At 46.5% G+C, this 144,179-nt stretch overlaps 1 protein-coding gene across 5 annotated transcripts; it reads right to left on the bottom strand.

Moving 5' to 3' along the window:
- Positions 1-48,928: 48,928 nt before the first annotated feature.
- On the bottom strand, positions 48,929-104,962 carry LOC143161608 (uncharacterized). 5 transcript variants are annotated; one of them, XR_012995561.1, is made up of 8 exons: positions 104,925-104,962; positions 104,223-104,337; positions 104,055-104,100; positions 103,468-103,700; positions 101,384-101,499; positions 67,884-68,029; positions 50,196-50,377; positions 48,929-49,111 (listed from the first exon to the last, which is right to left on the bottom strand). XR_012995561.1 is itself a non-coding variant. In XM_076340695.1 (5 exons), the coding sequence occupies exons 1-5, from the start codon at positions 104,305-104,307 to the stop codon at positions 53,442-53,444; spliced, it is 522 nt and encodes a 173-aa protein (XP_076196810.1). In that variant the 5' UTR covers positions 104,308-104,468; the 3' UTR covers positions 53,435-53,441. The 5 variants fall into 5 exon arrangements, 2 of the variants coding, with proteins under 2 accessions (XP_076196810.1, XP_076196811.1); XR_012995562.1 differs by lacking the exons at positions 67,884-68,029; positions 104,925-104,962 and having other exon boundaries at positions 104,223-104,468; XM_076340695.1 differs by lacking the exons at positions 48,929-49,111; positions 50,196-50,377; positions 67,884-68,029; positions 104,925-104,962 and adding an exon at positions 53,435-53,483 and having other exon boundaries at positions 104,223-104,468.
- Between the last annotated feature and the right edge of the window lie 39,217 nt (positions 104,963-144,179).

Below are 144,179 nucleotides of genomic sequence, written 5' to 3'. Positions count from 1 at the left end.
AAGTATTTGTTAAAGTATTTTTAAAAGTGACAGTCTTGGCCAACTGAGCAAAACTACTTTGCCTATTGAAGTTATCTCACATTTGTGTTTAGGAAAGAGATGATAAAGGCAGGCATTATAATGGGAATTGGCAGGACTATACAAGTCTATATGCAGCAAAATTTAATTCTAGGTTTCAGTTGTGATTTGAAAACAAATCCTAAATGCTGCTGTCCTCCCCAAAATGCATCTCTGTTGGAAAACGGTTCTCGGATGGTTTCAAGCAGGAATCTTCAAAGACTTTAATTCATCATATCCCTCTGCTCTGCTGCAAATCATTCACACAGCATGCAGGAGGGTGGTCATTCATCTAACTTCAGCCATTCAAAATTGAGGTTTTAAGCCTAAACTCGCTGTCATGGTTCCCTTGTATTTCAGAAGGAGATTGGCACCAGCAGCACCGATCTCCCCTATAACTACGTCAGTCAAGGTGCTCTGTTGCCAGATGACCGCATTCAGGGGAAGGCACACCTGCCCAGTTCTCGCTATCCCTCCTCATATTTTTAGAGTAGTATGTTATGTTTTTCTTTGCTATCTGCCCTATCAGCACTCAGTTTACACTACCTGCTTGAAGACGTTTTGGCCAAGGCACGAACTGCTGTTCCCCTCTGTAAACAAAGATTTAGCAGTGCTTTGCTTTGACTTGCTGTATTATGACTTTTGCTCCACCCGGGCTATAAGTTATTCATTATACACAGGCTGCAGAGACAGTTGTATTCGTTCCTCTTCCTATTTGTGGAATATTTTGACATTTCCCTGTGTCTGTTGCAATTCAGTCCTATCTTTAAATAAATACCTGGCTTTCCCATGGGAAGAGGTCCAGGAGCTCCTACCTGGGATGCATCTTTCCAGCTGTCAGAGTTTCCTCATTGGTGCATTGAGCTATGGAAACATGGAGGGGTTGGGGGGGTTTGGAGGGTTTTTTTTGTTTTAGGCAAGGAAGAGCCACACCAGATCAGAGTCCAGCAGTTTGCATCCACCGTCCTCTGTGTTTGGTTATCTTTTGGCCAAAGACTTTCAGTTTTCAGGTCAAATAGAAAAGTCACAATTTTCTAAAGGGGGGACAGGAGGAATCCCCACGTTTAATGAAATACTCTGCTAGGTAACAACTGGGGGAGGATGTTTCCAGCCATGAACAAAAGCAATTCTCAGATTTGGGAGAGGGAGTTTTTCTTGTTGTCCTTCTCAGCATTGTGGTTTTGGTGTTTATGTGAATTTCTGACTTGTGAGATGTTTGGCTTCTACCAAATATGTCTTGTAGGAGGCGCCTGCACTTTTCTTTCAGCACAGGCTTTGGCATTTCCCGGGTACCTGGAGGGATGTTTCAGGGCCCATTTGAAGTACAGAGGGAAGGTAAGTGTCACACTTAAAAACCACTCTCTCATCCATGAGACCTTGTAAAAGCCAACCCAGCTGCCAGGTGGGAAACCGCTGGTACTGTCTTCCCTTCCCCTATTTCCAGGCCAGGCATCCTGTGGAGAACTGGAGCATCAACAGCAAAAGTCAATTTCTGTCAGACTGTGATTTCATCGTAAAAAAGCCAAATCATCCTTAAATGCCTTGAAAGCTGGAATACACCAGACATCCTGTGGAATGAGACGCTGTAGCAGGTGGGGCTGTCTGCTAGGGGTGATGGGGGAAAGTCCGAGGACAGGTCAAATTATACCAGTTAGGAATACCCCAAAAGGACAGGTATCAAGGATCACCCAGCTCGAGTGTTTTTTTGGCAGCAGCTACCACCTGCCAAGCACACCGGGATGTCTCCTCCCTCTTGTCTTTAAATTTGCCTGCCTTTGGCCACATCCGAAATGCTGATGCTGCCCTGAGCCATGGCAATTCCCACCTCCCTGGTAGCTTCTCACACCTTCTTGTCACCTAATCAGCCAGGCGATGGGTGTCCTCCCCTCGCAGTACTGGTGGGATGTTTTACAGCTTGCCACCGGAAGGACAGATCTGTGCAGATGGGCTTTCACTATGCTTTCAACATGAGCTAGACCTGCCTCAGCAGAACCACGTGTATGTACCCCAGCTGTGGTGCTGCCCATCGTATCAAATCCGTAGGAGAAATGAAGATATAAGTGGTTTTTCAGCAGGTAAGAAGACAGACTGTGGTTAGGAGCCCTGATGGTGCCATGTATTTTGGATGGTCTATTAAATATCTGATTTTTAGCTAAAATTTCAGCTTAAATGTGGACAGGTTATCACACAGCTGCCTGCTATAAAGGTCTTGAGCTTTCCCTGAAGCATCTGGCTGAAGGGAGAGATGGGGCCATGGACTTGGTGGAGCCTCTGCCAGGCCGTTTCCGGCACCCATGGGGAGCACAGACCAGGGCAGACTACAGAAAACAAACCGCTCCAAATTATGCTTATTGACAAACAACCGCGTTAGAAATTAATCTGGTTACTCCCCAGATGTCAGCACTCCTTATATTTAAAAGAAAAAAAAATCCTTGCTCTCATTTTAATGTTGTTTTTTTAGCCCTACTTGCTTGCAAACTTTTTATTAAAAAAAGGATTTGATATTTTTGAGTGAGCACATATGGTTCGCAGTAGCCAGAGGTGCTGAGTGATGCTCTCAGAGCAGAGATAGGCATTTACAAGTGCACACACCCAAAAGCAGACCGTAGGGTGGATTAGCCCATGCTATTCCCTTGCCCTTACCAGCCCCCACACAGCTCTCAGCCATGCTTAGTCACGCTTGGAGCTGGTGGTTGCTTGCCCAAGCTGTGCAGCAAGGACACAGGCCAGCTCATGCATTTTCTACCGTTCCCTTGCTGGGAAGGACCAGGTCTCTTGCAGTGATGTGCTGCGGACGGAGGGTCTGCGGCAGCTTGGCAGTGCCCCACCGGCTGCAAGGCAATGGACACCTCCTCCCTGCTGAGCTGTGCGGGCACAGATATGGGAAGGAGGGCTGGTATTTCATGCTACCACCCAAATAACACAAGGCAGTAGGGAAGGCAAGGCTTTAAACTGAAAATGCTTACCCCAAGCCCCAGCTCTGTAGTCCAGGGTGCACCCCACTGTGCTCAGCAGTGCTGGGGCACTCACAAATACAGGGTCACTAATTCAGGGTGAGCTTGTGCAACTGAGAATAACAGGTTCCTAATTTTTTTCTTTTTTTAACTGGAAACTTATAAGCAACAGGTTCATGTTTCTTCTCACATATGCCTCACGTATTTGCCTTTTGTTGTTTTGGCTAAAGCTATCCTCCCAGGGCCCCACAAGCACACCGAGCAGCATATGGCCTTCTACTTGCTTCATTTCCAGCCCTCATTTTTTCCCACAGTAAACCAGACTTTTTCAGGCAATACTAATCCCTTGTGCCTGTCACTGGTAGAGAAAAGCATTAATAACTGCAGTTATCCTGGAAATATCTGTCACCCACATTTGTTTTTTGTTTCCCTTTGGGTAATCATGCTCCAGATCTAATTACTGCAGAAATTTCTTTTTCTCCAGCGAGCAGCATTTTGGGTTACCTCCCTGACTGGTTGTAAGTTTAACTCCACCATCGATGGGAGATCCATATTGATTTACATCAGCCGGGGATCCGCTGCTTCACATCTTTATTCTGTGTGTGGCTTCGGGTTATAGAGATGGTAGTGATTGATGGCTTCAGAAAAACAGGGGACTAAACTTGCATTAGTGCAGGACTGGATCTGAAGTCCAGCAAAGTCAGGGAGAGACTTTTGTTGGTCTGAGTGAGCTCAGGATGACTCGCTGGGAGAGCAAGGAGAAAGGAAAAAATGTTTCCACCCTCTCCCCGTAGTGCCCTCTGTTCCTGGGGTCTCCCGCTTCAGTGCAGGGAGCCAGAGCCGCCATTGTGACGATGGTGGCAGCTCTCGTGACATGGGGACGGTGCCACGGGGCAGGGGAGTGTCCCCACTGGCACACACATCAGTGAGGACAGCGTTTGGGAGCTACCGTTGGAAAGACAGGGTGAGCTAGATATTTTTTCTTCTTTGGCTGACTCACATCTGCGAGGCAAAATGTCAGGGATGAGGCTTGTGAATGCGCAGAAGAGCATATTGCAAATACCTGAGGGATGCAAATGCCGACTGACAGGCATTTTTCCTGTGTTTCTTCAAGTTTACCTTCAGTTTTTTCTGGGTCAGCGATGACACATGCATGAGGAGGCATGTCCTCCTCCACCTGCCTGCAAAGAGGGACCGATAATTGCCGGCCTGAGGGAGCGCCCTGGGCACCCGCAGGTCAGGCACAGCCAGCCACTGGGTAAACTGGTCCAACTGGGGAGAGAGAGGAGAGCTGTGAGGACAGTCGAGCTGTAAAATAAACCTCTATGTAACATGACACATGAGTTTGCCACTGAATAAAAGGGTGAAAAATAATCACCTGAGACAGAGGTTACTGGAGCTGCGCTAAGAGGAGCTTGGGCAGCGTGGGGACAGAGCAGGGACCAAGGGAGCAGGGCTGGGAAGGTGGCAGCAGGCAAGAGGTAGCACTAGTTTTTAAGTATAGTTCACTCACACAGCTGGGACCAGGGTGGGCTCAGGAGCAGACCAAATAGCCTGAGCTATAGCAAACAGAGCGCTGCATTTGGGATCTTAGGCACATGGGGCCATGGAAGAGTCCATTGCACCATGATAACCATAGGTTATGGTTCCTAATAGAAACAAATGGTACAAGGAGCACGTATATGAACTGGTGCCTGAACAAAAGCACCTAATTACCCTATGGTGAGCAAGATGGATAGCATCGTCAGACCCTGGAAGCGATTCAGGGACAGGACACTGACCCCTGGGATTGGGTCTGTAAGTCTGAAACGAGCACTTAGAGCAATCATAAGTCAATGGATTTGGGATCTTTCCTGGCTTAGCTTTAGCAGCTGAGGCCATGTGAGAGAATTGATGTTCAGGACAAAGCTCACCCAACCACTTCCACTTACAGAGAAGCAAAAAAAAAAAAAAGATATATTATCCACAAGAGGGAAGAGGAAAGTATTGGGTTTTGCTTGTTTTGCTCCCCAGGAGTATTCAGGACATGAATGGAGAGAAAGGGGCTGTAAAAAAAAAGGCAAGAAAGGGGGAAAAAAAAGAGAGACAAGATGTCTTTTCTTTTTTCCTTAATTAATCTTGGAAGGTGATGACAGCGTAGGATGAGAAATGGGAAGTAAATGCTCTGCTAACAGCCTTTCATAAAGATCTCTGGGTTTGACAAATGAGCTCAAAGCCACAGGACTAGGAACCAGAGCTCTGCCAGTACATTAGAGAGAATTCAGCGGTCAGAGGGAAGGAGCAAAGGGGTTGGGAGGGGGGAAAAAAAACCCTCAACCCCCTCCAGAAATGTCCCCAGCCTCCCAGCTTGCAATTACTCAGGTTCCTTGGGCTGCAGATTGAAACCCACCTGGTGCCTGCTTCAGACTTGTTTAAACATTTACCTTTGCTCAGTGGCTTTGCTGCTTTCACATCTGTGCACGTGGTGGTAGCTTCCCTGCCCAGCTGAGCAGCGCTGTGCCCTGATGAAGGCTTCTCTGCTCCAGCCTGCCTATCCTTTGCTTTGGGGCAGGTATTTTATTAATTGGCATTTTAGCAGCAGGGCCAGCAGATCTGACCAAAATTTCAGTGGTCCATCACTAGTACTGGCAGTTGAGGATCCAGAATGTATCTTGTTCCTGCCATGGATTTTTTTTTTATTGCTTTGCACAAATTGCTTAATCTTTTTGTGCTTTTAGAGGTACCAATCCCAGCCTACATCAGAGAGGGATTATGAGAATAAATGCAAGAAAGGCTACAAATATATTAAGGGTGAACATCATAAATTCCAACATTTTGTGGGACAAAATAAGAAAGAAGAAACAGAAGAATTAACAGAAGGGTAGGATGGGGTGGGATGGGATGGGACATGAATAGAATAGAATAGAATAGAATAGAATAGAATAGAATAGAATAGAATAGAATAATTAAAAGTTTTTTTTAAAAGCAATAAAATTCTACACTTGGGAGGGTTTGCTTTTTAATTTGGTCATTGTTGCTTTTCTGGAATTTTGATTCCAAGACAAGAAATGAATTCCGGCTTTTTGCTTGAATTCTGATTATTCATCAGCAAACTGGGGCTGGGGCTGGCAATGGCCTCTGCAATTGCCCACGAGCAGTTAGAGACACATAGAAGTTACTCCCCCAGGAAAACCCAAACTATAAACTTTATTGCCCTATAAAGAGTAACCTGCAATATCAGAGGCTTTTCAGGGATCAATAAAATCAGCGTTAACTAAATCGTCAGCAGTTACTATCCCCTTCCCCCAACCCACTCTGCCATTCAGTTCCAATTACGCTAAATTGAGACTCTGAATTTTGGGAGAAAGCCAAACTGTCAATCCCGTAATCAGTTACGAACAATGTAAGCAACGTCTATCTAATCTGTAAATGACCAGCTAGTCTGAGAGGCTCCTATAATGATGCTAAAATAACCATTGGGTTGGTAATTATTCATGTCTGGAAAGAGGAAAAAAAATCCCCTTCCGGAACTGTTGGCCCTGGCAGTTCAGAGGGCTTCAAAACCCAGTGCAACACATTCCCTCAAGGGTTAGTAGAAAGTGTAAGAAAATGGGACAAAAGGGAAAAAAATCAAGGTGAGGGGGATTTCAGATATTTTTAGGGACACAAATAGGTGCCCTGTGACTCTGCAAATGGCCATGTAGGGTGGGGGCAAAGCTGGGGCACCCAGGGGCTTCTTGGCATCATGTGTGAGAAGATGTGAGTGGTTTGAGCTTGGCGGAGAAGTACTGCCTGGGATAAATCATTTTTCATGAGGGCATCTTCCTGTCAGCCAGTCCAAACACCTGAATATTCAAGTGTAGGCAGCAAACAACCCCCTGCAGCGAAGCAACTGCCAGCACACTCAGATTTCAGTTTAACCAGGGCATCGCTTAATAGGTGTGAAAAGAGGCTGCATGCAAAATGCAGACATCTATCGAGGAACACCGAGCTTCATTTAGTGGAGGGTCAATGGCAAATTGCACAGAAAAAACAAGTAAATAACATTTACTTGGAGGTGGTCTCGACGGCAAGGCAGTATTGTTGTAAAACAAGCAGCAAGACAAGCCTGGGTGGAAAACACTGCAGAAGATGCTCCCGCTTGCCGTCATGGGAGTGGGCTGACACGGTTTTTGGGCCAGGAGCACTTTTGGGGGTAATTTGGAGGAAATCCCACAGCGTGAGCCCATGGGTGAGCTCTGGGGCTTTTCCTGGGGCAGGCACAGGGTCTGAGTATCCTCCGCAGACCTTGCACAGCTCAACAGACTCAGTAGGAAGGGGAGGGCAAGATTTTGGGAAGAAACACCCAACTTTTTCCCTGCTATCAGGGCAGGCTCCACTGTAGCATACACCCTGTGTGAGCGTTCAGGAAGAATTTCCTAAATTCATCATTTACCCTTGAATACATATCAAAGCCTCTGTCTGCTCTAATGCCTTTTCTCATCTCCAGCCAGGTATCATCAGCACAGGTAAGAATACCAATGATAAAAAATTAAAAGCTACAATAAACATTATTGATGCCATTCCTAACGAGACAGAGAAAGAGAAAGAGGATGCTGTGGTGATAAATATCGTCTGTCAGCAATAAATTACAGCCATCATTAGGTTTCTACAGTGGGGCCTGACAAATTATTTCGTGGAAGTATATGCTTAGCTGCACCTTCCACAGTCTCAGCTATTCCAAGACTGCACCTTAAAAAAAGATCAATTAAATTGATTCTGTATCGATCTGAGTTGCACCATGTAGCACTGGAATAGTGCTCAGCACTAGGTACTGCTCCCGCCCCAGCTGAACTTCTTGGGTAGGATAAGGAGCATCAATGGGACTTTTTGCAATGGCAACGGATTGGATTTAATGGGGTAAGGAAAGGGAAAGGCTGGGCTCCGCACAGCTGTGTAGGACTCGCCTACAGGTCCACAGCCGGGTTTGTAGGCTGCCGTGACCCTGCTGGCTTCCTAATTTGAGAATTTGTGCTCTTTTTTTCATAAAGGATGGACTCTTCCTTTGTCATATGGGGATGATACCCAGCAAGCACATGCAATGCCCTTTCAGGAGACTTGTGGCGCTGCTGCAGCGTCACACAGGCCCCAGTCTGTGGGTGCAGGAGCTGTCTCAGACTGTACCGTGGCGGTGAAATGGGCAGTGGCCAGGCCCCAGCAGGCGGGCAGTCCCGACTGCCGATGGCTGGCTGTCCATCTGTGACCCTCCGGTCCCCCAGCCACGGTGGCATGGGATGTGCACCTACTTTCTCCATGGCTTTTTTTTCTTCCAGAGGATGGCAGCCCCTTCTCCACAACCTGACCCTTCTCCCTGACCTTTAGGTGATCTCATAGTTAAAAAAAGTGGGTTTGATGCATTCAGAGGGAGCACGCTGCAGGATGAGTCCACGTCTCCCCTGTCCCTGTGCATACAAGCACCACTACAGCTTTAGCTTAACTTCCAGCTCTCTTGTTGCTCTTATATCCCATGCTCTGAGTTTCATACAGCCTCAATCCAAAATACCTCGTTCCATGCCTGCGGGTTGCCAGAGCCGACACAGACTGGTGGCTCCTGCACTCCAGCATTGGTGCTGCCAAAAGCAGCCCCGGGATTGCCTCCACTGCACACCCTATAGACCTCAATTTGCAGAACAGTGGAGAAAAGGGGAAAAAAAAACATGTTGCAGTGCGGTCTTTACAAAAGCCATTCATCCCGGTGCTCTTACTAACAGGCATCAAATGAGATTCCTGCAGTAGATGATTTGTTTTGTCCTTCTCCTGCCGGCTCAGATTAATCTCTGCTCCTGAAGTAGTGGTGTCATTTCTCGGAGACATACGGCAGCAGGAATCATGGAGCCCCATAAATTAGAAACAATTCAGGATACATCCATCTTCTGTCCCACTCTCTGTCCCCGTACCTTTCTGCAGGGCAAGGGCAGGCTCCGCAGGTACTGGCACAGCCGCCTCTTTGTAGACTAATAAATAAAAACAAAAACCTGGAGATGGGAGATGTTCAGACAAAAGAGGGGTTCTTGTGGTCGAAAGCAATTTGCCTTCTGCTGTTTTCCTTCCTTTTGATTTGTCGAAGGAGCGGGATTGTGGCTGTTGGTGAAATGCCACGTCCCCGACAGCGTGCCTGCTCTCCCAGCTCAGCCTGCACTCAGTGGTGATGCCAGCCTCAAGAAGCAACACCAATGTTTTAAAGGTTTACGGAATCCCATATAAAAATCATTCCCCCCAGGTATGCTAATCACTATATTTCTCTGGGTTTTGTTCAAATGAGAGCTGGGTTTGATTTTTTTTTTTCCCCCACTGGCGAGCTTTTTTGTGAAAAAACAGTTTTGAGCAAGAAGAGTGTTTTTGCATCTTTCAAAACTCATTGCAACAGCTGGACTAAAAGGGCCAGGGCTTCAAAGGAGGGAGCAAGCGCGGGGTGACGGGATACGTGCATGGGTGTAGGAACGGTATGGGAGCAGATGAGCTCGGTGTGCACCTGATATACCACCATCCTGCACACAGTGGTCTCAGACGTGTCCCCTCTGAGTCCATATAATAGCAATATATACACTATATATAAATATATATGTCTGTGTTTATATACACATACGCAACATACATATATATACACACACACACACACACACACACACATATATAGATAGATATATTATACCTGGGTAACAAAACGAAAGCTTGGAGAAGACAGAAACACCACTATTTATTATTTATAGAGCCCACACTGTGACAAGCAATGTACAGGCGTAAAAGCAAGCACGGTCTCTCCCCTAAGGAGTTACAAGCTTGCTCAGACATAGACAAACTGGTTTGAGAGCGGAGAGGGCTGGAGTGAGACGGCCAAGGCTGGAGGAAGGTGATGAGGCTCCAACACTCCCAAAAATCCAGCTGTTTCCTAAGCACCCCGTTGGCAGCCGTCAGCGTAACGCAGCTTCGACCATCGTGTTGCTCCATCGTTCCCGGAGCCGCCAGATGCCGCGAAGATGGAGGTGTCATGTGACACCATGATGGTGACAGGGACCTTGAGGAGGACATGACCCTACCCTGGCGTCACACTCCCATCAAGAGCCATCACCTGCCCATCCCCTTGCCCAAACCACCCCCTGGAAACAGAGCGAAAGGCTAGATGTTTATTTTGTATTAATTTTTAAAGATTACTTGTTTCGGATGAGTGCCTGTCTGTCTCTGTCTGTTTGCCACTGCTGAGAAGATTCATTACTTTGATGGATTTGTGTAATTTTTTCAAGTGCTTCAGGTGACAAACAATAAAGCACACTTCACACTCGGTTCCAGAACCACAGTGAGGCAAGGGGCTGGCGGGGGGGGAGCAGGGGATGCTACGAAGGGGATTTCTCCTGGGGAAAAATTATTCATCCCGCAGTTTGGTCTGAGTCCCTCTCTGGGTGTCAGCACCAAGCAAAGCCCTGCTTTTGGGGGCAATTTGGGTTATTTAGCAATGGAGCTGCTGGGAAGGGCAAGGCCATGGGTGTGAGCAGACTGCAAGGCTCCAAAATTCAATCCCCCCCTGGGGCTGGTCCATCCTTCCATTTCTTCAGCTGCAGCATAACAAATAGACATGAGCCACAGTGCCAGGAGAAAGGGTCGAGAGGGGGATGAGGGCATCATAGAGAAGTGGCTAGGTGGGGAAATAGCGTGTATACTGATGCTGGCGGTTTATGGACGCTGCTGTTTTTTCATAGGAGCTCTCAAGAGGGAAAGATTTCATCCCAAGCATTGCTCCTTGAGCGGGTGATCATGTCTGCTGTAACTGCATGGGCTCCAAAGGAATAAATTATGCCAGACAGGCTCAATCACTGTTCATGACAGAGGCACAGGATTTACGACTGCAAGGATCACGGACGTGGGAGTGCAGCATGGCTTTGGGAACCTGTTATCTGCGATGATACTGGACCCAGACAGGAGAAATGGCCCAGTCCCATAGCACCCATGGCAGGTGAATGGAGTGGGGACACGGACAGGGACAGGGATGGTAGCCAAGGCTGTCCATGATGGTGAAGCCAAGACAAGGTTGAGACACAGAGTCAAATCCACAGGGCTCTGGCTGAGGTCACTTGAATGGCATTTTCTATCATCATAAACGTTTCGTGGTGCTCTGGAGAGGTGGAGGGGAAGGAGCTGGGAAGTGGCTTCCTCTGTAGCAGAGCCAAGAGCAAGCACATTCCTCATGCTCAGGCCGTGCCTGCAACTTTAGCTGCGATCTTTGGCTGGGCTTTTGAGGTAATGGGGTTAATATGATGAAAACAGGCTGCTCCAATGGCCAGAATACTCATCCAGCTTTGTCTTGCACCTTCCCAGTTCCTCACCCATGTAACAAGACTTTCTGTGCAATGTTGGAAAGTCCCTAAGAGCTATGACTCACAGGGCAGGAAGACTTGCACTGGGATGGCTGATGCCAAAGCAATCTCCTCACAAAGCTGAGCCTGAACCATGGAGATTTACCCAAATCTCTTTGGTACCCAAACACAACCCAAGAGCTCTGCCTGGCTGCCCACAAGCGCTTGGCCATTTGGGCGGCTACCAGGGAGATGTGGTCTTAGCTTTCCATGCGACCAAGACAAGGCGAAGATGGAGAGGTCACTATCTCCCCAAAACCAGCCCACAGGGAGCAGAAGACAAGTGATGTGTGGCAGGAGGATGCACTGGCTGGAGGAGAAGACACCCCTAAAGGCTCTGCAGAAGCAAAACCCACTCCACCTGATGGGCCAGGTACTGGGCCGCCACCTTCATGATAGAGAAGAGTCTCCATCTCCACCCAGGCTGTGTGTTGTGCTCTGAAAATAATCTTTCCTGTGCTGTCTGCCAGGGTTAAGCAGACCTGGGCATCTGCATCCAGGTCATGGCATGCGAAGAGGAACATCACAGGCACCAAAGCTGCTCAGGTCCAGAGCATCAGCAAGAAGATGTTTGGCCAATTCATACAAACAGGCAAGGGCAAAGTCAGGAAGCAGAGGTATTTGCTTGTTCCTCACCCTTCATATAATAAAAAGCAATAACTAAGGAGAATGGGAAGGAGACGCACTAGCAGCCTGGATTTATCCAGCTTTTGGAGAAAAATCTCTACTGCTGACCTCTAGATGAAAGTTTAGCTAACTGTTTTAGTTTTCACAGAGGATAGCCTCAATTCTTGCACGAAAAAGCTATTTCTAGTCTTTGGGGGAATGAGCAGGGCTTTGATCTATAGCTCCGTCTTCCAAAGAGCAAATGAAATGCTTTCTTTTTTCATCCACATCCCAAAAGGGCTGGCCATCATGAAAAATGGGAGCGCCTCCCTCGAAGGGAGATTACCAGCGCAATTTCCAGTCTGAAACCCTGGCTTCTGGTCGATGCTGCTGGCACAGACACATGGTGCCCCAAACCTGCTCTTGCCTTTGAGAGCCTTCTTCATCAAGCGTGCAATGGGTGATGGGGAGAAGGAAAGGGAGGGGAGACCAGGGGGAGGCAGAGTTTTAGGGGAATGGGGGGAAGGAAAAGGGGAACAGAAGGAGGAGCAGGAGCAGGAGCAGGAGCAGGAGCAGGAGCAGGAGCAGGAGCAGGAGCAGGAGCAGGAGAAGGAGAAGGAGAAGGAGAAGGAGAAGGAGAAGGAGAAGGAGAAGGAGGTCTCCTCTGAGAGCAAGAAGCAGAGCAAGAGCTTCCTCTGCTTCTTACTCTGTTACGTGTAACAAGGTAACATGTTTAGCCACTTGCAAAAATGTCCTTGCTGCTCCCCAAAGGACTCCAGACTCTTCCAGCAGTAACTGAGAAAATGTGTCACGAAACTTTTCACCAAGTAGCTTTGGGGTTTTGGTTTTTTTGAGCTGCGGATGAAGAGTTTCACTTTCCTCTGGGGCAAAAGGAGCTATGCTCCAGGCTGGCCAAAACAAATAATTTTTTGAGCTTTCTTCTTTGGACAAAAGAAATGGAAGTGAAGCTAACAGTTTGAAAGAAATATCAAAATTAGCAACACCAAGCAGTTCAACCTTTTTTCTTCTATCCCACTCTCTTTTGACCCCAGAATCCTCTAGCAACATTGGTACAAAGTCTCAATTTTTTTTCCTCTGCCCTGCACACACCCTTGCTGGGCTGAAAGCCGTCAGTAGAAGGTTGATTTCACACCACTTTGTTCCCGGGAGTCAAGAAAAGCAACGGCTGCATCGTGCACGGGCCCTTTGATTTAAGTGGACTAGTCTGAAGACTCAACTCCTAAAATTCCCAGTTTATTACTGCAGTCACAGGGCACCGACTTTGCAGGAGGTGGGTGTCGGTCTCTTCTCCCAAGTAACAAGCGATAGGACAAGAGGAAATGGCCTCAAGTTGCGCCAGGGGAGGTTTAGATTGGATGTAAGGAAAAATTTCTTTACTGACAGAGTGGTGAAACATTGGAACAGGCTGCCCAGGGAAGTGGTGGAGTCCCCATCCCTGGAGGTATTTAAAAGACGAGTAGATGAGGCACTTAGGGACATGGTTTAGTGGACATGGTGGTGTTGGGTCGACAGTTGGACTCGATGATCTTAGAGGTCTTTTCCAACCTCAATGATTCTATGATTCTATGATTCTATGACTTGAGCACACACACATGGGGGTTGCTCAGGAGAGGGACGTTTTCCTGAGTTGGGGCCGACAGGTTTTGCACTTGAAGATTTCTGGGAAAGGAATAATGGATTTGCTAAGTATTGTTATTACTTAAGCAACAAGAGTGAAAATTGAAAAGACAATCTGTTTACCAAAAATAACAATAGCAGGTATTTGTCATCTCTGTCAGATATTCAGACCCACGCAATTTCATAGGTTTCATAAGCTCTCGTTAATTTTCTTGTTTGGGAGGATTTGCTATTTTAATGAAACCTATTTACACTAGTGACTGCTGGAAAATAATTCATTAGTGGACAAGAACTATTGATTATTTTCATCCAACTACTCAGCCGTGTTCTAGCCAATTACTGTAACCAATAAATAAAGAAATATCAACCTTGCATTCCTGCCACTATCTCCAGTAGAACTTTATTCCCCTGGATAACACGTGTCGTGCCAGCCTTGGGGAAACGCTGTGCCGGAGAAACCTCTTCTAACATTTATGTCACATTGCCATCGTCTGCAAGCTTCTGGAGAGCAGACTAGCCCCGAGAAAGCAAACACTGCTAGTTAGTGCTTTAATGTGTTTACTAAAGAAAGTATTTACTGGGCACACAGCGAGAATTACTGAAGAAATAGTAATATTTAGGTTTAAAGAAATGCCTGGCTAATGGCTGGATCTTAAACTCTTATTTTGTTACGCAAATATTTGGCCTGATTTGCAGAAGTCCTAAACTCCAGAGGAGGGATTCATCTCACCTGACTAAGTAAGAAATCTGGGTTGTTCACGGCGGTGGTGGTCCCCAAAAACAGACCGGCACTGCGGGCAGCCACGGCCAGGGAAGGCTCAAGTTTAGGCTTGACACCTCACTTTAAAAAAGCAAACCTTAAGCAACTTGAATTTGTCCATGTGTTTCAACTTGTGACTTTGCTGGTACTCAGCTTGCTTAATAGGGAAATGTTTTATTTAAATATTATATTATGACAGGAGCCATGGCTTTAAAGCCTTGGCCATTCGCATACATTTTAATGGGCTTGGGGGAAAAAAAGAGAAATCTGTCTCCAGTTTTTTTGGCAGAGTTGTAATTAAAGAAGATTTTTCATAGAGAACATCTGTTTCTCTTGACAGATATATTCTTGTTGGGAGAAAAAGAAGTGCCTAAAAAAATAGTTTGTCAGTCTGAGCTTTTTATAGGGTTTCATCCAAGAATATTTATCTTGAGGCTTTTTTTGACAAAAAAAAAGTTGATATTTCCTGAAAGGAGAGCTATTCTGATCAAGGCTGAGTTTCAGCAAATGTTGCCAGGGTGGCAGCAGCCCCGGGTCTTTGCCAGGCTGCCTCTGCCTCTTCCACAGCCCCTAAAGTGGGAGAAAGGCAGATTTCACCCTTCCCAGCTGCTGTGTCAACAAATCAAATAATTAATAGAGCATAAAAAAAAAAATCAGAGAAACGAAGATGAATGGCTGGCCAAAAGGATCACACTCTCACATACACGTGCATGTGTGTGTGTGTGTGTGTGTATACACATAAAAAAAGGGGTTTTTTTTCTATTTCTTTCCAAACTGAGAGCACTGAAAGTTCCTCCTGAGTAATTTCCCAGTAGTCCTCGTTAATTCCTTAAGATTTTTTCCACCTCTTTTCAAAGCCTAAAGTTCAAAGACACAGAAAGGAGCTGCCTCAGCACTTTCTTTTCCCCCTTTTTTTTTAAGTTTTTCAGCAAAATCCAATCAAGCTTATTAACTGCTTGCTTTCATTTTTTTCCCCCTCCTTGAAAGGAAAATGGCCATGGGGCTCAGCCAAGGCTGCCAGATGCAACCATCTGGAGAATTTCCCTCTCCCCACTGCTGCGGGAGATGCCCTGTTTCTTGGCAGCCGTGTCCACATGGATCTGCTAAACACCCATAAATCCTGTCCCTGCTCCTGGAGGGCTCCGAGCAGGGGCTGGCCACCCTGCCCTGCCCAGGAGGAGCAGGGCAAGCTGGGGCACAGGTCCCTCTGCAGTGGGGTGAGCTCCCCATGCCCTCCAGCATCTCCCAGTGCATGGTCCCAGGTCCCAGGTTGGGCAACACAAGGAGACTTTGGGAGAAGTCCTGCAAGTAAACGTACATCACCTTTTAAGATGCCTCAACCAGTTATACACACATTCTCCTCCTTCCTCGATTTTTCCTTTTTGGTATTACAAGAATAAAATTGAAGACTCTTGCTTGATTATAAAGCAGCGCCCTGCCTGCAGGCTATGCACAGCAGCGTCATTCCCTTGTAGGCATTTCAATCAACTGTGGGTGCAAAGTGATTTGGAAAGTCTCAGCCTCTCCACGCAAGGCACAATAATTAATTGCAAGATCGTAAGCAATGATTTTCCGTTGCCCCTCGGGATGCGGATCTCTTGGTGTCTGAACGGCTTGCTTCACTATATCACCCTGAGCATTAATGCAAACTGCAGACAGTAATTATACCAGGCATTAAAGTTCTGTAATTGTATGTACTGTGCGCGTATTTATAATACAACAGCAATCTTGGAGCTGTTGCAGTACTTCTTACTCCGCAGCACCGCGTGTCTGTGAAAAGGCAAAAGCAAGCCACATAAAACATAAAATAAAATCCAAATATATAAAGGTCAGGGTAGTAAATATAAAGATAAGCATCGTATCCCTTTAAATATTTATCATTAGTGACATTTTCATTATAGGAGGGCTGGGATTTACAGACTGTGTAGCAAACGTGGGCACAGCAGGCCCCAAGTCTCGGTTCAAGGCCACGAGGGCAGCAAAAAAAGGCTTTGAAATGGGATGAAAATATGTTGAAAATGGGTATGGATTATAGGCATTGTTATGCCCCCTTTGAAGCAGCTTTAGTTTAGTAGGTTGTTCACTGAAGGTGCACCCCACTCCCCAGGGTAACTCCTGGGGTGGCCCAGGGCATGCCGCTATCCCAAAGGAAATAGGGATTTGCTTTTGGGGATTGGGAACAACCCTTCCCCTGCCCCCTCGCCTGCTCACCGCTCCCTTCACGCTGTGGGGACCTGACCTAAAAAAAAGAATAAAAACCTGGAGGGCTTTTGTAATTGACAGAACAAAGCCACGGCTCTAACGAAGACGTGCTGAAAGGAGAGAAATGGGATTGAAAAGCAAGAATAAAAGCGGGTGATGTCCAATTCCATGTAAAATACTGTATACACACCAAAAAAAACCCACCTTAGATGCGAAGGGAAAAGACTCACCATGGAGAAAGTCCCATCCTGGGAGCGTATGACCACTCCATTAGAGCACCAACAGACATGCCCGAGCAAACCCCGCTCCTATGGCAAACACCGCTGTACAATACACCCTTAGCACCAGTGATGGAGAACCACTGGTCTGAGCTGAGAAAGTACCCCTTGAATAAGAAATGCTCCCTTTTGGGATGGCTCTTGAGAAGGGTTTAATATTTTTAAACCCCTTGACTAAGTGCCAATTCATCAATGCATTAGAAACAGAACATTAATCTGTTCCTCCCATCCGTGCCTTAATTGTAACATTTTCCTTTTAATGAGGTGAAGCAGGAAAATGGGAAGGTAATTGTGGCAGTGCTGATGGAGGGTTTCCTTTATAATTTTAAAACTAACGATGACATGAGGAGTGTATTATTTCTCTTCAGCAAAGGGCTTTCACCCCCCCAGAGGAGGTAGATTAGCAGGAGAGGAAGCACTAACCCCATAGACGAGGTGGGTCTCCATCACATCTGCCCTATTGGGGTGGGGGGGTCATCACTGCAATGCTGGAGAGAGTGGGGTACAGGGCAGACAACTCCCACTGCTGCAATGCAAAAACAGCTGAGTGTATGTAAATGTATACAAGATATATATTCACCAGGCTTTCCTCTGACACCACTTGTGGCTTCCCTAGGATAAAACCAGGCTCCACTGGCAAAGGACATGTATTTTGCAGCTCTTTTTCTGGACAAATCCCAAGTATTGATCGTCATAAATGGCGATGCACACTCCTGGGTCTTTCTCTGGTCTCCTGTAAGCAGGAGGAGTGATGGAGACAGTAAAGCGCTCACACAGGGCTCATTTCCAAACTGACTTTGAAGCTGTCAGGTCATTCTCCTCTGCAGTGACTCTTCTCAGCACTTTCTTCACCCACTAGTTCATGCTGTCCTGCAGCATTGCCTTGACCTCTCCTACCCATGTTCCACACATCAAGTGGCTTCACTCCTTGCTTTGGGGTCTAGGAACCAGTGGACCACCAAACCCTTCAAGACTCTTCAGAGGAAAATCATGGGGACAGGTTTGGGCAACAAACCCATATGTGGTGCTGGAAGACATCAACATTGTTTTGGTCTCCTATCTGCCTGGCCTGAGCACCAGGACAGCTGGCCAGCAGCTTTGCCTCGGTGCCTCCTTCTCAAATGTTGTTTTCTTAATTTCTGCCTGTGCCATGGTGTCCTGGCCGTAGATTCAGCCTTTCCTACAGTCCATGCACAAGGCAGGAACCACAGTGAATTGCTTCCAGGACCAATTTTTTCTTCCTCCGAAGTTCTGCCAGCAGCAAGCAAGCCAGCAAGGGGCTCACTTGGCTGCAGAACGTGCATTTTCATTCCCTTCTCTTCCTCTGTGCCTTTCTGCCCAGCCCTGACATTTCTGTCTTTTTGTCCTCCTCTGGGAGGCCTCAGTGGAGGAGTCACAGACTAATTGGTCTTCTGAGTGTTCTGACCCATCCCTTTGAGCAGAAGCTATTAATGTTAGTTACTGCCATTGTCCATGGCCCAGGAGGGAGTCCTGACCTTGTACAGTCTGTTCTGCACCTACAGAGACATTCATGAGCACAACCGTTTCATCACCAGGATGCATAAATTGCATTGAGATCGGCTTCCCAAACCACCGTCCCACAGGGAAAAGGGGATTTTGCTGTGTTGCCAAATTTGAGGACATCTCAAGTGCACATCTGTGTGACAGGAAAGGTTGGAATTGCTGGAAAGGGGGACCTGATGGGCCACCCCTACCCACCACAGGCAGAGCTGGATGGTGCCTGAGGCTGGGAGGAAGGAGGATGAGCCTGAGATGTACCCTACAACATGCATGTTGTAGCCACATCCTTGATCCTTTGGCTAAAGGTGTAGAGGGAGTGAACAAACAAGGGGACATCTGAACAGGAGGGACCCACAGGTCTGGATGTCATCAGAGTCCCCTCATTTCATCTTCTGCAGGAACTTCTCTCCAATATGACTGTGGCAGCGATTAACTCAGGCCAGAGTGGGGTACAACAGGCAGCAGAGCTGTCCTCATCACATGCTGGCCAGCCCACGCTTGCAAAATACCACTGGTAAAAGGGAGCCTTCTCCTGGCTCCAAGGGTCACAGTGCATTTGGGGCTGATTGGTAGCAGGAACTGTTGTTGATCCAAAGACCTGAGAAATGACTCGTGCCTCCAGGGATGTTGCTGAGATGTTCTCATGTTCCTGGGACTCTGCGTTGGCAGTGATAAGGGAAGAGTTAACTCTGCCTTGGAGTGGGGTGGCATGCACAACTGTTGGGTCCCTTTCAGCCCTGTTTTTCTCTAATTCATCTCATCACTTGTACACCATCACTACGGGATGGTCTAGCCTTCACCTACTGAAAGGCTGCCTCCTTTTCTACCCATTACCAGGTGAGCCAAGTTAGTCCTGGAAATTTGCCTCACACTTTTTGGGAACTTTATTCCTCAAAAATAAAAGTAAAGTATTTTGGCCTAGAAACTTCAAATGTGATTTAGTACCTTGCCTGTAGCAAAGAGTGTTGCCCCTGGAGAGACTGGGGCATCTTCCATTATTAACAACAGGATCTGCACATGCAATGAAGTCTGTGTGGCAGATGTGTGTGTCAGAAAGCACAGCTCAGGGCCTGACTCTGTAATTGTTATAATTATGCTGGGGCCCTGAGAACTGTTGCAAGCACTGTTGGTCTCCCCATGTTGACTGTGCTGGTGTGACATCTGTAGCGGTGACCTCAGGAAGTCAACGCAAGCGGAATTGCTGAAGGCATGGAGGGAAGTGTGCTGGGAAACCTGCTATGGGCACATCTGGGGAAGTTTTGTCTTGAAAAGGGATGAGAAGTCAAAATAGCAGGATGCTGCAACAAATTACAAGGTCAGAAACTCATGGATTCAGAAGATTTGTTTCAGGCCTCCACATATTCACAGGTCTGCTGGAGCGGTGGCCCAAGGTCCCAACAGGTGGTCTTCTTCTGGGGCTCTGCTTCCCAGCTCCCCACAGTGGGATGGCCTCTTCCTGGCATACCACAGGTCATGAGGACAGACCAAAGACTTCAGCTCTCAGGCATCCCCTGGGAGAGGAGGGTGTCCCAGATTCATCTGGGCTCTTGGGCAAGCACTGAGTTAATCACAAAGCCATAGAAAAGGCTACAGGAAGGCAGGCCACCAGGATATTTCTGCAAGGCATGTATAGCCCTTCCTTCATCACACCTTGTCCATCCTCCCTGTAAAGCTGGCTGGTGGCAGAGACACCGTGCCCTCCCCAGGCAGTCTTATAGCATGAAGGTCAGAGATGTTTCCCAAAGACCCGGTCTACAGGATGATCCCTCATCCCCTTCCCTGTGGTGCCTTTCCTGGTGAACTGCTCTTCCTCAGTGGTGTTTTCATGCACCCAACAGCCCCATCATGGGCCAGCCTGCCTGCTCTCTCCCGATTCATCCCTGCTTTCATGTCTTCTTCCTCATGTGCCCCGTGTTCCCACTGTCCCCTTCACTTGCTTTCCTTTCCCCTCCTTGGGAAACATCAAGACTCAGCGTATGGCAGTGGCTCTGGCTTCCCCATCATCTCCCCACCTCGTCCCGTGGTCGCAGTCCCTCCATCCCCTTCTCTCCACAGTTTCATTCCTGGCTTTATTTTCAGCTCCACCTTCTCCTTCCTCCGTCTCAGTAAAATGTCTTAGCAAGCTCAGACCTTACTTTGTATTAAATCAAAGTCTGAACAGTATGCAAGGGCTCAGGAAAACATGATTTAAATGGTGCCGTGCCCATTCACATCAGATTAAGTCTATAGAGGTAATTTACTGCATATAGAAACTGGAAGGCAGAGGGCAGCTCATTAACGTCTAGGATTATTATTATTATTGTACTAAAACAGAAGAACCTTTTCATTTTATTTCTATTCCTAGTGAATGCAAATTTGTGATACAAATAAGAAAGCCCACCCCTACCAGTTCTTATGGGTCACTATTGATTTCAGGAGGGGAAAAAAAAAAGGAAGAAAAACTGCAGAACAAGAATATGCCAAGAGCCTAAAACCTCACAGAGGCAACAATTTACAGGATTTCAAAGGCTGTTTTCATAAGCCTTTTGGGACTCAAATGTAGCATATTGATTAAACTTTGGAAGCAGCTAAAAGCAGCTTCAACATGGCTAATTAATACAGTGATGCCCCGATGCCCCTTATACTTGTTTTACCAAGCTTCAGCCTGTCAAATCAATTAATATTCACAACCCTGATGAAAGCAGAAACTCTGTTTATCATTTGATAAATTGATCGATGTATTGATTCACTCAACATAATTAACTGACCTGTCCTGTGGGGTTGAATGTGGTGTCCTGCAGAGGCTTTTGGGGTGACACAAGACAAGCAAACTCATAAAGACCCTTGTTTTGATTCTATAATCGAAATGACAGGGTTTCTGATTTCAGGCAGCATTTGATGTTCAGCCTGTGTAACAGGTTCTCCATAGACCCTTGGACAAAAACATCTCAAGGAGAAAGTTCTGTGATTATTCCCGGTTTGAATGGTGCTGCCTGTGCTTGTAGGAGACATGGCATTTAGGATGTGGTCTGCTGGGGTTCAAGAACAGCACCCCTTCTCTGGGGAGAATCCCTTTACTTCTGACATTAAAGGCAAAATTTCACACAGGATTGCAATACCATCTTTTGCATTTGTCGGCTTCCACCCACCCTTTGTTGTAGACCACAACACATATTCTCCATACATGCCTCATTTCCTCATTTACACAAGAAGAATAATTTTTTCCGCTTTACCACCCGTTCAGTGAAGCTTGTGGCAGGTGCTGTCTCTCACTGTACGTCAGTTCAGAACTAGCTTAGTGTTGCCACAGCCGAGACAGACGGGACTGCAATATAATATTGTACAATGGGGCAAAATATTCTAAAATGGGGCTTTTGGTCTCCCAAGTCTCCTTGAGTTCACACCTGGATTCAGGTTCCTGTCTGGAAAAGTTCCTAATTTGAATCCACTCTGAAGAAGTCAGATGCCTTCACGAGACCTTCTGGAAGGTCTTTAATGCAGTCATATATTTATGTATGTTTTCTTTTGGGACTAAGGAGACAGATTTGCAGTCTTCTGGCTCATCAGAGAAGGTGAATTACTAGGCAAAGGAGTGATACAAGGCAGGACCATGCAGAGTGCATATCATCTGGATGCTGTGCTGACCAGGGTGACACCAGATGCAGTGGACAAATATGTGCTGGCTGTGCTACGACATGTTTTGGGGAGTCTTTGATAGCTCCCAGGGTGAGCTGGAGGTTCTGGATAACTTGTGGCTTTCAAAAGTAAGGCAAAGGGATGTTGGTGCATGTGCATGTACTTTGCTTTGGATGAGACATCAGCTTTGATTTGGAGCAAGTTTTTGGCACCCCCCAACAAACCGCCATGAGCTGTTTATCGAATTGTAATTCAATGTGCCTCATAAAAAAAACAAGGGAAGAAGAAGGGAGAAAAGGGAAAACAGTTGAATGAAATCATTTCAGCAACATCTGCTGCCTTTCTAAGATATTTCACCAAAAGCCTATAGAGATCAAATATTTTCCCCTAATTAGAGTGCTTTCCTCGCGAGCAGCTCCCCTGTATGCAAAAATATATCGACACCTCCCTCACTACCCAGAGAGCCTCCTGGGACCTGCAGCATTGCCAACACAGATAGAGAAACACACATCTCCCTTTTAAATTGTCCTCGGTGCAAATACGTAGCTTTCCCAGGAGGGAAAAAGTTCTTCACTGCCTCTCTTCCTCCCTTCATCAGATCACGTTCTCCAATCCTCTGCCTGGTTTTGCTCAGCTGAAACAGTTGCTCGCTTGGCCAAAGAAGCCAGCATGCCCCAAATGCCCAGCAATGGCTCTGCAGAGCATTGCTGATCCATTCCTGATAGTCTGAGAGCCTCTGCTGTTTTGCTTCATTCGTGACTATTGGGGAGAGCTGGTTCACATTTGCAAAACCTTTTTCAGAAACCTGGTCTCTGTATTTCTGCTTGCACTGGCTGTGCCCCACTGCTGTTATGATAAATTGCACTATGCCTGTGATGCATTTACTAAGAAAACATGGTTTACCATGACCCTTTGTGAACATATGTATGTTCAGGTAGAACATACCTGAACATATGCAGGTAGATAAAGCATCCTGGGTGCCTGAGATGTCCTACAGTGAATGAACTCTTCCACCTGCTTAGTGGTGACCTGCCTCGGGTACCAGCTGTGTGACTATTCTGTTCAAACTCCTGAAGATGCTCTGGATGCTCACAGATTTGTCGGGTTGTTTCTGGGTCTAGCACAACACAGATCAGATTAGTTGGTTTATTATAAAGGCTTTAAGGAATAAAAAGAGGAAGGTGAGAGCTTCAGCCCAAAGGTAATGTCATTATGCTAAAGCATGCTCCTAGGTAGAGCAAGCAGGGGTCATGTTTCATAGACTATTTGGGTTTCTGGAAAACCAATGTGAAAAGTTACTTGGGCATCTGCCGTTTCTCCTAGCATCCTCCCTGCTGACCCTGCAAGCATCCTTCAGGGAGCAGGAGTGCTTCAAAACCCAGCCCTTGGCTGCTGCTGAAGAGGATTTCTACGAAGTGCTGTTTCCAGGGGGAACGGGTTGGTGACATGGCAATGTCACCTTTCAGTGGTTAAATCCTGCCTCAAAACCCTGAGGAACTCCTTGGCCTGCTGGCAAGATCTGTAATGTGGGCAGATTGCTCCTAGAGCAATTGCAAGGAAGTCACCCCAGTCTATGTACCCCAGTACGTGGATGCATTCAGGGGTGGCAAGCTTTACCCAGGAAGGGACTGGCTTCTCCCTCTCTGGCTTCCCTCCTTTGTTTTTCCCATAATGAACCTTATGGCAAAAAAAAACCCAAAAAAGATTTATTGTGAGAAGAAAAAAAAAAACCCCAATTTTTAGCCTTTGTGAAATAAATGTGTTGCAAGAGAGAGAAGGATCACTGTTTCTTTAGCCTCTGGGTTAAGACAACCAATTCAGATCTGATTCACGTGGAAATTTGCAGCCCATTCCCATGGACAGGGACGGCAGAGAAGAGCTCTGAAATGATCCCAATAGTCTGCGGATGATTTATGAGGCAGGCTGTAAAGAGCAAAGGAAACCCAGGTTGTTAGCTCTGATATTTAGAGATGATAAACAACATGAAAGGGAGATTTTTTTTTTTAATGCCTCTACACAGATGCAAAACAAGTAGTACAGGCTTAAATTAAGAATAGGAAAATATTGGCTTAATAGTAGGGGAAACCTTCCTGGCAGAGACGTCTGTTATGAACAGATCTATGCTACAAATTGACTTCCCAAAGGAAGGGCTGCGAACCCTATTCCCTCATCCACCGAAAGGTGGACTGGCATACATCGTGCAGCAGAGGACCGCTCTGCTCCTCCAGCAGCAGATGGGTCAGCTGAGCAAAGTACCTATCGATTCCCATTTTCCAAGCTCTTCCATGTAGCAGGAGCTACCAGGGGTCTACCTGCTGCCTTGCAAGAGCAGGAGGCCTGGGAGGGTATAAATCCATCATCCTCCCTTTTCCATGGGGAAAGAGAACATTTTCCTCTCTGATTTTTCTTGCCCATCCTCAGATGGACAGTGTTTTACAGATACCCTTGTGGGCTGCAGCAGCAGCGGGACCGCACAAACCATTACCATTTTGCTTGTGTTTTGTCCTTCACCTGCAATCACTACAATTAATTCCTAAAACATGACAATTATTTAAAAAGCACGGCATATACAGCACAAGCCGCAGCTTGGCACAGCAGGATCCCAAACCCCAGGCGTGCAAGGGGAACGTGAATCCAAGCAGCATGCAAACAGGAGTGACAGCCCCAAACCCGGGCAAACACAAAGCTGCCTTAATTACTGCTCCCGCTGCAGCCTGCTAATTTGCTGATACCAATGTCTTCCAACACAGCCCCTGTGATCTGCTTCATAATTGGGATACTTACAACAAGCTGGGAGGACGAAGCCAAAAGGAGCTTTTTTTTGCTTCCCCCACATTCTCCGGTAATCTTTAATCACAGCGTCTGCAAAGGTCAAGTGTATTCCTCATTAGTCTCCAGACCAGTGTCTTCATGAGAGTCTAGAGTCCGTGAGATCAAAGGGAAGAGGGAGGTATAGTGTGAAGGGGGTAGAAGACACATTAACAACCCAAAAGCCATAGGATCTTTCCCCAGGAGGCTGCTGGACAGATTTATTGGCAGCACGGGTCCTTCACAGGGGGCAGGGACCAACCTGCTGGGAAATGTCAGGCAAAACATCCTGGTGGCCAACAGGACAACTGGGGAGGTTTATTGGGGGCCCAGATAGTGCCTGGGGAAGCCAGAGGGTATCCTGATGTTGAGGTGACAGTTCAGATGAAAAAATGGGTTTTGTGGTGATAAATAGCCTTTCCCAGAAGACTTGGTAAGAAATGTTGCTTCTCCCTGTGCCCTTTAAAAATTACCATCAACATCAGCTTTGCTTAGAGAAAATCTAGCTGGTTAAAAAAGGGCGTGTGTCAGTAAGTGAGATCTTTCAAAATGCATTTGAGAATTATTCCTAACCAAGATGGATTAATAATTTTGCAGAAACATTTAACAAAACCCAGAAAATAGTTTCTCCTTTTGCATTTGAAACTTTGTGTTTTCATGGAAACAATTTCCCTTTGCAATATCCTCTCCAAACAGAGAAGTCTACAGCAATTCCTTGAGACTGCTGTTTGCTGCCTGGTGCTATCACCACTGCAGTTTCTCTCTGTCCTTTGAGGAAAGCAATGTTTGAAGGGAGGAGGACACGCCTTCCAGCAGTGCAGCACAGGAGAGGGTAACGGCAGGATGCTACAGGGTCTGGATAACCCCACCCTGACACTGTGGGACACAGAAGATGAAGTTTAAGATCCCTTCTACCCTTTTTTTTTTCCATCATCCCTTAAATATTCAAGTACCCAGCCCTGTTTCCAGGAGGCCACAGATGTCTCTACTTACCGATGCCCTATCTGAAGAGAAGTAGGAATAGCCCTCCTCTTCCATGCCAAAATGCTGCAAAGGCAGTAGGCCTGTGCGGTAGGGTTGTACAGTAGACACGATCATGTCTCGTTTGACTGTCTGGGAGGCTGTACTGGCTGTGTTTGAAAGACCAGTGGTAAAAGCACACATATAACCTGTGATTATACAACCTTATCCTCATCGACACCGAGCAAAGAAAGATGCCCAAGCTGCGGCTGTGTTATTCGGGTCTGCCCACCCCGAGGAAAAGCTGCCGTGCTGGTACCCCATGCTAGGTGGGCAGGGTTTCTCCCTGCAGTAGGGTTTTATTTGGGGCCCTGTTTCTAATTAACATGCACAGGTTTTGATTCTTCACTTGCCTGCTGTGACTTGCAAATCTCATCCAGAAAAAATTCCCCTAATTTTCAAATAAATCCAGAGCCCACTTTTGAGCTTGAAGCCGCACATTAGTCAGACTCATTTGCCTAGGAACATGAAAGTCCCTTCCTATTTATCTCCTCATTTGAACTACGTAAATAGCCCACAGCAAAACCTCCTCATCTTTCCACTATTCCTACAAATAGCAGCCTTTGAAAAAGAAAAATTAGCGGTGGGTAATTATTTTTGAGGCAGATACCAAAATGATAATTTCTTAAACAATTACTTTGAAATATTAACAATTGTTCTCTAAATTCCAATTTAATTTCTGATATGAATTATAGTTTGTCAGATCTGTGCTTCTGAAACATTTGTTCCTTGAAAAGAACATAAAAAATGCTAGTGTAACCTTTTGCCTCCTCACCCTCCAAGCAGAGTAAAATGCCTTCGCTCTTGTTTTATCAACACAAATAATTAAAACACAAGAGAATGTTTGGGATTTATACAGTTGTTTTTGGCATCTTATTCATATTTATTTGATCTGTAAGATATCATTTTAATTAAAAGCTCACTCTCCCCCCCCCGCCCCGAGAATAAATTATTTATAATAACCTCGCTGCCTCATGCTAGCAGATAGACACCGCTTGTGATGCCAGATGCTGGCAGGATGACGACCAGGAGGGGACCTGGGATGCCAGGCACTGCCATGGGCAGAGGTCTGCCTGCCTCAGCCACTCTCTGCCATTGGGAAAGGTAAAAACCCCAGGGCAATGGCTGGGTCCGTTGGTCTGCCTCTCTACGGGGGAACCCCTTGGCAAGGTTTTCCCCTTGAAATAAAAAGGTGTTTTCTTCTGTATGAGGGTTATATTTGTTTAAAAACGTCTCTCCATTGCTGCAGTTTGGGGTAGGGGTTGGGATTATTCATGTGCGCTCCCTTAAGCAGAAGGCAGCCCAGGAGGATTCGGCTTTGCCCCTGCGTGGTGTTTCATGCGATGCACACAGGACCCCAGCCAGCAGCTGGGAAGTCTCTTGCTGAAGCGCAGTTACTACAAAGACCTTTTCATTTCATTTTCTCTTCTCTCTCCCCTTGGTCCCCATTGTACAACCTTTACTTGCTCCTCTTCTCTTCAGTGGGCTTTAGATGCAGCTCAGTGCAGTGGGTTAAAAAAAAGAATATCGGATTTTCTTTATTCCCTTTGAAGTCTGAGGGCTAAATCTAGAGAAGGAGCCTTCCCACTGAATTCATTGCTTATCAGAGCCAGCCTGAAACCCCTTTGTTTATCCAGAATTTTCCCATGCATGGCTAGCTTGCATTTGCACTGCATAAAGGCTAGTATCCTCTTCACAAGCACCTTATTTAGAGGTAACAGGGTCCTCCAGTTTGCAGAGCAGAGTCTTCAGCACATACCAGGGCCAGGTACCTCAACATTACTGGGAAATATTGCCCTACTCCTAAATGGGCTCATCTGGGACTCCCAATGGTTAAAATGCAGCTCCCAATAGTAGGCATAAAAGTTGTATTTAAGTTAAATTATCCTTGATTAGTGCTAGTATTGATAAGAAGCTGCAGGTAAGCATTTGGGCTGGGTCCCCATCCCTTTCTTCTCTACGACTGCTCTGACAGCAACTCCGTGGCCACTTAATACCCTGGTCTCCATTCAGAAGGACCCTGATCTCGATAAATGAGGTAAAAATTCCCCCCCAATATAGGTCACATAATTAAATACTAGTACCTAGAATTATTTATGAGACTTTATAGCTATGCAAATTGAGCACTTGAAGCATTTTCATAAGTATTTATGAGTAACCATGAGAAGATCAACCCAAGCTGCCAGTTGAAAGCAAGGGTTGGGTTTTATCTAAAATTAGCGACCTCACCTCTTGGTGAGAGGGCTTTTTTCCAGGTTAACAGCTGTCTTTACACCTTTGGGAGACCTGCGTTTTAGGTTTTATTTTTTAACACGAGGAGTTAGAGGTTAAATGCCACTGATTTAATGCAAAGGAAGGGGCTGTTAACGCAGTTACAGAGACAGCATGGAAGAATGTACCATTGTGTCTTTGCAATTCAAGGGCGAAGCCCAGCTGCAGACCCGGTGGCAAAGGTGGCCATGGACACGTGCACCTTCCTGGCCCAGGGGCTATGGAGGTTATGGGGACAATGGGGGGCTATCAGGGTCATGGGGCACCTGTCGGGGGTTTGAGGAGTTCTTCTCACCCTGCAAAGGCAGCATTGGTTGGGGCAGAGCTGGCCCTTGGGTTTGGATCACTCGCAGGATCTACTGGTGGTCCCTTGCACCATGCCTTTTGGTTCCAGGACGGTCACCTCCGTGATGCAGCTCCGTCTTCCAGAGTCCATGTGCTCCCAGTACAGAGGCTAATTGGAGAACAGGGTGCATAAAGAAAAAAAAGTAGAAAAAAACCCCACCAGGGTTAAATTAATGGGGTGCTGCAAGGTACCTGAGCTCAAACCCTGAGCAACGTGAATCCCCAGTGGCAACCTCCTCCTTTCAAGCTGCCCATGTAGGCCAAGAAGGGAAGTGTACGTGTGTTAGTGAGCTTTCATTACTTCCCAGTCTGAATCAAAGCCCACTGAATTAAAGATGGTGAAAAAACAAGTAAAATCCCTCTTGTAATGGCTCTGAAGCAATTCCTTTAGGAGATGCACAGATACGATTAGGGTGAGGACCAGGGGAGTCACACGCAAGATGCCTCTGCTCCCCACACAGTCTGGTTTTCCATATAATAAATACAGACAGGCTGAGAAACACCCTGTAAGGCACCATGGGCATGTGCTTCCCTCTGCACAGCAGCTTGCTCATGTGCAGCAACAGCCACATCCCGGGCCAGGATCAGCAACACCGCCTCACACACATGCAGACACGTGTGCACACACATGCATATGTGTGTGCACAATCCTGAGCTCTCAATACACGTGAAAGGCAGTGCATGCCCCATTCAGCCCCAGAGCCGTTGTCTTCCCCATGAGCATCAACCCATCTCCCCCAGATATGGTACTTCATCACAGTGCCAAGCCCAGACGTGTGCTTCTCCTTGGAGGAACGTCAGTGAGCAGAAGGAGAACTTTCTCCAGCTCGGTTTACATTTATTCTGTTTATTTTCCATATTTTTTCTCTTCACCCAGCTCCTTTTTTCCCCCTTTTTCCCTTTCTCACTGGCCCCAGTCTCCAGATATCTCCAAACTTTCACAAGGAAACAAACTGCTTTTAAGTAAGAATAAAACAAACAAGGTCATTGGAAAAGATAAAAAATAATGAGTTCCTTTCTGTAGGACTCCTTGCTCGTCTCTCCCTCCCCCTCCCCCCTTTCATCTCACTCTAGAAAAAGAAAAATAAATCTTTACTAATCCCTTTGGAGCCCTGCCTCCAGATCCGCCTGCGATGCATGTTGTAGCCACGCTGAAAATGGCAGTGTGGCCTCAGACTCCATGAAAATCAATTTATTGCCCATTCCCCAAAACCTCCCTCTTCCTCCTGTCCCAGACCCACCTCCCTGTGCACGAGCATCGCAGCCCACCTCTCTGGGTCAGGCTCAGACCAGTCAATGGCCACTGACATGGTGTCTTCTCCTGTTCTATTTAATTTTTTTTAAAGTCCTAGGGATTTGGGAAGTGATGAAAGTCTCTGAGCTGGGTTTTAAATAGTTGATTAAAGAGCAGTCAGCAGAGAAGTAGGAGGAAGCTCCTGGGGAATTAAGATGACTTTGGCCAACCTGTGCTGCACAGCTCCAGTGAAGTCATCCCCCACCAGGGCTCAGTCGCGCCCCATTCTCCCAGGGGCTTACACTGGCACGGGGCGCTCACTAAAAAGATTCATGAAAAACATATTTTTTTCATCAGAATACAAATTTGTTCCTACATCCATGTGGGAAGAAAAAAAGTTTTTAAAGTTGAACTTTTTTGCTCTGCCACTTTTTAAAAAGGAATATTATTCTAGTTAATGTTCTGAAATGACATTTCAGTCTGAAATTGAATAAAACATTTCATTTGATCTAAAATTAATCAGGGTGGGGAGGAGAAGGGTTTATTTTGGTAGGGGAAAAAAAAAATCAAAGGGTCTGTACTTTGCATTGATCCAAACTATTTCTTATTTGAATTTTTTTGGGGAGGTTTGGGCAGCAAGCTGAGGAGTTTTTTATTTGTCCAGCTCTAATTGGAAGCCCTGAATTGGTGAGTACTTTACATTTGCAAAATGCAAAGCATGAACAGTCCTGGTGGCAAGAGTTTGGCCCTGCTCTTGCATTCACTGTATTGGCTTGCCTTCTGATTTTAAGCCTGAGATGCTGGACATGCAGGGTGGGGAGGAGGTGAGCAGATCAAAGAAAGGCCATGGCATCATCTTACCCTCTTCAAGGTGCTGTAGGGGCTCCTCCTTCTCATCAGATTTCCTAAAAAAATCAGTATGTCCACTTTAATTGCTAATGCCACATCATGTTTTACCTCAGATCATGTGTTAGTATTACCAATGGAATTTGGAAGCACCTTTGGCTGAAATGTCTGGCCCAGCTTAGCTCAGTAGTCCTGGGGATATCTTCAGATGTGCTGATCCCCTGGAAAGACGAGATGGTTGGACATCCCCAGCTATGGATTGATGCTTTGAGTTTTGCTCTCATGAAATATATTTTAAGTAAAATAGTGTAAAAAAAGTCACTCACTGCAGTTGTCAGCCTTCAGCAGCTTGGCCTTGATGGAGCAGTCATGGTGGCACCTGTGCCAAAGCAGTGCATTTCTGTACCAAGGCAGGCAGATCTACGGCAGCCTCTGTGGTTTGGTCGCTGTTTGCCAACACTGCCAGAAAAGCAGACTGCCAGGTAGGGGATCCGTCCAGCTAACAGCAAAACCAGGCTTAGATACATCAGAAATTGGGCTCAGGTTGGATGGTCCAGCCAAGCTAGGACCATCTTGGGTTCAGTTTTGATGGCTGACCATCTCCAAAGGAGACCCCTGCCCTGCAGGACCAGCAGCATGTCACATCTCCAGCTGGACACCAAGACACTCCTCTATGACACCAGCTGCCCAAGTCCTTACACTGGGACTGTAGCCCCAAACTCATCTGAGCCAGTCCAGACAGCAAAAGACCTTCATACCCTCATCTTCCTCCCTGACGCCCCCAATTCCAACCTCAACATACACTCTGCAGCATCAGCCTGCTCTGGGGCTGGGCAAGGCAGGTTGTCACCTTGTGTATCCAGCCCCTGGCAGCCCTGCCTGTACCCCTCCCCAGCCAAGACTTTGCTCAGCCCCGGGGGGCCACCTATCCCCCTGAGCTGCCTGGCTGGCATGGACGGCTGTTTGCTGCTCTGAGCCGAACAACGTCCCTGCCAGGCTGCCGACATGGCCTGCGCTGAAAACCGCTGATGGAGTCCAGAGCTGATGAAATCAAAAAAGCTTTAAATGAAAATTGCTCTGAAGAGCACTGCGGAGAGGGGGGAGGCAAGGGGAGTGTGTGGAGAGGAGCTCCACAGCTGTTTTCTTTCATGTCCTTTAAAGCTCCCGTTATGTCATTTTTTTAATTAAAATGTTTTTTAGGAGGCTGCTGGGATTTACTGCTCCTTGTCCGTGACGGAGGTGAGGTGCACAGAGAGCATCTGAAGGCTGGTGGAGGGACGGGGGAGGCAGCGCTGTGGTGCCAAGCCCCCCCCAGCCACATGCGGATGGCGCGGGGCAAGAGCGGCAGCATGGCAAGATCCAACCTGCCCCAGCCTTACATGCACAGGTGAAGGGGAGATGCAGGAAGAAAGCATCAGCCCAACATGGATTCTGATCGAGACCCTTAGATAGGGCAGAAGTAGCTCCCAGCTGCTGTGCCTTGCTTATCTAAATGTGTTGCTCTCTACCAGCCCCGTGGCTTAAGGTTGTGGCTGGTGGGTGAGCAGCCCAGCCACATCTGCTTGTGGAAGCGTAGATCTGCATAAAACTAATTCTTTCTCATGGTAAAACGTGCCCTGAAACCCTTGCCTACAAAGAAACGCTGTGCTTTAATCCCAGCCGGTCTGAATTTTCTGCATATTTGTAAAATAAATGATCTTTCTGTGCTTAGCCAAAGCAGTTATTAATGTTTTCACACCAGAAGAGACACGCATTGCAATTTCAGTACCTGCTAGTAATGAATAATGAACACACTTAAAAAAAAAAAAAAATTGGCATTTGTTTATAGGACATCGGTAATGAGAAGGCAGGGTTACAATCAACAGTTAAAACCACTGTTTGACCCGTGCTTGGATTCACACCCCCAAAAAAGATTCTCAGCGAGACAGAAACCTTATCACAGCCCTGCACTGTCCCCCTCCCTTCCTCCAGCTGTAGTGCTCGGAGATGAGGGGATCTGATCGTGATAAGTGGGTAAATGATAGCAGCGAGATAAGCAGCGCTCCGCTCCACGCCGGGGCTTTGCACAATATCATGGTTCATTATAAAGGAACGCAAATACCCTGGCAGAATCCTAACCTAATGAAAGTCTTATTTTCCAGAGTAACAGTTCATTACTGGACTTGCTGTGCAGTCTAAACCCCTAAGGTGGAAAAAAAACTATGCAGGGCTGCTAAATGCGTAGTGAAATCCTAGTAGTCTTGGACATTTGCAATTCTGCTACATCTCTTTTTGTGGGAGGGAGGATGCTCGTTGCTCTGAATCAAAGGGGGTTTTTAGGACTCTGAGGGTTTTTTTAGGACTCTGTGGTTGTTTTAGGATACAGATGCTGTCCCCGTGCAGTGGCAGGTGAAACACAAACACTGCTGCTCAGCTTGGTACTCACCCGGCGACAGGCAACCTCTCCCTGATGGTGCAAACAGGGTTGTCTGTATGCAGATATCTGTGTGTCCTGGCACAGGAGATCTGACTGGCAGCTTGGATGCCGAAATAAAACACATTTACAAACGTGGCAAGATGAGCTGGGAGAGCTATGGAGCCCCAAGCACCTGAGCTCACTACACCTTCAGCTGCTTGCAGGAATCTTGGTTTTGCAGGCTGCCCTTGAGGCAGTGCCTGGGAGCAGGATGAAGGCTATGATTACAGGGGAGACTTTCCAAAGCCGTATATGAAATAAAAGGGGAGGACGAGCCTTCCCCCCCAACACATAGAGTCACAGCCCTCCCACTCCCCAGGACAGCCATCACGGACTGCAGTCTGTGGACGACCTGCCAGGAGCCTGCAGAGACACGTCTGGTAAAACAAAGCTGCTCATCCTTGCTTACAGCAGTAAAAGAAGGCAAAATATTGTCATCTGTGCCTTTTTTCCCCCTCATCTGTTCACAAATAGAGGGAAAAAATAGCAAGACAGCCAACCGGGAGCCTCTCCTCTGCAAGGGCATGCTGGAATCCCCAACCTGGAAGAAGATGCACCTCCCAATGAAGCAATGCTTTCATCCTTTCCCAGCCAAGCATGAGCAATGCGGTGAGAGCAGAGCATGAGTCCAGCCCGAAACAACGGCTGCTTCTGCTTCCCACTAACCTTCAGGCTCTGCAAGCCAGTGTTAATCCAGGTGCCTCAAGAGCAGTTGTAAAACACATTCACACTTTACTCCAGAAAAGAAGGGGAAAAAAAAAAAAACAGGCAGCGGTGCAAAGCAACAGTAACTGATCAGGCAACTCCAACCTTACACAGAAGAATCTGCCCTCCACTTTGGTGGTGCGATAGCTGCATTTTTCAGCCCACCCATACGTGGCTCATGAATCCATTTGCCTACATTATCTGGGGATGTAGGAGACAAAGTCCCCGTGGCTTTCGGTAAGACTATGGCTCTTCCTCAAAAAATGTAAGGAAGGTTCCTCACTTGCCCCAGCCTGCAACGCCGGGCAGGGCAACTCCAAGGTCTGGACATCAACTCTGAAGCCAAAGAGGGACATCAGAAAATGCGATCACTGTCAGCCAGAAAGCAGCAGTTACATGCTGCTTCTTCACTCCACTTTACAATCACCACCCATCTTCTTGAAATGCATCAGCTATTCTTGACAGCTAAGGCTGTTTAAAAAATGAAGACTCACTGTCAGAAATTTTGTGAAATTACAGTTATTTGTGCTTTTTCCAGCAGGGAAGAGGGCTTGTCCCTGCTAACGGCACCAACTAAAAGTCACGTATTTAGTCTAAAAGTTGTCTATACTCTCTCTATTGTCAACAGGATGAAAAAGCCTTCAGAGAACCACTCAACCCATCCGTCATGGATACCCCTTTGGGACAGGACAAATCACCTTCTGGTAGAAACTTACTTCTGTATGGACTACAGAGAGAGCTAAAATGAGCAGGCACCTAATTTTTACATGATTGGTGAGGTGAGAGGAATCCCAGCCCATATGTTTAAACACATTAGTTCTTCCTTCTTGACATCGTTTGCAATTATTAGTAGCACCTTCACCCAGCTTCTTTATCCAGAATGTTATTGAACATGTCCATCGCTACAACGGGGAGTTTTGCTGTAAATAATAACAAAGAAGGAGTGCTCCTGTGTGAACCGGCGTAGCCTCCGAGCCCTGCTCACCCTTCCCCAGCACACTGGCATTTTGTCTCTTTTACACCTTCCTCCCCAAAGTCAGTCTCTGTAGGCTAAGCCCAAATGAAATGCAGTAATCCCCTTCTCCACAGCAACAGTCTGAGATGACAAAGACATCCATGAACACATATTTACTGATATTACCATTAAACCAGCCCATCTTTCCTAGTCCTATCCGGCTACAAGTGGGATCCTTCTCAATCACGGATGTCAATGCCAGCTCCCAGCAGAGTTTAAAAGAGCAAGAAAATAAAAATTAAATCACTCCTGGCTTTCACTAAACAGGCTGAGGATGACACGGTAATGGAGGAGGGAGATGCTTTACTATCTTTTAAAGCAGGGATCAACAAACCATCGGCACCGCAGGAAACACAGCTCTGGTCTCCTAACCGAGGATGCCCGCCTGGTGGGACCATTTGCTGGCACACATCCATCAGCCATGCAGAAGGGACATGCTATGATCTGGGCAAAGCCCTGGCACTCGCTGCCTGCCAAGTGCCCCGAGGACTCATCCCCATTACCCATGTGGGATATTCCCTGGAGCAGACCCAGGTGGCAATGTCCACACAAGGTCCAGAGAGGAACAAAACACTCGGGATGCAGGTAGGGAGGTACTTGCTGGAGCTGTGAGCTTCTCGATGCTATCTCTAGGCATATGGAAGAGCTGCTCCACACACAGAGGTCAGGATGGTGCCCGGCGGTTTTTGAATGCCCAAAGGCCAAAGCATACCGTACAAAAACAAAACCCCAATGTTCTCATCTCCACCTCCACTGTAGGCTTGAGGGGTGAATGCAAGTGATGCGCTTCTGCTTCCGTTTCCCCTTGTACAAAATGGGACTAACCGCATCAAGCCACTTTCAGAAATCACGTAAGGTTCTTTGGAGGAAAGGGAACCTAAAACTGGTTGGACTATTCATAATATTTGCAGGTAATGGCATGCTAATATGATTCATTAGCACTCAGACACTGCTCATTAGTGTCTTTTCACTCTTCCTTCACAAGGCCCATATTTCTATTTTACACATAATCTGTTTTATTAAGCAGTTTCTTAATAGAAAAAAGTATTATCTTCCATGCAGGTTTTTTATAAATCCCCTCGAATTTAATTAGGCCCCAAAAGGTTCAAGGAAGTTTGGGTATGTATCTAAACTTCAGAAAACTCACTTGTAACTCCACCTCCAAAGCATTTATGTTTTACTGATCACTGCTACATGCTCCATGTTCTTCCTCAATAGGCATGACATCAGGCAATATATTCTGGTTTTCAAGATCACAGATATCCTGGGAAAGTAAAGGGCTTTTGTAATATCTCCCAATGGGTAAAACCCCAGCACCAGCCTCTGCAAGGAGCTCTGCCCACCCTTGGAAAATGAGAACATCCATTTTCATCTTGAGGGCGCTCACAAGGCATGAGCGGGACAACCAGGGGATCCGGCCTAGCCAGCATGGATTCATGAAAGGCAGGTCCTGCTTGACCAACCTGATCTCCTTCTATGACCAGGTGACCCGCCTAGTGGATGAGGGAAAGGCTGTGGATGTGGTCTACCTGGACTTCAGCAAGGCCTTTGACACCGTCTCCCACAGCATTCTCCTCGAGAAGCTGGCGGCTCACGGCTTAGACAGGTGTACTCTTTGCTGGGTCAAAAACTGGCTGGACGGCTGGGCCCAGAGAGTTGTGGTGAATGGAGTTACATCCAGTTGGTGGCCGGTCACGAGCGGTGTTCCCCAGGGCTCAGTACTGGGGCCGGTCTTGTTTAATATCTTTATCGATGATCTGGATGAGGGGATTGAGTGCTCCCTCAGTAAGTTTGCAGACGACACCAAGTTGGGCGGGAGTGTTGATCTGCTCGCGGGTAGGAAGGCTCTGCAGAGGGACCTGGACAGGCTGGATCGATGGGCCGAGGCCAACTGTATGAGGTTCAAGAAGGCCAAGTGCCGGGTCCTGCACTTCGGCCACAACAACCCCATGCAGCGCTACAGGCTTGGGGAAGAGTGGCTGGAAAGCTGCCTGGTGGAAAAGGACCTGGGGGTGCTGGTTGACAGCCGGCTGAACATGAGCCGGCAGTGTGCCCAGGTGGCCAAGAAGGCCAATGGCATCCTGGCCTGTATCAGAAATAGTGTGGCCAGCAGGAGTAGGGAAGTGATCGTGCCCCTGTACTCGGCACTGGGGAGGCCGCACCTCGAATACTGTGTTCAGTTTTGGGCCCCTCACTACAAGAAGGACATTGAGGTTCTGGAGTGTGTCCAGAGAAGGGCAACGAGGCTGGTGAGGGGTCTGGAGAACAAGTCTTATGAGGATCGGCTGAGGGAACTGGGGTTGTTTAGCCTGGGGAAAAGGAGGCTGAGGGGAGACCTCATCGCTCTCTACAACTACCTGAAAGGAGGTTGTAGCGAGGTGGGTGTCGGTCTCTTCTCCCAAGTAACTAGCGATAGGACGAGAGGAAATGGCCTCAAGTTGCGGCAGGGGAGGTTTAGATTGGACATGAGGAAAAATTTCTTTACTGAAAGAGTGGTGAAACATTGGAACAGGCTGCCCAGGGAAGTGGTGGAGTCCCCATCCCTGGAGGTATTTAAAAGACGAGTAGATGAGGCACTTAGGGACATGGTTTAGTGGGTGGTGGTGTTGGGTCGACGGTTGGACTCGATGATCTTAGCGGTCTTTTCCAACCTCAATGATTCTATGATTCTATGATTCTATGATTTTCCATCCCTTGGAAAATGAGAACAACTGAGCAGGACTTTTAAAGTCCTTCCCAGCTGATTTTCCGCACTGAAACGTGAAACCTCCTGGGCGATGGATTCTCCTCCCAGACTCAGTTCTCCTTGCTGTTAGGATGCTGAGGCTGAACCCCAGGTCTGCAGTAGCAGTTGAGGTCTACTTCAGCCAGGCTTGATTCAGCACTGGAGAAGGGAATGAACTAAAGCTCGTTATTTAGCGCATCTTGCCTGGTTCTCCCAGCAGGAGCCAAGGCATCTCAAGGCCATCAGCTGAAAACTCAGCCTGGGACCAGTCTCACACCAGACTCTACATCCTCATCTGATCCCAGCTCACATCTAAATTTCAGACTTTGTGTGGCAACACCATCACTGGACCACTTTTCTGCTAGCAGGGTTTGGTAGAGAAAACATCCCAAACATGAGCAGTGGTGAACCTGCAAGGCCTCCAGGTGTGTCCCTGCCAGCCGGGATACACCCCCAGCCCAGGACCTGGATCTTCACTGCGGTTATCCTTCCCAGGGGCAAACATCCTCAAGCTCGCTGATACTACAGAGATACAACCCTATGCAACAGGGCAACACATATTTTGAAGCCAAGTGGTTGCCACGTGTAGAGCACTCACTGTCCCTGGGCTTTGCACTATTGCCTTGCAACCTGCAGCCTCTTTTCTAGCTGTCAAGCTTTCCTCCAGTGAGCAGGACTTGCATTCCTCCGCAGCCTTGCCATCCGCTCCCTTTTCCACTGCTAAAACCTCCCCTCCCTGCCAGGTAGAGAATTTTTGAGCTGCCATTCCTCTTCATTACCATAAAACAGTTAGCTACATTCTACTTTATGCAGAAATTGCAATTTCATCTGTAGCTTTAAACAAATGGGAAAATGTTCTAAAACATGGGCTTTTATTGAATTAAATATTAACATAAATACAGAGCTGAATGCAGCACTGGATTATTAATTTTAATATTTAATCCAACAAGAAACCTTATGGTTGTTTTAGGGTGGTTTATTTTCTTTAATCCAATTCATTTCCCATCAACACTAAAATTAAGTTTTCTTAATGAAGGAAGGTGATCAGGAAAGTGTACTCTCGAGGCGCAGAATATTAGGGGCTGGTGACTGAGAGCGTACAAATAATAAAAAGAGAAAGCAATAGCAGCAACGATACCCCTGTCTTGGCATGGACAAGAATAAAAGGAACATAATTAATATGATGCACAGCTCAGATGAATATGAGCCAGAGGAGATTAAAGAAAGCAGGTGACCCTTAAGTGTTTATCATTCAGAGTGAAAACAGCACAGATGGCTAACTTTGAGGAAGACGTCTTTAAACACAAACTCACCTACCGGGCAGTAACAGAAATGTTTAAGGAGACCCCTTCAGCCCAGGTCAGTGCCCTCCAGCTGGTGTGGCCATCCCCATTGTCAGCACTGCACCACAATACTGAAGGCGTCGGGCTTAGCGGGGAGGTCAGCAGGGCTGCGTGGACCAGCTGTAGTGCCATCCTTTAAGATGATGCTCCTCCTTCCAGCTAGGTCTGGCACATCTGCCAGCTGTCAGGTCCAACAACCCCATGCCTTTGAGGGATGCTTGCTGCATGCTCTAGAGGAGGGGTACTGCGAGTGCTGGCAAAGACAATGGGTTGGCCTTATTCATAGGAAGGGTAGCGCAGCATTTCTGTCTCTGAATTTGCCCTGGGTCTGATGTTTCTCAGCCATCCCGCTGGCTGCTGCTCCCCGATCAGGCTGCAAGGGACAAGACGGGGCAGGCTGCATGTCTGGATTTTAGTGATGACATTTTAAGTTGGAGGAAGGTAGAAAAAGAAAACTAACCCAGGCAGGAAAATGCTTTGGAAAAAGTATTTTACAGCAGCTGCAGCTAAAGTAAACTAGTTTAGTGCTTTTTTATTTACACCAGCTGGGGATCTGGTCCAGACACCTGGGAGGAGTCTCCCTTCCCCAAACGGAGCAGCATCCTTTCTTCTGTTGTTTTGTTTTGTTTTGTTTTTTCATCCAGGCTTTAGACACGCTCTGTTCTCTGCCCTGATAACACAATATCCTGGGGGCAGTTGCATTTCCATAGGACACATCATGGTGGGCAGAAAAAGCCACCTTTTCTGATATGTGAGCTGTCTCTTGGGCTTTCTTTGGCTTCTTGGACAATTGCCGCTTCTCAGTAACTATGAGGTGGGAGGTGAAGTTCTTGCTTTGGAAAGTTGCTCTGTGATATGAGCTGGGCATGCAGCAGGAGAGAGAAAGAGAGGGGAAGCTGCTGAGGCTGGCAGAGGAGGACAAGAGGCAGTCAAGAGTGGAGGAGACCGAACAAGAGAGATCAAGTCGGAGGCAGGGGACGGTGAGGCTTCATTGGGATTCAGAGGCATCCAAGCGAAGGAGCAGACAGCGGCTGACCACCGATGCTGAATAGCAACAAGCTTTCCCAAGCACCGGGCAGCTACCTGCAATTATTTTCAGGCAGCACTGTCCATCTGGAATGAGGCTGGGAATGGTAGCACCTGGGGTGGCTCTTTGGAGACCCCGTGCTGCCTCGCCCTGTACACACATTTCTCCAGGAGAGCCCAAACTCTGCCTGCTATTTCCCCCATCTCTGAATGCACCCAACAATAGCAACCTCCCTAAAAGCCCTGGGGACCCCCAGCATCCAGCACCCACAAAGCCACAGACATTGGCATCGGGCGAGAGGGAGAATCCATGCAAAGGTCTGCCGGGCAGATTGGGTCAGCGGGTCTAAGATGGCACGACCCTGTTAGGATTAACCCTGATTGACTAGCTGAAGGTCTGCCCGCGTGTCTCACCTTGCCAGCAACCCAATGAAGAGCCTGGAAAGGCCAATCAGCTTGTGGTGGCGAGGCACAGGTATTTTTCTCCCCAGGTTGACGCCAAGCAGAGCTGCACTCAGGCTTAGCATGCAGGGAGAGGAAAGATGGCCCATCCATGCCAACACATTGTTATGTTTCACTGTTTAAGCTCTTAAGCTCCTATTTGAATTTGAGCTGTAAAACATTGAACTGATTTAAAAAAAAAAAGTCCTCCTTAATCCAGAGAGGAAGATGAATGTTTCAGCCAGCCATGTCTTTGCTGCATGGAGCCAGCTTTCTCTATCAACTCTGCCATTTCCCAGGGTGATGGGAAGGTGACCTGTCCCTTTCCCACAGCAGGAAAGCCAAAGCTGGGTTCTGCCAGGTCCCATGACTCCCCTGCCCAGTGCTGGTGGCTAAAGGGGCAGAAAAGGCAGGAAAAAATGAGTCTACTTCTTGCTAGAGAGGGGCCTGGAGTGCGAGCCTTCGACAATATTGTAGCCTTCAGATTGTTACCTGTCACTACAGAGCCAGCAAAACACACTGACCTCCAGCATCTACCTGTTGGGGGGCTGGAGATGAGAGCGTGCCAATACAAAGACAGCAAAGCCTGCCTTGGAAACAGTGACGTGATGATTATTGCTATTGCTTATAATCACCCATAATGATGGCACAAGAGAGCACCGTGGCCATAGGGAATTGATTTATCACCAGCCCCTCCTCATCCAACAGAGAGCAACAAAGACAATTGTCCCTAAATGCCAAGGCAAGTCAACGATAAGCACGTTCACGTCTTGGTCACAAACTGGACACCTGCATTAATGATGGTGTCTCTTGGCCCACTATTGGATCTCACATCGTGGAGGAAAATAACGTAGTTATGGGCTGCTGTGGCTGTCCTTATAAGGTTTCAGTTTTTCATTTTCATGCATACATCGTTGTATAACATGGTGCACAACCAAGCCCTGGGGTGACAAGCATGTGAGGACCTCATGCCCACGCTCATCAGCCTGGCCCAAATCAGCCCTGTGGTTCTGTGCTCCCCTGGCATAGAAAGGTGTGAAAAATATGGCAACCATACGTGGAAAATCAGGTCTGTGAAAGGGTGCAACTGCTTGGAGGACAGCTGGAGGAACAATGGCTGGCACTGCAACTACTTAAAGCTGGAGCAAGCTTGGGAAGCAAAAGGGATCCAATTTTACATGGTTGAATGGGCTGGCCCTGGACTGAGCATCATTAACCGCTTAGCACTATGGAAAGAGCTCACGTATAAAGGTGGGAGCATCTTCCCTACAAAGCCAGGGAGAGCCAGGGCACCCGAGCTGCTGGTGCACAAGGCAGCTTGGGTCTGGTACAAGACCAGGGTCTGTGCCTGGGAAGGAATAGAGCTGGGACCATAAAACCTGCCCGAGTTTTTAACCAGGTTAGCCCAGATGTTAGCTTCATGCAAATACAGCCACACTGCTCCTGTGCTGGCACAGCTGCACCAGGCTCAGCTCAATCCCAGTGACTCACCTGAAGGTATCTGCTAGCTCTCCACCACTCCACCTTGTTCGGCATAGGCAACCCAGAGGGATGAATTTTTGACTAACTTTGCCTGGCACCTTGGCAGACCCCAGGCAATCTTGTGGAGCAGAGGGAATCTGCAAAACAACAAGAAGTATGAGCAGATGAGAGATGGTCAGAGGTTTTTTTGTTTTACAATGATGATTTATTTGTTTTGCACCTGGTTACAAATGCTAATAAAACATGATTTTCAGCAGCATTTTTCACTCCCCTATTTTTTTCCAGGCAGATAAAAAAAAATTGTGACAAAAATGCTCCACTTCAGGAGAGACTTCCCTATCCCTGTCATTGCAAAAAGCCACTTATGAGACCTTTTTTGCTGAGATCTAGAAGAGACTTGAACAGGACTGCTGCTTGGGAGGGGAGAGTAACACCACCACGATCACACTTCCTACTCCTCAGTAACAGGGAGAGAAAAAAGGTAACAGGGAACAGAAAATATTGGTAACCTGATGGTGCCACAGAAATTTCTTGCAGGGTGATGTGTACAAGCAATCACTAACAATGCTCGCAGGAGCAAGAGAGTTCTGGCACAGATTTACTGCAGAGCATCCCTTGAGAGGTGCTTGCATGGGCCGCCGGGACGCAGCAGAGGAATGAATCCCACTGACCATACGATCTCCCAGTAAAAGCCATAGCTGCTCTAGCACCTGCCAGCCCCCCTCACTGTGTGCTATGGACACATGCCACCACTGAGGCCACGTGTCATATGTGGCTTGCAGGAGTCATGGTGTGACAGAGGGCTAACACTCCAGAGGCATGGGAGGGAACGGGGGCTGGATGCTCAGGCCAGGAAGGATGGACGAGAGCTAAATGCTATCCTCCTCATATATATATTTACATCCTATTTACTCTCCTCATATGTATTACCCTCCCCATATACATTTTATTTACATTCAGATAATCCTCGAAGCAGGAAATTCCTGCTGGGTATGTCTTTACCCTGCTCTTATTTTCTTACGGACTCTCTACCCATCGTCCCTGTCTGTAGCTATTTCTTGTCCTGCTTTTGGCTTTTGCCTGTCCCATTTCACAGAGACAGAGAGGAGCCCTACCAGTGAGGCACTGGCAAATGTGTACCTGGGAGGGAGTGATGCCACAGGCCATGAGTGCTTGAAAAATGGTGCGTGGGTGTGAGAGGGTTAAGCCTCGCATGTGCTGCAGTATGGCTGGCTTAAGCAGTGAAAATTTCTCCAGAGTGATCAGACATGCCCAAGCTGCAGGTCTCCTTTAGCAGGGCTGGAAAGAATTTGCAAAGGCAGCTCAGCTTGGGCAGGGATGGACACTGCCTGCCCCAGGGCACTGTCAAGGATAAGCCATCACAGCACACATTGCAAATGCACAGCGCTAACCTTCCTTGCATCCCTTCGCTGACAATAAACTAGAGTTGCTGTTGTGCACAGGCAGAGCAGCAGGTGTGAGGGGTGCAGGGGGGTGAGGAGGCACCTCCTCCCTACCCCGCTTTTTTGCAGCATCCGTCCGCACTGCTCAAGGAGTGGGATGCTGTCCCTGCGGAGTCTCAGGGGTGACAGGTTAGGCATTTCTGAAGGCTACTTTAAACCTACTCTTCTGCATCCTCACCCCTTCCCTCCCCTGCAGCTGGTGGAAATCAGTGTTGTTGCCCAGCATTACAAGCGCTGGGATGCTCTCTAACAAAACACAGCTCTCTCCAGACATGTATACTTTCCTAGGATGAACTTCCTTTGCTCTAGAAAGCTGGTACCAATCATTGCCTTCCCCATGCCTCATTTTCTTCTTCCTTCAACTTACTTAAATCAGTGATGGGCTTGGAAAACTGAGTGTGACCAGTGGCTTCTACCCTGCTACATTGAACGGTGTGCAAAGCAAACATAGGGCTGTATTTCTCTCTTTGCCTGTATCAGAGGGATGGGGACTGCCAAGCTGGCTTTGCACGTGGTCACAGAAGTAGGAAGCTCCGGCCAAAGCAGTTTGTCCCTAAAATGCCCATGCAGTTCTAGGACACCCCTTTTTCCCTTCCAATATCATGGGTGCCTGTTAGCACGGCCGCTTTGAGGCTGCAAAGATGCCATTTACCACGAGAGGACACCATCCTACCTCCAACTTCCTCGGAGCACAACGGCTGGGTAAAAATATCCATAATAATATTACAGGGACCGACTGGAACACACACGTCGGAGAGGAGAGCAAGAAAGAAACAATATGTTTATCATCCTGCTATATCCAGCGAGAATGCTGCCCTGCCATTTATTTATGCAGCAAGTACCCCTTTAAATATACAAATCGCAGGAACATTAGGCTGTAATAGGCAGAACAGGGATTAGTCTGAATATACTTCATTTGGTGATTTGTGAGTGCCTGCATGTGAGAGGGTACGTATGTGTGTGCGCGTGTGTGTGTTGGTTGACTTTAAAATGGAATAAACCACATTTAGCAGCTAGGTAGCTATGGAAACATAACCAAAATTGTTCTACCACCTTTCTGCCGCACTGCTTTCTGCAGCCCTGCAAATACTGTCAAGGGAGGACTGAATATTGTTTCTTATAAATAATAGAATGTAAAGAGCTACAGAAAGAATTGCTAAATTAGGATCTTGAAGTAGGGATAGTTCAGGAAAAAAATGCCCAGTAGCTGTAATATTGGTTTCTGATGACTTAGCAATGATAAGGGACTTAATTTTATTCTTTTGTCTGTATTTTTGCAATTTACAGAAAGATGCAAGCTGAGGAAATATACGTATTTTGGTGCATGTACTTGTGGGGAGGTAAGTACGTGTGTGTACGTATATCAATATATATGCACAAACACACTCCAAACAGCGTATGCACCAACACAAATATCTCAACAGCATTTTGGTGTTTAAAAAGCAAAGGACTTCACCTGCTGCCCAGCTTTTTCTGCACACCGCAGCCTCAACCAGAAGCAATTCCAGCTCTGCAGCTCCACTCTGCCCCGGCCAGGCTCCCCAGTTCCTCTCCCAACCTACGGATTTGCCAGTAACCCCTGCCCATGGCTCTCCCGAAGCGCTGCCAATCTTGTTGAAGTATTTAGAGGCTGAGAAGACTGGTTATATATCACAGCTGATTTTAAAGAGCCTTTAAAACTGGGAATTAAATTCGGGCCCACTGGACTCAACTGGAAAAGGCTCAGTTGTTTTCACTGGGGCCAGGATTTAATCCTCAGATGTATGGAGATTTTCCAGGGCTGAGCAGTCAGGGTGAGTCCATCTAAGTCTTTCAGGGCTGAAGTGTGTCACCCAGTGCAGCCCAGATGACAGCATGATGCACAAAAGGCACCTTCCTGCTATTTGGCTTGCAAATCTCCCGACCAGGAAGGGCTGACTGGGAATGGCCAGCACAAGGACAGGGGACAACATGGGGCTTGCTGTCCTAGAGGCAAATGGCAGCAGGGGTCTAGCTGGGTGTGCCACTTCTTACTGATGTCCCCCCATTGATCTATTTTTTGGGTGCTGGCCCAGTTCAGCATTCCCAACTACCAAATACAGAAAGCCAAGGTTGGGGTCTTTATACAGCATCAGCCCTGGCCAGAACAGAGGTCCATCCAGCTCCACGTCCACCTCCTCCAAGCTACCCATGACTTTCTTCCTCTTGTTTGCCCCTTCAGTTCTGTCCTCTTCAGATCAAGGTCTCCTGGTTGCTTGAGGTCCTGCTGCTATGACAGGTACTCTATAGCTTCCTTTCACATCTTTACTTGTGCCTGACCCCCCTGAGACACGGACACCAGAACTACACACAGCATCCGAGCACCACGGGGTCCACCGTGGATGTATCCAGTTGCATAATGACAGGCTCTGTTTTATCCTCCATTTCTTCCTCTGTAACTCCTCACATTGCCCTTGCCTTTGTGATCATTCGTGACATTTCCAGAAATGGTCTGCAATGCCTCTACAATCTCCTTCCAGAGAGGTAGTAGCTCATTTAGACCGTGCCACGGTATAGGAGTAGCTACTGTTGATTTTTCTCCAAGTGCAGTTGCCGACAACAAATCTCTGCCGTGTCATCACATAGCCATCAGTACACTGCAACCCTTCTGCACTTCTTTGCAGTCAGCTTTTGTTGGCACTGTCCTGAATAATACTGCGTCCTTGCAAATTTTGTTTTCTGTCTGCTCCCCTTTCCAGATCATTTGCGGATAGGACAGCACAAGCCCTACCACAGATCCTTGGAGGACTTCATGTGTAATCCCTGCCCACAGTGCAAAGGGATTGCTTTTTCTCAGACACCGTTGGAGAAGACTGTTGGTTCACAACAGCACCTCCACGCCTATCTCATGGCAACTATATTTTTGTAAGCCTTTTTGGAGGACTCAGAAAGGCAGCTCAGTGCCCAAAATGTACTGAGTTTATGCAAATGCTGCTTTATGCCAGGACCATGAGCAACCAACCCTCTCCTTTTCATCTTGATGAATATGCACACTTTCTTTCTGTCCCTCTTCCCCCTTCAAGCCTAGCAAAGGCACATCTTACCCTGCTCTCACATCTGGGGTTTGGTCTATTCGATAAAGCTCCCTAATGAACCAGCTGCTCACCCACCAGGCTGGCCTCCAGCAGCATTTGGATTTCACACCCCACTGCAGCATGAGAGGAGGGCAGAAGCTTCTCCTACATCTGAACCACTGACCCTCCTACGTGATCCACCAGACACCCACTGGATGGGACCCTTTATCGGGATTGAGACTTGAGCTAGAAGGTAACTTGCTTTGGGCTTGCCCAGGACTCAAAGGGCTTAGTAAGGTCCAGGAAGCCCACCAGCCCTCAGCAGGACTGCTGTGCTTGCAGTCAGGGTTCTCCAAGGGAGCCCAAGGAGGTGGATACTGAAGGACACGTTTACTGTGTTTTAGGGTCTGAAGCAAGATTTGCCTCTGCAGGCATTAGCCTGTCTACATGTCAGGTGTCAAAAAAATTCATCTAGAGTCCCACTAAAACCTGTGGAGAGAGGGCAGCCCCTCTGGAGGCTCTTCTTAGACAAGATGAGTGATCCTAGGAAGTCCTGTCTTTCTCCACTGACCCCAGGAGAAGCGAGGCCAACCAGCTCAGCACAGGAACCAGGCTGAAGAGGTGATGTCAGGAGGGAACTCCACAGCCCATAGAAATTGCAAAAATCCCCCAACCCTAAGGAGCCACTTTCACAGTTCAGAACTAGGTGTCAACCTGCACTGGTGGATGCCTGGACATATTTTTGCACCCAGCTATCACATGGGCTCTGGGCCTGAACCAGCTTAAGCTGCTACGAGGACAGAAAAGCTGGCAGAAATTGTCCATCCTCCAGACCCATGCAGCACGCTGGAGAACTTGGCTCCCACCAGGAACCATTCTTATCTCTCTTAGCAGAGATACCTTCTGCCAGGGAGGAAGGAGGACGGGTGATGAAGTAAATACCTTTGGCAAGCTTCGCAGAGTTAGTGCTGCTGATTAGCAACAACAGAGGGCTTCAGAGACAGCTGTGCTACTCCATCCCCTCTGCCATTAGCAAGCCAGCCTTGTGAGACAGCCCAATTAGGGATGAGGCCCTGCCTTTCTTCAGATATTGGATTTGCCACGCACGGAAACAGCAATGCCAACTTCTTCATCCTGCCTGATGGAGGGAGCACTGCCCAGTCACATCACAACCCCGTACCGTCATTGTGGATTCGGAGGTTGGGAGCAGGTCCCTCTTTAGCTCAACGTGTTGTTGCTTTAACAATCAGAAAGATGGAAAAACAAAACCCTTTACTGTCTATTGTTAAAGTTTACTGTCTAATGTTTTAATAAACAGTCAAGTTCTTCCTCCGATCATTAAATCAGCAGTAAAGCAGAATGGAGACTGGTTTATGAGATTGTATCTGCATCACTAACATACAAATGTGAGGTCTTGGCAGCTGCAAACAGCTACTCCCAGTTGCATGGCTTCCTGCCCACGTCGAGAGCTGGATCTGCCGCTGGTTTGGAAGAGGTACAGCTCATCCCGCCTCATGGGAGATGGGCGGAGAATGAGACCTCTCAAGGGCCCTCCTCACCCAATCCTCCACTGAACTCCACATCAGTGGAAAGAAAATAGTGCAGATATGATGTTCTGCCCCCAAGAAGGATTAGGAAATCCTCCTGGAGATGGAAAATGGGGCACATCTCAGAGTGGTTTAGGACAGGCAAGTTGAGCAATGCTGTTTACTCCTAAGCCTTTGGCAACTGAACAGAAGCATTTAAATGGCAGCAGTTGACCATGTTTGGTGGTCAGAGGCACACTTTACAGTTAGCCCATAGCTCCTGTTGTACCCACAGCTTCACAGAGGTCAGGGGTTCATCAGGAGTCTCAAAGGAGTGGGATGATTTACTGGACGGGAACTAAACCAGCTACAGATGTGGGCTGAAAAATAGAAATAATTAAAACCACAAGTTTTGGGGTCAGAGAGATGGGGCATGTTATCACATAGCTGGGTGCAACCCCATGGTCACCCTGCAGCAGCAGATTCTGGCTCTGTGCTCTGCAGCACCAAAGCTGGGACACTGCTTGGTGGGCTTGAGTACTACACAATTGGACAACGTCTAAACAAAACTAAACCTATTCTTATCTCTGGGATGATTCATGTTTGCTTGAAACCATTAACACCCTTTAATCTTTGTTTTTCCAGGAATTCCCAGCCTCCAGCCCAGCAGCTGTGGGCTGCGTGGACCCGAGTGTGGGCAGACATGGTGGTCTGTTGCATTCACTCCATGTAGGACTAACTTCTAAACACCTTCCAAAAAGCTTATCTGCCACTTTTGCTCCAAAAGTAATAATGATCATCCTACCACCCATCCCCAAAGTAATTTTTAATAGCTCACAGTTGTTGCATCAACTTTGATTACTAGCAGTGAGGTTTTATCTCCTCAGGGGTGGCTCTGTTGGCAATAGATACCAGGTTTCCTGCTTACCACCATTTGTGGGCTGTTCCAACCGTTTGTCCAGTCATCAAATTATTAGCACATTATCCCTGGGCAACGGCTTGTAATTTTCTCTTTTTATTACTCAATAAACAGTTTGGAAGCCAACCCCCCAGAGTGAGAATAGAAACTAACTTACTATTTACACATACGTAACCAGTGCCACAAAGAGAAACGGTGCAAGAACACTGAAAAGCTACCAAAAAAAGAGAGAAGAGTATTTTTTAAGACTTTTTTTTTTTTTAATGAAAGGAAAATGTGGTATAGGACATTTGCAGGGGAATGGAGGAAAAGAGACAAAGCCTTGAGAAGTCCTGCAGGAGAGGGTTGCTGGATTAAATTTCCTTGATAACAGTTCCAGCAGCACATGCCCTGGTTTTCCATACCTCGGTCCCAAATGCCAATACTCCCAAGTGAACACGCCTAGATGCCTGGAGAGCCTTGGGAAAGAAAAATACAGCAGTTAGCTGACACAGTATAGCTATAGTCATTCTAACTATATTATAGCTATATATTTCCAGCTATAGCTAGGAGAAGGGGCTTTGATGAAGGAAGGAGATTGTTCTAAATGAAAAAGAAATGCAGTTTACGGAGAGTGAAAACTAGTCCTAAATCTAAGCCTAATTGAATTATAAATAGCCTGGATGCTTTCTTTCCATTCACAAGCTTGTTAAACTTCCAAATATATGTATATATAATCTTACACTTTCTAAACATTTCTATTCAACTTTCTGTTTCAACGTGACATTTTGTATTTCAAAGTTGACCTATTTTGAGGAGTAAGAAAATTAGCTGAATTCCCCCAAATCAAAATACTTCACTCTGGGTTGAATAAAATATTGGGAGGGTTTTTTTTTTTCTTTTCTCCAAAGAAGTATACTCCTCACTGGGAGCTACCAGAACGTATTTTATTTATTCTTTTGAAGTCCAGCTCAGCCATGGAACAGAAAAAAAACCTAACCGTCTACACAATTTGCACAGCAATGATTTCCAGCCTACTTTCACATTTCAAATTGAGCTATCTAATCTATCCCATGGATTTGGGATATAGGAATTTGAAGCGTAACTAGGGATTGATAAATTGAGTAAGGGGTTTTGTCTATAACAAAGGTTTCTTGGGGTAATATCTCCTGCAAAGGAACTGACCATAGCCTACTCTGTCCTATTGGACACAGATTTCTCTTGATACCTGTCACTGCAGTTTGTTGGCAGCTTTGGAAATAAAGGTGAGCGGAGATTTTGTATTGCACACCAGTCTGGCAGACCAATCTCTGGATGAATTCACTCACAGTCAAGTAGCAGCTTTTAGGAGTCAAAAGTTTTGAACACTTCCCCTGCCAGTATTTGACTAAAGAGATTTTTAATCAATGCAAGATACATTACAATACAGCTGCCATTGGTGTGAGAGGAAATAAAAATCTCACAATGGTCCTGAAAGCCAAAGATATATATTGGAGCATCCATGCAAGACTGCATGTTTCAGTTTGTTGTTCTTGGAAAGGCTTGTTAATAAGGATGACTTACTCTTTTCAAACAGCGGCAATGCTTTTGGTACATGAGGGATGGTCCTTGATGGAGTTGGGAAAGGCTGTCTCACTGGAAGGTCTGGGCAAAATGACATGGCAGGAGGTTTTCTTTCTGATGCGGTTCTTTTTCTTTTTTGGAGCTATCCCAATGCCATTGTCCTACTCTGCAACACTGTTGGGCTGGAGAAAAAAAAAATCCATTTGGATTACTATTTGAACATCTCAGAGTCTTTGCTCCAGGCTGCCTGGAGGCTGTTGGACAACTCTGCATCATCACCATGTTTCCTTGAAAATGCCTACAAGATTTTCTTTCTAAAGCTGGACTCTGAAGCACAGATCTCCTCTGCACACCAGCCCCTGCAAACGAGTCCTCATTTGAAGAGTCAGTCACCAGAATATGTGATGGAGTGAGATCTGTGTAGCTTTCTGATAGCATAGCACGGAGCTCAACTTTCCAAAACTTTTCACAAAAGGTTGTGTTGGGATGCTCAGTGCAATCAGTGCATGAGCTGTTAATGTGGAACTCATGATTGCTTGCAGCAATCACGGGGTCTGAAAACACAGCAGGATTCAAAGGAAGATCAGCCACTCACACAAGGTAACAAGGACATCTTAAAATGAGCAGCTATTGAATTGGGTTTGGGAGCTAATTTATCCCAAGGGAAGGTTATTTGTTAACTGCCTCTTGAAGAGTTTCTGACAGAGCTGAAGGAAGGGTGACAACTCTTCACAACAACCCCCAATCCTCCTCTGGAATGAAAACTAAAGCTTCTTGAATGAGGTGGACAGGGACTACGGACAACAGCACAGATGCTTCAGGTTCAAATGCCTATTGCCTGAGTGAGACAGAGGTTCTCCAGCCCCAGAGACCAGGGATGACACCTCCCTGTTTGGGATGTGCCAGGGTATTCCCCCCAGCTTGCTGCCACTCCAGATGGGCACCAGCCCCTCAAGGATATTATGTCATATCTGCAACTACTGTACAGATGCCCAGTACCTGTCACTGGTACCAACCACCACAGTTAGGTGCCTGCATTCCTACTCCAAAATGTCTTCAGCCAAAGAGCAGGCATTTGAGAGCTAGAAAAGTCTTTTATTCAGGCAAAGGTTCTTCTTCTGACTCCACTACCATTCATACCCACTTGTTTCATTAGGCAGCCGTATCACTGATGACTTGCTAGACCCTTGGTTGGCCAATTCCCAAAGCCAGAAACATCACAAATATGTCAGTCCTTACTTCTTTCCCTTAAATTTCTTGCAATATTTCTCAGTCCTTCTCTTAATATCTCTGTGAGACCACCTGAGCCTGAGACACAACTGGGTCCCACTCATCTTCAGGCACTTCAGTGGACTCCGTGTGTTTCCACATGGACACCATAGAATCATAGAAGACTTTGGGTTGGAAGGTACTTCTAAAGGTCGTCTAGTCCAACACCCCTGCAATGAGCAGGGACATCTTCAACTAGATCAGGTTGCTCAGAGCCCCGTCCAACCTGACCTTGAATGTTTCCAGGGATGGGGCATCCACCACCTCTCTGGGCAACCTGTTCCAGTGCTTCACCACCCTCATTGTGAAAAATTTTTTCCTTATATCTAGTCTAAATCTACCCTCTTTTAGTTTAAAACCATTATGTCTTGTCCTATCACAACAGGCCCTGCTAAAAAGTCTGTCCCCATCTTTCTTATAAGCCCCCTTTAAGTACTGAAAGGCCGCAATAAGGTCTCCCTGGAGCCTTCTCTTCTCCAGGCTGAACAACCCCAACTCTCTCAGCCTTTCTTCATAGGAGAGGTGTTCCATCCCTCTGATCATTTTTGTGGCCCTCCTCTAGACCTGCTCCAACAGGTCCATGTCTTTCCTGTGCTGAGGACTCCAGAGCTGGATGCAGTACTCCAGGTGGGGTCTCACCAGAGCGGACCAGAGGGGCAGAATCACCTCCCTCCACCTGCTGGTCACCATTTCACTCTCTTGTGGAGAAGAGTCTCCTTTAAGCCTTTGGGAAGCCTGAGGACGTGGTAGAGTTGGTCAAAGGGAGTAAGTCTCCTAAAAGATCAAGGACATGAGGTTGAGACAAAGAGGTTCAATTTGAACAGCCAGTTCTGGGTGGCTGCAAAAAGTCAGAAGTCTGTGATTGAGAAGCAAAGTTATTTCCTTCTAGGAAGTCCAGAGGGTCACGCTCCTCACCCAAACTACTAGCCCATTCAGACCCAGGCAGAGCTGAGCATCCATTTTAATCAGTCCCCAAATGCCCTACAGGATGGAGACAGTTTAACCCCTTAAAACCTCAGGTGAGTGGACCACAGCCCTGCAGAAAGGAGGATGCCCTACATGGGCAGTGCATCGTGGCATGGCTGCAGGAGGCATCCGGCCCTGTGGCTCCACTCCAGAGACAGCGACCAACTCTGAATTCGAGCAAAGACAAAAATGAGGTTCAGACAGAGCAGTAAAATAAATCAGTGACAGAGTCTCAAAAACAGACAAATGAAGTTAAAATTTGTCCTTGTTTATTTTAATGTTTGGAATGTTTTCGAGGTGATTTATGCCCCTGCTTCAATGTGTTTCTCTCTCTTTGTCTCTCTCTCCCTCCCCTCCCCCCCTTTTTTTTAAAACAGAAAAAAAAAATTTGGGAGTTAATTGGATTTCCAGGCTTCGCAGCCAAACACTGTAATTGATCTCTGAAGAGATGAATTTGTTGGTTAGCTGGGCATGAATTTGACAACAGGAGAGGGAAGGGAAGAAAAATTTCCCCCTGCACACAGAGCAGAAGCAGGTCACAAGGGGGTCATGCTGGCAGAGCCAGCAACCCAGGGCAAAGTCCCCCCTTTTTCCTGACCTTATCCCAGATTTTCACGTTAAATATTGCTTGTTACTTTGGGCCCCTTCAAGTAAGATGGCCAGGAGATCTGAGCTGACTGGTATAATCCCCTTGTTTAGAGCTACATCTCAGAGGAAATTTTTTGGCTCTTATTTTGTCCCAGCTTTTTGAAGCTACACATGGAAAAATGTCTGTTTGCCTGTCATCCATGACATGGGATACTCCTTGCCTTCCGATTCCCTCCCCTCCTTTGTTCTGCCTTGAAAGTCTGTTATCTCAAAAGCATGGATGCCTCAAGCAAGACCCCCTGTAACTACAGCTCCTGCCACCACACACATCCCCCCAGTCAGCATTGCTCCTCACCCTAGCCCAACCTTCACCCCCAAACCCACGTCACTCACCCCTACTCTCCCCAAAAGGCAGGTGCCATCTTAAATCTCCTTGAGTTTCTTGTCGCAGCAGGCTGGTTCACACTGTGAGGTGAAGAACAGGCACTGAGTTGGGGGGGTACAAGGATGCACCCAACTGCCCATACCCACATTTCTCATTTTGCCCAACCAGTTTCCAAGAGTCTCGACCAAGCCAAGCTCACACTATCGGGCAGGGGGCTGTTTGGCAGCATGACAAACCTTAGCCATGCAACAGAGGTTTCTCCTCTGTTGTATGCAGCAAAGAAATTTATGTTCTTTTCTCAGCTTAGCTGCTGCAAGAGGTCTGATCCTGCTGCTCTGGACAGAGCTATACTGGAGGATGCTGTGCCTGAAGGTACCTCACTAAAACCTGTCACGGTCCCCTGCTCTCTTCTGCCCATCTCCATAGCAGATGGCAAGCAGCCGTTCCTGACAGACTGCAGCGCGTTCCAGCAGCACCCGTGGGGAATCCAGGCTCCCACAGATCTCTGCAGGTAAGCCCACATGGGAATTTGGTGCAAAATGAGCACAGGAAAAAATTTCCAAGAGTCATCCCTGTGGTTTAGCATTATCTACCTCTAGAGTGGACAAGAAAGGTGTTTCTGGGAGTATGCTGATACAGTTACAGCAGCCCAGTGCAGTACGGCAAGCACTGGTTTCCCAGCCAGACCATCCTTCTCCCATCACAGAGGTGCACCCACCCCTCCATCCCTGTGCACTCAAGCCCTGAGCTACCAAAAGACCTTGATTATCTGGGAGAGTGCCACATACAAGGGAAAAAGTTCTCTGCAAAATTCGTCTCTTCAGCACAAGATTCTTCTTGGCCCATTTCAAGTTTTGCTGCACATTTATCTGAAATACCAGTCTGGCAGTCCAGTGGTAAAGGTCACAAGGAGCCAGGAAAAATCAACAGCCTTTCTGAGACAGACCACCCTTTCCCCTTGCTAGTAACCCAAAGGAAAGTATCACATTCCCATGCACCTGCAAACCTGCCCAGGAGATGAGGAATTGCAGTCCTTTTATGTGTTAGAGGCCTGCCTGAAAAGCCAAGCACAACCCGAGCCTACACTAGTTATGCCATGCTGATGTTTTGCTGTTCAGAAGCAACCCTATAATAATTGACCCAGCGTTTCTGTGCTGCTGACACCACGCTGGCACAGCCCTGCAGAAGGAAACACGGGGTTTGCACAATGCATAATTAAACTATGGAGCTAACTTCCACAGGAAGTTGTCGTGGCCAAGAATGTGTGACATTTCAGAGAGGAAGCAGGCATGTACGTGGATAACAAGAATAGCTGGAGTTACAACAGCTAAATACCAACATCTCTGCTGAAAGTGATATTAATATTGCAGGCAACCTCCAGCTATTGGAGATGATGAGCAGATCTAACATGGGGCAGATTTGCCTTCTGCTGCACCTTCCTTTGCAACATCCACCCCTGGCCACCCCTCAGAGAGGATAGGGAGTTATGTGGACCCCATCCAATTCCTGCAATTCCCCTCTTCTATTTTTTTTTAAAGCCTGTGTCAAAAATATTATGCAGTCTTATTTTGCCATTGTTTGCACTGGATATAAAACTCTGTGTAATGGGAGATTTCGGGAATTGCAAAGCAAGTTTATAGGCAGGAACGTTGCTCTGTGCAGGTGTAAGATATCACTCATTCCCGAGCATTACAGCTACTACAGACTGTGACAAGGAAGCAGCTCACAAATGGTCACACGAAGGAAAACATCTGTTACGAACTAGCAGGTACACAGATCATCTGCAAATTGCACAGCTTGTGCCTGATTTTCCCTTGCTTTGTTTAGCAACTTGCAGTGCCGCGACACGAGAGGCAGCTGCTCACAGAAGAGACCTCCACGGCGCAGAGCTGGAGACAATGGAGGCAAGGCAGAACAAGGCACAGCATCCCTCTGACACTGCAGAAGATGTAGGTCGTGCCACAGGCATTGTTTAACCCGGGACCACTCCAGAAAGCCAGGTTATATTCTACAGCAGGCATAGTGCCCTTTCCCCTGCAGAGCCAGCTCTCTCCTGCCCCAGAGGTACCTGATTTTCCCCTTGCACGGGCTCCTTGGGCTGGCAGCACACAGAGTCACCGTTTGCCTCCACCTCGCACACAAAAGCTTTCCTGATCTTGGCTAGACCTTTACATCTGCTTTGTGTGACGGGGCTTAGATCAGGAAACAGAAGGATTCTGGTTCCAGCAGACAGGATCTCTGGTTGATCTCCGGCTAGTCTCAGGACTCAACCGCAGTTCCCAACACCACGTGCCATGGTTGGAAAGGAGGATCTTTCTGCGCCTCTCCTTATCACCCACTCCCTGCATTCCCACCTGTGTAAAAGGACTCAAACATTTCAGACGCAGACCACAACACTGGCTGTGTCCAAAATCTCTCTGCCTGCTCAGGATCCAGGCTTCTGGAGTCCTTGTCAGCTTTGCACAAGCTCTGCTCCCATCCATCAGGGAGCCAAGGGTACAATTTTGCCTCGTTTTTTCTCTCTTTCATTTTAAAAATGATTTAACAATATTTATGTGCTTCTTACTCCTTGAGCAAAGCAAAGGGGGCAGGAGGAGGGGACCCATCCCTGGGCCTGCACTGCCATTGCCTGCTTTGAGCTCCTGCTCCCCTCAGCTGTCTGTCAGGCACATCAACGCCTTTGGCACGTGATTTATCATGTCAAGAGGAGTTCACCACTTCTGACACTGAGCAACAAGACTTATTAAGTCCTAGTCACACACCTTAGCAATCGATGGGAATTTCAACTGTGACTTCATTGAGAAAGGGATCAAACCTTTTAAAATCCCATTCCTCAAACACAGTGGTCTTGCATGTTGCAGAAGCTCCACGTAAACACTGGGGTTTCACAAGCATCTGCACGTGCTTCAGGTGGGCAAAGGCTCACTGTACAGAGTCTGGTGAGACTGCATGTGAAGCGCTGTGCAATCCTTGTCACCCAAAATTGGGGTCAAAGATGGTGAGCTCAGACTGGAACTGGCTCAGAGGAAGACTATCCGGACCATCAGAGCAAAAGTGGCCTTTTTACAAGAGTCAGCTGCTAGGAGAGCCTGACTTGTTAGTCTCAGAAAATGAAGGTGGAGAGGTGATAAAATTGTTCTCTCTCCATGTATCAGGAGGTTTAACATGAAGGAAGAGAAAGTGCTATTTAAGGTGAAAGGACAACATCAGCAAAAGGTCATAAACCACTCATGAATAAATTTAGGTGAGAAACTAGAATAAGGCTTCTCGCTGTTCAAACAATTAGGGGAAAAGGCAATGCAATATGAAGGGGGGGTTTTTTCAGCCTAGGAGAGGGATGAGATGCTTCATCAGCTGCAGTAGCAGAGAGCGGGACGTGGTGGCTCAGAGGTCCTGCCCCAACCCTGTTTCTGTTGTTAAAGCAGCGTTACTGCAGCCGTGCAGACTAAGGGTGCCAGAGAGGCAAGGTGTGCTGGGAGAGACAACACATTTGTGCATGGTCAACTGATTTAATTGGAAAAAAAGGTGACAAGTTTGAGGTTTGGGTCTGACATAGAGCAGTAAAAACCAAGGGAAATATAAACCAAGAGACTACGATAATGCACAGAAGCCAGTTGACCAGCCACTGAGTGCCGGGGGAGGAGAGGGTGAAGCACGAGCAGAAGCTCTGCTGACGAACCAGCTCTGGCTGTCCCGTAGCAGCCCACACAGAAATCTATACAGAAAATCATTAAACAATTACAACCTCCATCGGAAGAAGATCATCCTTTGAAGACATTTCCCCAGAAACCTTGTCGCAGCTTTCAAATAACCCCCTGCCTCATCAGAATAATTGCCAGGAGTAAATGCTTTGTAGATCAGCAAACACTAAGCAGAAGGAAAGCAAAGCAAAATGAGCCAACGCAACCCCACAAGCTCTGCCTCCTCCATGCAAACCCGGTCATGCCGAAATACCACTGCACCAAGCGTCCCATGGAGATGTCACTGGCCGAGCATCAACCCTCGCAAGCCCTGGTGACCTCCAGGGAAACGGGCTGTTTCCAGTGGAGAAAGGGGGGGTTTTCATAAAACAATCAGTCTGTGCCAGCTCAACGGTTTGCCAGAGGAAACGATCCGCCTAAAAAAATTACCTAGCCAAAAAAGTAAGGTCTAATACACTGGCTGATTTAACACACAATATTATCACTCCCTACAGACAGAAGCTCTCTTATTTTGAAGGTGCTTAAGCACCTGATTTTGGTTAGGCCTAAATAATTCTTGAAAATCTGGTCCTTCATGCAGAACCAAGATAATATTTGAAGACACAGCAACTCAACCGGCTTTGCTAAATCAATCTCACTGTTATTTTATTCAGTGTAAAAAAAGTTCCCAAGGATCACATTTCCACCAGAACTTGTTAACAATTTATAACTATCACCTTAATCATTAAAAACAAACAATGGGAAAGGAAAAAATCATTAAATTAATCCCTGATCTGGAATCCCAGAAAAGAAAATTAATTATTTTTCAAGACTGCAAGAATTAGGGGCCAACCTTCCAGATAGTGTAAAAACATGAAGAGAAAGGGTATGCATACGCTGCCAGACAGCATCTGAGGCTGCTGGAGGATGGGGTGGGGGGGGTTGCGTTGCTTTGAAGCTCTTTGCTGTCATTCTCTATGGAGCCTGGTAACCACATTGTGGTAGAGCGAGGCGACGCTCAAGGCAGGATGAGCCTTTTAAGCTTTCAGACTTATTTCTGAAGGAGCATGGGCTGCGTCAAGAGTTGCAGTTAGTGCGCTGGAGTGGTACTGCAGTCAGTTCAGCCTAAGCAAGGAGAGTCAAGCCCTGCAGAAACACCTTGAGGACCTGCCACCCCTGGGCTTCTGGGGAAAGCACATCCCTATTTCCTAGGGAGCTCTGGCTGCTCTGCCCCACTGTATTCCCATTAAAATTAGCATCCCTCCCACCCATTCATGTTTCTGACAGCCGAGTGGGCTCCTGGTCCCTGACCAAACTCATAAATTAAGGCAGCAACGCCTGTAGAAAACATTAGGAGCTTTTATTAGACCAGCTGATAGAGACAGAAACAAGGACACGTCTTGGATGCAAAGTCTGCTCTTGTCTCACGAGACTCCAAGCCCACACTCTTGTCAGGTTTGGGTTGAATTTTTTTATTCCTTTTCCCATTTGGACTAATAAAGGTATTAACTATCCTGCAAAAGCCATAGTTCACCACAATTACAACCCCCCCCACCACTAAAAATAAATATGTTAAATGGAGAAAAAACAGCACAGAGGCAGGAGGGGGAAGCATCTTTCAGTGTGGTACGGGGGAAGGCAGCGGCAGGCTTGGCGATAAGATCCCGACTTCAATCCCAGCCCAAGGGCTTGCCAACACCTAGCTCATGCCCTGCATGCCGATGAGTAATTGAAGGTAATAATGGGAATGGATGGACTAAGGTATGACAGCTGGAGGGAGACAACATGCTCCCCAGCTAACTGCTTGTATGCATGAAGCTGGACCTAAGTCATGTATGGTAAGGCTTGGAAAATTCAGGATTTTTTTCCACTTGGCTGAGCAACGTGCACATGGCTGAGCGGGCTGGTCCACCCAACAGAGGGCACTGATACACTGACCACAGCACCAACCTCTCCCAGTCCTCCCCACCAGTGCTGCCTTCTCCTCCCCTCCACACCAGTGATGACCTTCCCACTATCGAGTTCTCCATCACAGTCCTGGCAGGGGTTGCCATGTCCCCACCCAATACAAATCAATGGGGCGTCACCTCCGTGGGGCGAGGACGGGAAGGGAATGTCCCTGTGCTGTGCCAAACTGACTTCCTCGCCAGTGCTGCCGTGATGTGAAGGGGCGGTCATGAGGAACGCTGGTGGAAAAACCTGGGCGGGGGGGGGGGGGAGGGGGGGGCCTTCACTTTTTCAGGCTGTTAACTGTAATTAGCCTGGTTTCTGAGATGTAATTATCTCGCAATCTCAAAGCAAACACCCCGGAGGAAATTGCACAGTTAAAGCCAGCATGGCATTAAAAATAAATTATGAGAGTCCTGCCCGCTATTGCTGCGAATCTGTCAGCATTTTCACTCTAAAAGCCCCAGCTTGGGGGAGCTGGAATCACCCAGCTGTGACTTTCCCTGCCAAACTGTCTGCCTAGACAGAGGATCGTGCCATGTCTCTCTTACGATGCAGAATTACAAACAACCACCCCCCTCCCTGATCAGGAGGCATTCAGCTTTGTCACAGCCCAATTACAACATTGCTGCACTTTGGGGGTGGGGAGGTTGTTTTGTTTTGTTTTTTTTCCCAGAGGAATTAAATTCTGCAGGCTATTTAATACAGCACACGAACAAAGCATGCTAGATGTTTGGAAACAAGTCAAACTCCTTCCTTTTACAGAAGGAGCTCCCGAGCCTCCTCTCCACTGCCCTTTTTGTTGCTGCTTGAGTGATTCCCATAATTAGGACTGTGCTTTATCCCAAATTGCCATGCCAGGGACTCATCCCGGGAGGTGGAGGAACCTGGCCGGTCCAAGAGCTGGAGTCAATGGGGAGCTGGATGTCCCCAGAGGCTCATGGCTCATCCTTTGCTTGGGGAACTCCTTTGTTTGGCTCCCACCTGCAGAACTTTGTTCAGCCTCCAGCTCCCTGGACAGACCACTGCTCTGAGATGCCTGGCTGCAGAATGGGGGAAGGAAGGAAGGAAAGGAGAACTGGTTGGGAAGCAGAACTGAGCTCCTCACATAGCTATGGAGCATGCAGTGAGGCCACCAGGGAGGACTTGAAGCTTGCTCTTGGCTTACTTCTAATTTTGGAGTGTCTTTTCCATCCACTGCTGTAAGACACCAGCTCAGACTCAGATTTACCCCTAAAGCCAGCAGAGCTATGCCAGCTTAGCTCAGCAGAAGACCCCATCAACACCAACCCAAAGTGCCTTCCCTCATGGCACTCCTGTCCCATGGCAAGTCCCTTCACATGGGCAAAATTTCAGAACACAAGAAGGTGTGTGTGACCTTAACAGAGCATGTGCCCCAACCAGGACATGCTGCATCACACAGAGAGGAAACAACCCTGGTGTTTCCTTCCTGGTGGGAAGCGACACCTGAATGGCTTTAAAAGGTGTAAGTGATGCTCAAACACCTCCTTAACAGAGGAGAGCTGGGACATGCCACCATCTCCAAACCATCATGCTCATTACACAAAACACCACTTCATTCATTCTGCCATAGCTGAGGTGGACGAGGGATACCCAGAAACATGCTGAGCCCGGTAAGATGCTCTCACCACAAGAGGTGATCCAAAAAAGACCACCGCTCTGTGCCTTTCATCAGAAATACAGCTTCCCTCAGGAGTCCTGCAAATGGGCTTCTCCCGAGCAGAGCCCTGCCCTATGTTGTGGGTAATTAGCAGGCACTTCTGGAGAATGAGATACAACCTCCAGCAGCACCAAGCCCCATTTAGTTAAAAACCTAATACTTCTTATGGTATGAATCAATCCCACTGTCTCTCCTCTTCACATATCTAGTCACTCACAGGATGCAAAGAACAAGTCTGGAGAGCCCATTAAAAGCCACTCGACTGGAAAATAGTTTCTGGCCTAATTCTAGCACTGGGGTCTTAGTCAGGGAGAGAAATCTGACAGCAAGAGCGTGTCTGCGGGGAGGAGGAGGCAGAGCTGTTAACTACTTCACCAATCTAATGTATAGCACTCTCCAAGACTAATTAATAATTAATATTCATAGCCTGCTTAAATCTGTTGACTCTGTAAACCACAGCCTTTCACTTAAAGGACTCTTGGCATGCTGAGACAAACTGAAGAACATCCCCCATGGAGAGACTCAGCATAAACAAGAACAATGGCAACTCCCAGCTACTCAGCCCTAGTTTTAATCCCTCTGCTTCTCTTGCCATCTTTATCCTGTTTAATTAGGCATAATTCGCTAGCAGCATCTCTGATCAGAGGTGGATGGAGAGTCCAGTATGGCAGGACCTGGGTCTCTGGTCACTGCGATGCTACTACCAGTGCTTTAATGGGAACAGTAAGGTCCTAGGTTGGCACAGGACACTGAAGTCACCAAGTCCAACCTCCTTCAGAGGGTCTGCTCAGATGTTCATGGGCCATGTGCTGCTTGCCAGAGGACATGCGGGACAGCAGTGGAGGCTCTCTAGTATAGCCAAATGCTGCCAACAAATGGTAATCCTGTCTCCTTTCAAGCACTTGGTATTATCAACCAAGATAGATTATCAGATTTATACATAGATTTATCCAATTCAGGAGTTGGGCTTGCTGCGTCAAAGATCAATGAGAGCTTTCTGAAGACTGAAATCATAGAATCATAGAATCATAGAATCATTGAGGTTGGAAAAGACCGCTAAGATCATCGAGTCCAACCGTCGACCCAACACCACCACCCACTAAACCATGTCCCTAAGTGCCTCATCTACTCGTCTTTTAAATACCTCCAGGGATGGGGACTCCACCACTTCCCTGGGCAGCCTGTTCCAATGTTTCACCACTCTTTCAGTAAAGAAATTTTTCCTCATGTCCAATCTAAACCTCCCCTGCCGCAACTTGAGGCCGTTTCCTCTCGTCCTATCGCTAGTTACTTGGGAGAAGAGACCGACACCCACCTCGCTACAACCTCCTTTCAGGTAGTTGTAGAGAGCGATGAGGTCTCCCCTCAGCCTCCTTTTCTCCAGGCTAAACAACCCCAGTTCCCTCAGCCGCTCCTCATAAGACTTGTTCTCCAGACCCCTCACCAGCCTCGTTGCCCTTCTCTGGACACGCTCCAGCACCTCGATGTCCTTCTTGTAGTGAGGGGCCCAAAACTGAACACAGTATTCGAGGTGCGGCCTCACCAGGACCGAGTACAGGGGCATGATCACTTCCCTACTCCTGCTGGCCACACTATTTCTGATGCAGGCCAGGATGCCATTGGCCTTCTTGGCCACCTGGGCACACTGCCGGCTCATGTTCAGCCAGCTGCCAACCAGCACCCCCAGGTCCTTTTCCACCAGGCAGCTTTCCAGCCACTCTTCCCCAAGCCTGTAGCGCTGCATGGGGTTGTTGTGGCCGAAGTGCAGGACCCGGCACTTGGCCTTCTTGAACCTCATACAGTTGGCCTGGGCCCATTGATCCAGCCTGTCCAGGTCCCTCTGCAGAGCCTTCCTACCCTCGAGCAGATCAACACTCCCGCCCAACTTGGTGTCGTCTGCAAACTTGCTGAGGGTGCACTCAATCCCCTCATCCAGATCATCGATAAAGATATTAAACAAGACCGGCCCCAGTACTGAGCCCTGGGGAACACCGCTCGTGGCTGGCCGCCACCTGGATTTAACTCCATTCACCACAACTCTGGGCCCGGCCGTCCAGCCAGTTTTTGACCCAGCAAAGAGTACACCTGTCTAAGCCGTGAGCCGCCAGCTTCTCGAGGAGAATGCTGTGGGAGACGGTGTCAAAGGCCTTGCTGAAGTCCAGGTAGACCACATCCACAGCCTTTCCCTCATCCACTAGGCGGGTCACCTGGTCATAGAAGGAGATCAGGTTGGTCAAGCAGGACCTGCCTTTCATGAATCCATGCTGGCTAGGCCGGATCCCCTGGTTGTCCCGCTCATGCCTTGTGAGCGCCCTCAAGATGAACCGCTCCATAATCTTCCCCGGCACCGAGGTCAGGCTGACAGGCCTGTAGTTCCCCGGATCTGCCTTCCGGCCCTTCTTGTAGATGGGCGTCACATTTGCAAGCCTCCAGTCGTCTGGGACCTCCCCCGTTAACCAGGACTGCTGATAAATGATGGAGAGTGGCTTGGCAAGCACCTCTGCCAGCTCCCTCAGCACTCTCGGGTGGATCCCATCCGGCCCCATAGACTTGTGAGCGTCCAGGTGGCGTAGCAGGTCGTTGACTGCTTCCTCTTGGATTAGGGGGGGTTCATCCTGCTCGCCGTCCCCGTCTTCCAGCTCGGGGGGCCGAGTACCCTGAGGATAACTGGTCTGCCTGTTAAAGACTGAGGCAAAGAAGGCATTGAGTACCTCAGCCTTTTCCTCATCCTCAGTGACAATGTTCCCCCCCGCATCCAATAAGGGATGGAGATTTTCCTTGGCTCTCTTCTTGTCATTAATATATTTGTAAAAACTTTTTTTGTTGTCTTTAACGACAGCGGCCAGATTGCGTTCTAGCTGGGCTTTTTCCTTTCTCATTTCTTCTCTGCACGACCTAACGAGATCCCTGTACTCTTCTTGAGTCGCCTGCCCCTTCTTCCATGAGCGGTAAACTCTCCTTTTTTTCCTGAGTCCCAGCAAGAGCTCCCCGTTCAGCCAGGCCGGTCGTCTTCCCCGCCCGTTCTTCTTACGGCGTACAGGGACAGCCTGCTCCTGCGCCTTTAAGACTTCCTTCTTGAAGATCGTCCAGCCTTCCTGGACCCCTTTGCCCTTCAGGACCATCTCCCAAGGGACTCTCTCAACCAACGTCCTGAACAGGCCAAAGTCTGCCCTCCGGAAGTCCATGGTTGCGGTTTTGCTGCCCCCTCTCCTTACTTCACCAAGAATGGAGAATTCTACTGCTTCATGGTCGCTAAGCCCAAGACGGCCCCCGACCACCACATCTCCCACCAGTCCTTCTCTGTTAGTAAACAGCAGGTCAAGCAAGGCACCTCCCCTGGTAGGCTCACTTACCAGCTGTGTCAGGAAGTTGTCTTCCACACACTCCAGGAACCTCCTAGACTGCTTCCTCTCTGCCGTGTTGTATTTCCAGCAGACATCCGGGAAGTTGAAGTCCCCCACAAGAACAAGGGCTAGCGATTGAGAGACTTCTGCCAGCTGCTTGTAGAACGCTTCATCCGCCCCTTCATCCTGGTTGGGTGGTCTATAACAGACTCCCAGCAGGATATCTGCCTCGTTGGCCTTCCCCCTCATCCTTACCCATAAACACTCAACCGTACCATCATCACAATCGTTGAGCTCTAGACAATCAAAACACTCCCTAACATACAGGGCCACCCCACCGCCTCTCCTTCCTCGCCTGTCCCTTCTGAAGAGTCTATAGCCATCCATTGCAGCACTCCAGTCGTGAGAGTCACCCCACCATGTTTCTGTGATGGCAACTAAGTCATATCTCTCCCGCTGCACAATGGCTTCCAGCTCCTCCTGCTTGCTGCCCATGCTGCGTGCATTGGTGTATATGCACTTGAGCTGGGCTATCGATTTCGCCCCCGGCATCGGCACGCCACCCCTAGGCTCATTTCTAGTGAGCCTGGTTTTATCCCCTTCCCCCTTCGAACCTAGTTTAAAGCCCTCTCAATGAGCCCTGCCAATTCATGAGCCATGATCCTTTTCCCCCTGTGAGACAGCTGAACTCCGTCTGTCACCAGCAGGCCCAGTGCCGTGTAAACCTCCCCATGATCAAAAAAACCAAAATTCTTCCGATGGCACCAGCCCCCGAGCCACGTGTTGATCAGGTGTGTTTTCCTGCTCCTTTCAGTATCCTTCCCTGCCACTGTAGGGATTGAGGAAAACACTACCTGTGCTCCTGATCCTTGAACCAGTCACCCCAGTGCCCTGAAGTCCCTTTTGATCACTGCAGGACTTCTCTCTGCAACCTCATCACTGCCAGCCTGTATAACCAGCAGCGGGTAGTAATCAGAAGACCGTACCAAACCAGGGAGCTTCCTAGTGATGTCTCTGACCCGGGCCCCAGGGAGGCAGCAGACTTCCCTGTGGGACGGGTCCGGTCGGCATATTGGGCCCTCTGTTCCCCTCAGAAGGGAATCGCCTATGACAATTACCCTCCTTTTTTTCTTAGCAGCGGCAGTCATAATGCGTGGGGCTGACTGCCTCACCCTAGGCGACCCCCTGGACGGACCTTCGTCTACATCCTCGTTTGCCTCGCCCTCAAGTTCGAGGGCCCCATATCTGTTGTGTAAAGGCAACCGGGAAGGTGAGGGAGGCTGGGCGGGGGTTCGCCTGGCACGCTGAGCAGGGACCCGTTTCCATTCCCCCCGTCGCTTAGGTCCCCTCTTTCTACCTGGTGGCAAATGCATCATTAGAGCATTGCAACTGATCTTGTAGAAGCCCCAAACCTACCACAGCCCAAACCAGTGCCCTCTTTTGCAATGGCCAAGCAATGAAAGACTTTTCGAGAAGGCTGAAGCTCTGCACACTTCCCTCAGCAACAGCTGACCATATTAAGATGGTGATAAACTGGCCACCAGCCCTCCCTTATTCTTCCGGAGTAAATGTTCAAGCAGAGCTCCTTGCCTGCTCTTCACTAGCATCTAGAGTCACTGTAAACCCTGCACCGCAGTGAGACATCACAGATATGCAAGGTAAATGCACAGGACTGGGAAGTTTAAAATCAACACAAGCATCTAGTTTGGCTCATGGAGATGCAGCATTGCAAGCTGTGATGTAAACCTGCCATCCAAAAGCATAATGCTCAAGGTCCACTTCTCAAGTGACCTCCAGGTACCAGTGAACTAAAATGGCCCGAAGACAATATAATAAAGTCAGGGCAATAGCAAGATCTCTCTCAGAAGAAAAGGCTGCTCAGGCCCATGTGAAAAGGCACATTTTTGGTCACAAAACTCCAGTTTGCTGCCTTCACTCCAACCAATCCTCCTTTCTATGGTGCAGCCCATAATCCACTTAGCCCTCTTTCAAAGCTGTAGATGTAATTCAAAGTTTCCCTCTTTTCCCCACCTCCCAGCATTGTCACCATCTTAATCTGAGTTTCAGCCACCAAAAGATGCCTGATGTCTAGGCACTGTGCTCATGGTATCTGTGGGATCAGGGTCAAATGAGTTAATAGCACAGGGCTGTGTATCAACAGCATGCTGAAACCAAGGTATGAGGCTTGGTAACCCACTTTAGGTTACACACATTGAAAGGTGGAGAGGTGGAACAGAGCAGGACAGGTTTTCCTGATGGGAACCACAGCTCCTGAAGAACAAGATCTTCCCCTCTAAATGTCACAAACCAGAAGAACTTGAAGGTCTGGACCAAGAATTAGGCACCTTTGTGAATCTGGCCTATGGGATCACCCAAACTGTCCTAATTTTGTCTCTGTAGCATCATCTATGGGGACAAGCTGACTTCCACAGAAATCACAGATCAGTTTTCCTTTTGACTTTACTCAAGACTTGAAGGATACCCTTACTAACTTTTAAATATCACACGTTGGGGTAATTTAATATACACACAGATGGATTGTTTTGTAGCAGATTTGGGTCATTCATTATATGTGTATATTGCTGCTTCTGCTCTATTCCAAGTTTGGTAGAACATGAAAAATTCCTTTTTCCTTATAAGGAACATTATTCTATCATCTGCATTATGAGTTGTGTTTTATGATAGTTACGCTTTAATCTGGTGATAGTTTTCTAAGATACAGGAAATAGTTTAACTCAGTAAGTCACATTTTATACCTTATTTCCCATGTAAACTCTAAATTCTGTTTAGTTACTTTAATCAGTATTCAACAAATACAATCCCATTGAAATTTGTTTTTCTTTCCAAAGTGTAATGGAAAAAGGCCTGCTTGCTAGCATTCAGATATGAGCACACCTAAAAATACCTAATATCAGGAAACAATTATACATCTTCCCTTGAATTAGTAATTTGCTTTTAGAAAGGAGGAAAATATGCCCATAAATAATTTTTCCCTAGCTTCCTATAAAAAACAAGGACAACCAATATGATTCTGTAGTTAAAAAGTACCGAGGACATAGTTGTCCTGAAAAGATGTAAGTAGGTTTTAAACACTGAGAAACCAAGCCTTGTGAGAATGAACCATGGGAGAATGTGGCAATTTTTGCACTGTGGTGCAAAAAATTGATATTTTGGGGAAAAAACCCTTGCCTGTTATTTGCCTCTGTGTTTGTGCTTATTGCCTTTACACTCCAAGCCAATAAGACCTTCCCTCTGGAGTCTCATAATGAGATAGATACTTAACAGTTCTGGTTCCCCCAAGATTTCAAAAATTGAAGGAAAATTAAGAAATACTTTTTTTATTCCCTTTTTAGTAAAATGAGAAAAACAGTCATTTGGATTTGAATGAAACCTATTACTCAACTTCTTAAACAAAACGCATCATTTGGTCACCAGGCATCTGTAAACAGTTTGGTAAGATTTCAAGAAAAATGTATGCGAGAGTTGAAATACGAAGTTCAACATTTTCATTAGGACATGAAACAGAAGGCATCAAGGTAAACCAGGAATTTTTGGGGGGGTACAATTTCCCTCCCATATCCCTCCCCCAGAAATGAGGGAAATCTAAATGAATTTTCAAATGTTTCAGAGTTGCCAAATTTTGGGAGGGAGGCCACAGAAAAAAAATCCTCTTAATAAAAAACATTACCTACCCAACCTGTCTTTTTTTGTTTATCAAGGGAGACCCAGTGGGTCCAGAATCTCTGCTGGAGCTTCCAACTGCTAATGAGATGGGTACCACTGTGCGGGCAATGGGAGAGACCCGGTGGGTCCAGAATCTGGACTCACCTTACAGTAGCTGAGTGCTGTCAGCTTAATTCCAGCCTTTTCCCCTTCATCCGTGTATCTCCATCGTCAGAGCAAAAGCATTTCTTCAGGTCCAAGCAACACGGACTTAAAGGGAGAGGTATGAGACTGTACTGCCAGGAACAGACCTAAGACACACCAAACACAGAAGGAGCATGGGGAAATGGCTGGTTTTTCTCTAATTTCTACTGATATTGCCATTAGCAGCTACCCTGAGCTCACCGCTGCTAATCTTGATACCCACTGGCACTCCCTCAAACCAATTCTTCTCCACGTAATCTCTGTTCCCCCTTCACCCCCTTAGGTTCAACCCTACTGAGAACAACAATATCCCCCTGTAAGAAAGACGGAGCAAGCAAAGTTGGAGAGCATGAGCCTCCTCCTGAAAGCAGCCCCACAGCCGGCAACTCCGGACAACAACATCCATTTTGCTAATGACTGGAATAATGATGGCATTCTTGTTAGTAACTGTGGAGATAACAAGGCAAACACTAGTCGTAATTATTGTAAAATGTGCAGAAGGCAATTTAGAATAATAAATGTTTCAAATGCAGAGAGCACACGCACACACAAAAGAGCCCATCGTTAGCTGGATCTCTCTGCCTGTGGCGTACAAGGGCCCTCCTGATTGCATTGTCTGGAGCAACGTGTCATGTAGCGGTGCTCAAATTTAACAACGCCAGGTCCCCCCTGCTCTGCTGGGGTAAGCGGCACATGCTGGGTCCTCGGCTTGCAAGGGATCCTGCTGGCTTTCCAGCCAAAACAAAAAAAATAAAGGCTGACCCAAGCCCCCAGAGAGGGGAGGAAGAAGCTAATGCTCATGGGAAGGACAACCCCAGCGCTGGGGTGCTCCAATGTTTCTATGGGTTTGTGTTGGCAGTAGTCTTCCCGCGCCTGCAGCCGCCCCATGCAGGTACCATCCTGATACCCCAGCAGGATGCAAGCCCTCTGCCTGGCCATGCAGCAAGCTCCCATGTTCAACAAGCCTACTACTAAATGGGGACATCTCTTCATGGTGGAAGAAGGCTGGTTCCCATGCACGGGTCAACCTTCGCTCTTATGTAAGGCAGCATTTGAGGTGCAACGTGAATCATGGGCAGCAGTAGGAGATGAGAGGCCAGGAAAGAAACCAAAGGGAGAAGACGAAGGGTGGAGTAAGAAGAGGGGTCCAGAGGATGAGCGAAGGGGATGAGGAAAGCCAAGGAGAAGAAGGGGGCGCCTGGGAGACTGTAATTTAAAAAGCTGAAGGATCCCTGCCAAAGCAAACAGTTGGACATGTAGGGCTCTGCATGTCTCTGGTTAATTTTGACCATCTGGCATTTATTAAAATTGCCTCCCTTTGTGTTTTCTACGATGAAGTGGTTTTGTATTCCTGCTTTCTCTCCCTCCTTTCTGACATGTAGCTTCTCTCCTGCCTTTCATCTCACACATCCCTATGATAACCGTTGACCAAAGAACATGACTGTGGGAAATGAATCCCAGGAGGGTACAAGGAATGGGGAGCAAATGCCTGCATACAGCCAGCCATGGTCCATGGGATCTGCCCGCCCTGCTACCCCTTGTCTTACGTACTTTTCTTCCCTTGGCTCTCAATCTGGGAAAGTAACAGACTGAGAGGAAAGATGGGAAGAGAAATCAGAGCAGAAGTTAAACGGGAGAACAGAAAAGCAGGGAGAAAAAAAACCTTTAAAAAGGGTGCAATTGCAAAGTGATGACAGGCTGGTGGAAGGGAATTAGCAGAGAGGAGGGCTCTGTTCACGTCCTCCTCTCCCTGAACTGCCGTGTGATTAGAAATAAGCCAAAAGAGCCATTTTGTAGGGAACTTTGGCATCAGCTGCTCTCCTGCAACAAGGGCGAGAGACTGAAATAATCAACATTTTCTGTGGAACAGAAATGCAAACATTCAAATTCACATCTTAACTGACAGTTTCAGTCAAAATACATCACCCTGATGTTCTTCAATTAGAAAAGATTCACAGACTCATCTCACGGCATAGCCTGCAGTCCCAGGCCAGATTACACAGTCACGCTGCCATAGCTCATATTTCCTGTAAGTCAGCAAGAAACCTCTGGGGCTCACGATGCACTCCCAAGCCTATGGCAAGGAGGAGATTTTGCAGTGGTTTTTCAGGAAACCTGTCCCAGTGGAAAAAAAAAAAGAAAGCAACACAGCTGTGAGGGTGGGGAGATGTTTCCTTTGCCTCGTTCAGCCTCTGAACTTTTCACAGCCAGAACATTATTCATTGCAAGACCTTACCCAGCAAATGCACCCCCCATCGCTCTGTATGCCGCCGCGATGCTCCTCGTAGCCACGATGCTTGGAGGTTCGCATGCGCTCTGAGGATTGCAGGCAGAAGCTCAGTGGCTCTGCTGGCACAAATTAGTGGAGCTGAAACTTTAGATCAGTGACAGAGAGAGTCTGCCTCCTGGGAGCAGTAAATTGTGATGCTGGTCCCTAAAGACCCTCCTTGCCATTAAGTGATTAATGAATTCATTAACGCCTCTAAGAACACAGGAAATATGACACAGACAGCCTGCCTAGGCTTTGCAAAGTTTTGGGTTTGGGGTTTTTTTTCCCTTTTAGGAACAGCAGAGAGTAGTGACTAATTATGCTATATGGCCCATGGCAGCACTACTACATTTATCCAGTGGGGATGAACAGAGTGGTGAGATGCTCTGTCTCATGCTATCACCAGCTTTTATTTGACCCATAACGAGATGCTAAAATAAGGGGTTTATTGCTATTATAAACCTTTCATTTGAAAGGGAAAAAAAAGACTTTTTACTGTAATGGCTTTAAATGACTTTCCCAGCGTTCCCAGTCCAAGGGTGGAATGGTCCCAAGGTAACTGGAGGTAACAGTCGGGGCAAGGAGGGGGAAGGAATTGCACAATGGTCTCTTCAAGCCCTACAGAGGCCTTTAATTCTTGCCCTAAAGCCACGGTCACATGCTCAAGACCACTTCACTGACAGTTTTATTTACCTAATGTAATATAACTAACAGGCTAAACACTTCGGATAAAGTGTGAGCTGGACTCAGTGTCTGACACCTATACTAAATCAAGGCATGAGGTTACCTCCCACTGTACATCAGCAGGACACTCCTGGTGCTCCCATGGCTCCAGCCAAGCAGCTGACAAGAGGCAATCCTTCCCTGCTGCAGTGACGACAAGTGCCTCTCACCCCACATGCACCTCGGACTGGTGTCCCAGGTCTGGCTTCCTGCTGAGCCCATGGTCTAACCCCACTGACAGTGGCTGAAGATGCCCCAGCAGCAGCCAGGCAGGGTTAGCTGCCTCGCTCAGGAAGGGATGCCCACATTACCCACTCTGAAGGGACAAATAGCTGCTCCCTGCATCTCATTTCCCTTCACTTGTCTTAGGCTTGCTTGTACCTATGTCACATATTTGCTGTATTGTTGCAGAGAAGATGGGATTCATCTCTACAGCCATCAATTACTGCAGAAATTCCTCTCCATAACCCAAGCAGAACAACTGTCCTTCACCCCAAAATGGCAAAGCAACATTGAGGCTGGCTTGTGCCTTGGCTTTCAGTGTCCTGTAAGACCTGCCTTGGGAGCATGAGCTTGGGCTGCATCACGGTTCACTTCCAGCACAGGCTAGGGCTGCTTGTGAAGAGCTACACTAGTCCAAGGGGACAAGAGGTGCTCTGTACGTAACACTTCGTACCACTTGAAGATAAATGGAGGTGGTAAGGAGCCACCATGTATTCCTGCTGTGGGCAGGTATTGGGGCTTTGGGAAATTTGAAATTGTGGAGAATCAGGCCCAAAAGACAACTCACTTTCAAAGACAGATAGTAAATTGGAGAGAGCTCAGAGAAAGCCACTACAAAGATTAAAGGGCAGGAGGTATTGATTTATGTAGGAAGATCAAAAGAGCTATATTTGTATATAGTAGTTTAGCTAAGTGATGACTAAGTGTTTAAAGGGAAGAGTTTGAAGGACATAAACAGAGAGAGGGACCATTAGGGTGAGTGCAGTGAAGAGAGCTTAACGGGAGCAGTAGAGTGAAAGAAAAGGAAGGGAAAAGAAGGAGATCTCAGCTGCCTGCCTGTGGATGCCTTTTGGTAGGGAGATGTCAACAGCCCATCGACACTGAGCCCCAAGCCACATTTGGCAAACCAGCTTCCCAAGGCATTTTAAGCCCTGTCCTGCACCTTGCTCACTGCAGTTCTACTGCCAGCACAGCCCGCACTGTGCCACAGCATCCAGGAGCATGTGGGAAGGTCCTCAAGAGGACTCAGGGTACCATCACAGCCTATGCAGCACCCTTCAGCTTGGTGATACTGAGGTACCTCAAACTCTGAACTGTGGGAGCCCTGTGACTGCTCTAACTCACACAATACCCCAGACAGAACCAGAAACAAGGCATCTGTATATCTCAAATCCACTTCTGAGGACTCCACTGCCCTGCTCCATCCACTCCAAGGCCTAAGGATTTCATCCCCAGTCTTTAAACTTATTTAAACATTATTGGAGCTCTCGCTTCAGGTCTGGAAATAGTGTTTGCAAAGCATTAACCTGAGTATGGCACAAAACCTAATCCATCTGCATGGTCTGGTGACATCCCAGCTTGCATGGGACCTTCTTGATTCTGCTCTCTCACACTGCCCTACCTTAACTGAGCTACACAGGATTTGCAGCACTAGGGCTGGGACCACAGCCAGAAAACCTGAAGCTATTCTGTTCCTTGAGATAATTCAGATCCAGGTGAGAAAAAGTTAGTTAAAGTGACTTTTTAATAAGTGACCTACCCTTAGCCTCCCTCTGTGGGCTCAAGTTGACAGATGTCTCCCTGGTGCTTCCAAGAAAAGCAGCAGCCAGGAGTATTTCAGAAACTGGTACCTTGGAAATCCTCCATGGAGAAGAAGCCTGTGTGCATAGGACAGGCAAGAAACACGTCTTTCCCATCCTGAGGAGTCTGACGGTAAGCCCGGAGGCATGACGGTGTGCAGGACTGGAGCTGGGGAGGACCTGGGGGCCAGATGTTTCATTAAGCAGCTGAATTTTTAGCTTACCTCATAGTCTCATATCTGCTTACTCTGCTAAAGGCTGCAGCTGCCCATTGTAGCAATGCATAACCAACCCGTTAGAGAAGGCATTTCCTACCCTGATGTAGAAGAGAAGGGAAAGATAAGCGAGACAAAGAGAATCTGATAAGAGATCCTGATTGAATTGCTCTGCCATTGCCTGGGATATCCTGAAAACTTTATGGCCTCACTTCTTAGGCCAAAAACATCCACAAAAATCTTTTGCTCTGGGATCGGCAGGGACTTCCAGGCAGTTTAGATCAATGCCAATGCTCTGCTCTCTGTCCATATCATTCCACATTTTATCCACCATTTGCTGGAGTGATACTCTTTGATGGGAACATTTATAGACAGCAGAAAGAGAGGTCACGTAATAAGTAATGATGAGAACAGGGCAGGTTACAGAGCAGGCTAAATGAGATCAGATACAAGGGGCAGGATTCGTGGCCCATTATAGAGCCACTAAATAAATTTTTGTCACCCTATCCTATCAGGTGTCAACAGAGTCTACCCCAATCAAGGGCCCCTTGATCCATGTGACCAAGCATGGATTCAAGAGGATAAACATTCATACATGGATGAAGTGGATGACATAACACGCAGGCTGTTTTTTTCAGCTATACGGGGTCCCTCGACCACAAGCTGCTCACCCCTGATCTACACTGCCTAAGTACATTACTGTGGAAAAATGCATTCTGATGCAACCAAATGCAAGATAACACCTCCGGGAACAAGGAATGCAAATTACAGCTACTTACAATGTGAGAGATTACCTCAGAAAGCACCAACTGCAGCAAGGTCTAAAGATGCTTTCCATGGAGTAAGTGAATATTCATCCAAGCAGGGACAGGAACAGGCTTTCCCTGTCCATTTGCATTTGCTCCCTCTTTTACCCCTCATTTTGCCCCTCTTTTACCCACATTTACATGACTCCATATGAAAAAAACCAACCCCCCCAACGTTTTAACTAGAGGCTCAGAGAGCCCTTGTGCAGAGCATACAATAAGCTCTGAGTTTACAGAGCTTTTCCAGGAGATGCAGGGATGTCTTAGGCAGACAAAACAACTGTCCCTTCTTCAGCAACCTCGTGAGCCACTCAGAGGCAGGGGACACCAACTCATCCTCTTCCAGGAGAGCTGTGGGACAAGCGTGCCTGTTGGACCACGTGAGGTTAATGTAGGATGCTGTAGGTTTGGGCTCAGCACCAGTTGCTCGAACCTGCGAAGGCACTGCCTCAGGGACTGGCCAAGCAGGACTCGGGGGTGACAACAAAGCTGCTGAAGATTCAACCATGTGCAACCAGCTCATGCAACCAGCCTTCTCTCACTGCCTGCTCCCCCACAGACTGTGCCAGCCTTTGGTGTCTGCGCAGGGAGGGGATACACCAGAGAGCATTCAAATGGAGGCCAGGCACATGGCTGAGAGCTGGAAAAACTCATAACTCAGCTCAGCTTGTTCAGTTTATCGAAGAGTTGCTTAAGAGATCACAAGATGTCTAGACATCTTAAACATGGAAGTATCCTGGGTTGCAGGGGACTTCCCAGGCTTTGACAAAGACATGGCGAGATTCAATGCCTGGAAGTTCAGGTCAGATAAATCGCAAAATACAGTGCAATTTCCCAGCAGGGAGGGAAACCGAACACTGGAGGACCTTGCAAGGGTGTGGATCCTCCTCGTTTGACATCGTTAGCCTAGCAGCAGATAACTTTTGAACAGCTAGGCTTAAATCCAGCTCCTGGGAGAAATCCGGCTCAGAGGGAGCGGGGCTGGATGGCGCAGGGCATACCTTTGTGCCCCTGCTCCCTTCCTTCTCCCCTCAGCCATGACAAGAACAGGAAATTCTGCATTATCTGCTGCTCAGCCTTGGAGCTCCTCATTAAGCTGGTAGCTGTAGTCCAGTCTCATTCCCCAAGACCTCAGCTGGTTGCCTGCAGACATAAGGAAGGAATTCATTTATTTATTTTCCTTCTCCAGGCTCATTTGGCCAGACAGATGTTGCTTGCTATTTCTTTATTTTTTTTTTTCTCACCTTCCTCTGAATCATCAGAGATTAGCTGCAGCTGGAGATACCACACTGGAGGCGTAGCCCAGGCTTTGCAGCTGTACCAAAAGTGGGGAGTGGAGGTCACCTTTTTCTGCAGTGTGAGGCCATGGCTTACCCTTTGGGATCGGTTAGTGCCACCTCACCCAGACAATTACCTGGACAGCATCTGCTGTAACATAGAGGTTCAATAGACATGGAGGTTAATGAAGTTTTGTTATGATGGACGGCATTGTGTGCAGAGTTTGTAACCTGTACATCAGATGCTCTAGTCTCTCAAGTGATACCGCTATTCAGAGCCTTGCAGGACTGCCTAAATAAACATGTGTAAGAGTTTAAATTCCATCTCTCCCCTGCCCTGTCCCCTGTAAAACTCTTTGATGACTAAGCCCATTAGGGAAGGAGCAAATCTCTTCGAAATGTCACAGCTGATCTCTGCTGACCTTATCAAAGTGCAAGATCAATACACTGACCCATTCCAAGTAGGCAACCTTAAGCAAAAGCCAAAGAGAAGCAATTAAGCAGAATTTCAAGAATGGGAGTGGGGGGGATAGAAATACCCCCTGTTATGTCTCTAGAGAGTGAAAAACAAATGAGGCAAAAGTAACCATGATACAATTATCATATACATAATCAGTATTTGATAAAACAGGAAATAAAACATAACATACATTCATCATGCTGACAGCTGCAAAACCATATTGCAAGGCTCTCAAGTGTTAGTGGTGTGTGTGTGTGCCTTCAGCATTGCAGGTACTAATCCACACCGCCAGCTCAGGGAGCCGAGCGTGCCGTGGACTCTGCAGGATGCTGGCGGCACATTCCAGGGACTGGTTCTGAGCATGCAAAGCATGATCATGTGCTCTTGACTGCCTGGATTCGAAGGATGGAGAGGCATCAGTAAAAGTCTTGGTAGCAGCTAACAAGCTTCCAACGAGTCTGTGACTTCAGACACACAGGGACCTTCAGGCATCCTAGAAAACTAAACTGGCTTTCCTGACATCTGGAACCTGACCAACTCCACAATCTCATGAATGCAGCAGTCCCTGTCGTGGTTTGGAACCAGGCCAATTATCACCATTTTGAACAACACCTCATCACAACCTGGGAGATGTCAAGACCATTTCAAATAGGCAGCCTGCAGACAGCCTGCTTTGGAGGAGGAGTATGGGCAGGGGACAAGGAACGGTCCTGGGCACCCAAACAGATGAAGCCAAAGGGTTTATGGCCAAACACAACCCAAATCCTCAGCCCCTACAAACCATAAAGCAGCACCTCCACCACCTAATACCTGGGCCCTGTGATTCCCCATAAGGTGGAAAAGTATTTTCAGATAAACTTGTTATTAACCCTCCCATTAAGAGGGCAATCAGCAGGGTAGAGGGCCTAGGGTGCAAAGAAGAGCTATGGTTCCCATGGAGGAGAGTTTAAAGGAGCAGATGACAGAGAAAACGCTAAACAAAATCAAAGACAGAGGGATTAAAAGGTAAATAACTTGTAGGACTGGGGGCTCTGTCTAGAGCAGCTCTCTCTACAGGGCTTTGCCAAATGTGAGATATTTTTTCTTCTCATCATAGATATTTTTGAGATTTGCCTTTCCTCACAAAGGTGAACACAAGCCATTTGCAAGCAACTCGGCGACAAAACAGGAAGAAATCAACTTCTGCCTCGCCTGACAAAAATAGCCAAGTGCCTGATGGCAAAGCCACACACCCGTCCTTGCTCTGCCTGGCTGGAACGGAGCTGTGCCGCAGCCTCCCACTGCGCACGCTGGTCGCCAGATTGCCGACTTGGGATAGGTCCCTGTCCATCTGTCGAGGCAGAATTATTCCACTTGAAAAACACTAAAAAAATTCCCTGGAGTACTACAACTGTCCCAATTCCCACGTGAACCATCTCACCGTCAACTGCAAGCTGCTCAGAGGAACAGGAAGGGCTCCGGTCCCAGCCCTTCCTCCTTCCCTCCCTTTTTATTTGCAGATAAAGCCACCACCTCTAATTTCATCAACTTTTTTTTCTGGCCAGCTCTTCATAAACTCACCTCATTAACCCAGTGTAAGGCAGGATCCTTAGCTCTCTGGCTGACCACTGTTTTCCGGCAGAGAAAAAGCACTGTGAACTATCTATCTCTTTCAGAGGGAATCAAAAAAGCAATCAAAGAAAGCCTCTACTGTCCTGAGAAATTTTCTATGCACTGGGAGTCTCATCAAACCAGGGGAAAGAAAGCAATAGCAAATTTAACAGTGCCATCCATAGCAGACACAGATGGCTGCAGTTCCTAAATAAGCATTACATTAGTGCAAAGGAGAGGAAAAAAAAAAATTAAAGGAAGAAAGAAAAATATAACAGCTGTATCTTAAGCCTGGAGGCTGATGCTAAATCTACATTTGTAGATGCTTTCAGCACTGGCAATAAAAGTCAAGTTGCTTCCACGTTAAAGGGGCACTGCTGAGCACTTTATACAATGTCCTCGACCTGCTAATTATTTGATGGGAATATCCTCCAGCTGTCCGGCAGTCTGGGGGACCTGCAGCAGAACAGGAGGAGACGAGGGCAGAGAGGGAAAGCAGTGGGGAAAAACATTAATATTTAAAGCAGCATTTTGCACTTCTTTGAATGGAGTGTCCTGCTTAAAAAAAAAAATAAAAAAAAATCAATAGCACACAATGGCCTTCACTGCATTGACAGAATGATCATTCGTCCTCTCGTCACTGCTGTCAAGCTAAGACCACAGCTCAAACAATTTCCCCAGCACACATCCTGTAATTCTGCCGGGTGGACAAAAAGGAGGTAAAAGAATTGGGGGCCTTGACTTGAAGTCTTGACCCCTCCGAAATGGAGGAGGCCACCGATGCCTTGCGCTGGGAGGGAACTGGGAGCTCAGGCAGGGTTCAGGGAAAGCTCTGCTCTTAGCCCACGGTTTTCTCTGCGATCTGGAAGAGAAAACATGAGCTTGCTGCCAGCAAAGATCACAGTTGACACAAATATTGGAGGAGCAGTAAATGATTACATGAACGGGTTGGTTACAGTAGGCAAGCTGTGTTGGCAGATAGGTAGGCTAAAAGTGGCCTTTAAAATATCCACATGCCAGGCTGGGCCTGAGAAACAAAAGATTATGGGTGCACTTAAAAATGCAGGCAGTTTAAGGAGGGCTTCCTGGGTCAAGGGGATAGCCCCATTCCTGGAGGTGCAAACAAGGATGCGATGAGGAAGGAGCCCCTGCAATACCGTGCAAGACCAGCACTGTGGTCCTGGGTCAACCTAGTCTCCACACCTGTGATCATGTCCAACCTGCAGTGAATTCAGCCAAGCCCTCGAGAGAAGCGTTTTCCTGAGTGAGCATCTCTCCTGTGGAGGGATGGGAACTGCCAAGAAGCAGCCATTGGAGCGGCACACAGGCAGCTCCCCAGCGATGCACCTGGTCTTCATAAACGGAGGCAACTTAAATCACTTGAGATCCTGAAACACCAAACTCAAATGACACACGTGTGTTGGCCTTTGGGGGATGAGGTTTCTTGCAATCTCACACATCCATTTTTCCTCTCCTTTGCTTATTATAAGCAACCAGTGAGCTTTCATTCCTGCTAATGTTTCCATTAGTCTACGACAAAGTGCAGAATTTCCCGTCTCCACCGTGTCAGAGCTGTGGTATCTTCTGCCTCTTGTTGACCTGGTCAACATTTTTTATCATATTAATTTTTTTTTTTTTTTTTACACTTCATTATAACATTCATATCCTTTAAGATACTTGGGTGCTTCAGCAAGCCCTGGTTGCCCTCCATGGCTACCCCATCGCTCACAAACATTGAAGCATTTTTTTTTTTTTGCTATTGTATTCCCTCTCTGTCTATGAAGTAGCTATGCTGATTAATTATCAGCCTTTGGGATTGCTCACAGAGCACAAGCCTTGAGGCTGAGGAATGAAAAGGATGGTATTACACAAGTGGGCAAGGTTTGGCTGCTCTTACCAGAGCTGCTTGGGGATTTTCCATCAGGAGGATGTTGGTTTCTTGCAAAAGAAACAACTCACCCGGGCATGTCAATACCAACACATTCTTGTTTCTAAACAAAAAAAATGACCAGAGTGTTTTGATGTTATCAAAACATCATGTTTCATTGTTTTGAGGGCATAGAATACTTTGATTTTCATTCTAAAACAACTTTTCACTTAGAAGTTTCTCTTATATTCCAATTGCTTTTAAATTCCAAAATCGACTCAAAATATGTAAACAATTTTTTAATGGTTTCACAGGGACATTTCGGAACAAAAAATACATTTAAATTAAAATCCAGAATTTTGCTATGAAATGGAAAATACACTTCTTGCTCAGCTCTAGACATCAGCATAACATCTTGATGGGCTTTAATATAACTGAGAGAACCTACCCAGGCGCGATGGAGAACCAGGCTAACAGGGGCTGCTGGAGGGCATGTAGAAATGCAGGCTAAGCTGGGAGAGCAAAGAGGCAGAAGGACAAGCTGAAAGCAACACTGTAGGTCAGGAAAATGTGGATTTGTGATGCCAGGCAGGGTATCTGCACATGGGCCAGCTTTCAGAGAGTTTGAGGATGTGAATGGAGAAGCTGCCAAAGAAGAACATTTCAGAGCACTCATTTCAAGGGCAATCCACTGAATCATTTTAAATCTCAACAATTAGTGAAAAAAACCCAAATTTCCTTCCCTTTCCTCCAAAGCAGACTCCCTGCTGTGCCAATGCAGAGTTGCACAGGGGTGCTGTTGGTGTCATCAAGGAGGAGATCTGGAAGCATCATCTGCATCATCCTAAGCCGCTCTGAACCCCAGTCATCAGAGAAAGTGGATCAGTGCTGAGTGGATGGCTGGGATAAAAGGTATAGCCATGCTCTAAAGCACATTAATTGCTTATTAATTACCCCATTAATCACGGTGACACCTTTGTCTGCATTCCCAGTAGCACACTTGCAGTTAGCTGGGACTGTCACACTGCTTTGTGTAAACTGACATAGTTTTGCTGCCTCACTCCAGACTCTCCTGGGTCCTGAAGGGTGAAAAACAAACCCAGAAAAACCCACACCTTAGCAAGCATCCCAATGGCAGCATGGCAGGCCGTGACCCAGTGCAGGCAGGTCAGAAACATGCCCTCTCAATGGCAATGGGCAGGACAAGAAAATGCAGATGACAGAGGACTTGTAAGACAATGATGCTCTGAAGTCCTCAGAGTTTGAGATTCAGGCTACAATTTGCAAAGTGTCAGCTTACAGACCCCGTCCAGGGCTTTGCTGCAGCTTCCCACAGGCAACTGCAAGTTCCCATTAAATCACAGAAAGCTGTAAACCAATCACCAGGGAAAATTTCTGTTCCATCACCAGTGCTTTTTCTTTATTTTATTATTTATAGCACACTCTGATTTCCAACAACTTTTTTATTATAAAAAAAAAAATTTTCTTTGTCTGAAAATTGATATAAAAAGAAATCCATCTCTCAGCCGTCATTTCTCTTAATGATGTTTACATCAGCAGATGGGGAAAAAATCACTTTTTAAACAGAATTTATTACCCGCTGACCCAAAGCTTTACCATACATCACTGTGGTTTCAGAAAGTTAGTTTCCACAGCAACATGATGTAAATCTCCAGAGTGTCTGTGAGCTGCTGATGTTAACTCTTCCATTCCTAGCTGTACTTTTTGTGAGGGGATATCTTGGCCACATGGCACTCACTAGGAGACCTTGAAGTTGGTTAGATGGGAAAGCTCAGGCTCAGGAACCCTGTGCAAATAGGGCCATCTTTAAATTCCCTCATTTAATGAGATACCAAGTAACAGCTTCAAGCAAGAGTGAAAGCCTGCAGGTGTCCCAGGCAAAGGGAACAGCTCTGTGCCCACCAGCCATCACCAGGAGGGTAGAGGTAGCACAGAAGGAAGAAGAAGATGGATGTCTGGAGATGCCTACCAGTACGGCATGCTGAAAGCAACTTTATCAACACCCATAGCAAGAACACCCAAGCCTTGTAAGAGGTCCTCCTCCATGCCCATCTTCTCCAGCACCAAGCCCAGGATGCCAAGAGAATCAGGGAGGGAAATATAATACAGGCATTGGGGTACTTCAGAAAAAGGATGGAGAGTCTAGGGGCTTAGCAGAGATGGATGAGCAGACACTACTTCACTTAAGACTTCAAAATAGGTGGTGAATTGCTCTGGGGTGAGGAACTGGGGTGAGTCTCTTGTCCGTGGTTCACCTCTTCACTGTGAAACTGTTCCTTGGTGTAGAAATACCCAGAGACCAGATACCTTCCTGGCTGCTAGCTGTCCATGTGTGCACAAGCATCTCCTGAGCTCCCTCAATTAGACAGCGGAGGCCAACAGATCAGAGAGAATAAGCACAGAGCAATAAACACCACCGTCCCATGGAAGGGAAGGGCTCAGGACAGCACAAGGCAACTCTTTGCTCCTCTGAGGACCTGTGCTCTGAAACAAGCTCCATGCTTTGGCTCCAAAGAAACAGCCAAGCTTCAGCCACAGGTGGCTATAGCAAAAATGCTGGCTACAAGGTTGAGCTCCAATAGAGACAGTTGCACCCATCACTGCATTTATTGATTGCCGGGATGTTGATAAACAATTGATTTTTTTTCTGCAAATGTCACCTGGAAGGAGTTTTATACTTCTCTCTACAGGGAGCAAGCAATAGCAAGAGCCTAACAAACACAAAGAAAGCAAACTTTGTTCTGCTAGGGCAGATAATTCCTGGTAGCAAGCAGCCGAGTAATAGAAATAAGTTGCTTCTACTGGGATTTGGGAGTCTACCATGGTGGGAAATGGGAAAAGCATTTACTCAGTGCTTTGGCTCAGATATCAGAACATCACTTTGGCACCTTATCAAAGAAATCCAACATCTACAGGCCCTTGGCTTGAGCCAGATACAGAGTAATAACTAATCCACCTGATGAGAGACGTTAATCAGCTTTCAGTGCATGCCTGTGATAGATCATAGGCCAAGAGAATAAAGGCTGTTGGGACCGTGGGAGGTGTATAACAATCCAGAGATACAAACTGTGCAGGGGAGAAAGCAGACCCACATGAGCCATGTTCTGAGAATGCCATACATGGAGCTCTTGAGAAAAAAACCCAGGCGTTTAGAAAGAGGACAAGCAAACTGCAAGTTACCTGGCTCTAAGACTACCTGAAAATTGACATTATATATCACATTAGAAACCAGAGGACCATTTAGAGGACCATGTATCACCCTAACTTGAGAAAATTTTAAGTAGCGTTCACAAGAGACAGCAAAGCACGCAGGGCACAAATGCACTGCAAACCAGACCTCACTAGCTCTGATGTCCCCAGAAATCCTCGGGTGCTTCAGAGCTCTTCTGGGAGAGTCCTCTAAGGAATTACAAGTCCACTGTGTGATCTGGGCATTTCCCTCTGGACATCAGCCCTGTGTGTGCTGTGCAACCACGCACTGACATAGCTACTGTTGGGGTGTCTACAGAGGTAGACCTTCTTCCTACACCAGGCTCAGGAAGCTCTCAAAAGGTTGCTGCAGGAATTGTGATGCAGTCATCAGTTCAGTGTTATGGACCACAGTCTTCCGTCTGTTATACTGGTGTAAATCCAAAGAGATACCCTTGCTTTGTACCGGGGTAAATGACAGCAGACCTTTGCTTTAATGAGGTGCAGAGAAGATACATTCAAGACAAAAAGGTTTCTAGCGTTTAGGCTCCCATTCATCTTCAGGAGTCAGATCCCTTCCCAGACCAAGCCAAGCCCTGCAGTATGACTCTGAGATGGGGACAGCGGGGACCATGCTCGCCTCCACAGAAAAACAACCACAGTGAGACCGGAGTGAGCAGCTCTCAGGAGGAAAGCTAACTGCTTTTGTTCACAGCCATGCCACAGCCTTGCTTTTAACAGTGAGCATCCAGCCTTGGAGACCAAGGTCCTAGCTCCATTGAGCCTGAGAAGGTCTCAACCCACATCCCTGGCGCTGTAACCATAGGGACTGAAGGACAGATAAACCTCCCCGGTCCTAATGTATTTCTTTCTGCTCTCCCTTAAGCATTTCCAAAAAAGCCCCACAGAGGCCAGAAACCTTCTCCAACACATACAGCATGAAAGGTGCTTCAAAATATGTTGCCCATAGCCTAGAAGGATGCAGTGCAGCTCTGTGCTGAACCCCTTCTCATGCTTTCCAAAGCACAGAGCTTCCCAAAACTTGTGGCTTCCTCAGTACCACCAGTAAAGGGCAGTCCCTGTCCTTCTCTGCCTGAATAAAAGGATTTCTAGCATTTAGAGATGTTCTCCAAAACAAGAGTCTCCACCCATAGATGCATTTTGGCTGGTATGTCAAATGTGTACTCATCACTACAACAATTAATTAGCAAACACGTAACAGGTTTGGGAAAGCTGACTCAGGAGGTTGCAACCATATTCAGCCAAAAACACTTGCTCTGATTGATTTTTTCCTAAAAAAAAATTCAAGCTTCTTTTTCTGCATTCTGTATGGCAACTGATACACAAGTTAAAGTCTCCAGAAAAGCTACTCTGTGCTAATAGGCATTGGTTCTGCCAAAAAAGATATCAGCCACATTTTCAGAGGTATGAGCAGTACACTGATGGGGTTAGTATCATTATCAAAGATCAGATACAAGATTAGTATCATTATCAAAAATCAGCCTACCAATGCCATTTCCTCCACTTATCTTAAAATTCTTGAGTCTATCAGAGGATGTTGACCTTTATATCAAAAAATGTCGAGCAGCTTATTTATTAGAAAGCTTCAAATTAAATGACCTAGAAGGAGAAAGCTTTCCCAGAAGTAACTCCCATCCCTTTCAGCAGGGAGGTGGTCCATGTGCCGCAAAATGCACAAGCAGGTTGGAGCCCACGTCTCGGGAAGCCAGCTTCAGGCTCGCACAAAATAGTCTGCTTGATTGAAGGAGATGTACTAATCGATCGGGCAGTGCAGTCATGAGGTTTGTACAATTCCTGCCGAGGACTGAGATATACATCCATCATCACAGCTGGCTACGCCAGGCAGGAGCAACGCATGCAGAGTTTTAAAACCTCAGCCTTTTTAACAACGGTGTCCCATGATATGAGATGAGGCTTGTGATTGATCTTGCAACAGAGGAAGCCTCAGCAGCACCACTCCGTGTTGAGGACAGAATTGTGGGGTTGGGAGATGTGCTTTCCTGCCCTGCAACCTGTGTGAGAGCCACAGTCCTTCTTCTGCTTCGGGACCCTGTGAGAGAAATCGCAATGAATGCAGGACTCTGGACTGGGATTCAGATGTGTGTCCCCACATCAAGCACAGTCCTTTCCCAAAGCTTTCCATATCCATTGCTTGGGTCAGGCTAAAGCTCACCTCCGCCTCCGACAGTAATTTGAGATCATGAAAAATGAATCTGTTGGAAAGAGAAGACCAGGATACACAAACCATGACCATGGTTCGAGGTCTGCCAGGTGAGCGGTGAGAATAACCCCACATGGGCTTCCAGCCTTTTGACACAATGTATGCCAGCATCCAGCTACTACAGCTTGGCAAGCATCTGAGCAGGATTTGCCTATGATCATCTGTGCATCCTCAGACCCAGCATCCCTCATCCATTTCCAGCAATCCTGAGGTCTTCACAACTTACCCACGCTACTGTATAGCTGGGGTCACTCGAGATCTTGCCACCAACGCTATGTGCCATGGGCTGCTCCTTCACAGCCTTTCCGCCAAATATTTTCACTAGAGAGATCGTCATTGAACTCAGCCCCGAAGTCCTGCACTGCTCATGCAAAACTCCCAAAGGAGTCAAAAGGAACATAAAATAAAACCAGCTGCTCTTTGCTGTCACAGCCTAAGTGCATTAATGTCTTTTTATCTACATGGGGGCAATGCGGTCAACCCTTGTTTCCGTCCAATTGGTGTTAATAAAATCTTTCTCTGCAGAAGTGACAAGGGAAAGATACACTTCAGTTGGCATGTTTTACCTGAACTGCAATTTGAGTGCAAGTCTCGTGTTTCATAAAAACCTCTGTTGATAAGTCTCATCCATGACCCTCGTCCGAGACCAGCTTTTGGGCTGATTATTCCTGAAGAAAACGGTTAGGAAACATCTATATAAGGCAGCCCCCAGCTTTGGCTTGCAATCAACAAGTCATCTTTGAAACACTTATTTCAGCCAGTTTAGGTTATTTTGACTGCAAAATTAAAATTAAAAATTGTCTGGAGACAAAGCATTACAAAGAGCATATGGGAAATAAGATACAGAATAGGTCTCGAGTCTTGGCCAAAAACTGGGTAGTTTAGATTTAGGTAAGAGTCCTTGGAGCTGAGAGGCAGTAAGCTGAAGCTAGACCTGAGGAAATTAAACCAGCTGTTACAGCCTCCTTTTCAACAAGCATGGGCAAAGGAGGACAGTAGCTATGGGCTGTAGCTGAGCACAGGTGTCCAACAGCTCCACAGGATGAAGAAATGCTATTGTAATAGGTGGGAAAGAAGAGGAGAACCAGATGCACAGCTGAGCAAGAAACACACCTGGCTGCATCTCTGGATGCAGCAAAGGAGAGAAAGCTAGCAAGTATTTTTGGCTAGCTACAGAAGCAGGAGGTGAGAGGAACATCTCCAAGGTATAAAGGGTTGGCTCACCATATGCCTGAGATGTGCAGAAAGGCAGCAACGTGGAAGGGAAGCAAAGGGATGCTGAAGAGGGCCAGGTTAGCAGCATCCTCTCCTGATGCCATGGAAATTGAGTTGTATTCCCCCACCGTCCCAACACACACTCAGATAAATGCATGCGCTTGTATATGTTAACATGCTGTAAGCTGGGGGTTATGCAGACACTGTGGCTCTACCCAACATATCACCTTCTAGTTAAGCCTGAATGGCCAAGTGAAGTCCTCAAGCCATCTAGAAATTCTTCTGGATGTATTTCACTGGAGCCTTGATGGCCTAAGGACCAAGGCAAGACATGGTCTTAGTACCTGTGCTCCCAATGGGTTCTCTGATCTCCCCAGCTACACCTACTGGCCCAAGTTTTTCCTTTCCCTATCTACAAACTAAATTCATCCTGCTTAGATTTTCCTCCATGCTCTTGAATTGATGTTCATAGGGTGGTTTTTTCAGTTTCACACTACTTCCGCCTCTTCTCTATAAATCGCTTATTCTGTTTTAAATTGATATTAACCATTTCGCCAGAAGCTCCTTTTCTAAGCAAGCTGCTATTAAGAGCAACTGTATCTGTCCATACCAAATGAAAAGAAATTATGAATATGCTTCATCAGTCAAGGCAGAAAAAGCGATAGCAATGCGAAGAGACAGTAAATAAGCAAAGCATCCACAGAGTATTTCAAAAGTAAATCAAGTTATGGAAACAATTAAAGGAAATAAAGAATTTGCCCGCAATTACTACTCATATTGCTTCTCCCATCCGTATAGTCAGTTATGTAATACCAAAATGAAGAACTGATTTACATTTTTAAAGTTTCATCATTTCATCAGTAATAGCAGATTTTTTCCAATTGGGAGAACAGGTATAAATCTCCCTCTCTTCTTCCCCATTTAGCCAGCTCTACTGAGAGGGAAATCAGCTGTAACTTGAACATTAGATTCAAACATGGGGCAGAACTAAGGCTACAATGGTTGAAACCCAGCCAGGACCTCCCCACCCACAGGTTCAGAAGAGCTTTTTGCAGGAGGTTTTGACCAGGGAGCAAATAAATACACCCCTACAGCCCCCTCTGCACAGCAAACCACAACTGAAATAATTAATTTATTATTTTCTTGGTGCATTTTTCATAAGTTCAAGTTGTAGCAGCTGAACCCCATTCTTCCCAGTCTATATTAAAGCAATGACAATAACGATTTCTTGGTCTATGCTACTCCAGCCCAACGCACAAACCATAGTACTGCCGCCTTGGTATTGAAAAAGACTAAAATATTGACTGGCACTGTCTAATTGATCATGGAAGGCAAGTGATTATAGACTGGGAAAGAAGGCAGTGACTCGTGTAAGTTTTACAATTAATCTAATTAATAATCCTCAATTAATTTATTGCTATCTCTCAATAGGTAAAAAAGGAGAGGTGTGACTGCTGCAGATCAAGACACAGCCCAGCAGCTCGACAACTTCAGAGTGATGGCTTGAGCTTGCTAGTGTCACTGCTATCCCAGGCACTGCTTCTGAATCCAAAACCCCTTCTGTGAGCATGGGGCAATGGACCAACCCTCCTCAGAGATACTCCCCGACAATAAATGCACTTAAAGTCCTGATGTGCTCAGACACCTGGGGGACAGAAGCCGGGACAGAAGGACACGTCTCCCCTGCAAGGCGCTGGAGCGTAGCAGCCCAGCAGGGTCTTGCCTTCAGCTAGGAGAATGCCCTTGTAATTCTCTCCTGCTTGTTAAAATGTTGTATGCTTTGAGCTGCCTGCAACCCTTTCCATCCTGACCAAGCCACTTCAGAAAGTCAAATCCTGTGGCAGAGATTCTTGTAAGTAAAATAAATATAGATTTTGCCCTCAATGTAGAGTTTTTGCAGGGTTCATTGGACCTCTCTATCTCTCCCTAGATGGGCTGAATGAAATTTTTCAGGAAGCATTTGTTGCGGAACTGAGATGGAGAGTCCTCACCCAGTCCAGACTGTGGGGAGGGTCCGACTCCCCGCAACACCCAGCGAGACCCCAGTCCCTTGCTCCTGGGGCAGCCTGGGATTTTAAGGAGCAAGAATAAATTGAGTTTCTTTCACTGCAGCCAGGATGAAAACAATGATTTGAACAAGTCAGAAACTGCCTCAAGAGGAGCCTAACCCCAGATTCAGTTAAGACTTTCCTTAGAATCTCAACCCGGGCTGCAGCTCCCTGTCCTCACTCCCACCCTCCTCTTTCCTACCTTGCTGCCACCTCCAGTCTCCCATGTGGTCACCCTGGTTGAAGTCCCAGGGGGGTAACACAGGGATTCACATCACTACCTCATTGTTCTAATCATTCTAATCACCTCATTAGGCACTTCACATTTACTCCAGCATGAGCTCTGTGTGAGGACAGATCAGGAAAGGTGAGGCAGCCTTTCTCACCATCAAGCTCACTACCCTGGAGCAGGAGTGGGACAGCCCTTCTGAAGATGCTGCTGTGCAAAGAGAGCTTCTAAAATGCAGAAAAAGAAGTGAAAAGTGGCTAAAAATCAGGGGGATTGGAGGAAATGATGCAGCATGCTTGTCGGACACACGTGGCAGTGCCAGGCTTTGCCTGGAGCTTCCCTCTCAGAGGTTTCCTTCCTACTAAAAGAAATGTGTCAAATTAGAGTAGGGAAGCATATACTGTTGCTGTCCTGCAAGAGCAGGGGAGGCGTTTTATGTATTTCCCTCTGAAAAGTCAGACGAAAGGTCAGCAATTCCTAAACTTTGCAAAAACACACAAAAAACAAATAGAGAAGAAATTTGATCCAAGGATTGTGGTGCTCCAGTCTGAAACACGACAAACTTCAGCTCATCTGAAAGTCCCACACAGCAACTGGAGCTTTTAATTTAAAGAGAATATTTTAAACAACCAAGATTTGCTGCTTGTTTTGTTTTGTTTTAATCAAATGAGAAAATTAATTTTTAAAAATACTCCCTGGAAAAAGCAGGTTTTCAGTGAAAAGGTTCTGAAATGAAAAAGTCTTTTGCAGGCTTCTTCTGAAGAGGAAAAAACATTATAATTTTTTGTTCAAATGGGTGGTATCTGTCTTCTTTCCTGATGAAAGAGAATGGTACTTCTGGACAAATCCTGAGGTGGTGTGGAGGTGGGTTATAACCTGCACAGCTCAAGCCAGCAGTAAGGAAATGGTATGAGAAGCCTGAACAGCGCTGTGCTGCTGCTTGCTTAACCAGTTCAGACAGATGTAATGGAGTTTCCCCCAAAGTGAGACTCTGAATAGAATCAAGAAAAACTTGGTTTTATCTTAAATTAGGATGGTGCGAGATCATTTCAGAGCTGGACTTGTATACTGTGTGTTTCTGCAAAGTTGTGTGGAGTCATAGGAATGGTACTTTGGGATTATCAGACTATGTTTTCCAGGATGCTCCTTTCCTCTGGCTGAGAGCATGACACTAGAGCGCAGTGAAGACGAGCTCACCCCAAAGAGGACAGCCCATGCCAAGGAACAGAGCAGTTCAGTTCAAGGAACACAGCATTACAGTTCCCCCAAACCAGTCCTGGCAGAAGCTCTCTAACGTTGCATTTGCTCCTAACTGCAGGCTTTGGTTCATTTAAAGCAAAGAATTTGACTCAACCCAAAACAAAGCTCTTCAATTTGGATTTGTCCCAGTTGCCATTTTTTTTTTTTTTAAGTGTAAGCTAGAAATCAAGAATTACAGAAATTGCTATGCCCTTGTAACTAGCACTACAGTGGAAAATTCCTATCCAGCTCTGGACCCAAATGGAGAGCAGGTCCTGCACACAGCATTTGCTTTGAAGAACCAAATGAATTTTCCTATGAGTTATCAGGAAGCACTAATGAAATACCCTCTTCTGGAATAAAAAAAACACCCTGCTAACTTCCAGCAAAAATACCAGCATTAAAAGAGTTCATTAATGCAGGCAAGATTTGCCCTGCCAGACAAGAGCAGTGGTGCCCTACCAGTGCAGAGCACTGTCTCTGGAAGTGCTTAATTCCATATGCTTCAGAGGACAGAAGAGAAAAAAAATAATTAAAAGGCTCTTAATGCATCTGGCCAATTAAATAAAGCTGTAAATGGCAAGGAAATAATTCCTTCCTGAACCCTGCAGCAATCAGCTGCTGACCTGAAGCATGAGAATTGATTAGCCTTATCTTACTGTAACATGTATAACTACAAATGTTATTATTGGCCATAAAATCATCCAGCGCTTTATGGAACCCATTGGTGGCATTTGGCTCCATGACCTCCCAAACCATGAATTTTACTAGCTACAAGAAACACCCCCGTGGTGGGAGAAGCCCTGCCCTGCTTCCCTGTGAAAGTGGGTCTGGGGGGAGATGGTTTCCAATGGTGGTCATCACTGCCCCACTTTGCCCCAGTCCAGCCCTCAATAAATTTGGTGATGTGCGGGGTAAAGCGCTTACAAGAATAACATAACGCTTACAGCTCTGAGCTGCTGGTGTCATTCTTCACCACCAATGGCTTGGCCTTTTTGCTGACGTGGGGGCGAGGAGAGTCCAGGCTTCACCTCGCCTCCTCTCACTCAATTAATAACACGGCTGTCAGCACCAGGCTAAGTGAAACTCCTCACCATTTTCCTCAGAGACAGCAAAGCCTGGGGTGGGATCGACCCTTGTCTTCCTCACCCTTCCTCACCAAGAAAATCCCATCCCCTTGACACAGGTGCTCACTCAGCATCTGCCCTGGAGCAGAGCCCCCCGGCCAAATGCCGCTTGCAAAAGCTAGGGCATCACCTTCTGAGCTAATCAATAAGTAATTGCTGGCTCTCTTGCAGCACAGAGTAGTCTCTCCATCTGTCATGCCTCTCTCCGCTCCCCCCCTTGACCTTTTGTGCTGGACTAGTCGCACAGGGAATCACGTTTGGTCTCCAGAAGGTCTGGGGAGCAAACTGCCAAGTGACATTAGGCATAGGGGACAACTTAGCTCCTTTAAGAGCTGGAGCTGTATTATCTGGTGACCCAAGCCAGTGCCGACAGCACCGATGTGGCTGCATGGTATGTTCAGAAAATCTGGACAAACAACAGCGCTTGCTGGCTTTGGTATCCAAAGGGTGTGGAGGGTATCTCAGCAGAGATACTGGAGACGTAGCCCAAATCTGCAGCCTCTGATGAGTCTTTCCCCAGTTCAAACTCTCAAGACCACTAGGGCACAGATATGTCCTGTGTCCCAGACAAACCTAGAGGACACAGGCATTTGGAAAGGGATCGCTCCATGTCTTCATGTGATGGAAATGGAATTTCTTACGGGCGTGACACAGAAGGTCCCATCACACCTCAACCATTACTACAGCCCTGGAAGAGTGAGAAGCAGGGAGTGTTAAGAGTGCTACCAAAACTGATGATGCTCTGAGGACAAAATTACATTTGCTCTGCATCGAGGAGGGAGTCTGAAAGAGGAATAATCAGCCCTGGCCATGCCAGGGTACCAGCAAAGCCCAGCCTTTAAAGCCCAACAACATCATATGAAGTGCTGAAAAAATACCGAGATGGTACAAACAATCAATGCACAGGTCTGATGCCTCTGGGGACCAATGGCAGCAGCCAAACAGAAGCAACCCACCCTGTTTGGGGCACAGCATTAGAGACTGTCTTCAAGTGAGCAGTAAGAGATTATTTGGAGGAATGCTGACACACAGACTGGAAGAGATGTTAATTGCATCAGGTTTCCTCTCCCTCCCAGGCTTTTCTAGAGGGATGGCTGCGGACAGGAGATGCTCCATGCCAAGGAACGTACCCCTTACCCACGCTTCCTGATACCGGTGTTACACCATCCCCTCAAGCAACAGAGCCCTGCACTGCACTGCACTGCCTGCGTGCCTCTCTAAAGTTACTTGGATACTGAGCTTCACCCCTCCTGTTCAGGGGAGTACGTTTACATTCATAACTTCAAAATAAAACATTTTTAAAAAAAAAGGAAAAGAAACAGAGGCGAGAGAAGAAAAAGGAAAGGCAGAAGGGGAAGGGGGACAAAAGGGAATGGGCAGCTGCACACTTCAGATCCAGACCTGCTTGAACTCAGCTCGCCTGGAAACTCATTTCTTTTGATGACAGCTCCAATTAGCGTGTGGCTGGCTGGCAACCCAGGCAGCAGGGAGTTGGTCTCTATGGAGAGCTGGAGAGGGAGGGAAGATTTCATTCACCTGCATGGCTGGCAAAAGCCTGATGTGCTTAAATCTTTTAGATAGCTGCCTGTGGTCATATTTAATGTTGCCACATGACTAGAGCTGGGAACGGTGGTGAGTATCTTGACTTGACTCAGTGTGAATATGCAGCATCCTAGCAGGCTTCTGCTCTGGCTCTTCCCTCGTTGGTTTGTGTCACTCAGGTCCTGCTCAGATTGAGGCACACGCCACGAGGTGCCATGAATTTGCAACAGAAGGCAGGACTCGCACAAGCCACATGCTTTTATGTGATTTCTCCGAGGACCTTCCTACGATGGCCCTGGGTGGCCGTGGCATGGCACAAAGGCCAGACAAGCTGAGACTGATCCTCTAGAGCCTCGTTCTTCCCCTTCACTTAAATGAAGGGAAGGAGGAGCAGAAATGGGATTTGTCATCCATTTTGACTGAAATAAAATATTACCTGTATTTTGCTGTTTGCATCTCTCCTGCCTTGCACCAAGTCTCCCTAGGTTCTGGGCAGGGATGTGTCCCATCAGGGTCATGTGTTAGGGGCAGATGGGAACTCTGTAATCCGGGTGGCAGGTGCCAGAAAGAGAGAAGTGAGAAAGAAGTGGAATAAAGACAGCAAAGAGATGGCAGTGAAGAGAAAGGAAGCAAAATAAAGAAGTGAGTGGGGACAAGCACATGAGGCAGGGAGGTCTAACTGAATCCATTAGAGGAACATCTTGCCAGCTGCTCCCTGCCTTCACCCTGAGCTTTGCAGGAGCTTTACAGCTAAGTCCAACAACAAATACCCACTGTACCAAAGAGATTATCAACGTTTAAACAAGTGAGAGAGAAGGAAGGCCTGAACAGAGAAACAAACGGCATCCCTCAGGGCTGAGCAAGGCATTTGAGCTCCTGGATGCCGATGGTTGCTGCATACTCCATTGCTCAGCCCATCATGGGAAACACTACAGCTGGGCAGCCCAGACAAAGGGCTCTCTCCTCTCTCAAGTTTAGGTGTCAGGACTAGGGCGATGTAGCCTAATGCAGTATCTGATTAAATCTTTTTAATCACCTCCACAAGGTCTAGACTTCAGTTTGTTTTCACCACACATGGCTGCACTTGTGAACGCTTTAACTCATTGGTCACTCTGTTTGGGATGAAAAGGAACATAATTTTGGTTCACACACATATGCCCAGATGAATACTTTATAGATACCTTCAGCTGCCTAAAAGAGATCCTTAAAAAGAGCAGTACACTCTCATCTAAAAAACCAGAAGATTCAGTAATGAGGTGGTGCTGAAAAACCGCTGAACATGTCAAGAAAACAAATGAGATGCTATGGTCAGAGTTAAATATCATAAATAACCTTAACTCTGCCCTCAATTTTCAAGCAAAAATCAAAACACAAGACAAGCTTACAAGTACACTGAGATGTTTTCAGGAAGCATGCAGGCTTTGAAAAGTGGCATATGGATAACAGTACCATTGAACTAAACATAATGAATCTCCCTTATTAAATCTCTGCCTGCAAAATCCATTGTACAAAACACATGGCCGGGCCTTCTTATTCAGTCTCCTCAGTTTAAATACATCATCCAAATCAAGGCAAGGCTCCAGGACATACAGTTCAAATAAACTCAAGTGTTTCTGGAGTTTCCAGATTGAGATTCCAAGTTACAAATCAAGATAGGAATGTTTCCCAGAGATTAAATAAAATGCTTTGCTAGACTCCTTAATAATATACACCTTAAAAGAAAAAAACAAACAAACAAATGAAAGGAAGAAGAAAAAATTAAAAAAATGTCCTGCTGCATAAGCAGGTAAAACTGGATTGGATGAGCAAGTTCAATTATGGTTAATTATTTAAAGTTCTGTTTATGTTTCTATGTCTCCTCATCCTCACCGATGCCATGTGAGTGAAGCTTGAACGTCAAACAGCATGACTAACATCTGTCACACATGGTACCTTCTCTCACATCTTCCTGTCCCGACCTCCCCTTGCCACCTCTCCCCACACACAGAAGAGAAAAATTGTGCAATGTAGTGTTTTCTTTCAGTGGGATTTTGATTCAGGGGGTTATTCTTTTACTTTCTATTCTTCTAAACTGATACTTGACTTAAAAGGGTGCAAGATGTTACACTCATGTTTGAGGAAAAGCCAAAACATAGCACTCTCATTCGGAACATGTAATTTTTGCACGATGCCACCTTGAGTTGTCGTCTTCTTGTTCTTTCAGTAAATACCATAAAGGGAATAAAAACATCTGAGGCTGAACAAAAGGGCTCCAGACTAACACAACAACCTGCTTTTTGGTGGAGTTGGGTGAGTCCTTGAAAAAATCCAAGTTACTTGACTTAATGCTGGAATCCACTAGACCGCTTTTTTTGATCTACTTGTGCATGTTTCCAAGCAGGAAGGTGTAAATACAAACACAAGCACAAGAAAGCACTCGCAGGCATCATCTGATGGTATTGTGAATCCTGTTCTAGTGCCCCTCGTATGGGACGCAAGGTACTGACCCATTCAGGCTCTTGCTGGTGGCTCAAATCTGTTCAGACCGTGTCATGGCAGGTTTTATGACAGGTCGACTCCTTTTCCTTGGCCAACATAAACCCTGTGTCATGAGATCTGGATAATTCAACAGAGGTGAAACAACATGCCAGCATCTGATCTGAATCAAATGCACATGACTGGGTTAACCAGAAGTTCCCAGATCCCAAAACCACAGCTCCCAAAAACAAATTCTCATGAGCCTTTACCCCTTGCACTTCACTGAACTTCCAACAGGTAAAGAGAATAAATGGCACATGACCTAATCAGCCCATCTGAACTAAATTATCTGTGTACACATCAGATGTATTGAGCATTTTTAAGAGATTCCTCAGCTTGGTTTGCAGCCTGATCACTCATGTCTCCTGTTTCAAAGGCCAATGAAGTTATACCAAGTCGTTCTGGGTGCAGCTGAACTTACAAAGCAGCATAGGCACGCTACCCTGGCACTGCATCCAGACACTTTGGTTTTCTCTCTCTACAGTGAAGCTGCCATGTGGCCAGCATACAGCAACCTTTTTTTTTTTTTTCATTAAAATGAATTGATTCTAAGCAGGAAGCACTTTTTAATTTCCTTTAGCATTAGAAATAATGTTAACCACCATAAATGAAATGAAAGACACCTCCCAAAATGCATTTTCAAATGTTCCCTAAATAGCAAATGACATTCAAATCGGATGCAGCCAGAATTGTAATTGGAAGCTGCAGAGAGTCCTCTTTCAGGATTCATAATAATTGCAGTTTTGCTGAAAAGGTTCATGTAATAAAAGCCTTTGCAAATAAGGGCCAGCTTCTCCAAAACATGCAGCTAATTCTGGTCACTCCAACAACACAAAGTGCCCCAAAACTCTCTTTAGCAGTCAGGTAAACTACATGGATAGTGTCACCACATAGCTACAGTGGTGCAAAGCAGAAGGAATACAGCAGGGAAAAGTTTACAGAAGGACAACAAGTACAATGTAAGGTCTGGAATGGCTTCTTCATAAAAAACAGCCCAATGGGTTGGGATGCTTCAGCCTAGAAAAGAGACAGGTGAGAGGGATTTAACAGACGTCTACAAAATCTTGAGTCCACTGGAGGGGTGGGTGGTGATTACTTGTTAAACCATCTTGTCCAACCCAATAACTAGCAGTATCAGAGGAAAGTGATCAAACAGGTCCACAGCAAACAAAAGGAGATGGTTCATCATGTAACAGGCAGTAGATGCTTGTAAGAAGATGAGGTGTGGAAAGCTTACAGGCATTCAAGGCAAGGCTGGGCAAGTACTTAGAAGGGAGACCCAGCAAGGATTATTAGACAGATGAGTCTTATCAGACACAGAAAAGATCCTGAGCTGAAAATAATTAGAGCTCAAGAGAGTACTCAAGGGAAGTATCATAACTGCTTGCCTCTTCTACTGTTCTCTTAGGAAAGCAATTATGTCCAGTGGGTTTCTGCAGAGGTGTTTTTTAGCAACTGCCTTTACCAGGTCCTCCCTGTAGTGCCAGGTATCAACCTGACCAGGCTAACCCTCAACGCTCTCCTGGAGAGGGTGAGAGCTATGCAGAAAGAAAAAAATGCAGAGAAACCAGCTGATGTCAGGGGACAAGAAATGAAAAAAAGGTAGGTAAGGCGAGATGAACACAGATGTATATGGTTGTACACGTTGCTTTTACGACTCTAAACCAGGTCTTACTGACTTCAAGTGAGAGGGAGGAGAGTATCAGGAGGAGAGGGCTGAGCTTCTGTAGTTGGGCTGTTGTAGCTGTGATGGTGTTAGGAGAAGAGGAAGGTGAAGTTTACAGGGAAAGGTAACATCTTCAAGTAAGGCACCTGCTCAGGTGGGGAAAGCAGTCAGCCTTCTGGATATGCTAACACCTTCTCGATATGCAAATATCAAGCTTGTGAAGAAATCTCAAGTGGCCCTTGTGCATCCCAAAAGCTCACCTATTTCACCCTCACCCAACTATATCACACTTGGGCTAATAGAAGATGCTACCTCTCCCTCCAAATCTTGACTCCCTGAGTCTCAGTAAGACAGATGACACCCAAATAAGAATCAATAACCAGGTTGTGAATAAGAAAGATGTACCACATAGCAAATGGATACTGAAAAGGGCAAGTTCTAGGGAGTTTGCAGTGGAGCAGAGGAAGCCACGCTGCTCAGCTCTTCATGCCTTCAGGAAGGGAACATTTTGGAGGGAGACCCGTGGCATTTAGGAATCCAGATGCCAGTGAAAATGTACTGGCACTACCGGAGTCCTCCTACCTCAGTGTTACAGGATTTAGCAACAGGAGGGAGAGATCCAGGAACCACAGAGGGAGATGACAAGTTATAGAAACACAGACGTTTCACACAGTTAGAGACTTATGTTAGTAACAGACAGCTCAAGAAGTGACTGGAAAAAACCCAGATCCACTCATCTCAAAGTCCCTGTCTAGCTCTCCTATAACATCAGACTCTTATTTTCTTCAATTATCATCTCCTTCCAGTCCACAACCCTGTGCTCAGCCAGGCTGCCATCACACTAAGAAACCCATTCCTTCAGTTTTGTGTCTCTATCAGGATGTGGGGGGAGACAATAAATACACCTTTTCCAACAGCAGCTGCGCAGCTTGCACTAAACACAGGGTGCTTGGAGTAACGTTACCTCTGAGGAAATTATTAAAAGAATCAGGCTAATTTTGTAATTCACACCTGGGCTGCAAATGTGAAAGAGTCTGCAATAATCTCTAATGAAATATTACATTGTTTAAAGAGTTCCCAGTGAAATTTGCCCTTAATTGATTTCTGATCTGTAAAAAAACACTATGGAGAGAGACAGAAAAGATATTAGTCATACTCCTGTTTTATAACTCCTGCGAGCATTTTCCTTCGTTTCCTTCGTCCCCAGAGAATCAACACGACACTGAAGCAAGCAGCCTGGAAGATACTACAAAACTAATAAATAACACTCCAATGGGAATCCTGAACAGCACATCCTCCTAAATCATCCTGTAAAAGGTGAAGTAGTCTCCTAGGACAACTCAGAAATTAGAGAACATGGGTTTGTAGCTAGCACTGTCCCAGGCAAGCCCCATGGGCTGAGGTTTTCTCCACCCCCCAGGAACCTCCCCGACAGAACCCAGACCAACTGCTTGAGCGGATGCATGTTTCATCTCACACTCAGAATATCACAGGGGAGCTTATGCCAGAAATGAATGACATACAGCAACAGCCAAAAATATCGACTGCAAAATGCTGACAGAAAATTCATTACAGCATTAGCGTCCAGATCAGGATGCACCAGGGCACAAGCAGCTGCTGAAGCCAAGGAAACAGGTCGGTATTAACTCCCAAGTTAATTCACTGAAAAGCTCTTCCAAAAACCAGCAGCAAACTGTCACAAAGCAAATGACCAAACAGTAAAATATAACTAGAAGAGACAAGAGGAAATGCATCTATAAACATCATGAGAGACCCAAAAAAACTGCTGAAAGGGATGACTGTAAAACACTAGCCACTCGATAAGATTTTAACTGACATTTACAGCAGCCAGAGCACTCGTTTTGGATAAACCAAAGTTAATGACAGGAAAAAAAAACCACAAACCCAAAGAAAATTATGTGCAAAGGTTTTCTTAAGAGCTGCTGTATGGAGCCACATTGAAGACTTGCCAACCAAACAGGCACTGTAACACCTTCCACGGCAAGCAAGTTGTGATGGGTGTGTTAGCAGGTTGAAATCTGAGAGGCTGTTAAGTGAAGTGGAAGTCCCTGGACATGCTGAACGTCTTCAACAATAAAGCCTTTGGTAAAAACCAGAGTATTTATTAAAGAGTGAAGGGGAGAATCGTCCTCCAGAATTATGGAAAAACCAAGTAGTGTCAAGTCAGTGAAAGAGGGGCAACCCAAATGACTGTGGTAGAGGGTGAGGTGGTTTTTCCCCCTCCAAGCATGTTTGGGACAGCTGGGAATCTACACAGTCCCAAGCAGATTTAAAACACCTTCAAAAATAAAGTTGTCTGGAAAACATGAAGCATTAATAGCATTCAGCAAGTTAGCAAATGTGAGATCCATCACAGAGACCAACAATGTAAGAGCATCTCCTAACCAGGCAGCTGGTAAAACTTCACCAGGAGCCTGGGTGCAACTCTACCACACAGAGCACCATGAGCTGGGATGGTCACAAAGAGATCAAAGTTGTGGCACAATTCACTGGCTATTTTTCCCATCTGCCATCACAGCTATTTCCCAGACTGGCACCCGTTTCTTCTCTAAGTCCTCCATTCAGCGCCCAAGGGAATTTGTCTCTTTATGATCTTTCCCAGTCTCTATTTGGCATAACACATTCTGGTATCAAGCAAAACCAGACTCTCCTGCCCTGGTACTGTGAGGTCTGTGTACCTCCACTAAGGTGCTGAGCACCTTGGATTTCCACTGGTATCTTATCGCTTTAGATTTAGAGGTATTCATCTCTTTAGATTAGCTTTAAAGCTCTTTCTCCCCATGCATCTAAACCCCAAGCATGTTTGCTCTGAGTCACCACCTCAAGTTGTCCCTGTGTTTGCCTGCTACCTTTCAGCCCACTGACTTCATTCACGTCTGTCAGAGATCAGCAAAGCAAGGTGAAAGTTTGGTGAAGTCACAAAATAACAAGGGAAAAGACCATTTAGTAAGTTACTCATTAGGATGAAACTCACTCCATCCATACCCAGCTCAAATATTTAGCTTGGAGGAACTGGACCAGAACAACAGCTGAAAACTGTAGGGAAGTCAGATGAATCCTGGCTCCTTTTAGACTCAGCAGAAAAGGCTCCTGCAAACCTTGCTTAACTTCTGACATGTTTTGTAGTGCTCCCCACTTACTGTCCAGGCAGGATGGCTGAAGAACAAGAGTCTGATCTGAACGGCAGTTCTGAGATGGGAAGGAGGCCCCAGTGAGCTATCCTACAGCTTTTTGCACAGCAGCCTGTGCAAGGCTACAGCTGTAGCCTAACCAGAGCTGAGCCCCAGCACAGGCAGCCACACCCCTCAGAGAGGAGTGGCTGCAGAGCCTGATGGTGCACCCAAGACCCCAACACAAACTGCCTTCCAATCGGCATTGTAAGTAAATGTACAGGGTAAAGTCAAGATTCCCTCAACACTGTCACACCCTAGCTTTTAATATTGGTGTTCACTAATTTAACTAATCTTTTTTATTGATTTAATTAATTATATTTAATTTTAGGGTTTTTAATGAGTTATTTTAAAAGTACCCAAGCTCCCATTTTATTGGTGATGGTGCAAAAAATTAAATACTTGCAGCAAATTTTGTGTGTAGTTATAGTAGTTAATCTTGGATCCAGTCAGACTCCAATATAAGAGGATGTTTCACCTAGATAACAAGTTAGTGTGCCAGCTGCTGCATGGTAACTATCCACGTGCTTACTCTCAGCCTACAATAAACGTGCCACAAGTTGATTAAAAGGACATACCTCACAATTGCCATGCTCAGATCAGTTGCTGCTCAGTAACTTCTTTATGTGTCTAAACCTGGGATAACAGATAATGCATTTCCTTCAATTTTATATCACTAACATAAGAATTATAATATGGTTCTTATGGGAACGATCAGATCAATTTTGCCTTTTGTAAAGCATGTGTTGCCTTATACTCCCAGCAAGAGATTGTGCATCTCAGCTACTGCTGGAGGACTTTTCCTTATCATTCATTTAATATCTGCCTGTGAGAACTAGTGACATTTCAACCTCAGATGTGGGGCTGGGGGAATCAGCCATATGGGATTTGAACAGAGTGGTTCACCTGTGACCATTAGTTTGATCCTTAGGTAGGACTCAGCTGGAATCAGTCTCTTCTCTACAAGAGTGGAAAGGTAGAAGCACTGAAGGGAAGCTCTGCCTGGAAGCTATCCACCTGAAGGGCTTTTCTTGTCCGTACCAATTGGAGGAACTTCCTTCTGCATCTCTCTCTCGGCTGCCTTGTCTAGACTATCACACTGAGCATCTGGGACATTTCATAATCATCTCAAGAAGTGTGACCTTAAGTTCTGAGTTATGGAGGGACCTGTAAGATTGTCCAAGAAAAATATGGGCTTGATTTTAAAAATGCACAAGTTCCTCCAGCTCAGATTTTCCTAGGCAAGTCCAAAACCACACAATGTTTTCTCACAACTGCAAAGAGCCGCTATATGTGAAACATAGTTCTTTGGCCTCAGTTTCTTGGATATAATCATGCACAATTAATTTTTAAAAATTCAACATCAGCAAAACCATTTCACACCCTGTACAGCCCATTGCCTTCTGGAAAAAAATAAGCAAAGAACCTTGCCCATATAATAGTCATCAGCAATACCCCTGGAAGATCACAGGTGCCAAGACAGTCCATACAGAAAGGACCTTCAGCTAGGTCTTTTAGAGCTAGTCACATTTGCAGATCTTACAAAGCATCTTTTATGTCAGGTCCCTACCCTATCTCACAGGCACAGAAGCTAATGCACAAGGACATACAAGTGATCTGAGCAAGGTCACAAAGCCCAGTGACAAGGACACAACTGGGAGCCGGGTCTCCTGGGTCCCAAGCCACTGCTCTTTCCACTCTGCCTGGAGGTGGAGGCACTTGTTTTGTCATTTAAGGTACAATTTAGTGTACTTCTTACCTGATTCCTTTGACTATAATAGTCTAACGCTCTCAATTTGATTTTTCTGCCTTGAAAGTCTGCTCCTTACTGATTCACATTCATCTGTCTAGTTTTCCTTGTTCCTTGTACACTGTCATTTTTCTAACTGCAACGTATTCAACTACATCATCCCAGGCATTTTATTTGTGTGGTTCTGCTCTAACGGCTAGCTTAGCTGTTTCAAATTATGCCTTGCTTTCAGTTTTGCTTGAGTGTAAAAATGTCGTGTAAAAACGAACTACCCTCTGATGAAGGCTTTCAGACTTTCTATTTGAGGAACAGCATGCAGCCTTTTTTTGGGAGCAATGGGAGAAGGATCAATCCAGCTTTTGTTTTACAGATTGCTACAATAGATAGCTTCCCCATAGGGAGTGTTACAGCACTATATTATGCTTATATAAAGGGTAATGACTAGGAACTTGGAGAACTCTACCCTTAGGAAGTACCTGACGAGCGAGAACAGCAGATGTGGAGGAAGAAGAAAGCCTAAATGTCTTTCTGTCCTGACTTTCTCTTCTTTTATGTTTGGAGACTGAACTCGGTGTCAGAAGCAAGTCGGCTCCTGCAGGTACATAAAAGCAGAAAGGTATGAATGTGGCAAGAAAGAAAACCCAAACAAACAGAGGAAATTGCTAGTAGAGCAGTAGCCCCAAACCCTGTCCCTGAGTGGTGGCCTTGAAAGGGGTTGTGTTCAGCAACAGGACACTCTTTACCTCACTATGGGAAAACTATGAAATTACAAGAGGGGCTGAATAAAGGAGAAAACAAAGCAACAGCAAGCACGGTGCTAAGGTTCAGTGGGGAAAGGCTGCTTCATGTTGTGAGAGCCTCTGGTCACATCAGCAGCAAGCTGAGAAAAAAACATGTAAAACCCTGGATAGGCTTCACAAAGACATTTTTGACCCACATAAACCTCAAATGCAAAAGGTCTCATCTCTGCCCTTATAGACCTGATTCTAAATGTGCCTTCATGCTGTTAAACAGCATAACGAGCCCACCACAGGAAAAAAAACCTAAAAGAGGTACCCTTTATTTTGTGTGTAGCAGGCACAAAAGATGCAAAAGCCCAAAGGGGAGACCCAGAAAATGCCACCAAGATGCATGAGCAGCTGGAGTCTGAACTGCACAGGCCTGCAGTAGAAAAGCTTACTCAGACAATAGCTCAGGGACAGCATGCAAGGGTTTTGTGCGAAAGCAAAGACACAACCCAGTGCAGAGGGAGAAACGAGATGCAGGCTGCTGCTCCAAGCCATGCAATAGAACAGCTCTCCAGGGCTGAATGAGAAGTTGCTGTTTGCCTGGTTTGCCCTTGATGAAAACACAGCCTGGATCTAGAAGGATGGGTCTCCCTCCTCTTGTCCAGACCCTTCGGTCATCTCAAAGGCTGTCACAGTTGTAACAGGGGCCTTCCCAATTTTGGGGGTCACACCTGTCTGGATCACATCCGTTCCCTACCCTGGTGTGTGTTCAGCTCCATGATGTCCAACTTTAGATGTCCTTTGAGAGCAACTGAAATAAACACGATTAAGTAAAAAGCAGCAGGAAATTCCCTGAATGGATACTTGTATGAAATAACTGAGGAACAAGAAAACCCCTTTGCATTACACTAAACACTGTAAGCATTACAAAAAGCAGCCTAATAAAGGGGCAAGAAGCTGCTCGGACAACACAGTATTGCACGTTTGCTATGAACATGGACTGGAACAGCCCAAGGATATGGTTTGCTTCCATTTCCAGGCTGTTTCATGAAACCAGCAGTTCACAAACTAGCAGGCAAAGAGATGGTGAAGCGTAACATTGGTGAACATGCTGGACAGCAAAGACCTCCCCGATGCTCTGTGAGGAAGGAAACAAAGATGTACCAAAATACAGCCAAATTAAAATGACTCTACCAGTCACAATACCATGAAGACAATACAAGTCATAAGCTGAATGCCAAGGGAAACTACAGAGACTGAAATACTCAGCGGTACAGTCAGTGCAGAAGCTGCTACATGAGCCTAAAATACAACTTCATCCATGAAGCTGTGATGCAAAAGATGCGGAAAATGAATATACAGCAGACACACATGCAATGAGAAACTGAAAGAGGGATTGACCTCCACAATCCCCACATCATCTCTGCAAGAGAAAACATCAAATGGTATTTGAAGGAGTGGGATGGCTCTCAAGCACACTACAACCACAACCGGGTGAGAGGAGAACAATATAGCAATACACTACAATAGCAATATATAATGGGAATGCACTGCGTTAAAAGAAAACCATTATGAGAGCAATAGACATTTCTGGTCCAGAAATGTCCCCATCACAGGATGAACTGCAAGGCAAAGGAGCCTCACAAAAAAATCAAAACATTTGCATGCCACTGAGTAAATACACCACTGGTCAGAGAGCTCACATCTAAATACAAGTGGCTGAGGAAATACTAATTCCTTTGGCAAAAGCAACAGGATTCAGCAAACTCTAGCTCTGGAAGCAGAACACACAAAAACCATGCATTACACAGCCAGGGAAGCTGCAGCCTTACCGTAATCTTGACACTGGCAGTCGGAGGTGCGGGGACAGGAACGCTCCCTGGGATCCAGTCTGCAGGGGAAGATCTCCAGTGCCACCAGCAAGTTGCACAAACAACGCTCCAAGCAGTTAGGATCCTCTCTGATGCTGCTACACTGCATGTTTGAACTCCCCATACATGGTTTAAGATCTAGCATACAAGGAATAACTCCTCTCTGACTGCTGGAAACAGCCAGGAGGGGAGAGCTAAAACCGAGATGAAACAGATAGAGGATCATAGACAAGCGATTTCCCATCTTCAGGTTACAACCCCATCCCACAAAGTGAAAGCAGCACAGCTGACATCCAAAGATATTAGAGAGACTCAGAGATTATTAGGACTTGTGAATGATCTAATAAAACATCTTCCTAGTCCTGCTGTCCCCCAAAGGCAATGCCTGGACAAACATGCATTACAGCTGCATTAAGACAACACAGCTGCTATATAAAACAAGCAGCTTTTTCAGAAATGCCATGAGGTGAATGAAGGTGAAATCAAACCACATGATGGCAGGGAACGGGGGCCTAAGTCATCCCTCATACAAAAGGAACAGCTAATACCTGCGGTCATAATAATCCCTGGAACAAGTCTGTCTTGCTGTAGAGCCTGCATACAAAAAGAGACGCAATATATATTCAAAGTCAGTAAGGCTTCAGGAAGGAAACCTCAAACCACTGCTGAGTGGTTTTTTTAAAGCCACAGTTTGCAGTCCAAAATATCTCCCATACCTCCCACTGAATCTGAAATATCAATGCTTTGCCATGTGCTGCAGAAAGGAGGGCTGTCTTCACGGATGCTTCTCTCCCAGAGCATTCTCCCAGCATCAGCGTGGGGTGCTGAGATCTTCACCCCAAAATAAATTCAGAAAACCACTCAAAGACATGAAAAGCATCAAAACAAGCTAGCCACTTTGCTAACTTCAAAGCCAGGCTTGGATACCCTCCAGGAGCTATACAAGACCAAGCTTTCCTCTGCAGGAGCTCCCATCCGTCATCCCACCAGGACAGGCAGACACCAGAGCCAGTGCCATGCTGCCTCCTTCGCTGCTGGGCTCTGGAGAAAGGTTGAGCACAGGGCTCGGTGCAGGTGGTAATGCAGGCACAGCACTGGGGCTGTGATACAGAGGGGCTCTCCAGATTAGGTCAGGGCCTTTCTGGAGTAGCTGGAAAGCCAGAGGTGCCATAAAGCTATGTCAGATAGTGCTGGAGGCCACTGATCTTCCTCCCGCCCCCGACTCTACCTGCAGTGATTCTGAGAGCTCCTTTTCTGCAGGCTAAGTAGAACGGGAGTAGAGATGTCAGAGGTCTGGCAAGTGTCAAACGCATGTAGAAATGCTGATCAGAAAGCTGAGACAGATATACATGAAATACATGCTGTCCTTGAGAGACCTTACAGCAAAGTAGGAAGGAGCCTGGCATCAAGAACAACACCTTATCATTAACCTCTCCTCTTCAGCCTTCTGGAGAACCTGGAGATAGGGCTGCAGGAGGCACTACAGAAAATGCAGTGAAGCCACTTGGCAGCAGGTTAATCCCAATGCGCTCGTTCAGACAGCAGGCTCCAGTTTACTCGCTGTGCTTTTGTACCATTTACCTGGGAAAGGAAACAGAGCCAGATCGTTAGCACCGGGCCACAGTAACAGCAAGAGCAGAATCAGCAATTCAAATAGCTATGAATTAGCTAAAGAAAAGCTGCAGAAAAAGAACAGGGAAGCAAGTCACTGCCAGACAGAGAAACACTCCTGTTTGGGTGATGCTAGATGTCTACATCCAGCATCTCTCACTCCCATGTGACTCCAGCTAGCAGCGCAGGGAAGATTAAAAAGAGATAAAGATGACACATAGGTGAATATCAGCATTACTGGAATAAGCAGCCTAAGAGTCCCAGAATTACAGTCTGCCTGATCCTGGGAAAAACAACCCTTTTCTTCAGGACCAGCTGCCCATGGGAAGCAAGCTTATATTGAACACACAAATCCCCACACCTGAAATACCCCCAAACTACTAGTACATTCCCCTCCATGAACCCAAGACAAAAGCGGTGAGTAGAGGAAGCTGAAACACAGGCAGTAAGAGTCAAGCAGCAGGGAGGGAGGAAGAAGAACAGGTTGACGAGTCTCCCACAGATGCTGGCAGAGGCTCTCACCCTCGTCACAGCCGACAGGTCTCGTGTGCGGCAATTTTCTGCCACCATGGGAAAGATGCTCCTGCCCCAACATCGCATCACCTGCAAGAGAAATGCTCTCGCTGCATTTTCAGACAAATGCCACAGATGACAAGACACACGCCGTGGAGTGCAACCAGAGGACCTCGCACAGATGGAGCGCATGGGATTCAGACTGCTGCCTGCCATGCCACAGGAAAGCAATGGTGCTGTGACAGATGGCAGAGGGCACTGGGATAAACTGGGACAGCGGGGGGACCAGGAGCCTGCTGAGTCTCCGTATTTGAGGATCCTGAGAACAAGACGAGACCCGTCTGTCAGGGACAGTTAAGCGGTGTTGCTCTGGTTGAAGTGGGAGACCACCAAACAGCACAGCCTGCATGGTCGAGCCTCACCTGAGACAATGTGACCTCCATTAGAGCTGCAAAGGCAGCAGAGCTGTGACACCCTGGCATAAGATGCACCTACCTTCCCTTCGAGACCTTCTCGCCCATGCAGAAGAGCAAATCATGATGATGTGGGGGTTTCTGCCAGCAGTCCCCCTGCCACGAGCCCAGCTGCTTGCAGGGAGCAGCAGCAGCAGGAACCAGGAGAAGTCCCCATGCAGGGAGCTGCAGGTACACTCAGGGAGGAAGAAACACCATGACTGCACTCCCATAACCTAGCTATGCTTGAACACAGACATACCTGTTTAGCAACACAATTCAATGTTTTAGACCCTGGGTTTTCATTGTGGGGACTGGGACAGTGGCGGGGATGATTATTCCCATTTGGCAAGCGCTGACAGTGTGAAGCCAGAGCCGCTTGAAGTCAGTGAGAGAGGGGCTGCCTGCACGGGCTGGAGTGGTTATTGATTTGCTACATGACCTTGGCTAAGTCACTTAACCTCAGTTTCCTCATCTGTATATTGGGAATTATGGGACTTGCAGAGTGCCACAAATTCATCAGAGGGAACTACTTAAGAGCCCTATTATGATTTAATGGGATTTCCCACTTCAAAATTACTCCTATGAGGATTGAAGCAGCTGGACTGGGATATTCATAACTGACTCCTACTGTAAGTACAGAGCTTTTTTTTTTTTTTTTTTTTAATGGTTTTCCCCTCTGAAAACACCCATGTAAATCTTCTAGCTCAGGAACACACAGTCTAAGCGTGCCCAGGTTCAAACCTCTTTACAAACAATTATTTAAATGACTTTGGCCTCGTCAGTCGTCCATGCTAACAAGCCCCTCTCCTTGCACAATTCATACAATTTCAAACATACAGAGTTTCACACCATGAGCTGTTGTGGTAAGATGCTCAGCTGGGTTCTCGTGGCGTGAAGCCTGCTCAAATTAAGCTGCAAACTGTCACGTAATGGCTCCCTGGAAGAAGTGAAAATCCAGAGGCTCAGCTTAAAAGCTAAAGTCAGTAACAATGCCCTGATTCTCTCAGGAAGGCCAGGTCCAACTTCACCTGTGGTGCAAGTAAGTGTGATCCCACCATCCACAGCAAGGTTTAAATCATTTCATACCCATGGCAGAACCAAGCCTGCCTCCAAGCTGCATTACGTGCCACTGTCTGACATAAAACAGGCATTGAAGTTTCCTAAGAACAACCTGTGCATCGATTTGCAAAGCAATTCAAGACACCTTGAGGATGAAACAGGCTATGTGGTGAGAAGCTGAAATCAAAAGGCTTCTCTATGGCGGATGCTTTCCCAGGGAAGCTAAGATAAAAATATACAGTGTTTGCCTCTTAGTACAACTAGTGCTTTATAAGCACACTCACAGAACAATACACACAGCTGCATCACTTCAGGACCACAGGACTAAATCTAAAGAGCTTTCCTACGCTAACTTGCTCCTCCATGGGGAACTTAAACACTTCCTAGACTGAGGAATACCTACTTCTGCCCTGTCACACTCCCTTGCTCCTTCCTCACCCTTCCCCTCATCACCCACACAGTCACTCGGTATTTATTCTCTTCTATTTTATTTGAATTTCCTCTAAGCAGAGTCATTAATCTTCCCCACAGATGCACAGCTCTGACAGCTAGGGTCTTGACACCTTCAGTGCCAGTGAAGGACATTCTCATACTCTTCTTTTTTTTTTTTTCCTCCTTTCTCTTTTTAAAGAAACCCTTCATACCTCACCAGCCACAGGGTTTTGATTAGAAGGTCATGTGAACTGGAGACAAGGGGGCTGTGGGGGAGGAAGGCAAGGGAAGAGGATGCAACTCCCACAAGGAACTCCCAAAGTCCCACTGAAAAGGTCAGCATGCTTTTGAGTCATCTGCACTGCTCCTTGACACAAAAAAATATACTCAGCCCAGCACAGAGATACTTGATAAAGAGTCTAATGAAGTGGAAAGAGTGTTGTAGGAAAAGAATAGTCCTCTCTCATCCTGACATCCCATGATGCTCCATCTAGTTGCTATGGAGACTTAAAAAGAGAAGGGGGTTTTGTTGTCTTGAAGGGCCTTCTCCCTTCCCAGTAACCTTGACCTTTTCCAGGTTTGTGTGTTTGTGTGTGTATGTATTTATAAAAAAAGAGATAAGGAATTCCATTTCTTCTTATCTGGTCATGGCTCACTGGCTGGCACTGATGCATGTGGGGGGCCATCAGCTTGTCTCAGTGTGTAGATTTGGAGAGGATATGAGCAAGAAAATACAGAGGGGAGCAGTTAATTAAGGCTGATATTGCAAAGGACATTGTTTGCTGAATAATGAACTCCATATGCTTCAGAAACACAAGTGCAATTAAAGGTGTGAGAGATGAAGGGCAGGAGAGGAACAATGGGTCATATATTACCATACAAAATGGCCCCACTGGCCCTCCAAAGCTAGGGGTTCAAACAAAAAAAACCCACCGTGTATTACAACCAGAGATTATTTCCCATAAACAAGGCAGAGGTGTTGCTGCCAGTTCCCACAGGTGAAGAAGGGCTACCAGTAGTTGACAGCCATTAGAGTGATGCGAGAGTCATTTAGACAGGTTGAAAGTAGTTTGCTTTACATGATACCCAAAGCAAGATGAATATGGAGTTAAGCAGACAGGCTAATGCAGAATAATACTGCATACAAGAAGTTCATGTTCATTCCCTCCCCATTATCTGAAGAAGCTACCTACTTTCCATTTTCAGCCAGCCCTACAGTCAAACTAACAGAGAAGTTCAGAGATGGGGTTGTCACTAGGAGCCCACCATTTGCATCCTCCTTTGTCCCTCACAATACCTGGCCCCTATCTGTGTCCCACGGAGACACCCTCCATCCTCCCCATCTCCTTCCCAAGGGACAGGGGGAAACCTGATACTGGAGTTTTGCCTTCAGGTTGGGCCCTCTCCTGTCTCAGAGGCCACTACAGATCCTGCTGCTTGCTCTCCATTTGAGGGCATAAGCTTCTGTGTCCCATCATGTCATGGGACAGACAAGCAAGTGAGGAAAGATGATAGAAAAACATTTTATTTTGTGGGATAAAAGACACAAAGCTTGGCTTAGAGAACTTTGATATCAAGAGTGGAATGAAGACATGAACTGTCCCCTGTCATAACTTCTACAACAGAAAACCAGCCAATGGACTCTATGCGAGAATACAACCTCCTCCAGGAGTAAGACCTGGATTTGGATGGAGTGTTACACAACCCCATCTTTAACAAATGAGGATAACTTATGTCAGATAAGATGACCAGAATTTAACATCACTTTGCACCTGGTTTGCTCAAGTTGTAGACTAATGAGAATCTGATGTCTAGGACGTCTTTGAACTCCTCTCAATTACCAGCAATAGAAGCGTTCCAGGGTCAGATTTCTAAATTCTTTAGGGATTTAGCCTCTCTGTCCCTAAGGAGATTTTGGATAAGGTTTATGGTCACCACTAACCCTGTGTCTGTGCACCCCCTAAATTAAACACAGCACTGACCCAAGCAAGATAAGAAATTAACTCCCTGATAAGTAACCTTGGCAGCTGTCTGTTCTCCACCCTCCAAGCCTGGCTAAGCTTTCTCAGATTCTGACTGACTAGAAGCAACTCTGCTCCACTTGCTGGTCCTGACAGCTTGCCATGTCACCACTCCAAGTGAAAAGAGAGTACAGGGAAAAAAAATCATAAAAAAATTATTGGAAAATATTTCTCTCTTAGCTGAGAGTGCTGTTGATACGATCGTCTTTTCATTTTATGCAAGACTATGTGTGCGCGTGTGTGTGTCTCCCCCTCCAACCCATCTCTCAGGCTTATGATCAGAACAGTCACCCAGGCTTGTTTGTCCATTCCCAGCCTGCCAAACCATTTTCAATAATAAGATCCATCTCCTCCTGCTCAAGGCCGCATTGTCTTCATATCCTTAGAGATCAGATGTCTGTTCTCCATTTTATCACTTGAGCTGCACGTGTTTTGATTGTAAACACCCTGATAACACTCTTGTTAGCCCCTCACAAGTGAAATAATAAAGGATAGATAACATTTCTAGCCGTGATACTTATACTGTCATCCTACACTGAGATAACAAGGAGCAGACAGCCTGTGAGTCTGTCTTACTCTGATAAGGATCTTGTCACCATAGATACAAAAGAGATAAACTTTCTAAAATAATATCCTTGTTCATGTCACTTTGCTCAAGTTGGATAATAGATAGTGCAATTCCTCCCTCTCCCCCCAAGTGTATTTATGGTTCTTACCATCCCCATCACCAGTGAAACAAGCCCTCGACATGTTACAAGACAGGAATTTACATTTCTCAGCCAGGTGAGAGCAGCTGACCCAGGTGAGAGCAGCTGACAGATATCATCTCACAGGATCACGTTTTGGGCGCATCCAGCAAGAAAAGGGCTGTGATCCCCAGCACATTGCCTGGCAGACTGGAGAACACACCTAACACTTCTTGTAGGAGAGTGCTACCCATCGCAGCCCAGACAAACACAAGTTATCCATATGCACAGACCCGCTGCACCTCCCTGTTCCCAAAAACGCACACAGCATCAGTGTGGTCCATCGCAGCAGCAAAAGCAGGATGCCACTCACTGAAGGGAGCACTGCAGCAGATGCCAACGTTCAGAGCCTGTCTTTATCCACGGTAACTACAAGAGATGCTTGACATCTCTGTGTTGAAGCATTTCTTAAATGAAAAATGGCTTTGCAATCAAAATGAGTATGTGTGCAGAAAAATCTCCGATTGGGCTTAAAGTTGCCAGGCTTAGAAATTGGAAGCTGTTTCTTTAATAAAGTAAAATAAAACACAATAAAATTATAACAGTTATTCAAGAAATACACCTAGCAATTCAAAACTACTGTAAGTCTTAGGAGTTGCTTTTTTTGTTTGGTTGGGTTTTAGAAAAGTATTTTTAAATACTTTATTAAGTATTTTGAAGAACAAAAACATCCAAAGGAAATGTTTCTAAATTGACATTTTCTCTAAAAAAACAAGGTGAAGTGCCTGTTGGTAGTCTACCATATTTAGCTGTCTCACTGCAAATGGCAACAGCCAACACCAAAGCAGCTGACATTTTAGTGGTGACTGGTCTGTAAGGTCTCCCCATCGTAGAAAATACAAGAATTTATTCTCCTCATGGTAAGTATTGACCCTGGCTTTGCTTCACTGAATTTTTACCTCTTGGGTCAATAAATCATCATGTTCATCTCAATAGAAGTCAGTATCTGCTTATTATTATATTAACCTTTACAAGGCAGATAACAGTTGTTTTTCCCCTATAAGAAGATATTGCACAAATTGGATAACTAAGAAAGATTTCTTTGTGATAGTATTTTTTTCATTACCAACATTTTTGCTCAATTTGAGGCTTGTGAAACAACACGCATTTAATACAACACATGGAGCTGCCTTTCTCTTACAACCAGCTTTCAGAGAGCACATTAAGAGCCCTAGGACAAGTCCTGGGATACCTGGAAGATACACATGCATGGTGCCTGTCTTCTGGCCAACGTGATAAAATTGCTGCATCATTTGGTTCTCACAGGCAGCTGCACGTGGTCAAGCTTTCATCCTGGCCAGGTGTTAGCACAAGGCTTTATGAAAGCGCACATCACAGAAGACATGGAGAGCCAGCCAAAATCTGGGAAGAAAACAGATATGTGAATTTGTGAGGAAGGATGGCTAGGCAGAAGGACAGATGGAAGATGAAGGCAGAAGGAAAGAAGCCTGACACACAGGAAAAAAGTGAATCTTCATTATGGAGAGAAAAAGCCACGTGTTGAAGTTGAGCCCAGCCTTCATTCACCAACACGCAGGAACAGTAGGGAAAAAGAAGCAAGAGATACCTGACGAGGCAGCACTTGCTCCCCTCCTGTCACCAGCCTTTGTAGATTAAAGACAACATGGCACTTCTTCAAAAGTGCAGAAGACAGTCTTGACATCCTGGCAAATTCATCCCTTCAATAAAAATAAATGACTTCCAAGGCTGCATGTGAGATATGGCTACACATATGGCTGGCACATTTTCCTACATATTGCCTGAACTGCCACTATCTACCTCACTGCTTTGTAAAGCAATTTGAGATACAGCTCCTTAGCTATTAAAGTTACAATATAAAATATAATTCTCCTTTATATCTTAAGCTCAAAAGCTTCTTTAAATATGATATATACCCTTCTTCACAGAAATCTAGATTTTAACTGTGCTTCCTTCACATGAAAGTGCTGCCCACAGATGCCATCCAGACTTCCTATATAGAGGAAACTAAATACTGTCCATACATTTATCATATGTTTCATTAGAATAGAATAGAATATGTTTCATTAACCTGGTATTCTGAGCATATCTGCCCAGTGAGGGGTGGTTGGCCTTGGGTAGCTGTTGGGAGTGAGACAAGAGAGAGCTGAAGGGGAGGGGGAAAGTTTGAGCATTATGAAAAAGACTGAATGAGAAGAATACTGGGACAGAGGGCAGAACAGAGAAGAAACAGTACAAAGTCATACCCGTAATCAGTATAAAACACCACTGCAGTCTGCTGATTGACTATGGATCCAAATGCGGTCCCAAGCATCCCTCTGTTTATAAACACTCACTTCCAAAAGCTTCTGAGCTGCTGAACAAAAACAAACTCCAGCCATGATATGTGATAAACAGGAAACAAGCCAGAGTAAACACTGCAGTGGGAACAAAGCCTGAGATAGCAAATACAGAGCCCCAAGGGAGAGATACCACAGAAAACACGAAGAAAGCACACTTTCCTGCATGGTATGAACACCTATGGCCAAGCAAAGGAGGAAGAGCTCCACCAGGTTTTCCGGCAGCGTGGAGAACCAAGATGAGTTTTCAGCAATACAGGAACTCCCTTGAAAGACTCTGGGCTTTTCCAAAGGGGCTTGTCATCTTCAAAATACAACAGAACTGCAATGCCAGGCACTTGGGATAAATGGCTGATGCCCACCATAAAATCCAGGTTAATCCAGGCAGACACTGAAGCCCAATGAACAAATGGCAGCTCCAGAGAAAAGCTAGCCAACAAGTAACCGTTCTTCCTCTCCCATGCTAGGAAAAAGACTGGCTTTGGAGTAATCCCACTTCACCCAAGGTACTCAACTTCTCCAGCTGGGAAAACTCTTCCAGAGTAAAGTGTGTCTAGTTACCTTCACCAGGGAAAGGATGGGCTACGGTCAGCTCAGCTAACCTGAGAATAACTTGTGCATCACCCACAGAGTAGGTGCTCTGAAATCCCAGGCTGAACAGCTCAGAGGATGAAGGACAGCTATGTTCAAGGGCATGTTTAATCCTGATGGTGCTTCACTGCAGAGACAAGGATGAGGATCCCAAGCCCGCATCCCTGGGACAGGCGTCTTCCTTCTGTAACGGGAAGGCAGTGGCAGAGCAGCACACACTGTGTGGCACAAACACTGCATATGGGATGATGGGCTTACATCCAGTCCAAAAACTTTTGGCTTTTTTTGTCTTGTTTTTCATGTGATGGAATTGAAGGTTTTCCTGCTGTGCTCTGAAAAGGGCAGAAACAATAACCTTTGCAATTAGCACTTGGCAGAACAAGCTCCTGTCCACAATAAATTAACGGAACCAATTAGGGAGGAGGAAAAAATAATCAGATGCCATAAGGTAAATCCCGGCTCTGCCAACATATGAGCAGAGGCCGTTCTGGAGCACGGTCACTCTGGGACATCCTGCTGGGTCTGATATTGGACAGGCAAAGGCTTCCCTCCCAGTGCCCAAGCCTTGTCCCAGTCAAGGGAGGGCAGGAAAATCAAAGAATCAAAGCACACTTCTTTTTGAAGCCTGTCATACGAAATTTATTGCCTTGCTCTCACCTCATTCATGGCAACCACACCCCAGCAGGGTCTGTCAAGGCACAGGGTGGTCACAGATTGGTTCCCTCAAGAAATTAAGCTCTCAGCTGGGATATGATGGGTGGATAGCACTGTGTTATAACCATTTCCTTTAGCTCTGTTTGTTCAAAGGCCTTAAATTGCTCCACATCAAATCTCATGTCTGTAGGGTCCCCACCTACCACTGCACCTGGACAGCCCATTCCCTGTGATTGGGACATTGCGGAGCAGTGCTGCATACCCCATCAAACCTCACCTGCTGCTTACCTCAGGAGCAGGCTTACCTGATCAAGACACAGAGCTGTAACCAGTGCCGCTTATTGAGACTAAAGAGACCACCAGGACGGGGACACGTACCATAAAAGCTTCCCAGGGTTGATCTGCCCTCAGCAGGTTAAGCAAGAACAAAGATGGCCTGAAATAATAACAACACTGATTTTTCAGCCCCTACCTAGTCAACATCATCTGGCCCTCCATCCAACCAAAGTAGAAAACTGTATTTCAGCTTTAGAAAGATATTTGATCCAGCATCCCATGAAAGATTACTCTGATGCTCCATTCAAATTGGCTTGGACATGAGAGATGTCGTGTGCTTCAGAAAGCGAGTGAGGAAACATAAACCAGGCAAAATGATAAACAGCAACTAGTCAAGATGGGGAGATGTGCCTGGTGGGGTTCAGCAGAGATCACTGTTAGACCCATCTTTCGTCACCTCTTCATTAACAAGCTGGAAAAAGAAATAAAGAGCAAATAATAGAATTGGCAGACCACGCTATATTAGGAGGTGTTGCCATCACCAGGGAAGGACAGGAACATAAAACAAATTAGGAGACAGGTTGGAAATCAGGGTAGAAAATAAAGAACAGCAGAGAAAAATGTCTGTCCAGACAGATTTACAGAGGGGATCAAAACCATTCAAGCAACCAGAAATTCTGCTCTGCAAAGGGTTTTGGTATCTCAAATTTGTAGGTGCTGTTAAACAAAACCCAAAACTGTCCCCAGAAGAAAGTGACTGCCCATGGTTCCACGTGTCAGACAATTATTAACAATTTGCTAGGGTTTTTTTCTGCCTGAAAAGGAAACTCTCAAAAAGTCAGGAGCTCATGAACATTGTAGACAACGGAGACCTGAAGATCTGCCCCGATGGATATCCCCACAGCCACCCCTAGGTGAGTCATCCCATGGGAGTCCGGTCCCATTGCTCAATATGCAAAAAGCCTGGGGATGGGCAGTTGGTCTGATTTCATAGCCTCAGGGTACATCCAACTTTCATCCTCAGGCTTTTTTTTTTACCTCATCAGCCCTTTTTCCTTTAATGCAAGTTATATAAACACTCAATTCCCAGAAACAGTGCTGTAAGAAAACATTAATTCCTGTAAGGGCCCCTAGCATCTCTCTCCAGTCAGCAGCACAGGAAGCTCAAAGGAGCCAAGCAAAGTATCCATGCACCCAGAAAATTTCTCAAAAATTCTTAAGCAGACTGCATGCAAAAAAAGCACTGCAGGAGCAGGTCAATGAGCAGCTGATTGGAAGTGTTGTTTTTAAAGCCACACTTAAACGCTAACACTGTGAGGTGCATTGATAGTTCACTCAGGTATCTCCTGCAATTCATCTGGATGTGGACACAATAGAAAGAACAAGGTTTAAATAAGAGAGATGCACACACAAATAGCCAACAGGAGTAGGAGGGCTGAAGAAATATACAGCTCTGGTATTTTAGTGTGTGTGTATATATACATATTTATTTTCTTTTATATAATATTAGATGGATATGGAGATGCTCAGAAATCTTTGAGGACGACATGATGAGCTCTCAGTGTGAAAGATCACTCTGCCCAGAAATTTTTCCCATTCTTCCTTGCTTTCTTCTAGTGGATTAGAGAAACAGCACACTGGACTACAAATGAATACCCAGCCAGTGCTGGCCTTCTCCCAAGCCTTAAATTGTTTATAGCCCATTCGATCTCCACTTACAGCCTTGGATCTGCTAATCAAATTGCATCTTCTTTCAATAGCTGGACATTTTTTTCCTTTTAAACACCACCTTATCTAATCTGCACCATTTGCATTTTGTGAAGTCTATATGTGGTATGGGAACACAGTAAATCAGATTTAAACCAGCAAAGAGCTCTTATCTAAAGCTCAGCATTTTTTTATTTAAGCATGTGTATGTGTGCTCAAAGTAGGGATTTGGGAAAATTGTTTTGGATCGTGCTTCCTTCTCAAGAGTTAGGGGAAAATGTGGTGCTAAATTGTGGCTGAGGTGGACTTTCTGTGTTTCTGCCACCATGTCTTCTTCTCCACTTCCCAACCCATGGAGCAGAGATGCCACTGCGACCTTTTTCCTCACTGAGGTGGTAGAGTGCCTGGGATAGGCATGATTCGTGTGATGACACATGGTCAGCTCTGAGCAGGAAGAGGGACCATAGCTCAGTCAGGATCTCTAGAATAGGCTTATAAGACAGAAATCAACAAACACAAAAAGGGGAAAAAAACCCACTCATATGACTTACCCACAGATTCATTCACTCCTCCCCTACCACTGCTAAAATAATGACATCCCAAAGACACCACAACCCTCTCCTGCTAGACCAGCTGAGTCCTGCGATAGTAATGGACAGGTGTCCTCCTTCTACTGGGAGAGCTGATTCTGAGCTTCAATTAAAGCAGATTTCAATAGACTTGAAGCCAACAGGCTTCACAATTATTCCCTTTTTCTCTCTGTGTGTCAGAGGTTTGGTCACCAAGCCTTATTTCTCTCCGCAGGGGAGTCTGCTCACTAAACCTGCTTGCTTATTTAAAACTCAGCAGCCTCAGCCCACTCCCATTTTGCCACCTGAGACCAAAAACCTGGAGTCCTCGAGTCATTAAAAGCAAGATGCAATTAGCACCGACACTGACTGGCTCACTCCCTCCTATTCCATGCCCGCATCTGAAGCTCCTTCCTTTGTGAGCTCTAATGCGTGTTTAATGTGCAACTTAATTATTTGATTACAATGGCGTAATTATGTAATTGTAATGTATTGTGCAAGTTGGCTGGAATGAGACAGGAGACATTTGCTGAGTGACGTGGGATAAACAGAATAACAACAACATCAAGGAAACAGAATAAATCTAATGAGATGATAATTTGGAGGAATAGTTAAGAAAATGGGCACTTTGGAAAATGAAAAGTGGCTGGACTTTTTTTAATCTTTTTAATTTATTCTTCCCTCCCATCCCTTTGTGATCAGCAAGAAATCTCCTTCCCGTTGCCAAAGCGCAAGCGAGCATGGCTGTGCTGGAAGAGCAGAGCCAGGCGGGCTGTCCTGTCCCTGCCGTGCTCCTCCAACTGTCGCTGCAGGACAACTAGAACACGTGCCCAAATTGTTCTGAGCTGGCCAGAACCATGTGCAAGCCAACAAAGCTGAATAACCTCCCGCTTGCCATGGAAATATGAGCGCATGCAGAGTGGTTCATGGCAATTTGTTGCAGAGCAGTAACTCAAGTACCTGGATTCGTCCTCTGGGTTACTTCAGGGTGACAGGCTTGCTCTTTGACATCTGAACTTTGGATCAGAATGCTCATGTCCATGGACTAAACCCAAAAACGAGGGGAAAAACATGCTCAAGGTAAGCAATAGACACAGGGAACTTCATTGCAAGAATTGCAAACCACATCTTGGAGACAGATTTTGAGTCCAGTTTTGCAAGCTCTCTGGTTTCTCCTGCTCTCCTTCAAAAGACTTTAACAACTCCCTTTCTCCCAGCAGCAAGCACATTCTCAAGGAGACCACATCAATACATAAGAGTACCAGGAGCCTAGACAACCAGTTCAGCCTACTCACCCAGCTTCTGGCGAGACACAGTCCACCTGCAATGTCCCAGGTTTCTGTGGGAGACACAAGCCCATGGTAAGTACTTTAGGGAGACCTCTGAACCTGTTTCTCATCACTAATTAATTGATAGCTGGCAGAAGGCTTATACCAGCAAAGCTTTCCATAGCAAGGGTTTCTCCAGTCAGAGCTCAGCTCCTACATCACTGGCAGGTAGACACAAGCCAACACCAGAGAAGAGAGACGTGTAGCCATGACTCTTGGCAATTGCATGCACAGCACACACACTGTCAAACTGTTTTGCAGGTGACATTTATATACAACTGGGGTTACATTCATGGCTATTTCAGCCAAGTTTTTCTTTTGTAAAGCAGCCTTCCCAAGCCAAACTTTGGTAAATGTGGGATTCTGACCCATTTCAACAGCAAGATGCAGACTGATCTTGTCAAAACACGAACTCCAGAGTAAGTAATACTGAAACTGTTCGATATTAGCAAAGCAAACAGAGACAATGGCAACCTACTGCCTATCTATCTGCCAGCTATCCAAATAAGATTATCCAAGGAGCAAACTCCGTGATATGGAAGCAGTCCTTCAGTCAGCCAACTCCAGTAAAAGTAAGTTCTTGTAATGATGCCAGCCAGGGAGAGATGGTGAACATAACCAAATAACCATAGGTACATGCAGACTCAATTTGCCAAAAGTTGTATCACTAACTCCTACGTAAGACCTGATTTCAGTCCAAGGGGTCTATTTCTCCCTGGGGTCTTCTAGTTATGTTTACATCAGGGTTAACTGCATGCCTTACACAATTACAGTATAGTAAAGCTTGACTCCCTAGTTTGCCCGTGGAAAGCACTACAGGAGCTACTGGGAGAAAAAAAAAATTCCCCCAGGCTCCATCCCTTCCCAGAAACACACATTTTGGAACAAGCCTCCTTTCTGAGTCAAACAACACAATCCTGAAAAATTCTGCCATCTCCTAACTTGCAGTGAGACAACAAAATATTTTCCACCAAAGTAAGAAGTCAGCACTCTGAGACAATACTTCAGGATAAAGATGTTTGTTTGGTGGAGTTTACTTTTTAAAGAAAAAATGTCATCTGAAGCCAGAGTAAAAAGTTATGTTTTAACATTTTAAAATATAATAAAAATTTGAATGCACTCCCAGCTTCCAAAAAAAAAAAAAAGGGGGGGGGAGGGGGAAGAGCATTTAATGGAATCCTAACAAAGCAGATTTGGCATACCCCACACATTCCATTACATTACTTTAGAATGAAAATGGCAAGAAAACTTTCTGTGCTGAAGATTTCTTGCTGTTTGGCTGACTACAAGGTAAAAGAGACAGCAGACTGGCTTGCACCATCAAGGATTTCCAGAGCATCTCTCTCAAAAGCAATCAGGGCTACCGGCTTTAAAACCTACCACTGATTCCTCTGCCATTAAAGAAGAATGCATTAACATTTTTGTCCTGGACAAAAAAAGAGAAGTCTTCTCCTGCAGATCTGGGCAGCTGCTGGGCCCCCCAGCAGCATCCATCACCGAGCATGTGAGGTCTAAAATTCCTCTCATTGCACCACAGCATTTGTATGCATTTCTAAGTGTTTTAGAATTATTATGTTGTGCAAAGGGTTGTCTAACTCTTCAGGGAGGTCGCACAGACGTGTTATATATTCAACAGACGTGCAATAAACACAATTTAGCACCATCTACCCACCTCCAAATACTCTGGTTCTTGTTTGCAGGAAAGAAAAACAAAACAAAATTTTAATAATGCATCAGCAATAGTTTTGATTGTTATTAGATTTGCAGATTCGCTTGGGGTGGTGTGACATTCACTGCACATATATATACCCCAAGCAAGCCACCATCCTGACAGCGATGGACAGATTGATGCGGAAGAGAAGAGCACAGCACTCAGCGGGGGACAAGACTGAGTGTGACCTCCCCACACGGATGATGCCAGACTGAGGGCTGGAAGGCTGCCTGCAGCCTCACTGCTTAACCTCAGCCCATCTCCGCTCTCCCAAAACAGCTGCCGCCCATGCTGGCTGACACAAAGACAAAACTTGGGACATGTGGAGATTTAGAGACTTGCTTTTACAGAGGAGCGAGCCTCATGCTCATACACTGGCATGATCATTTACAGTTTCCCTGTAGTGAGGGCTGTAGTCCTCTGTTAGGGAAGAAAAATCTGGATTAATGCTGCTAATTAAAAGGGACAGAGAACATGGTGGTTAGGACCAAACATCTTCTCCTTAGTGGAGAAAATGCATACAGCATATCTCGGTAATCTAATTAAGATCATAAAACACAATATGTATATTGTGTTTTTTATACACTACGGTATAAAAACTTGTGTGTGAACACTTGGTATAGCTCTGTCTCTCCATCATATGTCTTCACATCCTTCACGCTTGCCCAAAAACTTCTGAAGTTGGAACAGGACCTGTCACAGGTTTTGGACCAGGCCTTTATCACACTGGCCATGAGCACTGCCGGAGGATCTGCAAGGCAAAGGGACTGAGATTCAGTGCACTAGTTTAGCTGAAGAGTTAACAGACCTCAAGGCCAGGGAAGACCACTGAGATTATGGACTCTGATGCCCTGGGAACACAAGGTAGGTAGTCTTTCCCATAAAGCTGATTGGGCTGGAGCAGATCTTTCAGAAAAAGCATCCAACATTGCGGAGGCTCCACTGCCTCTCTTGGGAAATGGTCCAAAACTTTACGGACAAAGCCCATAAAGGAAGTTCCTCCAGAACAATTAAACACAAAGGTACCGCTTCTGGCTGAGGAGGCCTCCCTGACATCAATGCCAGAGCTGGAATAGGACACTAGGAGAAGCACCGCTGTACTTTTACCACGTTTCCTCTAAATTTTCACTGAGTATCTGCTACTGTGCACTGCTTCCTAGTGTCAGAGAAGATATTGGACAGATGACTCCCTGCTCACGTATCACCCTCCGATAGAAGTTGGGCTGTTGTTTCTGGGTTGGATTTTCTATTGGTTCTTTGCAGCTTAGACTAATGAGGCCTCTGTTCTCAGAAAAAAAAACAACCCTCTCTCCTGCTTATGGACCCCAATCCAACTGTCTTAGCCCCTGCATGGCTAAGAAACATTGATCTTTTTCCATTTCTCTAGTAATGAAGAGGTTGCTTTCTGGTCCTGACCAGTTGCATCGCATCCTCTTCTCCCTTCCCCACTGCTAGATGAGCCACTTGGCCTCTCCTCTGCCCAACCCACAGGTGAATAATTGCGAAAAAAAAACCCCAAACACCTCTGTTTCTTATAGACAACCACCATTCCATGTAAGCATTAAATATCAATTATATGAGAAGCCATGCAGTACTTTAATTATAGTCATGAAAAATCATCCCATTAATAAAGTTTCTAATCAGCTAGTTTCTCATAATGAGGTGGCAACTGTTATTTTATCAATTAACTCTTAACAAGCCACCTAGATAAATCAATTCTACATTTTTTTGCATATATCCTGTTTTACAACAGGAAAAATTCTCCCTTTATCAGGGACTTGCCCGAGTGCAAAATAAGCTCCTTGCTGCTTCTTTTTGGCAGTGCTGCTGCTTCCCTCTGGGGCTTGTTCATTGTGGCCAGAAAGCGGGCTCCTTGCTCTCGCACCCACCATCCCGGCCCAGGCTCCATGGAAAGGGCCCTGTCATCTTTCAAAGCTGTGATTTAGGAGGCTGGGTCCACTTCAGATCAAAAAGAGCTGCAAAAATAAAGGGTGATACAAGAAACAGAGAGCTTTGCCTTTTGAGAGGAGATGAAAAGAGCTCAGCTCACTTAGTCTAGCAAAACAAAAGCCAAGAAGGGACATGGCTGTGGTCTAGAAATACACGGAGAACTGGAGAGGGAAAAAAGAGAGGGAGGAAACAAGGGTGAAAAAGAGCCATTTCAGTTGAAGAACAAATGAGAACAAAGCAGCTGAGAATTAATATAAGCTGGAGTTTAGAAATACATGCTAAGAGGCTCAGAGCAGAAAGACTTTCTAACAGGCTTCCCCTGGGAGTCACTGGGCAACACCTAAACAAGGTTTTTGCATAACTTGAGCTGCAAATGGGAGAGACATTATTGCAAGGAGTTTGCAATGGTTAGGCATGAATGCAGGGCTCCAAGGACCCTGTCCTGTTTTCAGAGAGGGTTTTCTGGGATCCACATCCAGGCTAGACACGAAGTCACTTGATTAATTATTGCCTCTGCTGACTTCTCCCACCTACTGCTCAGTTCAACACCAATTATTCAGGATCAGCTTATAATAACCTATTGAAGAGGTACAGCTTTTCATTTGCATAAGCAGTTTCAGCCAACACAGTCTGCTGAGACAGAAAATATACACTGAATATTCAGCAAGTCTGACAGCATTTTAAAAGCATGTGATAGTACACAATTGATGACATCATGCGTTTCTCATGTTTCCTGAAGCTGAAGACTAATGCAGCACAGAACTTAACCCAAAATTGATTGGAGCAGTGTTAAAAAAAAAAATAAAAATGCAGTGTTTCTAGATTTAGATGCAACTCCCAGAGAACCCCATCTAGCGATATCAAAGTTTATACAGAATTACAAAACTATATCCAAAACCCTTGAGCAGGAATAGAGATTAGAGACAAGTATCACCCTCCTCCTCCTTGGAAAGGTGCAACAAGCTAGTATGTTAAGGTCTAAATTTTGTTTGACTTACAAACCCACTGTCAGATCAAGCCATGTTTAATCCACGGCCTGCTGTTCCAGCCTGGCAGGTGGCTGTGTTACAGCTTTAGGGACTTGCCCAGGTTTCGGAGAGACCTGTTCCTTGCTGGAGTTGGCTACTGAGTACCCATGAACAGGGAGGTTTGCGGACATTTTTTGCTGTTGTGACCTCTCTTCCCACAAAATGCTAAATATCCCTGCAGCTGGGGTACACCAATATCGACGGAGGCAAAAGTCCCCACATGCCCTTTCCTCTGTCCCAGCGCTCTTTTCTTGACTCTTATTCCACACATCCTACAACTGCTTGAGCAATCACTAGCCCATTAAAGGATGCTACTCTGGGGCCCCACTGGCCCCCAGGAAGGATGGCCAGCAGCACACATCTTGCTTGGCACGATGTGGCATTACAGAATCCCTTTTCAGCTCTCAAATCTCCCAACCCTATTTATTTCTTCCATGCATTTGGTGCTATAGTAATACTACGTATTACCCCAGCACTAGCAGTAACACCCCAGACCAAAAGGGAGGCTGCAGTTGCACAAATACCCATTTGCTTCTGCTACCTTTCTAGCAGGTGTGGTCATCCCTTTTTCCCACTTTTGCTCCCATCCAACAGCTATGGCAAAAGCATTTACAGCACGAGCAAAAAATGGCAACATGTCATGAACTAGTGCAGAAGAGACCAGATCTAGCACAGCAGCCAAGTTGGGGAATTGCTGAGCACGCCACCCAGTGTTGCTGTGCAAACAGACGGGAGGCCAGCGGAAAGGGTACGGGATGCAAACAGCCTCTGTTGCCTAAGGGACACCCTCACACCCATCCTGACTGCTTTGAGACTGATGTGTCAGACGTGTCTGACAAATCACATGTATGAAGGAGAGGCACCTGCACTGAAGAGTTGCATCTGATGGGCCTTGGCAAAATGCAGCCAGCAACGGATTTAACACCAGCGCTGACCCTGCCGGCAGCCTGCTCGGTGATTTCTCAGGGTGGTGCGTGCTGGAGATGCTGGACACTGAAGAGCTCTGCTTGGAGCAAAACCGAGATCAACGGCTGGCTGAGAAATACAACAATTCACTGCCTGAGTCGCCAGCATCCCAGTCTGTTCCCGGTATCTTCAGATCCATCCTCTCACCTCTGTGTAGGTGCAGTCAGGTCAGGAAAAAGTTTTGCTCCTTGCTGTTTGGACCAATGCTGTCAGAAGGCATGTTTACATTGAAAAAACCATCTCCATACTAGTACATGCCCAGGACAACAGCCCTGGTTTCTAATTTTATTTTTAACTGGTATAAAATAGGAAATCTTTCCCTGCAAATATCTGTTAGCTTAGAAGGAACAAGGACAGTAAATCTACACCTGCTTTTACTGAAGTCCTGCCATATGCTACATAGCTTACACACACACACACACTCCCACCTTGTGCACCCAACATCTTTCAATGTAGTTACATGCACTGGGAGGAAAACCACAAAACCATCCCAGAGCGAATTTTCCCCTAAAGAGTGCAAGTGCCTGAGTCTGTAAAGAATAATAAATGGCTCCCCTGTGCCATGTCCATTACCCGCCCTCCCTCAGGAAATCTTGTTCAGCCTCAGAAATGCTTTCACTTGTGTGGCCTGGGACAGCATCACCCAGCAGGGAATTAAACTGGGGGGCAGGTCTGCAGGCAGGCGCTGGGGAGGACAATAGCGAGCGAGAGGGAAGAGGGCTGCAAAAGCTGCAAACTTTGCCAGGCATCACTCAGAGCTGGATAAAGGGAGAGTAACGAGCTGGCTGAAAGCATCAGCACAGTGAGAGCCATTTGATTTATTCTCTGCTGCAGCAATTATTTATTCATAAATAAAACAAAAAAAGGAATGAGACCGGACGCCTGCTCAGAGGTGGCATTTGTGGGAGGAAGGAAGGTACAAGGACCCTACCCAGGGAGGGCTGTCTGACAGTTCTCCTTCCCCCACCCACAATCATAACCTCTGATTTAATTATCTTAATGGGAACGGGAAAAAAAACAGAGAAGGCAGCAGGGAGAGCAGGCACTGTTTTATCAGTAGAAGGCTTCTCCTGATGCCCAGCAGCAGTCTCGGGCTCCCAGGCTCACTGTGCCTGCTGCCCTGGACATCCCCCTGCTCCCCATCCCTTGGGAAAAACCCACATCCTCACAGTCCCGCTGTTCTCCCCCTGCCAGCAGAAAGCCTGGCACGTGCAACGTTGCTCAGCCCCACACTGCCCATGGGGCTGATGGAGGGATGCTTCCCTCCACATCCCCTTAACAGAGATGCTCCCCAGCAACATCCAGCTATGCCAGCAAGGGGGACCCCACCGATGGGGATACTCTTGGTAAGGCTAGATTAGCAAGGACAGGCTTGCATATCAAAGAAGGAATGAAAATGCCCAAGGAAACAAAGAGAGAACAATTAAATGAAACAGCTCACTATCACCAAGATCAATGCCATTGAATAATACATTTTCAGGCCAAGCCTTGTGGGTCTCGGAGACAGCCTGAACAACTGGAGAGAATTTGGGCAGATGTTCAGTACCAATGAACCCAAGCACAGCCTCCCGAACTGCCAGGTTTTGCTCTGGGATCTGAAAACAACGCACTTTGGGGAGCGGGTATTTGTCTGCTGCTCTTTCATGCTCAGGAATCTCATTTTCTAGGATGTCAACAAGGCCAGGAGGGCTAGGAATGTACATTTGCTTTTTAGTGACAGCTGAACTACATGAATTTTGGCTCTGGGGCTCTAGGAAAACACAGTAAATACCGTTAAGACTTGTAATAAAAATACTCTGCTTGGCAACAGAAGGCTTTTCTTACCCACTGCTCCTCCAGGCTCCTTCACCTTCTCTCACTCATGCCCAGCAGCTTCATCTTTGCTACCAGGAGCCAGTGTTTGGAGCCCAGCCGTTGCTCCCAGCATCACATATGTGAGCAGATCAGCCTTCTGCCCTTGGAGGAGAGGACAAGGTTCAGCACAGCCCCAGCAGCCTGACCAGGGGCTTCCACGCACGGCACGGGGCAGAGGAGCCCCTGCTGCAAGGTCTCCCCAACCCTCTGGCACCACACAGCCAGGAAGAGGCTTCATCCCAAACCTGGATGATACCCCCTACGCATTAGCCTGGCTCCATGCTGTTATACAAATGGGTCTGTCAAGCATAAGTGGATTTTGCCATTCTCGGAGGGGGAAAATGAAGAGGTGGGAGAGATCTCCTGGGTCAGCAATCCCAGGACCTCACTACAGCAAGTGACACCTTGTACAAGCCCATATGAACGCTAACTAAACGCCACCCCAGACTGTTGCACCAGCCACTCAGCACCTTCCTTGCTCCAGCTGGAACAGCCATCAGGACAGACTCTTGCATATCCCAGTGGCAAGGAGGAGGTTAACCCATCCCAGCAGCAACAGGGCAGTTAAAGCCATTCCCCATCATGCTCTCCCACACCCTCCAGCCATGCTTGTGTTTTATCGATGCTGCCTCTGGCTCACCAGCTTTCCTAGCTCCAGCCATTACAAAGTGTGTGATTTAAAGACTGAGCATGTTTAAATATTAAATGGGGGAAATAAATAATAAATAGAATGAAAAATATTATTTATTCCTAAACAGGGACATCGCTCGCAAAAACAAAAGAGGCAAGGGGAGCCTGTCCCCAGGGCTGTAAAACACCACAGCAAGCAAGGTACCAGCCTCACCTTCACTCTGTTGCCACAGAGTCCTCCATAGAACTTGTCAGCGATTAAAACAAGAAACACAGTATGTGATGAGAGAAGGGTTTTCTCTCCAAAACCATGGAGATGCGCAAAACCCTCAGTCCCAAGCCCAAAAACTCCTCTCGCCCAATGATCTGATCCATCCCTGTGCAAGGAGGAGCCAGACAAGATGGGATCCCCAGCTCTCCACCCATGCAAAGACAACCCACGCCAGCTAGAGGAGCAGGAGCTTTGTTGCTGTGTCCTCAGAATGGCACTGGATGCCTTTGAGTCACAGAGGCTGTGACTGCTAGGAAGCCCACGAGACCTGAGGATGTTCCTGAAAGCAGACATGCGAGTTATCAAGATCTCCTCTTCTTCGTCCTCTGGAAGCCCCCAATCACAACATCTGTCATGCTTTCATTTGCTGAAGAGGACAGCGAGAACGCCCCACTCCCAGTCTCACACACATACACAGTGAAATGTAGTTTTCAGTCCATTTTGAAGAATGGTAGAGAGATGGGAGCATGCAGCCCCTCCGTGCCTAGAAGGATATCTCTCAAAAGCTCCTGCAAATGGCTCCACAAACTTTAGTGACAGCATAATTGCACATTATCTCCTACAACTTCACTTTGATGATTTAGGGGACAATACAAAGCGCAAAGAGACTGTAATATTCGTATTGACATTTCCCCAAAATGCCTCCTTTCCTGATAAAGCCATTGTCTTATGAATATGGAAAGCTTGCCTGAAGGCTTTGCTTAAATGCAGTGTGTTAGTATTTAATGAGAAGAGGTGGAGCGGTAGTAACCCCTATACAACAATGGCCTGGCGCTTTTCAGGATGTGCAAGACGTTTTCCATTTTCATGGACAATTCTGTTTACAATCCCTCCTCTAAAAGGGCTTATAAAAGATTCACTCTGCCTTGGTATTTGAAACAAGAGTTAGTCAGAAAACAGGATTTCATCTCCTATTCCTTCCCTGTGGGAATTTCTAATGAAAACCATTTTTTGTCTAAACTTTTCCTTAAGAAACAAAGATTTTTTTTTTTTTCTTCCTTGGTAAAAAAAAAAAAAGTGAAAACTAAAATACTTCAGCCACAGTCCAACATATCATGAATTGAAATGACTGCCAGAGTGCCTAAGGAGAGCTGCAATGGAAGAGCCAGAGGAGGGAAGCACAGTGTTTTATGGACCGAGTGTCGGGCTACCAAAAAATGATGCAAAGTTTTGGTTGGGAAACCAGTTTCTGTGGCTTTCTGCAAGGTCAAGAATTTCAAAAGCTGTCTGTGCCTTTGGGTGCACATCTCCTAGGAATAAAGAAGCTGGATTTTTTGAAGGTACATACTCGGCATCTTCTGAAAAGCAAAACTGCTGACAACCAATACCTTGAGTTGAAGGACAAGTAAATGCTTGGGCCAAACTTGGAGAAAAAGAAAATGCCTTTTTTTCTTTTTCTCCCAAGGGTGAAATCCATGGAAGCCTGTGGGATTTTTGCCCCAGATTTCACCAGAGCCAGGACTTCACCTGTGCAGTTTCTCTTTGCAGTTAATTGATGTGTCTCCACATCCATGATGGACACCTGGCACCACAGCTGCCAGGTCCAACACTGACAGCCATGAGGAGGATATTCCCCCTGGCTCTCTCATTTAGCTCTTCAGACACAGATACTGGCAATCAATTGTTTTCCTTTAATGCCACTGCAGAGAAGAGTCTGATTTTGACAGATTTATATTTAGAGTAACTTTTTTTTTTTTTAAGGATTTCTGTTTACGTTCTGGATAGAGCTCCAAGTTCACTCACGGAGGCAACCATTGAACCATGGAAAACAACAAAAAGTAAAGGATGTGCTAAAAAAAAAATCTATAGTATCTGTAATACCTCAATTAAGGGAGCATAAGTATTGAAGCCTGAAGTATCTTGAGAATCTAAGCCATCAATTCTGACAGCAGAAGGTGCCACTACTAGAGCTTGGAAAAAATATTTGCCTTTCAGCTCATGAGCAGGGAATATCTCTCTTCCTGAAAAGACAGGGGAAAAAAATTATATAACAGTATTATTTTAAGTTCTGTTGAAATTCACAATTTTGGTTTTATGTTCTACCTTTCAGTTTTCTACTGGCAAAGCTGTTTTTTCCAGATCCCATAAATATTCTGATTTTGCAATATGGCTGGAAAGGTTTAAAATAAAAGTTTGTTCCGCTTTCACAAGCTGGCCAATTGACAGGGATTCAAGCATCCTGAGTATAAAAGGGGTAAGCAAACTTCTGGTCATGGTCCAAGTTTCAGAGAGTAGGGCAAGAAAATCTGTTTACAGATGACATCAGTGAACTAGAAAACACCTTCAAAGATGGTCAAACACTTATTCAAAGAGGCTGGGAACGGGAATTATGTGAAATAGCTGCAGTTCAGGGAGCATTTTCCTGACAGGTGCTCTTTCACTCCAGTTTCTCCCTCTGAGAAGTAGCAGAACAGACAGCATTGGTATTTTTGGGTTTTTTTTTTTGTTTTGGTTTTTTTGTTTCTCCACCCACGAGTTCCCTGGACAAGCCCCCTCCAGAAGCTAAATCCTTTCATTTGATGTCCTTCCAGGTCACCGGCCAATCTGTCACATCTCTAGTGTGACCTGGCTTTTTAGGGAGCCAGGAAGTGATGGGGAAGCACTGCATTAATACATGCAAACTGCAATACAGCAAACTGCAATCCTCAAGGCAGCATTGCTGCAAAGCAGCGACTGAAAGGCACAGCTGCTTCCTCAGCCACCGGAGATTTTTGTCCCTGTGATTTCATGCAGGAGGACAGCTTTTCTTTTTCCCAGGCATGAGAAGTGGTTCAGTAGGATGCAGTGGGTGGCTTGCTCGCCAGCTCCAAAGACAGGAAAAAAAACGGATCCTCCTGAGAAAGGGCAACACACGTCACCAAGACCACAGAAATGCTATCAGCCTCCCAGCATTGCAAGCACTTGGCAAGATTTGCAAGCCAAACCCGGCTGAGCCCTGCCAGGTTCCCCACAGTTCACACCTCCTGCTCTGGGCCACAACCTCAGCCCAGACAAGGACCTCTCTCGTCCTACGGCTGTGCTGGACCTGGAGGGACCTTTCCCCAGGTCACACTGTACTATTACTCTTCCCGAGGGAAAATGATCTCTTTGCAGCAGGCCCAGTAACAGGGAGGGATTTTGCCTCTTCCCATGCTGGGCTGAATATCGGGACTATCTACCCAAGCACAAGGCACAAGCTGGGCCTGCCCAAGGCCCATATGTCAGAAACGGGAAGGACAGGCCAACCAACTCACCGTAGAAATTGTTGCAATCTGCCTCCTGGGCACTAATCACATACTCATCCCGTACGAGCCCCAGCACTCCCTGCAGACAGCATCTGCCAGCCAAGGACACAGACTCCATTGCTTCATTGCAGAGACATTCTGTCTAGGCGAACAGAAAGGTTGCAACCAAACAACCAGCAGGAATTTACATCAGCAGATGTTTATGCTACAATCCAGTCTTAATGCAATGATGGGTACTGTGTCCTCTCTCGTAGGGAGCAATAACAGCAACAGATCCCTTGGCATCCCCCAAGGGACTTCATCTGGGCCACCAGCACTGCTAAGTCCCCAGCACAGGGGGACAAATCCCTCATCCTGTCGGCACAGCCTCATGCTGGGGTGGTGAGCGCTTCCGGAGCAGTGCTGAAACCTTTCAGCACCTGCCAGGAATCCCATCCATCCCAGCTTTGTAGCAGCAACGGGTTTTGCCCAGTGAGGCTCCCTCCAGCTGAGCACGTCGGGAAGCACCTGGCCTCCAGCCACATGGGTTAGCACTACATGATGGAGGATGAACTCACGAGCCTGAAGCATGGCTTCATTTTATTGCAATAAAGAAGAATCAAGTAATGACAAGCCAAGGGGTGAACGATGGGGTAATGGGCGAGCTGCCATAGAGCAAAGTGAAAGGAGACCCTTTCCCCCTGCTCTTTGCCTTCCTCTGCTCCCCAGCCGCTTGCTATTGCCTGTGGAAGTGCCAGGCGATGCAGAGAAAGCTGTCGGACGAAGCTGTCACCGAAGGACTAATTCATAGGCACTTCACAATTTATGCTTGGCCTTTCAGCCCACTTGCTTTCTCCAGCTGCGACAATTAATGGCAGCAACCCCCCTGCGCACCCCGGCTCTGCCTGCTCTCTACCTGGTCAGCCTGAAAGCACCACTCCTTTGAACTCCTCACGTTATCAATATTGCATTAACAGCAGACACTTCTTTAACGTTGCTATAATCACCACTAAGGAATATTGCCAACTACAGTGCATTTGCTTTTATGGCAAGGAAAAAATGGTCCTGCCTGCACAGACACATCCCCCCTAGACCTCTGGCATAGCTCTGCTGCAAGGGGAGGCTTGCAATGGGATGGGTGAAACTCTGAGGTTTGCTGGCAGGATGAAACGGTCTCCCAAGGCAGCCGTGGCCTCAGGAAGGCATTTGCAGCCATCTCTCTCAGACTCTTAGCTAAAACCAATTCAGCCTGGAGCTCTGCAGCAGGTGACCCATCGATTTAAATGAAGCAGTATTGGCAGTTCAGGAGGGCACGGCTTCTTTTGAGCACTCTGTCAAATTAACCATTAACAGCAAAGCTGACTTGGTTTTACGATTTCTTGGCCAAGCTTATTTTCATAGTACTGCAGACTTGGCCCTATCAACATCCCAGGCAAGCTCAGTTGACCACTTACCCTAAATCAGAGCCATCTTCTGCCCCTCTCAAAAGCAGGGCCCTTTAGCAGACCTAAGAGCATCCCAATATGTCGCAAAGTAGTACATGCACACACACAGGAGTGCCAGCAGAGTTCAGGGTAAAAATACAGTTCCACCCCCTCTGAGACTGTTTTAGCTGGGATGCTTCTTGAACCAGAAACCACAGAAATAATTTGCCAATGAGAAATCTAGACCTTCAGGTGCATTCCAGGTATCCATCCTAATTCAATTTTCCCAAAGAAGCAGAGTGTACCAGGACAATCAGAAAAGCAGTATGTAGTTTTCATTGGATGCCTCACAGCTGAACCACAAATGAGATATCCTCCCCCAAATCAAAATGAGCTTTTAGCAAAGCCCACCTCAACAACACAGATTAATAAATATGCAGCTGGTTCATGCCAAAATCCCCAGGATCCAAATTCCCTTAGGCATGGGGGAGAATGGGATGAAAACCCGCTTTGTAACTGCTGTGACTCACATCAGTCTCTACAAATAGACAAGCCAAGTGCACCAGACTTCAAAGGGCTTGAAATAGGGTTTGACCCTCTCTCCTCCCTATCATTTGTGTGCATTTCCAATTTCACTCACGCTGTGGTCTTTAGGGTTCCCAGCTGGATGAACTGACGAGCTCCGACTATCACTAATTTACTGTGATAATCACAGTAGGCATGGCCTACCAAAGAGAGGAAACACAGAGAAACCAGCATCATCTGCCACGGACCCTTTGTGCAACTGTGATGGAGTCCTCTCCTCTCCTCGTCTCGAGTGTTCCCCTCTAAACAGGGGATAATGGCACTGCCTGACTTCCACAGACCCTGGGAGGAAGGGGAAACACACTCAAGTCAGGGAGGTGTTCAGGCAGTGGATAATAGGAGCCAGGCAGACATACAGGAGCGAGAGAACTTTCACCCAAGAAGCGCATTAAATATAAAGAGAAGTCACCATGGATGTTAATATATAGTATCAGGATTTATTCCCCCCTCCTGTTCTCAGTATCATGTGACAACATTAATTAAATGTGTTTCTGACCCTGCTGAGCTTCTTTAAATATTTGCCATTCTCCACAAGCACTGTTTGGTTAATGAAATGAAATTAATGAGCTCATTAGATTGTGCTGTAATCTTTCAGATGCGAGCCTGGCACTCAGAATCACTGTTCCCTTTCTCTGCCCTCGTGGTTTAACTCAACGCATTCAGCTCCAGAAGCAGCAGCCGAACAGTGGAGTAATCAATTAACGGGGCAGTCAGGCACAAGAAGGGGAAGGAGGAAAGACCAAGGCCAACAAGATGCAGCTCACTAACTTTCCCACGGGAGCTGATCCTGCAGAGCCCGTGACTCTGGGCGAGCACTGGCACATAGCTTCATTTGGCGGATGCTTCACCAAGGTGAAGATCAGCTAGAGGAGTTTGATGAGGCAGGACCCGAATCCATGGCTACATCCACTCTGATTTGTATGTGAAAGCCAAGAGACCTTGGAAAAGAAGAGCTCGGGTTTAAAACTTCCAGACATGCCTTTTAATAGCAGCCCTTGGGTCCGGCTGAAATAGAAGGGGTCTCACTCAAAGCTAGCGGAGACCGTGGGGTTGTCCTCCCACCATTCAGACCACTATGATTTCTAAACCCCTTCCTCAAGCATCCTAGCAAGGAAAGCACACGTGGCCCACATCCCTCCACCCAGGCAATTCCCCACGGTCACTTTGATAATCAGTCTCCCTAATTCCTCCCCATGCTGATACAAACAACCCTCAGGCAACCAGTCTTTCCCACATATTCCCCCTGCCCGGAGCAATACTCACAGCTTGGTGTCCACCGGTGAAATAACACCATGAGAGCAGCAAGCAAGGCTCTTTGCCTTCGGGCTGCACCACCTCACCAAGTGAGCACAATTTCCACATTTTTTGAGCAGGAAGTATTCTCCCCAGAGCAGTGCTAAGTTTTTCTATTGTCTTGTGAAGCTTCATCAAAGAATTAACTTAGATCAAAGAGTCTCTACAGCAACACAAAATCCTCTGATGGGGAGGAAAAAGGGGGATGGGGGTGGTGGACAATAACACAAAAAACGTTTCAGTAAATCTCTTTCCAAGAAAGAAAATAGGTGTACTTCTGCATGCATATAAGCCCCACAGTTCAGAGATTGTGTTAGCTATGGTGACTCCTAATAGCACCGGAGGAATTCAGGGTAGGAAATGTATGCAAATCAAATTCTCTCTGCAGCTGTATTCACCAACAGATTGGATCGCAAAGCTTTATCAAGCTCTCAGTCCCTGGGCTCAGAAGTCACACAATGGTGAACTGGGCCTGCTGGGGAAAAACAAGGGGAAGATGAACACAAACCCGGGGGGGGTGGGGGGTGGGGGGGTGGTGGTGGTGGAAGCAGGAGGAAGGCATTCACACAGTAAAACACTAAAAAATCTTAAGGTATTAAAAAAAAAAAAAAAAAAGAGGGATACCCCAATTCTCCACAAAAGCCTCAGGGAAAGCAATGCCACAGTCACTATTGTAGAGCACATGAAAAAAACCCAAACCATCTTTCCACTTGCAGGTGGCAGGACCAAAGCTGGAAAACCCATACTAACTGTATTCCCACACTCATCCATTGCACCACCCCCCTGCATGCAAAAGTTGATCTCAGAGGACTCTTGAACCATGCCCCCTTCACATCTTAAAGGATTATCACGTTAGCTCAAAAAAAGCCAGCATCATCTCTATCCTCTTCCCCCAATTCTGAAAGCTGGTATCACAACAATCAAAATGCCAGGCTCTGAACTAAAATATCTTCAGGTTAGCCAGGTCTTTTACAATCTTGCCACGTCTGTGGTTCAGACGCCTAACAACCCATTCGGTGAGGTTTGACTTTCCTCTCATTTAAAGCATTCGAACGTCACTGCTTTTGGTGACTGATGATTAAAGCAGAGGGGAAAAGCATGGCTATCATTTATCCATGACCTTGGGGGGGCTGCAAATAATACTGGCTCGTTGATGGCAGGGGCCCTGGCCAGAAAGTGGAGGAGCAGACATCAAGGGCAGCAGGGAGAATAAATAAGGAGGCCAGGCTGACCACTTGCCATCCACTCTGCCTGCAGAGGGGAGCTGTAGGTATCTCAGCAGGTAGGACTGCAGAGGGAGAGATCACTTTAGGCAGCCAGTACTACATAGGAGAAGATGCACAGAGGAGGATGAGTGAACACCTGAGAATGTCAGGGGTGGAGCATTACCACAACTCTTGGTCAACTCTTAAAATAGCAAGGATATGCTGGGTTTCCAAGGGGTTTTCCACCAACAGTTGCTGCAAACTCAGCAGCAAAGATGTGGCAGACTCAACAGGCAGCACATGGACAGCTGTTAGTTTAGCTGAGCAAGGCCAGCAAGCTGGTATTTGCTGAGGAGTTACTTCAAAAGGGAAAGCAAGTTGGCCATTCCATACTCAGGGCATTGCAAATGGCACTAGTCACCAAGTTCATATACGTAAGCCTGTGTTTAACAACTGAATCCTGCCTTCCATCTTCCTCCAGAGGCAGTCCCAGTGCTACCTGCAAAAATTAGGTACCCACATGCTCACAGAGCAAACCTCTTTGCAAGCTGTGCAGCATACAATGACACATGAGACAGTATGGCAAAGTACACCAGCAAGCTGGTTTATGCACATGAAAGGGTTCAATGACATGAACCCATTCTCCATAAGCCAGCACCAGACCTTACACTTACCCACGTGCTAGTTTGGGGTCCCTGCACCATGCACACAGAGCAGCTGTGACCCATGTCTTCATTCTGGCTTAGCCCAGACCCCAGCTGTTGTAAGCAATGCTGCTTCCACAGTGTTGGTTTATTTACAGTGGGTGAACAATCTTCAATTTTGTTTAAAATCAAATAAAAATTCAAATTTTGGCTCAAATAATGCAGCCTGTTTATGCTCCGGTCAGAAATACAACATCAGACACGTGCATATTCAGGGTAACTTCACCCTGACTTGGGTTCCAGTTGGTGTGCAACCATGGAAGCAAAGGCTTCAACACAGACTCTGTAAACCTGCCTCGCACAGCCCTGGCCCTCCCAAAAGCAGCCAGACCCTGGCCCAGCACCCCTGTATCTTCAAGACGTGCACACTGTGTGCCATCAGACGCTTGTTCCAGCATCCAGCTGCTCCCAGCAGCAGGCATTTACCTGGGTGGGGATGCTCTTTGCACCATTTTAACCTGCACAAGACCAGCTCCTACAGCAAGAGCAAATAAATGCCCATGTCCTTGGGAGTTTCTCTTGGCAGACAACTTTGTCCTCGTGCCTTTTTCTTAGTTTTCTCCTACGGGCATGTGCACATAGACAGGGACCTGCAGGGACACATGGCAGCCCATGCAAAAGATGCCTTTGTGGCAGCTGCAAACAGAGCCGAAAGCTACTGGGCTGATTTGGTATACATTCTTACAAATGCAACTGCATTTCCAAAGTGTATTTATATCTTATCTATGCTGTTTACCCATATGTTCAATAAACCATTATTCATTATCTGATAAGGTGCTTGCACTGAATTTCTAAGCCAGGCTTACAGTTAGCACAGAACAGGACATGCTGGGAATACAAATCGAAAAATAAATAGAGCAGCTGTTTCCAGCGAAGCTGCTCCGCTACCAGGGGACTCTGGTGACACCGCCAGCCATGAGACCAAAGCCTGGGTCACTGGGCCTGCTGAGCTGGATACAACAGGCTTGTGTAATGCAGAACAGCCTCCTTTTTAGTTAATTACTCATCTGAGATCCCTTCTGATGATAGAAGTGACATTACAAAGCAAGCCATGTTTCCTCTCTTCTGCACTACATTCATCTCTGCCCTTCCCAGACCCTTGCGATGGCCAAGAAGAAACAGCCTCTGCTCTTCGGTATCCACAGGGCCCCCACAAAAGCCTCAGCCTGGGAGCAAGGAGGAAAAAGAGGGAGCTTAGGTCTGAGACCTGCATCTTGAATAGACAGGAAAATTCTTACTTGTGCTGTCTGTGGCCCAGGCGTAAAACCAGAGGAGCAAGAGTAATGCAAATCCAAAGCCCTCCCTGACCCTGTCCTCTCCTTTTGCCTGTTCCAGCATGAAACGGAGAGATGGGGAGTACCTAGACATGATGCTCCATGGTTCCTCCCAACCCCTCCTCTCCCCACTTTGACGCTCCCTCCAACACCAGGAACCAAAATTGGCTCCATTTAGGCCAGGCAGAGTTTTACCACAGCTTCCAATAGGGCCGTGGTCTCTTCACATCTCAGCTCCTGATCCAAGGATTAGCTGTATTGGGTGGATATTTCCATGGGGAATAGGAGGAGGAAGGTGGAGGGAGAGTGTGGGGAGTCAGGTTCAAGTCATGTGAAAACTGGCTACAGCACATCTTAAAAACAGGCTACAAGGAAGTGTGACATCCAATTTCTTGGGAAGGGGAGGCAGAACGGTAATTAAATTTTCTGATCTTGTTAGCCAATTTCTCCAATCACTGCCCCTGAACTGGAGAAGGGGAAGGGAGAGGGGAGACGCTTGCGTCAGCGATGCTTGTGAGGGAAATTAGGTTTTCACGGATTATTGGGTTAGTTCCACTTCTCCCACTTTTTAATTTATTTGTCTGTATGTGCTGCCGAGCTGAAAGGCCGAGAGTCTTTCCCCCTTTTTTTTTTTTAATTAAAATCTGTAGTTTTGGAAGATGAAAACTTAGGAAGGGGGGGAAGACTGCAACAATACAACCATGTCAGCCAAAATATGCTTCCCTCCCAAACTTCTTTGTTAATCCCTCTTCAAAACAAGAGCCTAATAAGATCTCTCATTAGAACTCCAAATAGCCTTTGGATACTTTTACAGAAGAAAAAAATATCAATTAACTTTTTTCTATATTAAAAAAAAGAACAGAATTTACTTACTGCTACTTGCAGGTTGGTTTTTGGTTTGTTTGTTTTTTGGGTTTGGGGTTTTTTGTTTTGTTTTGTTTTTTAATTATCCCTTAATGCCACAAAAGAAATTTAAGAATTCCTGCCTGTGCAACCCTCTGCCTCTATTATTTCTCAGAAGACAGTAACACTGCCCCTTTTCCTAATTTCTTTTGAAATAGAAAGAGAAGACTAAAATGTGCGTATCAGAGCATTCAAGTAAATTATGTGTATGACTATTTCCAACTACCTGGTGAGTGGTTTCCTAGAAACAATGCCAAGGGGCTATTTTGTTTAAGCTTTCTGAATTTTGGATAAAAGGGAAACTGAGCGTAGTTCACATAGTGCCTGGACTTCCCCTTTCATGAAAGCTTTAGGAAGTATGTATGGCTACATGGATCATCATTAGCTGGAGGATGTTTGCAAAGGTTTCTGGGAAGCCAACAAAGACTGGAAACAATAGCTCATGGAAAACAGAAGGCAGCATACCTGCAGAATTAAAGAGCGGGAGAAAGCACCAGTCGCTCCATTCCACAGCATCCTGCAATAACCAAGAGCAGCATATCAATAGCCCGGGGTTGGGATCAGGAGACTGCATGATCAATTCACATACCAGGGCAGCGACACCAATGGTCAAGCTCTCTGACCTGACCCATCTTGTAGACGGATGCTCTCTGAGTTATAGATATGTCTTCCAGGGGACTTTAAGTCTAGACCAGAATAGCCTTTGTGAAGATCTGCTCTGGCCCTCTCCAGAACTATTGGGACTGATGGCAGGAATCGCTGCTGCTAGCACAGTTGCTCAGGTCAGCCAGATGGGATTTGTTAATGTATGCTGGCCTGCTGTCTGTTAAGCCTATGGAGGCCCCATATAGGAAGACGCAAGACTTGTCACTGAGTGCAGCACGTAAGAGGCACCCGTTCTTCAGGCTTACCCATGTTTCTGCAGCTTCCAGCTTTCCTCTAGACCCAAGACATGTAATGAACTTCATGGCACTGGACCATTCGCTCCTGTACTGAACACAGGTAAAGGATGAACCTGCAAGAGAACAATGCAGGGAACAAAGGGACAGTGGCAGAGTTCAACTTGGCCGGAGCTTTGCAATCATTCAGCAATCCTGTGCACTTCTCTTAGCCAGTTTTTGATCTAGAGCTAACAGTAGCTTACTGCTCACCCTCACTCTGCCACCTTAAATGCCCCTCTGGGGAGGGACCTTGCCAAAGACATTTGGAAAGTAGAGCTGGGTTATTTCATTCCCCTACACCCACTCAAAGAGTGCTGTGCATCATGTCCCTCCATCACACTGCCCATGCGGGATACCAACACCCATCTCACATTGACTGTTTTACAGGCAAATCACATTCATACCCATGACCTTTTATAGGGAGGTACACATGGACAAGAGTTCTCAGCTGGGATAATAAAGTGACAAAGCCAAGATCATGCAAACCTTCTGACCAGCTAAGCACAAAGACCCAGACTTATCCCACCTAAGTTCAGCTATGTACACAGAGAGCCTGGTCCATTTTACATGGAGAATGGAGATGACCCACCTCTAGGCAGTGGCAGAGCATTCTACCTGTAGAGCTGGCCAAAGGTAGTATCTTGAAAGTCTTTAAACAAAGCAAAACACACACACAAAAAAGCACTCCACTCTTCCTTCCCAATCAGGGCGATCTTCATCATGGACGAGCTCCAAGCTGACCCACCCTCATCAGGCTTTACAGTTCAGAAAAAGCTAATTCTGATGGTAGTGAAGAAGAGGGGAATTTACTCTGATCTGCCATAACCCAGACTTCACAGCCATTCAAAAAGAACAGCAACAGCCATTAAAAACTTCACTTTATACACTGAAGAGGCTCATAGAGTGAATTCACGGAGCAGTGGCTCAGAAAGCCTATTCCCTGGGTGTCCCACAGACTGCTATTGTCTGAAATATGGAATAAAAGGGAGGTTCATATTTTACTTCAGACTTATTTCACTCTTCCCTTGTTTTCTCTGCGGGCTGACTAAAGAGGAAGTGATTTATAACAGGAAAACAAGGGGACACGGTTCTAATTAATTGGCCATAACCGTTACAGCTATACTGGCATCCAGCAAAGCATAGGGCAACGGTGCTTAGACAGAGATGCAGTAGCACTGGAAGTTTCCCCAATAATCCCACTTCAAGCCAGAATAAAATGAACTTTTTCCCCTCGCAGTGCTGGTAGAGACGCTTTGCACAAAGCTCCTGGCACCTGACCTGTCCTTTTACACCCAGAGTCAGCAGGAGCAGGGAACTGAAGGGGTCTCCCAGCTTGAACCTCTGCTTACAGACCCTCTGTTCCATCTCCAGAGAGGGCTCAAGGTTCATTTTCACATCAGCTAAAGTTCAGGGTGTAGGGAACGAGTCTAGCTTAGGAAATTTCAACTTCAAGCCCAGAAGTGAGAAGTTTGAACTAACTAAAGGCTAAGGCCCCTTGCTTCACCAGACCCTGCCATCTCACAGCTGGGAGGAGAACATGGGGCTCCTGGTGCACTGCAGAGCCAGACGAAAAGAGAAAGGCTCTTTCGTGTCCAGAAATAAATGTGTTTGTTCTGCTTTCAGCAACGTTATAGCCAGGAGAATGGGCCTCTGGGGAACAATAGATCACACATTGCAGGTGCCTAGTTTTAAGAGGGGGAAACTCTCCAGTTTTCTAAGTGCATGTGCCAGAAGTTCTGTAACTGAAGTTCATCTTGACCTCAGAGGGCTGGCCCACTCTATGAGAGGAAATAGAAAGCCTAGGCATAATCAGAACAAGCTCGTAATTAAAAGCGCTTTAGCCTTTATGAGTTCCCAGATTGCATAGCTGCAGTGAGAGAAGTTGTTTTCATTTTACTTCATTATGTATGGAGCAGTGCAATGGTAATGAACAGCCTGGCATTTGCCAGAGCCTGTCACTTGCAGAAAGAGGGCAGCCGACACCAGAACAGATGCAAATGCAGCGCACTGCACCCTGGTGTAACGCCAGGCATGAGGTTACCCCCTTGTGAATCTCTGCAGGGGGATTTTTATGGGTAGAAGGTGTGGGGAGCAGCTAACCAGGACAGCCTTTAATACTGGAGTCAAGTAAGAGGGGGGAAAAAAAAAAAAAGAAGTGAAAATGCAAATAAGAACGGGCTTTCCCACTTACCCCTCTGAAGCATCCTGTCCTGAGACCCATAGAGGTGCTCCAGAAAGCAAGCCAGGCTCCTGCCAGCTCTCCCACAGGAGCAGACACTGTAGCTTACTGAGTGTGGTAAGCTCCAGCTTCTGCAACAAGTAAAAAAAAAAAAAAAAAGACACTAATATTTGCCCAGCACTTAGCTAGTGCTGAGCACTATTATTCTGTGCCATACGAGATTAACACAAACAGATTGCTTTGTGGACTTACTACTTACTGACATCCCTAGGCAGGTATTCCTCTGCGTGCTTTGAAAAAGGTCTCAAGACGTGAACATGCATTTAGCAGGCAGCCCAAGCAGCTCTGTGAGGCCCCTATTTCCTCTCCACCTGGAATCCAGGCAAGCCACAACCTTTCCCAGGGAGCCTGTCTGATCATCTGCTCCATTTGGGACCATGATAACCTCAGGGCTTCGTGTTTCAAACTCCCAGTGGAGCCTGACATCTTCGGGAGGTGGTGGACCCCTCTGCAAGCCACCTACCCCACTTCCAGCCAAGAGACTCTAGAAAGGCAAGGGGGTATTTATTTGCAGCTACAGAAAGTAATTTCTGTGCCTTCTTGGCAGTTTCTGCTATGCCAGTCAGAAAAGCAATAGCCACCCAAAAGAAAGAAGGCCACTGTACCTGACTAGTGGGGTGGGATGTTTCTGCAGGGAGGCAGGTGCAGCAGGATCCGTGGGGAAGAGAAGAGCTTCCTCCAAATGGAAGAACCCCAGGCAACTGCTGAGGACACTGGCACAACCACCAAAGCCTACATCATGCCACCTTGAGAAAGGAGATTTCAAAACAGCTAGGAAAAACAAAAGGGAAAAAAAAATAAAAGGAGAAAAAGGAATAATCACTGTTACCCTTCAGGGACAGCACATGGCAGCCTGTGCCCTGCAGACAGCTCAGCGAGAACGACTCCTGAGACATCACCATGGCACACAGGGGCGTGGGACAAAGGTATGCTTAGGGGAAGACACCTGAGGGATGATCAGGGAAGTGGCAGGATTGGGCTCTGTGCTGCTCTTAGGAAAATGGTGATTTATTTGAGCTTGAAGGACACCAAGAACAACATAAAATAAGCTGAAGAACAAGCACTCCTCTCTCCTGCTAGGCTGAAGCAGCTCTGTATGACCAGCTCAGGAGCAACAAGATAGAGACCTTGCCTAGGCAAGAGCAGTGGTGCATGCCATTAAGCAGATATTAGACAAAGTCCACTGCTTTTGGATGTGGCAAACAGGCCATGTTACAGGCAGGTGCAGAGAGGAAAGTATTTAATCCTGTTTTCTGCAGAAAACTCAAGTACAGTGCCCCTGTTGACCACTCTGGAGAACGGTAGCTGGCCTATTACCAAACCCAAAGTATCCAAGTCATATATCAAGTTCTCTAAAGCTATATGGAGGGACGAGAGCTGAAGAGAAGCCAAGAATACCGCATCTGGCTGCTCCTCTGCTCCTAAGGCAGGATGGGGCAGCAACTGCTTCTGGGAGGGACAGTCCCACCAGCTGTCCACCCCTGGCCAGAGGCAGAGACCGTATCACCAATCTGAAGACCTGGGGTCAAACCTGGCACCGCCTTGAAGACTCAGAGAAAGACAGAGATGGAAGGGACACGCTGGGGAGGAGGACTGCCAAGGAATGTGCTAACGGCTGTGCCGCACTCCTGTGTTTGTACAGCTCATCCCAACATGCTGCTAAACCACTGCCATGGGGGGAGGTGGGACATTTTTGCACGGGATATTCATTCCTCATCTGTCGAGCTCCAAGCAGAGGTTTCAAACACTCAAGTGTACACTTGAGACAGCACCTGGGGAGGCCTCATCCCGTGCATGGGGGAGGGCAGACAAATGCTGCCAAGATCTAGCTCTTGCTCCTCGTAAAGAACAATACAATCAAGTCACATTGTGATGACCGCTAGCAAAGAAGGATGAGTGAGCCATGGCTAGCAGTGGGGCCAAGCGCAATAGAATTATGCTCTCCCGGGCTGTGAGTAGGCTTTGAACGCACAACCTTCACTAGGCAATGGTGACCTTCACCCGGAAAGTTCCCACCACTTAGGGTCCCCACATGCCAGCCCTCGTAAGGCCTGAATTTCAAACAAGCAGATCTCAAACCCAGTGCACAGGTCCCTTACACAGAGGGCAGGAAGAGTTTAGGTTCAAGAGTCATGCAATGGGAATGCAGACCAGTGTCTTGCGTCCCATCCCTCTTTGCAGCTCAGCATGCAGGTCCCAGGACACACAACCCATCCACACAAGGGTCCTTTGGCACAGGGAAGCCCCCATTTCTTTCCAAAGAAAGCAGTTTTGGAGAGGACGTGAAGACTGCTCTCATGCTAGAAAATAACCTCAAGCTGTGAGGTGGTGGTATGAGGGCATTTCAAGATGTGAAGCCTCCTGTTCCAAAGGCACTAGACAAGGACGCACCATGGTCCATTTGAACGTCCATCTCTGTGCTCACACCAGGCTACTCTCAGAGCATCTCAGGAAGCAAGATGGCGTCAGCCACAGGTGCACACGCTCCTGAGGAGCAACTGGAAGTTACGCAAGGCTCTGCTAGGCCAAAACCGAACCATTGTGGCTCAGACTCCCACCAAAAAAAAGGCTCAAGCATCAGACATGCCCTAGGCAGCTAAGCCCTTGACTTGCACACCCCTCACTCCAGCAGTGTGCTAAACAGCATTATGACTGCTATCATTGCTTACATGGTACAAGTACCCATAAGAAACCACCCTCATGGTGAACAAGGGTCTGGCTCATATGATATAAGCAAGAAAAAAGTGATCCCAAGCTCAAGCAGCACAAAAATAGGCAGCAAATAGGTGACAGACCTCCAGGACCTTGTATTGAAAGGAATCCTGCTTTGCAACTCTTCATCAGCTCCTGCTGACTGTCCCTGACAATTGAGCTGATCAGAGGACTCTTTCAGAGTCGCACAATCAAATCTCACCAACACGACTTATTTTTTAAAAGGGTTTGGAGATTTAATCAAATTTTTGATCCCGCACTTTTCAAGCATTTTCCCAAATTCCTGGAGGCTTTCATTTCACACTAACTACCCCAGCAGAAGGGTAAATTTTCACCTTCCACAAACCGAGCACAGCCCTGAGTAATCCTTCATATAGGATTTCATAGGTAGCAAGTGTATGTGTTGCGGCAGGGGGGAAATCTCCTAGTCTGATATACATTCATAACTTTCTAAAACATCTTTTCAAGACCTGCTTATATCAACTCAAGTGTGGTTATCAAAATACACAAGCCACAGGGCAAAACCAAGGAGAAATGCAAGTAACTTTAATCAGCTAGGTAGCCAGCGAGTGTGAAAAACAGAGTCGCGTGATGCAGCTTGTCTAGGGAATCGCATATTATAGTCCATAGATACTAGATACTCAAAACATGAATCCCAGAACCAGCTTATTCCCAACCTGTAAGAAGCAAATAGGATCCCACCCTGTGCTCAATTTTCTGTTACATGCAGTACCACCAGTGCTGATAATATCTGCTAGTAACATTATCCTCCAGCCTAACACTGTTCCTTATCAGACTCCTCTGTACATGACCATTGACATGGGGCTAAGAACAGTTCAGTTGGAAGGGACCTACAACTATCATCTAGTCCAACTGCCTGACCACTTCAGGGCTGGCCAAAAGTTAAAACGTGTTATTAAGAGCATTGTCTAAATGCTTCTTGAAGACTGACAGGCTTGGAGCATTGACCACCTCTCTAGGAAGCTTCTTCCAGTGTTTGACCACCCACATTCAAGTACCTTAATATCATTTTTAAATGGTGGGGCCCAGAACTGCACACAGCACTCAAGGTGAGGCCGCACCAATGCCAAATACAGCAGGATAATCACCTCTTTTGACCAGCTGGTTATGCTGTGTTTGATGCACCCCAGGATGTGGTTTGCCCTCTTGGTTGCCCCAGCACACTGCTGATTCCTATTGAGCCTGTTGTCGACCAGCACCCCCAGATCCCTTTCTGCAGGGCTGCTCTCCAGCCACTCCTCTCCCAATTTATACTTAGAACTGCAAGTTCTGTTGTCCCTCAAGATAGCCAACAGCACCTCCCAGTTTAGTATCATCAGCAAACTTACTAATGGTGCATTCAACTCCTACATCCAGATCATTGATAAAAATATTGAACAGAACGGATGGGACTTTCCCTTTGTGAACCCATGTTGACTGTGCCTGATGATTGCATTGTCCTTTAAATGCCTTTCAATAGTGCTCGGTATAATGGTCTCC

This window comes from Aptenodytes patagonicus, chromosome 6, assembly GCF_965638725.1.
Source record: "Aptenodytes patagonicus chromosome 6, bAptPat1.pri.cur, whole genome shotgun sequence".
Lineage (NCBI taxonomy): Eukaryota > Metazoa > Chordata > Aves > Sphenisciformes > Spheniscidae > Aptenodytes > Aptenodytes patagonicus.
Note: the sequence above shows the minus strand (reverse complement) of the source record. Positions and strands in the feature narration are given on the sequence as shown.

Bases quoted from the DNA above. Each gene is read 5' to 3' on its own strand.
- LOC143161608 (XM_076340695.1), bottom strand. From the start codon at position 104,307: ATGCTCTGGGAGAGAAGCATCCGTGAAGACAGCCCTCCTTTCTGCAGC. The intron at 104,101-104,222 runs GTATGGGAGATA...TTTTGTATGCAG, and splicing joins TATTTCAGATTCAGTGGGAG to GCTCTACAGCAAGACAGACT. The intron at 53,484-101,383 runs GTACTTCCTAAG...TTCACCTCACAG, and splicing joins CTGCTGTTCTCGCTCGTCAG to TGTGAACCAGCCTGCTGCGA.